The sequence below is a fragment of the Epinephelus moara genome, chromosome 10 (assembly GCF_006386435.1).
Source record: "Epinephelus moara isolate mb chromosome 10, YSFRI_EMoa_1.0, whole genome shotgun sequence".
In the NCBI taxonomy this organism is placed as follows: domain Eukaryota; kingdom Metazoa; phylum Chordata; class Actinopteri; order Perciformes; family Serranidae; genus Epinephelus; species Epinephelus moara.
Window position 1 is genome coordinate 26,509,863 of NC_065515.1, and position 124,626 is coordinate 26,634,488.

The 124,626-nt window shown below is 40.1% G+C and overlaps 5 protein-coding genes across 6 annotated transcripts; 2 read left to right on the forward strand and 3 right to left on the reverse strand.

The window, feature by feature from the left end:
- Nucleotides 1-18,432: 18,432 nt before the first annotated feature.
- On the forward strand, nt 18,433-21,583 carry cfap144 (cilia and flagella associated protein 144). The gene is made up of 4 exons (XM_050055503.1): nt 18,433-18,653; nt 20,972-21,031; nt 21,208-21,311; nt 21,463-21,583. Exons 1-4 carry the CDS (start codon nt 18,533-18,535, stop codon nt 21,556-21,558), a joined length of 381 nt encoding a protein of 126 aa, XP_049911460.1. The 5' UTR covers nt 18,433-18,532; the 3' UTR covers nt 21,559-21,583.
- Nucleotides 21,584-21,907: 324 nt separating this feature from the next.
- On the reverse strand, nt 21,908-26,388 carry ebna1bp2 (EBNA1 binding protein 2). The gene is made up of 9 exons (XM_050055502.1): nt 26,178-26,388; nt 24,860-24,943; nt 24,460-24,632; nt 23,963-24,086; nt 23,431-23,520; nt 23,115-23,190; nt 22,813-22,903; nt 22,517-22,691; nt 21,908-22,363 (listed from the first exon to the last, which is right to left on the reverse strand). Exons 1-9 carry the CDS (start codon nt 26,271-26,273, stop codon nt 22,316-22,318), a joined length of 957 nt encoding a protein of 318 aa, XP_049911459.1. The 5' UTR covers nt 26,274-26,388; the 3' UTR covers nt 21,908-22,315.
- A 27,482-nt stretch (nt 26,389-53,870) lies between these two features.
- Nucleotides 53,871-69,245, forward strand: LOC126397120 (transmembrane protein 125). Of its 2 annotated transcripts, XM_050055635.1 has the most exons (3): nt 53,871-54,234; nt 59,832-61,360; nt 65,727-69,245. In XM_050055635.1, exon 3 carries the CDS (start codon nt 66,200-66,202, stop codon nt 66,896-66,898), a length of 699 nt encoding a protein of 232 aa, XP_049911592.1. In that variant the 5' UTR covers nt 53,871-54,234; nt 59,832-61,360; nt 65,727-66,199; the 3' UTR covers nt 66,899-69,245. The 2 variants fall into 2 exon arrangements, with proteins under 2 accessions (XP_049911592.1, XP_049911593.1); XM_050055636.1 differs by lacking the exon at nt 59,832-61,360.
- A 3,988-nt stretch (nt 69,246-73,233) lies between these two features.
- ap1m3 (adaptor related protein complex 1 subunit mu 3) lies at nt 73,234-109,811 on the reverse strand. The gene is made up of 12 exons (XM_050055526.1): nt 109,609-109,811; nt 100,616-100,772; nt 99,967-100,034; nt 98,077-98,207; nt 91,879-92,026; nt 90,322-90,448; nt 85,834-85,976; nt 83,451-83,522; nt 82,994-83,152; nt 79,801-79,926; nt 79,273-79,348; nt 73,234-74,871 (listed from the first exon to the last, which is right to left on the reverse strand). Exons 1-12 carry the CDS (start codon nt 109,648-109,650, stop codon nt 74,849-74,851), a joined length of 1,272 nt encoding a protein of 423 aa, XP_049911483.1. The 5' UTR covers nt 109,651-109,811; the 3' UTR covers nt 73,234-74,848.
- A 2,408-nt stretch (nt 109,812-112,219) lies between these two features.
- c10h1orf210 (chromosome 10 C1orf210 homolog) lies at nt 112,220-121,671 on the reverse strand. Its single transcript, XM_050055802.1, has 4 exons — nt 121,502-121,671; nt 115,290-115,857; nt 114,869-115,063; nt 112,220-113,486 (listed from the first exon to the last, which is right to left on the reverse strand). Exons 2-4 carry the CDS (start codon nt 115,345-115,347, stop codon nt 113,287-113,289), a joined length of 453 nt encoding a protein of 150 aa, XP_049911759.1. The 5' UTR covers nt 115,348-115,857; nt 121,502-121,671; the 3' UTR covers nt 112,220-113,286.
- Between the last annotated feature and the right edge of the window lie 2,955 nt (nt 121,672-124,626).

Sequence of the window (124,626 nt, forward strand, 5' to 3'; positions counted from 1 at the left end):
TCGTTTCCTTGCCCGTCTGGCGCGATGACGTATACAGCGTGCATAGCAATGGGCTGAGATAGAGCAGTCGGACTCGTTGCACTCACCGGTTTCCATTCGCCACATTACGGTCCTCTATCTCCCGTCTTCGACCTTCTACCTCTCTTCTCCTCCTCAACAAACGAAGTATTAGCAGAACAAGGTTGTTGTCGTACTGCTGCTTCAAGAATATGAGCAAAATAAGCCCGAAAAAGGCACTAAGAATGGCGTCGTCAAGCATCTTGTTATCCAGAACGAGGACTACAGTGTTTTCTTCCGGTACACATAACATCCGCCCCGCCCCCTATCCAATCAAAAACCTTCCCTGCCCCAAACCATGCACAGACCCGAATAAAGGCGATTGAACTGATCTCCCATGTAAACCCTCATTCGGAATGAATATTTCCCATGTAAACTACCTGGAAAAACTTTAATTCTGAATGATTTCATTCAGATTTATTTCATTCTGAATGAGAAGCCATCATGTAACTGCACCCAATGAGACTTCTGTACTTCTTAACAGGTAGTTTGATGCACTCTTTCTGAGCAAACTGCTCCAGCTGCCTCAGGTTTGATGCATGCCCTCTCCAGACTGCAGGTTTCAGCTCTTTTGTTTGATGGGATTCAGATCAGGACTCAGAGAAGGCCACTTTCTTACCCATTCTTGGGTGCATTTATGTGTTTTTGGGGTCATTATCCTGTTGGAAGACCCATAGCCCCACAACTGAGACAGAGCTTACTGACACTGGGCAGTACATTTCACTCCAGAATGCCTTAATAGTCTAGAGATTTCATTGTGCCCTGCACACATTCAAGGCACTGTGTACCAAGCGAATTACGGCAGTCCCAAAAAATAACTAAGTATCCAACATGTTTCAGTGTTCGCTGGTCTTTCCTTTGAAAGCGATGTGATGTGCCAGTATACTCCAGGTTTCACTCATCTGTCCAAAGGATATTCTCCCAGAAGGTTTTTGGCTTGTCAATGTGCATTTAAGAAAACTCCAATGTGGCTTTTTTTATGTTTTTCTTTCTTAAGTGGGTCTCAATCCATGGAGCCTTGCCCTATATCCTTGCTCTTCTTCTACCATTTGCACCATCCTTCTGTTCAATCTGTACATTTTTCTCTTGTGACTGCACCCAGGAAGGGAAGACACAGTTCCACGAACCTTAAACTTCTTAATAATATTTGCAACTTCTGTCACAGGAACATCAACCTGCAGGGAGATGGTCTTGTGGCCTTGACCTTTACCGTGCTTATTTTCTTTCTGATCTCCTCAGACATCTCTCTTCTTTGCTATCTCTAGTCCATGCTCAGTGTGATGCACATGATGGTACCAAACGGCACGGCAGCTTCTTTTCTCTATTTAAATAAGGTGAATGACTGAATACGAGATTGGAGGCATGTGTGTTACTAATTGAAGAAACTAATTAGTTTGAAATATCATTAATCCAATTATTTATTATCTTTTATAAAGGGTACCAACAAATGTATCCAGGCCATTTTCGAATATCTTTGTAAACAATTATTCATCAGCTTTCCTTTGTTTTGTTCGATGACATACCAAAGGCACGGAAGTATACATGACAAAAAAAGCTTTTAATTTCATCACTTTTCAGGGAGAATGAGGCATTTATTCAGTGAGTCGTAAGGGCACCAGCAAATTTGAGCACGTCTGTCGGTATTTCTATTTCAGATGATGCCCACCTCTGTGCACCCTTTTAATTAAATCCCAACAATGGCCGTGAGAGTATCAAAATAACATTTCCCCTCACACAACTACTGCGGTCAGTGTGTTACTGAACAATGCTTTTAATGACCAAATTTATATCTTGGTACTTAAAATCTAAATTCTGCATGAATAGAGTTTGTCAGCCCATTTGTAGCGTAGAGACAATATTTGGCATCACTTTGACATCCATTAATGGTGGTTTTACTACTGTCAAGCCCACCAGCAGTTTTTTTTATGGTCAAGTTCAAGGATTTTGTCCTCATTGTCTTCTGACATTGCCTGAAATAAAGGACTGCATTTTGGACTTAACACTGTGAATATCAAAAGTCTCTTTGAATGGCAAAACACTTAAGTACTGGGCTGAAAACCAGTCATAATGGAGATGAATGTATGAGCAAATGCATGGACAGGGGATTCATGGCTCATCTCACTTTCCCAAGCAACATTTACTGATGTTCTCCAAATTATTATCTCACAATATATTTTGAAAACAGGGAGGGATGGGCTGCCATTAAAGTCCCAGTGTGATCTATTCTGTTATTTCACAGTGGCCATAAAAATAAGCACTTTGAGACATAATGTTAAGTCATTAGAAAAAAGAGGATTGCATCATGTTGTAATAAGGTTTTAGTCAACTGTCAGACCTCTGTGCTGCAAGGACAAGCTGTAAAAATATTACAAGGTATGAATTAATTTGGATAGAATTCCCCCAAACAATTTTAAAGGTTGGATAAGCCTGCAAACTCCTTTAAATTTACAAAATAAGACTTTCACTGTTCATGATATCAGTATGCATGGCTTTTCGCAACTCCTGTCTTCTCCCTCTGTCCTCAAAAACATTGTATAGAAGTAAGAAAAAGAAAAGAAAAATGATATGTGTTTTGGTTTGAGGGACACATTCATTCTTCTTTAAGATAACTGTGGGAGTGTGAGAAACAGGATTAAACAGACAGGATGCTTTGAAGCTGGCAACAGGTAACTGGACCGAAATGCAGACATTGACATAGTAAATATGATGAACGGCGGTTCATGTACTTTAAAAGTAACAGCAGTAAGATAAGGAGCGCAATCAAAAGGGGCTGAGGCAGGGGAGCACGTAATCGGACAGGTAGTGAGGCAGAAAACTGATTAGAGAAAAACAGGTACTGACTGCAACAGCTGTTTGGCAATGTAGACAATTTGGCAAAGTGGTACTGAAAACTGGTTCATATTTATACAGGGCAATAACAATAAGACCATTGTAGTCTGTATTGTAAACATGGTTGTACTATGATGAGGGAATTAGGGATGGATGAGCAGGCAGTTGAGTGGGTCCTGATAGCTCAAACAGGACCATAGAGGAGTCACAGAAGACAACCACACACTTGCACCAGACTGTTAGTTAGACCTCTAGGATACACACAATGAGGGTAAAACAGAAATTTGTATGTTTTCAAGAAAACTCTACAATGCATCTTTAAATTTGTCTACATGCAGGCACCTAATTCAATATGAGAAAGATACAGTTTTAAACAATTAATTGAGTTTACTGTCCCTTACACTTAGCACCAAGTCACATATTTCTTTCTGAAAAACAAAGATAGAACAAAAGGAAAAAGGCCTGACCTCATTTTTTAATGTTGAATAATTGTTTGTGAAGATCTCAGATGCTTAACTTGTTAATGATGTCAATGATTATAGATAGCCAACAGGTGGTGTGTGTAGCCTATATTCATAGTTGTATTTGATGCTTGTATTGCCAAAAGACCACATGAAATATCTGTGATGCAATAGTATGCTGTGTGCTGCTCATGTTGTTTTGGTGTTTAAAAATCTATCAACTTTAAACCAAACTGCTATTTTTTCTCTAACTTTAACCAAGATGTCCCTTTCCTGGTAGAAAGCCCTCCAGGGAAACGTCTCCCAACAGCTAAGTGTCATAGAGGTCTGAATGAGTGTGTGTTCGGGAGCACTTCCAACAAATACACTGATCCAGTAACACACCTGCCCACTAACATGAGCGGCCACATCTGGAGCTGTAATACAAACAGATTGTCATGAGATTGCTAATGCATAGGTGTGCTCTAGACGTGTATTTATGTGCAGCACTCCATGTGTTATAAACTCCGGGTGGTGTTGTCTTCACCAAAGGCCAAACACACACATTACTGAGGCAGGTAATAAGTGAGGCATCGGGGCAGAGAGCGAAAACATAATTTCTTCAGCAAATCGATGGGGTGTGAGTCTGGGTGTGCAAACAATCTCTCACATTCAAAAACATTCATGTTTCATCTCACATAGCCATGCAACCTGCCGCTCTCGCACACACACACACAAACAAGCACACACAAACCCAAGGGTGTCCTGTATTGCCACCATTTACCCAGCTAACAATGAGCTAATCACTTGCTCATGCTAGCAGGCAAGGCAGAGAAAAACCCATCAACCTGACACACTCACTCCAGGCCATTGCTGCTAATGAAGACAAGCTACTGCGGTCAGGAGGCAAATATGAGGAAAAATTTGATTATGAGGCCCATAAAAATGTTGCTGGGCACACCTGACTTTCCAAGTCACACACAGTGCTGCCTGAGCGTGGTGTTATATCTGTGCCTCTATCCTGAGCATATGAGGGGACATTTTAAGATCACAGTTAAAGGTCAGTTTATTAAATTCATAATCATAATCTCTTGGCCGTGTAGTGAGTAATTGTGAAGTTAGCTAACAAGCTAAATAAGAACTAACTAACCTACAAGCAGAATGGCATAAAGCTGTATCACCAAAACAAAGGTTACACTATTGTAACCCTAGTTCTATTAGCACAGGTGGAGCCCTGCACTGGACTCTATGGATAATATTCTCCTTCAATCACAAGCACGCCTGCTGAAATTTGCATTAACGTAGCTGGCTAATCAGGATGTTTGTCACCAAATATGTGTGAAGCCCACAGTATATTAGCAGGAATTATGAGGCTTTCAGGTATCCCGGATTAGGGTGACCATATTTTGATTTCCAAAAAACAAGACACTCGCCCCGGCCACGAGATAGCCTACTTAAATGATACTGGCAGTTTACTCAAAGATGCCTTATAAGTTTAATATATTTAAAGTTTATATGTATGGATAGAAAATTCAGTTATATTACAAAATAATATCTCTCAAAGACAGAAATTTAGATAGGCTTCTCAGAGGTTACTCAACTTGCTTTTATTATGCCTAAAATAATAATCTTTTTACAAGTTTCAATTGTAAGAAAATAAATATATGTGTAAAATAAATGTAAAATCTCTGGAATGAAATAATGATAGAAATAATGTCTCTTCTGTATTAGAAAAATCAACTTACAAAATAATAGCTATCTTTTCAAGTCTTACTGAACAAATAAATAAATAAATAATATGAAATAATGTTGGGCGGCACGGTGGTGTGGTGGTTAGCACTCTCGCCTCACAGCAAGAGGGTTGCCGGTTCGATCCCGGCGTGGGAGCCCTTCTGTGCGGAGTTTGCATGTTCTCCCTGTGTCAGCGTGGGTTCTCTCTCTTCCTCCCACAGTCCAAAGACATGCAGATTGGGGACTAGGTTAATTGATAACTCTAAATTGTCCATAGGTGTGAATGGTTGTTTGTCTCTAGTGTCAGCCCTGCGATAGTCTGGCGACCTGTCCAGGGTGTACCCTGCCTCTCGCCCAATGTCAGCTGGGATAGGCTCCAGCCCCCCCGCAACCCTCAAGAGGATGAAGCAGTTAGAAGATGAATGAATGAATGTTCTAAATAATACCTCTTCTGTATTAGAAAATCCAACTCCCTGGCACCTTTATTAGACACAGAATCATATGTGCCAGCTCTGCACACGGTGCACTCAGCCTCCCATATATCCCGACCAGGTCGGGACAGTAAGTTGGTCAATTTTTTTCTGCAGTTCATCTATGAAGCTGCACTTGTGCTTCAGCATCTTGGAAGCTTAGAATAATGCTGCGCCACAGGTGTCTGCTGCTTCCTTGTTGTGAGTGTTGGAGATCTGCCGATAAGGCAGCCTTACACGCACACACACACACACACACACACACACACACACACACACAAGGAAAACCGGACATTATCATCAATTTATAAACACCCCCCGGATGCCCCGGACAGGACGTGAAAAGTGGACATGTCCAGGCAAAAGAGGACGTTTGGTCAGCCTAGGTATCCCACACTCTTCAGAGCTACAGGGCCCCTAGGTAGAGGGCTCAGCCTGTGCTAATAGAACTAGGGTTACAATATCATAACTATTCTATCTCACACAGGCTATGCCCTCTATTGGTCTCTATTGGTGCAGTCTGTGGAGCCCGATAAATGATCGCACTGTCTCGACATATAACATTGAGCCAGCCAAACTGATCCTGACTGGCTTAACGTTAGTTGCCATAGCCTTCCTACTTCTCTATAACCCATAGTCATCACAGCAGAGAAGTAGGGTGCCCCAGCCAACTCAGGTAGTATGCAACCAAACTGGATGGAGCCGTGGCCAAAAAAAACAAACACTCTGCACACCACATTTTCTGTGTCATCAAGGAGCACTGAAACACATAGGCGTGTCCAAAGGGGAGTAAGGTGCAATACAACTAACACACCCAAGAGGTCAGTAGACAAATCGTCAGTCGCTAAACAGAAAAAAAGATGTCTGACAGCATCCTAATGCCCCCATACATACCATGGCCTCTGTCCTGATTGGCTGGCTATGTTAATGCAAATTTCAGTGGGTGAATGTGTGTTCGTGATTGCAGAAGAGTATTACTGATAGAGTCCAGTAGAGAGTGGACCCTGTGTAAGATAAACCTTTATAAATGACTTGTGTGTGGCTACTTGGGGCCTGCCCATTGTATAAAATGGCCCATAATTCCAAAGCCCCAATAGTCCAAAAAGGTCCCATTGGACCAAACAGCCATTGATAGGACGCTCGGTTATCCCATAAACAAACGCCCATTGCTGCGAAGGGTCAGTTCTCCAACGCCACTCTCCCAAACAATAGCACATGGCTAATTATTATGCAGAACGACATAATTGGACCTTCTCACAATGGCTAAGGCAAACATGCCTCTGACTGGCTAGTACTTGCCTTCGTTGATATGGTTGGTTTGATTTGATTGATTTGATTTTGGCCTGAGGAGTGACATTAATTAGGGTTGGGGTAAGATTGTCCCTCTGTTTGAGAGAGTGTATAGCTGTTTTCGTAGAGATGGCCCTTCAGAGTAATGAGCATTATTTTTTATTTTCATTTTATTTCATTATTTTATTTCATTTTTAATTTTTATGCCACCGAAGCTCCTGCTGAAAAAGTGCAAGAAAAGAAGAAATAATTTCAGCGTTTAACATTTTCACTTTGTATTTGATGCTAAAACATGTTTTGTTTTGTTTATTGTTTGTTTGTTTTGTTCTGTTTTGTTTTTAATCTTTGCTATTGCAAACTGCAACGGCACTTACTTTGTTTTTTGCAGGAAACATTAAGAAAACTGAGGTGAAAAAGTGAATTCAAAGCATCACAGCCATGAAACACTTCGACAACTGAGTGTTCATCTCCACTGCAGCAGCCTAACAACGACTTAAATGATAAAAAAAAAGTTTATTCCTCCCATCATTTTCATTACAAGTACATATTTCTCAGTCTATTCTAATCTATACTACAATAATCTCTGCTGTTCTCTGTCCTACCTGGGAAAGTCTCCTTCAGTGAGACAAAACAGGAGATTACAGACAACAGCAGTGGTGACACAGAGCTACCATCAGATGGGAACACAGCTTTCCCACGACCACGATGTCTCCAAGGAGCCCCAGACACCTACTGTATTATCAAAACAAACTGGAAAGCATAAGTGTATATGTGCGTTCATACATGCACCACTACATGTGGTCCTGCTATCACCTGTTGTTTCCAGTGCAAGGTGAATAGATAGAACAGTCACACAGCAGAGGTGTGTGTTTGTATGTGTGTACCTCTGCGTAAAGGTGCCCTGATTCTCCAAACATGAGTTGTTTAAAAGAGTGGAGGATAAAATCCATAATCAGATAAGTAAACACCCACAGTCCCTCCACTGGGGTCCCCCCCAAAAACAAAAAAAATCAGATAAAAAGCTGAGATAAATTATTATCGCAGTACGTGAGGAGACAAAGAGCTGAGATGGGTGGGATTGTATCTGCTGTTAGATTAGTGTTCTGGTTGACTGGCAGCCACAGACAGAGCAGGCGCGGGGGTCCAGAGCCAAACCACAAAACCACTTTCTCACGGTCTTAGCTGGAGATCACAGTACAGCTTAGTGTGCTCCTAAACAAATTCTTTCAGTCTTTATTGTTGGCTGAGAAACTGAAGCTTTGAATCGAGATTTTATTAGTGTGTGCAAACCAACATTTATTTTTCTCCATTAAATAAAGAGTCATATGATATCATGGTGTAATGTGGACAATTTCTTTGATGGCGGGGATAAGAATGTGCAGGAAGGAAGCCTCGTTGGGCATGCAAAATGCCCACCACAGTATATATTATAAACCATGACTATTATCTTCCTTTAACCTCAACCAAGTACTCAACCTTCTTTCCTTGAAATAACATTTGTTTACTGATTTGTCTACTTCAGATATGTTCAGATATGTTTCCTTCCCGGATTATGGAACCATGTGCAAGTTATAGAGAGGCGGTTGTTGGGCATAAAAAGCCCAGGTCTGTGGTACCAGAGACAACTTAGTACAACTCAATCCATTTGTTAGTTTATGCAACAAAAGCACTTTAGTTAAGACTTAAGAAAGCTTGTGGCTTGAGTTAAATGTTAATAAGGCAAAGATGTCCTATCATATCTCTTTCCTCAAATCACTGCAATTTTTAACCAAGTTTACAAGCATTCCTAACCTATGAGTGTCTGAACATTATCAGTAATCATGTCTTATAGAGGGATATTTTAGAGAAACAAAAGAAATACATTGTCACAGAACATTTAGTGTTCTGTGTTAACATTTTGCAGCTGACATAGTTTTTTAATGGAAGGCATTAAAACACAATTTAATCAGGAGAGACAGAAGAATGAAGTAAAGATAATATTTGATACAGAATATGAGTGTACAGATTAACAGATGATTAAGATTTAACAGAAGTCTTCAGCACTTGGATACCAGAGGGAGATATATCCCCCCATGGAGTCCAGACACCAGTGCTGGTGGTGGCTGCTGATTCTGAGGCTGCTGACTGCTGTGGTGGATGAGGCTGATGAATCCGTAAAGAATAGGTGGTGATGGCGAGTTGGAGGGCGCACATGAGAGCCCAGTATTACTCTTAAGTCATCAAAATCCAGCGTTTGGGTAGTGACATGGGCCGTCAGAAACCAAAGAAAAAGGCATCCTTTAACATCGGCATGATAGACAGCGCCCGACAGCATCGGGGGAAAGGTGGCAGGACAAGGACGAAAGTTAAGGCGGCGAAAGTCTGAGTGGGGCAGGCGGGAGTGGTGGTAGATGGGTCAAACAAACACGGACTTTCACCGAGAGAGTGGTGTTCACATCCCGTAGAATTCTAAAGCCAAACCCTGTTCTTTTTTCCTAAACCCAGCCACTTGCTTTTGTTGCCTAAACCCAACCATGTGTGTTTGTTGTTGAAGGAAAAAAAATGTCAATTTGCAGTTTACTTTGAAAGAGACAGTATGTAAACGTTAAATTTCCTGTGAAAACGGAAGTGTATCTTGAAAGAAGACAATGCATGTAACAGGCAGAAGTTGACAGGGTGTCCCAGAACGTCAACAATCAATGCACCCAGGGTACCTTGCACGTCGTACGTGAACGTGGAAAGTCCATGACGAAAACATTGTCATGGTTGGAGTGAGTGTGAGAATGTATTCTGCAACAAGAAGGAACTATGGCAGAGAAAGAACCATATTTACAATGAGGAGCAGTAAGATGATAGGCTGACAGAGAAGGTGTGTTGCTCTGCAACTGGTTGATTGTGAATCAGCTGATGACTCAACTGACCTACCCAGACAATGACACCTAGAGATAGAGAGTGAGCATGCATGCAAGGGGTGAATGGCAGGGTGAAAAGAAATCTTATAGCCTGACTATGAAAGGTATTGTCTTCCTGACTGAACTTTTGCTTAAGATTCATTTGCAAATTAGACGTGTATAAACCTAAATTCTATGAGACATAATGACTGTAGTTGCATGAACCTAACTGCCTTCGAAAATGCCTATATTAAGAGTTTTTGTAACACTACAGGTTGTTTTGGAAGGTCCTAAATCCTAAACTAATTTCGCAAGAATGGAGGCATGTCATGTTCCAAAATTAGATACACATTATCTTGGGAAAAAAGAGACTTCAATAAAAGTGTACATTTTTGCTTACTTGAAATATTTAGTTTATGTAAGTATTATTGGTGCATTTTATGCCTTTCGTATAAAGTCAACAGTAGTGGTATGATTGGAAATGAGGGGAAAGACAGATGGGGAATGATATGGAACAAGGTCACCAGCTGGATTTGAAAGCATGGACGTTGTGATTAATGATCTGCACTTAACCCACCAGAGCACCAGTTACGCAATTAATTGAATTTATTACTAATTCAGTTACATTTTACCAAAATAAACATTCAAATCTGTTATGTATGTAAAAAGAACGCTATGCATATTTAAATAAAAGAGCAGTGCATGGAGAAGACAGCATTTACCCGTGGATATAGACCATACACATGTTGTGCTCATCTTAATTTTTGAAGGTTACCATACTCCCCCAATCATTTGCTTATCACTGGTTTTACTGGTGCATTTTCAATGAAAGCAGCTCTTTAAAATTCCATCCCAGACTGCATTTGTGCAACAGAAAATCAATTTACATTTTTATTAAGTGGTGCTTGATTGAAAACGGTACGGCTTCCTTTGAATCTCAGTCACAGACACTCCAAGCAAAGGTCAGCAGCTACACAGAGCGAGAAAAAAAAATTCAGAGGGATTTTATTAAGGTTAAAAACCTCGGCAAACATTCCACCTCTTAGAAAAATATCATCGCCTTTCATTAGCCATCATACACATGTTAGAGTGGATTAGATGGAGTGTGACGGGGAAAAGCGTGCACCTCTCGTTTGTTTTATGTCAGAGCAATGGTGGAGAAAATGGCTGAATAATACATGACATAGTGTTTTAATTAACATGCAATGGAGGGCAATTGGTAATTAAAACAGAGTGATGTTAGGAAAGGTCAGAGGCTGGTGCACCGAGTTAGCATGAAAGAAAGCAAGTGATCTGTGAGGTGAACACAGGAGTAAAGGAGCTCATATTGTGTGTGTCATTCTTTGTATTGTTCCAAAGAGACCTCTCTCCGCGTTTTGGTGTGTGAATGTGAGATATGTGGATTATAGCTTTGATAGAGTGATCACAGAGGCTGTTTCAAACCTCATTATGATTGCCTTTGCGCTTTACATGGATTGTAAAGTTGTTCAGACCTGCCCTCTCTGTTTCTCTAAATTGCATTGTTATCCGCACAGCATGCACACAAGAGGAAACAAGTGAAACTCTCCTGCATTGAAATTCAGCTAGTGAAAGAATTTTATTGTGTTTGCTTTCCCCAAAGATTTTAGGAAACAAGAAAGCACACCAGTTGTAATGGGGAAAATGTCTTCATTTCTGGGGTAATTTTATTTACAACTAATAGAGCACTGATAAATAAATAATCCGATGTGTTTTGGTGTGATGCCTTCATTAGATCAAAGATAATTTCACCAAGTTCACTTTTTAAGTGCCACGTCATGCAATTAACACTCAAAATGGAGAAAATTGGCACACCACCAAAGCAGAAAATGTTTTTGCAGATTTGTGTTAAATTACAATATGATTTCAGATTCCTTTCAGTCTAAACACTTTCCTCGGAGCATGAGTTGTGTTTCGTAAGAGGTCCTTGATACGCAACACATTAGATATTTGACATTTGTTTAGCACATGTTAAAAAAAAGACATGAGCATACAAACAAGCAGACAGACAGACATAAAGTCATATTTACAAATAATAAAAAGCAGAATGAAAAAGCAATTGTCAGTGTGTAGTTACTTTTAATTTTGATTTACACATCAAAACAGGAGAGGGAGGAAGTATAAACTTATCAGATCCCACCACTTCTACATAGGTGCATTGAGTGAAACAAAACACAGCTTCCTTAAAGCTATGGTCTACATTTAGAAAGATTGATCATTATTATTAACATCATTTAGATGGTGGTTATGGCCCAATAGTGCTAGCTACACAGTGTGAAGAGGAAATAGGAACCAAAAAAATCCACTCTCTCTGGCGGCTGCAGGCCTGCAAAGAAATTGACCAATCACAGCCATCCGGTCCGCATGGGAGTTACTCCTTGCTCAAATTTGCACTCTCTCTCTCTTACCCTCTGTCCAATCCCCTCGCTCCATTTTGACACTCCTCTGCTCCTCGTCCCGCCTCGTCCCAGCCCCCCTCCGCATTTGAAAATACGAGCGCTTTGTCAGGCCCTGAGCGATTCAGCTACACGAGTTTCAATATGGAAAATAAAGAGAGCAACAGCAGCAAGTGGCCTCTGCTTGCCCCACCGGCAAAGGCCGAAAGGAAGCGTAAGTCTGCCTCTGAAAAGGCAGAAACGAAAAGGAAATGCAACAAATTGAGGGCTCAAAGCAGAGTAAACATCGGGTCATCCTTTGACCGATGGAGAAAGCTCCGGCAAGATCTGGGCCTGAAAAGTGATGCTGATACAGCAGAGTTTTTGTTCAACAGGTAATATTTCGTTTTTATTGTGGATGTTGCGACATAGATAACTGTATGCCAATGCTGGCTTATGACTGTGAAAGCTGCTGTGCTGTGCTTCATGACACATTGAAGACCATTTCCAAATTCCATGCATATGTGCAACACCCAAAGAGAAGCGCAAACTCTCAAACTGCCACAACAGCTAAGTTATTCTTAAATATGTTGACTGGATTGATGACATGTCACTTTTTTCTACTTTGAGAGTTGATTTATATTTGTTGAGGTCCCTCTCGAATGCACACTCATTGGCTGTTCCAACATAACATCACTTCTGACACCGGATTTACTGTACGCTATTTTAGTGGTTATTTAGTTTTATGCCGCAGTGGAAAGAAACAAACTTTGTGGGTGCTTTTCATTCCACTTAGGTGTCTCCTCACCTCCCTCACTCATGTCACTTCCTTGTATTTAGCTCCTCCCAGTGAGGATGTGAGAGCGAAACAAGGACTAGACATGAGGACAGAGGAGCTGAAGGTGCCAAATGAGAAATTCTTGGCTCAACAGCAGCATCAGTTACTTATGATGTGCTGTGCTTCATGTGGAGGTGCAGCATTTATGTCATGCCTTGATAAAAGACTCCTCTTAGGATACACCTGTGTTTCCTTGCTCTAAACTCCTATACCGAAGCCTCCTCTCTAGTCTCCTCGGGGTGCATTTAAGAGATGTGAAGATCCAACATGAGGGTGAAGGGAAACCATTGCCACGTCAGGAGACAAGAGAGGAGGCAAGGAAGCATAGGTTAGCATGATAAAAATCAGCCTCTATTTTCATGGCATGTACACTACTTTCTGCTAACAATCCCACAGTGCAATGTGTCACATTTAATAGGTGTGCAATGCTTCACCTGTCAGTGATGATGCAAACTACCCCTGTTCAAATGCAAGAAAGAGAACAAAGACTCACAAAGCTGACAACTGAGGCACAAAGCTGACAACTGAGGCACAAAGCTGACAACTGAGGCACAAATCTGACAAAGAATATAAGATGTTTTTTAACAATTACAAATAATAAAATACAATATAAATATAAAAATAAGGAAAAGTAAAGCAAGAGTGAGAGAAAATAAGATAATAGGGAAAAACATAGCATTGATGACTTAATCTAAAATGTTACATGAATATCAACATTCAGAGGCCACCAAGCAGTTTTGAAAGCGACGCATTTTAAAATGTATGTCAATGAAGCGTGCTGATCAAGTGGCACCACAAGGAAAATGGCGTACCATTTAGTCACGTCTTCAAATCTTTACAGGACAATGCTTTCACCACACCTAACCTCACACTAGTCAGTAATGATTCTCCTCAGCCACTTTAAATAAAAATATATAAGGGAAAATAAATGATTGCATAGATATTCAACCCCCTTCAGGTCAGTATTTAGTACTGCACTGTGTCTGTGTGGATATGTCTCAGTCAGGCTGGCGCATCTGGACACTGCAATTGTTCTCCATTCTTCCTTGCAAAACAGCTCAAGCTCTGTCAGGTTGCTCGGGGATCGGGCGTGAACAGCTCGTTTCAAGTCCAGCCACAAATTGTGATTGGATTGAGATCTGGGCTTTGACTTGGCCTTTAGGTTTTGCTGTATGCTTGGGGTCGTTGTCTTGCTGGAAAATAAATCTTCTCCCAAGTCGTATTTCTCTTGCAGATTTGGCGATATTTTTCTGCATTCATGTTCCCCTCTACCTTTACAAGTCTTCCAGGGCCTGCTGCTGAGAAGCATCCCCAGAGCATGATGCTGCCACCACCATGCTTTACAGTGGAGATGGTGTGTTTGCGGTGATGTGCAGTTTGGTGTTGGCCAAACATAGCGTCTCTCCCATCTGAGCCACTGAAGCTTTTAACTCCTTCAGAGCAGTCGATGATGGATTGAACTGAACTCCATGGGATGTTCAGTGAGTTGGAAATCTTTTTGTCACCATCTCCTGACTTCCATCCATCCATTTTCATATCTGCTTATCCTCTTGATGGTCGGTGGGCGCTGGAGCCTTTCCCAGCTGACATTGGGCTAGAGGTCTAGAGGTACACCCTGGACAGGTCGCCAGACTATCACAGGGCTGACACAGAGACAGACAAACATTCACACTCACGGACAATTTAGAGTCACCAATTACCCTGCATGGCTTTGGACTGTGGGAGGAAGCCGGAGTACCCGGAGAAACCCACGCTGACACAGGGGGAACATGCAACAGAAGGGCTCCCTCCTGGGATTGAACCAGGATCCCTCTTGCTGTGAGGTGACAGTGCTAACCACTACACCACCATGCAGCCCATCTCCTGACTTATACTTTTCAATGATCTTTTCTCTGAGTTCTTTTGGCTTCATGTTGCAATTGTAGCAGGAATGCTGATGAACCAGAGACTGGACCTCCCAGACACAGGTGTTTTTATACTACAGTCACTTGACACACATCAACTGCACTCAGGTGATCTCCATTTCACTAATTGGGACACTGCTGGCATCAACTAGCTGGACCTCTGTTGAATTAGGTCAGTCACTTTAAAGAGGGTGAATATTTATGCAAACATTTATTTCACACTATATATTTTTAATTAATTGACATTAGTTTGTAAAAATCTTCTTTCACTTAGATATGAAAGAAGCTTTTTTTGCAAATTCTTTTCAAAAAAGCCAATTATATTGATCATGATTTCATGTATAAAGGGAAAAAAAGGGGGGGAAACATCCAAGGGGGTGAATTCTTTTCATAGGCATTGTACATCTTATGTGGGAGAATGGGAAATAGTTAGCCGAAACCTTGTCATATTCGATCACCTCACACACCATGTGTAATACCATCCCTGGCATGTGGATGACACTGGATTCTGAACAAACTCACAAACTGGCCTTTGACTATTCCCAGCCTGAGGATCTCAAAAGCTGCCTTGATGATAACTCGGCCCGACGCTGTGACAAGAGCCGGGGAATAAACCTTGACACCGCAAGCCCTCCCATCCTCCCATAATACATATTGCTCACTCTTCCTCGCACACATACACAAACACCACAGGGGACTTGTCACCCACCCACACTGAAATCACTGAAATGTCCCCCTCCAGCCCCTGCAGTGTTTGAGTTATTACCTGTTTCCATTATATCTTTCACACAGGGCCAATAAAGCTTGAATCAGGTTATGAGACGGATAGCAAGACCTGAACATCTCAACCTTTATTAAGCTGTCTGTTACAGCGAAGAAGAAGAAGCACACACACACAAAGTTCACTCAGCAACACAAAGACAGGAAAAGGAGAGCATCTAAACAGAATGATTATGTCCAAAGAGAGCAGATGGGACAGTGTGAGGGGAGAAAAGGCTGGAGGAAGAGAAGGAGGGGAAACTAAATGAAAGGGAAATGAAATGAAATGTGAGGAGACAAGTGGTGAGAAGTCAGCAGGCGGCCCACGATTGTAACTGTAGCCTTGGAAGTATATCAGCGCAACCAACAGCAACCACCCAACCATAAGTACTATTTACAAGATGTGAAAGTACTGTTATTTATGTGTGATCTGTGACACAGCAGAGAGCAGGGGAAGTCAAGTGTACTCCGAGACAATGTGAAGAAATGCCACTCCACTTTTTTCACACACACTGCACTGTCACAAGGTCACTGGTCATCTCCGGGTAGCTCTTGTTACTTTCTTAAAAGTTTGTTTTTTTGTTACAGTGTGAAATGCTCACAGCTGTTAAGCCAGAAGACACACATGCACTCTTCTCCAGACTTGTGCACATGTAGCGAATGCGTGTCAGTGTGTGTTTGTGCAGACTTACAGCAGACAGTCCTGTTGAGTTAACTGAGAAAAATGCCTCAACTGTCATCTGTCACCCTAAGAGAACATATGCAAGCAAAAAAAAGAAGAAAAATCACAGTGTACTGAGGCTGGCTACATTTTCTCAGTCTGGACGTATTCATTCATTCAGCGCTCTTCCACTACATTTTGATGGGTTTGTTTGCTCCAGGCAAACATTTTCAACATGGCACATAACAGCAGTCGTTTGAAGGGAAAACAGTGTTTATTGAGATGAACAAATAGCATCTGGAAGTCAGTGGGAAGACTGCAAAGCTCTGAGATACCAGAAACTAGAAATGCTCAATTTATTGGCAACAAGTGAAGACATTTTGAGCTCAAATGTTGCAGAAATTCTGGATTAAACTCTAAATGTATTGCTGATGTCTGTCTGAAAACCACAGCATATTTCCTGTACAGCAGAGTTAAATAAATACAAGGAATATTTAATGTGATGCATTGATTAATCCAGTTGGAAATCTTTTTCTTTTGGTTTCCAACAGTCTGTGCAGGCAAAATGCTGCACCCAGAATACAGTCTGAATCCAAACAAATGAAAAGACACATAAACTTGGCATTAAGGTTTTACTTTTCTTGGTCAGAAAAAGATATAATTTTGCCAAAATTGAATTTTGTCTGTGTTTCATAAATATTTTAGTAGAGTTCTTGTCTGCTAGCAACAATTTAAAATAATAATAAAAATAATATTTACGGAGTCTAGCACTGCTATCAAGTGGAAGTGAGTTTACCTTGAACTTTTCACAGCAACAATGCAACAAAATGTTTCAGATGTGAAAACAGCAAATACAAAATGCCTGCATAATACTATATATATTGTATATTTATATTATGATTAAAATAATAACTTCAGGGAGGAATTAAAGAAAAAAGAGGACATAAAAACAAATTATTTCTTTAAAAGAAAAGGCCATTATTTGAGTGTTGGGGGTTTTTTCTTTAAAAAAAAAAGCTATTATTCCTCCTCAGTGATGTTCTTCCTGGTATTTATTTTACAGTGATCCTAATGTAATGTAAATATATTTAAATATATTATATTGAATATGATATATTTAAATATATTATATTAAATTTATATTTTTAAAAAGTTAGCCTGCATATAAAGATTTTAATGAAACATCCAGTGTGTAGGATTCTGTGTCTCTGAAAACAAGAATCGTTATGTTTTCGTTACCTTCAGATGAGGTATGGAGATCACCATTATTGCACCACCATGTTTCTACAGTAGCCCAAATGGACAAACCAAACACTTGGGCTAGGATACACCATTTTCATTTTTATGTCAGCCATGGTAGTTAGACGCCCATCCTCAATGAGCAGCATCACAAACACCCCGATTTGTAACTTGAACCTGCTTTATTCTGTGTTTTTACCAGTTTCAATAACTTTTTGGACAGGACGAGAACTCTGCCTATAATTTGGTTCCCAGTGGAAACCTCCTGAACATCTGGATCTTAAGTTATCAGAGAAAAAAAGACGAGCACACGTTGTTTGGCGTGTGTGTTATATGCCACTAAATCTTACACACTGAACCTTTAAAAGTTTTGTCTCTGCTGTTGAGTTATTTTCTGCTGTACTTCATGATGTAGTGTAGCTGAGATACAGTGGTGGAAGAAGAACTTAAATCTTTTACTTCAGTAAAAGCAGCAATAGTGTAAAAATACTCCTGCTTTACTGAAATAAATGTAGTAAAAGTATCAGCATCAAAATATACTTGAAGTATCACAAGCAAAAATACTAGAATAATGTATATCATGTCATTGGGTTAAGATAAACAAATACATAATATATTTTCATCTTTTATCTGTTTATTGTTTTTTCATTACTAATCCCAAAAGTAAGCAGTGACTAAAAACTCAAATAAATGTAGTCTAATGGAGTAAAAAGTACAATATTTGCCTCTCAAGCACAAATATAGAAGTATACAGGCACTCAAAATTGTACCTAAAACATTAGCTTACTTGAGTAAATGTACTTATTTACTCTCCAACTCTGATGAGGTACCTGAATGCAGCAGTATAAAAGATTATTTCCATTCATATATGTCTCAATAGCTCAAATCTGGGCGCTCTGCTCCACCGTGTGCTCGCGTGGCGTTACTGCAACGCGAGGAAGTGTTGACAGTTGCTAGGTAACGAAATCTCCTCCCAGACTCCACTGAAGTACTCTTTGCTTTGCCAGCTTTTCCCTATCAGTGCTGGTTGTTTTGGGGTGTTTTCTAAAGCATGGCAGGAAAGGAGAAACTGGATTTGGTCCGTCAGAACGCAATTCACGTTGAGACGATCCGTAAGGAGCAAAGACAGCAGAAACTCCACATGGAGTTCAGCATCAATCCACACCGGAAATGTAAGTTACGTTTGTCTGTCCTTCAGATCATAGCTTCCCTCTGCATAGAACAAATAGGCCTAGCTCTAGTAACTGAAATAATAATTTTTGAATAATAATATGGTCGGGTTTTTTATCTCTCACGAAAACTTGAGCACTCTGTCTCGTTTAGACACCAGACAACAATTAAATCTGTTTAATTTTGTTTGTGGTGATCAGAGAAAATTAGCCAGGAAGAAAAGTGCTTAGTGTGCTTAAATACACAGTAGTTCTCACTGGGATTTATGCTATTTATCTGCTATAAAGTCTTATAGATACTGTCAACATAGTTATCTATTAAAGGTAACAGTGGCTTAAGGTAGTTACAATGGGCCCCAGTGCACGCTATTATGAGGGGCCCTGTTACGCCCTAGTTACAAGTTGTGGAGCACACACACACACACACACACACACACACACACAGTTTTAGGTGTATATAACATTATATTTTAGCAACAGTGTGTCTTACTGCTGCTTTTATATTACATCCACTTGCAGATACTTGATATTGGACACATTAGTATTAGACACGTAGTTTTTTAAATAGTTTATGTAGAATAAGTTTATAATTTGTTAAAGATTGACACTGTTTTACAAAACCAGAAAGCCATGATGGAGATGGGTTTGCCTGCTAAACTGCACCATGGACACTTTACTGACACTATGGACACTTTATGGACACCACAGCTGTCTGCTGTTTTGCACATACAATCACTTGCACTAGATGTGCAAGTGATTGTATGTGCAATCACTTGCACTAGATTTGCTCCCTTTATCCACTGCTCATTTTTATTCACTGCTGCTCATTATTATTATTATTATTATTATTATTATTGTTATTTATCGCTGTTTCTTGTATTTTTGTACTTATTTTGCATGCCTAGTTTTAAGTTAAGTTTTAAGTTTAAATTTTGAAATCTTTAATCTGACTCTTTCCCCTTGACTGCTGTAACACTGGAATTTCTCAATTATGGGATCAATAAAGGTGTATCTTGTCTTATTTAGGGCATGTATGGAAAATAGCACCATTTTTGTTTTAATGCGAGTTCTTTTTTTTTTTTTTTAAATATTTTTATGGCCATTTTTTGCCTTTAATTGATAGGATAGTGAAGTGTGAAAGGGGGAGAGAGAGAGAGGGAGACACATGCAGCAAAGGGCCACAGGCTGTGGTTGAAGCCGGGCCGCTGTGGCAACAGCCTTGTACATGGGGCGCCTGCTCTACCACTAAGCCACCGACCCCCCAAATGCGAGTTCTTCTTTGAACACGGGCGTAATTCCAGGTGGCAGTCGGGCCCCTCCACCCCATGGGCCCCAGTGCAAATGCACTGCCTGCACTGTCTATATTTACGCCCCTGAAAGGTAACAGCCTCCTGGTCAACAGGGGAAAGTAACTGAGTAGACTACATTTACTTTGAGGGAGGCTACATTTTACTCCTACTTGAACGTAAAATATTGTGATTATACAACACAAGATCACAAATAGAGATGTGACTGTAGGCCCTGTCATGCTACACACACAGAAAAGGCATTAACAGGTATGTGAATATTAAAATTAGAGCAGAATATAAATCATAAAATAGAACAAACTATATAAAATTAGCACTAAAGGAGGAACTATAAATGTATGTTACTTTCTACCTCTTCTATACTGCATTTATCAGCTGGATATGATCACTTTATATTACACTCTGCTATAATTTTAACAATCAGATGTGCTCCACCTCCCCAGCTGTAATATTAAAACACTTTTACTTTTAACACTTTATATTTTGCAAGTAAAATCTTCAATGTAGGACTTGTAATGGAGTATTTTTGCAAAGTGGTATTGCTATTTTTATCTCCAGGTCCAGTGTGTATGATTTAGGGCCATCTAGTGGCAGAAATTGGGTAAAAATATTCAGAAATATGTTCTCATTAGTTTATAATCACATGAAACTATGAATGGTGTTGTCCTTACCTTAGAACGAGCCGTTTATATCTACATTTAGAGCGGGTCCTCTTCCATGGAATACACCATGTTGTTTGTACAGTAGCCCAGAACAGACAAACGAAACACAGGCTCTAGATAGGGCCATTCACATTTTTTTTTCGTGTCGGCGATCGTAGTTCTCCTACATGCCTGACACATGGGAGAAGTTTCAGTTCTGCAACCTCACTGCTGGATGCAACTAAACACTAGAACTTTAAGTCAAAGGTCTGAGTACTTAATGTCATGTTCTTAATGTGTCTGTTGTTACATTAAACTGTTTGTATATTGTGTATTTTTCTTACTGTGTGTGTGTGTGTCCACTGTCTCTTAGTACACATCCTGCCAGACAAACCCATGTCTAGGAAACCAACAGAAGTGATTGCAGAGAACTGTAAGTTCACATATGTTCCCTTGAAGCTTCCAATAATGTTCTGCTCTTCTCTTCTGCTCCGGATAAATAACACTTAAATACACCATGACATTACTCCAGATCCCAAACAGGATGAAGCAGTTATGAATGTTTGAGAACCTCTGTGTTCATTACACATCCATGTGTCTGTTTTCCAGCGGATTTCATCGAGGCCTTCCACAAGGCCCGCCAGGAACCCACCAAGAAATATGCAATGCCACAGACTGAGAGTCAGGAGATAGGATGGGTGTCAACTCCACTGGTGAGGAAAACATTGCTTTGGACAATTTATTAGAATTACTAATACTGTACTTTAGAAGGAAGACCTGAACTCAATTCATTTCTACTATTAAACCCAAAGAAACCACTCCAGATCTTACCCGAACGTTAATTCTGTCTATGTTTCCCCTCAGATCCCATCGAACCGCAGTGACAAGAGGATCAATTTCTACCGCTTCCGAACTGACATCACCAAACACAAAGAATCTGCCCTGCGTTCATCAAATTAAAATGAATCTCCAAAAAGATGAGCAACCTATGTTCAGATTTATTTGTTTATCATACAAGTGTCACTGCCAGACGCTGCCCTTTTTCATTTCAATCTTAGTGAGCTAAGAAAAACGCTTGTGGGGCAACATTTGCCAGCACAGGTCTATACAAAGCACACTTGCCCCTCACATACTTACCATATTAATGAATAGGAAAGGGCAAAACTAACAGCTGCTCAATATTATAAAATGTCATGATGTCACATGGGAGAGAATCAATGAGTCAAGGAGCTGAGTTAGAAAAAAATAAAACAGAATAAACAAAACTCTAAAGAGCACACACAGTGTAAATGAGAGAACAAGGAGGCTGGTGTAGACGTCGGGGTGTAATCACAGACGGAGGTTTTACAGACGTACAGAGTCAGTAATGTCCACACGTGATAAAACTGATAAAGAAGAAGAGACATTTTCTTAACATTCAGATTCTGTTTTTGTCCACTCCTGGGTTCACCATTTCTGCAAAAAGACCCTTTCTTCACCAGTCATGTCCTTCAAATAGCTTCCTTAGCGATACAGCAGGACGTCTCTCGCTCTCTGTAGCTTGAAGGTTCCTCCATATTGATCCGGACGCATCTTACTGAAGGCATGTTGTAGAAAAGTGAACAAGAAAAGCCCATGTTCTCCTAAATGTCTCCTGGTGTAAATGGAGGAGAGACTGGGGAGCAGGTGCAGAGAAACAAAGTCCAAGTCCAGCCTATCGACCAGCCTCAGTCAGTTTTTACGAGCGGGACTTCATCTTCTTGCGAACAGACTTGCCCGGGCGTTTCTGGAAAAACAAGGTGGAAAAAAGTGAGCTTCTCTACAGTGTGGAGAACTGCTTTTCTAGAACTGTATAATTTCCTTTGACAATTTTTCTACATTTATCAAATCAGTCAGCAGTGTGTGTGTGTGTGTGTGTGTGTGTGTGTATGACACTCACATTTTGTTTCCCTCCTTTGCCGCCCTTCTTCCCTCCCTTGCCGCCCTTTGCGTGAGCCACTTTGGCGCGGAAACTGGAAACATCGTTGAAGCTCTCCTTGGTGTTCCACTTCTTCCCACTCTTCTTGCCCCCGAAGCCAAATTTCTGGTCCTTGTATTTTCGCTTGGCATTGGGACTGTCAAAATAACAGTGACACTTTTAGCTTTTTGTGAAAATGCCAGAGATGCCAAGAGTTCAATAATATTATGCTTGACTTTTATGACTGCAATGTGCACGGCTGAGATGTAACACCTTACCCTTTCTTGTTCATCGCTTTGTTGGGACCCTGAGAAGAGTCTTTACCCTTTTTCTGGTCTCCTTCCAAGAAATCCAGTTTGTCGGTCATTCCTAAAGGCGGGGATGGTCAGAAATCGTACATACAGTTACATACATACAGTTAAATACAGTTAATCTATGCTATAACCACCAGAATTTTAAAGCAATTTGCAGAGGTTGCCTTTCACCACAGTGCACAATCAATGGCTCTAATACTTTTTGGACCTTTGAATGTGCAGTGGAATTTATGTGTGAATAAAACTACACTTCTAAAAAGACTCACCTTTCTGGTATTTCTTTACAGCAGTCATCATGGCTTTCTTCTCTTTCTGCCTCTTCTGAATCACTTCTACTTGGACCTGGCACACAATCAAAACTCATGTTAACTACAAAAGAGGATTCTCTAAGATGCTGGTCTAGTCCCGTTTTTGCCTGCTTTCCATTATCACTACACATCAAGTGTAAAGGTAGACATCTAGTACACATACATAAGGGCGACTATATTCAACATGTAATCAATGTACTTTAAAGACTGACCCCAGAGAGCAGGGCTTCTGAGACCTATAAGAGTAATACAGCCTTTCAAAACAAGGACCAACCTTTTTGCCAAACTTCCTTTGCTCGCGCAGTTTCTTGGCCTTCTCCGACTTCTCCAGTATCATCTGCTTTGAGATCAGTTTTTTCCTGATCTGTACAAAGGAACAAAAACATCTGTTAGTGCCGATATTTGGATTCAAGTCTTAAAATAATAATTACAATAATTAGAAGATAACTAGTAGCAATGTTATGGTACATGTCTATTCAGTATACCACTCTTAAGGCCTTTGCACACTGATTCCAATGTCTTTTATTGCTCTTTGTTGTGAAAATTCGCAATACGTGACAAAAGGAAAAGACACATTTCCTCCTTTGCCTCTCTCCACCAAAGTTACCTATCTATCTGTCTGGGGGGTGATTATTCGAAAAATTGTCGAATAGTTGCCACGATTTTCGAATAGTGTTTTTGCTTGTTTTGCCCATCCCTAATATGCATAAATTGTCAGCTTTAAATTTTAAATTTGTTTTGCATTTACTATATTTGTCAAACCTGCACCTCTGTCTTTTAAGTGCAACATTCAAAAACCAGCTCACCTTCTGCATCTGCTGATCGGACTTGGCCATCTCTGCAAAGTAATCGTCCGGCCTCTTGGTGGCTATCCCATGCTTGCTCAGGAGAGGCAATGCCTCGAGAACTGTAGCTTGGGCTTGACGATAGCTACAGATGAACAAACAGAGATTCATCATGAAGGAGTTAAATACACTCTTTATAGCAGGGTTAGATCTCTTTTTGTGAGTAGAAAATTCGATACATCTTCAAAGGCATACAAGGGTTGGTGCTTCTGCAGCTAGTATCAAAAATAACACTAGGACAAAATAAATATGTAGCTGTAATTTTTGACAGACAGCAATAGATGTAGAATAAATAAGTAAACTAAATGATCTAAAACAGTAATAAAATACTCAACAGTGATGTGAAAATATCAATCATAGTTCATAGTTCATCCAGCTCAACACTGTCACTCCAGTCATCTGTGACCTTTGTGACTTTTGGATTTATAACAATGTTGTATAAAGTTATGGTCACTCACAAGAACATCTCTCTCTGGAAATCATCATCTGCATTGACATCTCCATTTTTCATGCTTGGAACTTTCCCTTCAGCTTTGGATAAAACGTCCTCCACCGGCAGGTTAGTCATATCCAACCTCTCCACCCAGGGAAGGTCTTTACGGAAGTCTGCAAGGCACTGTTTTAAACCCTCCTGCATCACAACACACGAGACATGGTATATTAAGCTATACTGTTATTGTTATAGTAGTTGCAAGATTTGCTCTCTTATTACTTTGACATTTTTACAAAGGCATCAAAAACCTTTTCAGAGTGTAACAAACACGTTTTCTTTTCTACATGCCAAAACAACTCATAGAAACACACCAAAGCTCAACAGGGGTTCTAACATTTCAAGAATGTTATGATAAATTCACTCACCACATTGTTGACAAATTTTTTGGATTTATCCACCAATACGTTCATCCCAGGTTTCAACAACCCTTTTGCGAAGGCTTCTTGGAGCTAAAGAAAACAAAATGTGGTTATAGATATGCCCCAGCCTACATCTTTTAAATCTAAACTGAAAACCATCTCATGCGTTTTTATCTAAACAATTTTGAAATCCAAGGTTTTATTATCGTTCTATTCATATAACAATTTTAAATCTTTTGAATTATTTTGGGTTATTCTTTTACTCTGTCCCTTTTTCTCATTAAAACTGTATTGTTTTACATTTGAATTGTATTCTTTCAACTTTGAATTGCATAGTTCTTTTACATCGTGTTGTTTTATACTTTTCTGTACAACATCTCAAACCTACCTGTTTGTATGAAATGTGCTATATGAATTAGGGATGCACAATATTGGATTTTTTTTTGCCAATATCTGATATACTGATATGTAACAACTCATTTGACTGATAATTGATATTAATATAGATATATCCACTTTTTTCCCCCACTTAATTTTAGTGTTCCTCAAGTCCCTTCTATAGTGGAATTAACATCATATTATGCATACATACTCTTATCATGATAGCCCACCAGCAGATGGAGACATGAAGCACAGTATTTTTTTAATGTATGTAATATTCATTCATTGTGCAAAGGAAGAATTCGAAGAATCGAACTGATTTCGATACTTCATTCTAAAGCCAGTATCGGCCAAAACCGATGACGTGCCGATATTATTGTGCATCCCTATTATAAATGAAACTGCCTTGCCTTGCATGACCTTACCTTGTAGATACATTCTCTTACATATTTTGTTTTGCATCCCTGTCAATGTATGTACACGTAGGCAACACACCAAACCACAGTCACAGTGGTACTAAACTACAGTACAACGTTAGTTTTATATGCAAGTTTTATATTATATATATGTATATACACAGCCAAGTAGGGTTTTCACATATAAGGAATTCTGTAAAAGTGAAGAAATATAAATGTGTAACAAAAATAAATCACTGTGCAAACATGACACGTTTAAAAAAAAAAAGAATTCACAGTATGAAGAAACGTTATTAGATATGTACAATCTAAAGAAATGATACATACATGCTGTATAAAGTAAACATTGTCCTTGTCACCATTATCTCTTTACATAACTTACTGTAAACTCGTGTCAAGTCTTGTCTCATCTGTACAGTTTTCTATCAATACAACTTTTCAGAGTCCAGCACACACAGTAGTTTTACAGTAGCTTAGCTTTGGCTTGCTAACGTTAGCCACTGTTAGCATGTCAACAGCTCACTCACCTCATCGTCTGATAATTCATTGTTCTCCTCCTCGGAGTCTTGTCCGAGCAGCTCCTCCTCCTCTGCTGACTCCATAGTGCTGTTATCGATAATCATAAGATGATTATATGTGAATAAACGGCCGTTAAACGTGAAGAAACCTGCTGTGGATGTACAGCTCCTCACATGTACAGCGAGTTACTGCAGTTCACGTGGGGAGGAAGTGACGGACAGTGACGTTCTACCAACACAGTCCTCCGGCGGAAAGGATGCGTAAGATCAATGGTTCCTAGACGAACAAAAAATAGGATTCAGGCAAGTATGGTGCGTTAAATGGATTATATATTCTCTGATACCCTAGAAAGTAAGCGAAAATATCGTCGACACTTTTTTCAGAAACTTTACCATCGTATTACTTATCATATTATTGAAATTCACCTTTTACTCCTCGACAAAAAATACATTTAATGACTGCAGTTCTTGAAAACTGCAAACTTGACATATTTCATGTATAAAACACAGATTACACCCCGAAAATTCGTGTAAAATATATAAGTTGGTAAAAAATAACTTTACTATGTAATGTAGTATGTTATATCAAGACATTCCTCTTGGAGGTGCTGTCGTGCACCTGGGCAGATCTTAGATTTAAAGCATTCAAGGTACATTTATGTGTCATTTTACAACACAGAGTTGCAAAATGAAATTAAGTGTGTAGTTCCTTTATGCTACACACACATAGAAAATATATATAAATATTCAAATTGGAATAGAATTAAAAATGAATAAAATAGCATGAGGTCTGCAGTTACTTATATACATGTAGGGCTACTAAGTAAGTATAAACTAAATTTATAATTTATAAATATTGATTATATATTTTTGTATAGTGGAATCCAGAGGATGAGGTTATTTCATAGGTTAATGTCCATTAATATCTGTATCTATATTTATATCTATATCCTATCCAAGACAGACATACAGGTAGATAGATAGATAGATAGATAGATAGATAGATAGATAGATAGATAGATAGATAGATAGGCCAGCTGGCCGGCCGACAGGCAGACAGACAGACAGACAGACAGACAGAGACAGATAGAGTTTTCCACCGGATCAATATGGTTCTTACATGTAAAGGAGCAGCTGAAACCTTGTCAAGTTTGCCAAGAGGACTTTGCAGATCAAAGCCTAGGAAGAATCTCCTTTAAATCTTTACAAGTTTGATTGTGTTAATGAAGCCTCATGACTTTCACTTGCCACCTCATCAAGAAAGAAGCTACTGACATCACTTTTTCTGAGCTTTCTTCCCGAGTCGATTTCTGTCACTTTGACACAGCATGAGAAATGTCTGCAGTGTTGGCCCAGTGTCACTGTAGGAGAGATAAAGACAGGAGAGGCCGATGACCAGTGTCGCTCTGACTGATGGTCATTTCTGCATGCATCTACCTGTGTTCATTTCATAACAGATGCTGTTAATCAGACATTTACTTATTTTTCTTGCTAATCCTGTGTATGCTAAAGCAGGGGCTGAACTGATTTCACAGGGTAGGGGTTAACTTAGCTTATATTAATACAGTTTCCATTAGTTCTGTCTTTAACCAGTGACTGCAAAGTGAATATCTCCTCAACAATTAGGAGCATACAGATCTGCTGTAAGCTTGCTAAGATTTTCAAGCACCTCACACACTTTAATGTCTCAAAAGTCAAGGTATATATGTAAAGGCCATCAGCCCCAAATGTTTCAAAAGTATAGTGAGAAGGTCAGAGTTACTGTCCAACCTGCAGCATTATCACTGTACACTGTAGCAAGAGAAAGGATGGGAATCGCAATCATTCATTTTTATGTTGCATGAAGACAGTTTGTATTCATCTTTTGTACTCACGTCGCAGTCGTGTGTGGAGAGCTTGCAGTTAGAGAGCGAGAGTGTGCACACGCAGAATGCTAATGCTGTGCTTTGGCCAGTGACCATGAAAGTAACTTGACTTTACTCAAAATGTCACTTAAAAAGGATTATTCTCAAGTGGTCATACAAGGATCTCAACCCTGCCAAGCGTTGTATTAAGAGTTGTCAACCATGATAGTGTCGGCTGCATCTATCCACTGGACATATTGCATTACATTATCATTGATTGTTGAGGCTAGTACAAGCGATATGTTCTGACACCCTATGTAAGGGGTCATTTAGGTTATCTGTATCTGTTATCTGTGATGCCAGAGAGCAGATTGAATCAGAAAATAGAGATAAAAATTAAGCCCTAGAGTGCAAAGCACCTGCAGGACTTCATTTCAACCACAGATCATCAATAATTAACATGCTTCTAACCAGAAATTACAGCGGGAAGTCAGCTGCAGTTGGCATCATAACAGTAATTTCCAGTTTTACATTGTTTTGTTTGTTGTCTGTGTTTTTCTTGTCAGCGGTTCACTGAGACAAATTGCAGTTTTTAAATAAACACAGACCATGTCAAAACACGTGTTGAGTTTCACACAAACACAAGAGGTAATTGCATTCTGGTCTGTAATGTACTGGCTTGGAAATAAAAACTCCATTTTGTGTTATATAGGTTTTGAAAGAAACTGAAAATCAGATAATTGATACACTGGAAAGAAGTCCCTACAGCACACTCAGTTTGAGTCAACTTCTCGTCTCTTATTAGGAACTGGACAGGAGCACTTTGACTTAAAAGAGGATGTGGGGCCGTCTTTACCCTCTGAGATCCAGGCTTTTGTATGGTATGCATTTTTAATTTCTCCTAAATATTTGGGATGACAAGGACCTGATAAGTATTAAAACAAAGTATTTTCTTTGAATAGTAAGAATTTTGTTAAACTATTGTCCTCATGGGACAATGGGTTTATTTTCTAATAGTCACAGATATGTAATAAAGTATAAAACTGATTATTTCAGTGCCTGAACATTGTTGTGCAAAAACAAACTTACAAACAATGCAAAGTTTGTTCAATTTTTTCTAACTTTATAGGCTAGGGATCCCTGTTTGAGTCTAAAACTGTTAAAAGCAATGCATTTCAACACCTGAACATGTCTGTGCAAAAGCAGAATTGCAAAAACAAAAACAACATATCTAAGTTCCCTGTGATTTTGTTTTGTTTTTTTTGTAACTCTGTAGGAATTTTCCTTCCTTTTTGGAAGGGGAACTACTCAGGGGAACAGTCTGTCACACCTAACTAGTCCATACCCATTGAGTGCACAGTTGCCCACATACAGTTTCACATGGTGTGTGTTTGGGATACAGGTCATAGGAAATTGCAGATTAAATAGTCAACTGAACCCATTAAGAAGAGCAATGTATTCAGAGTTTTTGTGAATTTGATAGTACGATTGCAGCCACAGCGATCTGTCGCATTTTAGCCATTTTTTCTGTTGTTATTGCGCCACCCAGTTGCCAATTAGAGTTAAATTTCTCCAGTCCCCCTTTTGGCCAATTGTTGTAATATTGCTTCATTCACATCCTCCCATGACCCTCTACCACTGTGCCAAATTTCACATGGATTGACCAAGTCAGTGAGGAGAAAAACGTGGAACAGACACACAGACAGACAGACAAGAGTTTTCGTCATTATATAGTAAGATAGGCCTGTATGTAATGTTGCGATAATACACTAATAAAGTCCCAATGTCCTCAAATGAGTACTTCCTTACTGACAGTGTCTTAGTTTGTTACTGTTGCTAAAATTTGTCAAATGTGTTTGCCATATCACAAATGTTACGTTACAACAATGCTACCAATGTTATTAAGCACAAATCAACAAGTTTCAACCACAAAATGTGATCAGGTTTTGTATCTTGTCTACTTTTGTAACAGGATCACTTGTCTACTGACTTTGCAAAGATAGCCACCATCGTGTTTTTACACAGATTTGTTATATTGTGCTTTTGCTACCACTAGATGGAAAAAGTGTCCATGAACGAGGACAACAGGTCTAAGCCCTAATATGAGGACACAGGCAAACCAGTGGCAGGCTCATTTTTGCTATAAGAGCACCATTACAAAGATCCAAAACTATGTGTGCCACGTGGTATTTTACTACTTGAAAGTGGCTTTTTACACTGACATGCTTTTGATTTGGTCACCTGCAGCATGGCTTGTGGCTAACATTCCAATTAGTTAATTTTAGTGATCAGCAGTCAGTGTTTGTAGCTTGAATTCAATAATTAACGGTAGAGTGCAGGCTTTAAAAAACTGTTTACTTGTTGTTGTTTTTTTCTGAAGAACCAAACTGAAAATCTTTTCACCTCTCTTCAAAATAGTGTCAGAGACATTTAGTTTGGTATTACAACATGCAAATTTCATTTATCTAAGAGCTTGATAGGCTGCAGTAGTGACTGTAACACTAATACCAGATGGAAGCAGGATAGACAGAAGACTGGGGACTTCTGTGATGAGAACCACTGTTCATTTGAGATGTCATCACTTTCTTTCAGTGTCTTATCCTCCAAGTCCTCAAAGCAGAAACTGACTGATCCCCCAGAGAGTGACTTTCTGTCTATTCTGATGGAAATCAATATTTACGATTTGTACTTCACCACCCTTAATTCTTTCCTTCTCTGCGTGGTCAGATCCGACTTTGAGACGGCTTCAAAAGGAAAAATACCATAATTTCCATTTCTGTCATCATAATCGCTTGAGCCAGACAGTAAAGCAGTCCATTGAATTCACATCTCTCTGTCACTCTTCATCTCAGAGAGACAGGCCGCTTCCTGACAGCAGATTGAAAATAAGTTGGATTCACTCTGTCAAGCTCCTCTCTTAGAGTTATTCCTGGCTGCTGGATCTCGGGACAAAAAAAGAACACAGTCGTGAATGTCTGGGCCTAAGTTGGATGAGGGGTTTAACTCCAACATGGCACTCAATCAGCCTGAAGAGATTTAGCGATGTTCAGCTAAACAATAGTCTGGATGAATTACTGGGAATACCATTTTAGGTCATTTTGTCCCAATCTCTCTTGAGTGGATGTTCATTCCCTCTATCTCCATCAAAGCATTGCTGACACAACTACTGAAGAGTTGGCCTATACCTCCGTCCTTCACTAGCTATACAGGACTGTCTTGGACCTGCTACAAAAAGATCCATTAACCAACCAAAGTCCACCTCCTGCAATCACTGGGACAAGGAAAAAGCCCACACCAGGCCTGCTGCCAGTTGTTTGTGGCAATCATTTGAATGCAAGGCTCTCTCAGAATGGTATGATTGCTAAAAATTGGCACTCCGACCATGTTTTTGTGCGAAGTTTTGGCTGTTTTTTCCCTATGTTTTGAAATCCAACACAACACAAAAGAAGTCTCCTTGTTTTATGTTTAGAAGCCAAACCAGCTTAATTTGTCATTGCACACTGAGACTTTTCGGTTTTGCCAGGTATATTAAGCTCTAACGCTAACTCTTGAGGACTGTGTATAATTGCCTGCAACAGAATCAAGAAGAGGTAAAATGGCTGAAACAATCCCCCATGACTTTCATGAATGGCCTTCCTGAGGGCTTTTGGTGGTCTTCTATTTTCACAGGTGTGGTAACTGACAGTAAATGGACAGTAGTGAAGATTTACCAAAGATTCACACTCATATGTGACCTCATTGACTCTGAAAGGGTTCACACCCACACAGAGTTTAAAGCCTGCAACTCTGCACCAGTCAATAAGGACTGAAGAAGCCTCTTGGATGAGAAATATCTTCGAGAAACTCAAGTAAGTCCAGTTGCCTACACTAGAGCATTTATGATTACCATGACCTGGATGACTGAGAATTTTCACTGACATTTGCCGATAAGACAAGAAAGGGAAAGTTCATGTTCATGTCAGTGTCTCTTGATCTCCTCTTTGACATGAAGCCATCATGGCTCCATTACCTGAGACCAAAATTAATGGTGTAAAGGCGAGGCGTCCAAGTTCAGTATGAATATGTTGCTGCTGTTGCAGTTTTGCCTGATTACTCTGCATTATATTTGCTTCCTTATAGATTTCAGTTCTGTTTCTATCAGGAAACTTCTCTCTTTTTGCAAACTGTCCATTAAATGGAAATGCTGTCAGAAGGGTCCTTGAAAGAAAATGCTGTGAAAACAATTTTACTAAGTTCTGGACATGTCTCTAATCATGATGTTGAGCTTTATTTAAAATGCTATTGTGCCATTCTCTAACCTCTCATTAAGCCAGTAGGTACATTTGGTATGTAGAGAGGACATATTAAGTGCATCTGTGCAAGGACATTAACTCATTGGAGCACCTAAGCCCATTTCCAAATAGTCCTTAAAGTGACCACATAATATACTCTGGCTAGGTGACAAAGTGCTTTATAATTCAGCCTATAGACCATCAGGTGCAGGATTGCCCAATCATTTAGTGTCCACAGAGTCGTCGAGTGTCAAAGTGAGGGCAAGTGGTCCCGGTGTGGGCATGCAGCCCAGTGCCTTCTTCTCTTGTGACTGGGAATTAGATGCAGCCCAGTGTTCAACCCACATCCCAGTCTGACATTATGTCCCAGCCTCAGTCTGCTACCCAGAAAGCAGCTGTGCAGCTAAGAGATGGAATGACAACAAGTGATGGGGGTGAAGAAGACACAAGAAGATTACACACAATTCTCAGTAGAAAGCCCTGCTGTTTTAACCTGAAATACTTAATAATATTTAATACGACAGAAGTACCTAAACATAATGCAGGGGGAAATGTCAGTAGTCAATACACAGACTGTATAATTTGTATCATTGGTATCATTGTGGGGAAAAAAAGTAATTTATGCACTTCAGCCAAATCACAAGAGGCAGCATTTTTATTTATCAGAGGTTCTCCAGATGGTCTCCTTTTTGCCATTTTGTACAGATTCCCTGGCTTAAAATCAGTTTGGGCCTCATAGAAAATCTATTATTAGGTTACATTCAAATGGAAAAATCCCATCTTATTAGCAACCAGCCCCCAAGATTTGTAAACAGGAAGTTGTTTGTGCCTTTTTCTGTGCTCTTCTCCTCTCCTCTCCTCTCCTCTCCTCTCCTCTCCTCTCCTCTCTTCTCCTCTCCTCCGAGATGGAATATTATATCTGTACTATTTTACAAGGACTAAAGTTGGGTTTTTTAAACGTGCATTTGCATGTGCATGTTGTCTTAAAATAAATAGATGTGACTTACTCACTTTTGATTTATAAACTGCATTTAAAGGATAGCTTAGTTAAAAACAAACAAACAAAAAAAAGTAGCATGGCGGTGTTTGGTATGTGGGGCCAGTTAAAGGTTCTGGGTGTTTTCTCATTGTATGCACACGGTGTACTCCTCTTCTGAAGGTGGACGTGATAAGAGATCCTTTAAATCAATAATGGAAATTTAACAAAAAGGTGATAGCGGTGCAAGCTGACCGTAGCCAGTGAGTTGCAAACAACATGTCCATACAAAAAGATCCACTTTTTCTTGATTAAAAAAAACAAACAAACAATAGGCTCTGTGGTTTATCCTGATATAAATTCTTAAGGACCAGTAGCAGCCCCTAAAGGCTAAAATATTTATTACACCTCATATAAACAATCATCCTGATGACTTCGCTGTTGCTGAGGGGGCAAACGTTTGTTTAGTTTTCTGTTTCTGTCCAGTTAAGCTCTTTTGATCACCTCACCCCCTGATAAAGGAGCACATATTGCACAGAAGGACAGGGTTAAATCTAGCTCAGTGTTTTATCTTAAGTATATTTGCATCATGTGAAACAGCAATGTCATGCATATATTGCTTTCACCACTCACCATTCTCCTAATGCTTAATATGAGCTAACATACCTGCACAGAGTGAGAAATAATAGGCTTCATAAGGCTGCATGGTTTGCTTCCATGGGACTGTTTGACTCCGCAGCCAATCAGTGTGTTATTCCCCCATATGCCCAGGTGTTCTATTGCCCAACCGAGGCATTTTATGTATCAGCACTTCTCTGTGACTTTCTTTATTCTCCCCCCCTCTCCCATCATCGGCTTCCTCCTTGTTTAAATGAAGTGAAAATTGCATACTTGCAGTGCAGTGTCCTGGTGGATCACTGGGCTAGGACACACAAGGAATACAGTAACAAAAAAAACAACAACCTTATCTCCCCCCCTCTGTGTCTCAGTAGTGAGCTCCCTCTTATATTCTTACTATATGGCTTTTGCTTTTTCTCATTGTCACCTCTGTTTTTCTCTTTTTCACTCCCACAGCCAAACATTCTTTGGTAAAAAGGACTCAAGCCTCTGTCGAGCTCAGTTAGCTGGTTGAGATTGTTGTTTTTTGGGATATTGGCCTGTTAGTTATGTAGACATAAAGAATAAAATCATCTTTAATTCTTAATTTAAGCCTTTTTTTTAGCATATACTGCTGTAAAGTTTACAAGTTAATACATGTGTTTTAGTAATTTACTAAAAATACATTTACAGTGTTTGTACTGTACTATTTACTATTTACATATTGAGGTTTACAATTATTATTTACATATTAACATGTTAAAATATTCCCAGCAGCATTTTAAAAACAGTTCCAGAATTTGCTGGATCTGCCTCTTAACTCTCACACACATTTACCTCAGGCTAAGTCCTTCTAGCTTCTGATTGGTTATTTAAGAGACATGTGACCTATAACAAAGAAGTGTAACCTGGAAATGGGGTTGTTGTGAAGTTGCTGAAGTGTGGAAAAAAAGTAAAATGCTGCTTAAGAGAATATCCTTCTCCATTCTGCTGTGTTCTCCCAACAAGAGTGACCCAACCACCACACATTGAATCCTCACGTTACACTGTTTTAAGCTAAGTATTATTATCTCAGTTGGTTTGGTCTTGAGGAGTGTCCCATCAAAATAAAAAAGCCACACACTGACAAAAACAAACGAAATGAAGCTTTCCACTATCATGACTTACTGATCACTAGTCAAGGGACTAAAATAGGAACTCATCAACTAGTAGGGTGTGGCTAAGAAGTAGGGTGTGGCTAAGAAGGCCTACAAGTGTGACTAATTGAATAGATTAACAACATGTGTTTGAAGGGTTATGTCTATATATCTTTAAAAAAAAAAGAGCGCTTAAGAAACACCGATGCACATGGCAAACATTACTTCTGGGACAAGAACTAAGAAAGTCCACAATAATGAGCACTGTATCTACCTTTTAAAGTCTCCCGCAAGACTTTTTAAAAGTGTTATGTGAGAAGTTATCAAGCTACACCCAGGACATAATATAAAATATATAGCACAATGTCTGAACCTCAAAACTAGAATATTGTATTACAAAACAAACTGACACAGGTCATAAACTTTGCAACTCTGGTTCTTTTCTTGCTTCGGGTGATATGTAGACTCTTTTTGTATATCTTGTTTTAGGCATTGTTAACTTTAACAGGAAATACTCAAAAGCATCAAAGTTTGTTTTTGGGGCCTTGGAAAAACTTTGACAAAAAGTTGAAGGTCCACTTTATTGTTTGTTCCCCAACTTTCAACCACATTTCACAACCTGAGCAGAAACTTAATCTGCTGATGAGACAATGAGATGGTGTAAAAGCTTTTTAAAAAGCCAGTAAGTGGACATAATATTTCATCTTTACAATTCATTATCCTGTGCATGAGGTAATGAAAACATCCAAAAGCTGTCGACTGCGGTCTTATTAGTTTGGATATTTTCCCCCATCAATGACCTCTGAACCTGCAGTCATTTGCATGAAACAATCAACCTGAGATCAAAGCACTTACTGTGCATGTCTGTGCATCACAGAGAAGTTGACAAACTCACGAATCTTCCAAATCTTGGTGTATTCTCGTAAGATAAAGGTATTGCATGTAGGTGTAGGTGGCTGCTGAGCTGCAACAATGGAGGTCATCCCTGGTAAATTCATCCACGTATGGAGCTTTTGGGATTTGATCTAAAGAGGTCTCCTGGTGGACTCTAATTAAACGTTTAGAGGCGCCTTTCTCCCTTCTTTCCCCGCTTTCCTCTCTCCTGGCTTCCTCCTCCTCTCCCTCGTTCCTCCACCTCTGCGTCCTCTATCCTGACACTCATTAGAAGTGAAGAGACAAATTAATCGGGGGAGCGCCAGGTTGCCAGCTTTCTCTGACGGAGGACATCCACAGAATTTTTAAGGGAAATGCGACGTCAACTTCCATCAGTGGTAAAGGGGCAGTACCTGCGTGTCCGTGTGTGTGCGAGTCCAAGTATGGGTAGGAGCAGTGTGGGGCCCATGCATAATCACCTTATTATATCCCTGTGAATGAAATAGTGAATTGATCTGATTAGAGGTTGGATGAAAAGAGAAGGCGAGGGGAGAGGCCTGGCATGTAGAGCAGTTTCCTCTGAAAGAGGAGGAAAGAGGAATGGAGGGAAGGAATGGAGGAAGAAGAGCGGGACAAGGGAGGAGGAAGAAGAAGAGGACGATGAGGGAAAGGAAGAACGAACAAGCTGAGCATAAGTAATAGAGGATGGAGAAGATAAAGGCTAAAAGAGGAGATGAAAAATTCGATGAGAATTAAACAAGACATAAGGTGAATAAGAAAAGGAGAAAGGGGAAAGAAGACTAAGAGGAGGACAAAAGCTGGAGAGAGGAATTTCTTACGTTTTGTTCTGTCTGATTGCCTGTTTGAATCGCATGAACTTTATCATCTGATAGAGTTTACCTAATAGAATTGTAGATGTATAAATTTCTATTTTTATGAGCACTTTCAGGGCTTTTGCCACTTCTGATTAAAAGTCGAGTTTCAAAGAATTCAGAGTGGACCCTTAGGTGAGATTACTCCTGTTTCTAAGATCAAAAATTAACTATGAAAATGAACTTTTAAGCAAACATGGTTGAGAAGTCAATAAGCGCTAAGGCCATTTTAGCATCGACAATTCCATGACAACAATGATTGTGTGATATACCTTTTATGTGTCGGACTGTCAGTGAGCATCTGTCACACTTTTTTGTTGTGTGTCCTGCATCGTTGACACAAGTTGGCCCTTGTCTCCTGTTTTCCAGCTGATTCAGCGTGTTGAATTGATGTCGGAATCAGCGGAACCCGTTGGGGTGTGAAATTATTCTGAATGACATTTCAGCTCAGGCAAGAAAAGTGAAATGTAGGTGAGGAAAGTAAACAAACGGTTAAAGTCAAGAGGGTGTGAGATAAAAAAAACTTGTTGTATGAGGTAAGAATATTTTTTAGCCATTGAGAACTTTAGTAAAAATGGTTTAGAATTGTTTGTGTCATTGTTCACTAGCACAAGGTTCCCTTCGTTCATTCAGTATCAGATTGTGTTGTTTAAGTGCTAACTGGCTAATTAGCATCCTGAATCCATCCTGTTTGTCTTCCGGTTTCCTTTTTAAATGATGAATACAGACTAAAGCTGCTCTCACACAGGCACAGAACGTAAGCCGTAGTTGGCTGTACTGCTGTGGTGTGTTCATGTGCAGCTTTTTGGCTAAGACACAGACAACGTGAAGCGACCCAATAGTCTGCCTTCGTCAGCACTAGTTCTCTGATGTCAGTTTGGTGTGTCTGGGCCTTTTTACACAGCCTTTTTCATTGCCTCGTTGTTGCTGTAAAAAAAATTGTAATTTACCACAATCAAAAGCTCCAGAAAAGCTGCTAAATGGAGTTCTTCTAATGGCTGCTGGACACTGGCTCAAAAACGGATCATACTGTGTGAAAGTCAGTGTAAGAGACACTTGGCATTATACAATGTCCCCGGGACTGTAAGGTTTGCCAAATTTGGACTGAAACCCCGACTGAAAAGTGTCTGTGGCTGTTTAACTTAGCCATGATGGTTGTAATATGAGCCAAAATCCAAGCTCCAACTTGTGGCCCAAGTTTGGATTTTTTTAAGCTTCAAAACGTCTCTTACAAATCTTGGAGGCGACATCACAGAATTGACCTTTCACTAAGCCCCGTCCCTTTGTGATGGACCGTCAAGCTGTCGGCGTTGTATGGAGCCCACACTGTAGCTAACTGCACTCCCTGAAGAAATATTATCATATTTTTGGAAAACTGAAACAGTGATTCCAGAGAGAAGCAGACAGAGGGGTCTACAGTCTGTGTTTGAAGAATATATCCAGGATGTCAAACTGACTCAGCAGCAACAACAGGTTAAAAAGACAAAGATAGTTAGAAGCTAAAGCCGAACTAGATCACAGTGGTGTTTGGCTTCGCCCCTGTCTCCAGGGGAAGTCAAACAACATTCATCTGCACACACTGTGATGACACACAGCTGGGTCAATATCAGCAAAGTTTCCCTGCTTCCCATCACTGGTTCCTGTGTAGCAGGGTCTTTGTTTCACTGTTATAATCATTAAAAAGCAAAAGCAGCATGTGTATACATTCAGTAAGGCTATATCTTCAGTAGCTAGCTAGCTAACCCTACACTTTTCAGGGTATGATTTTGGTTTTGGAACAGGGAAGAAAAATATATCTTTCCAACCTCTCCAGGTATCATTAATGCACGACGTGCCCCAGGCACAACATTTAGCTCCAAGTCCACAAAACCAGCCTGAAAATGAAGGAAATCTGTAACGATTGCATTAGAGTCAATGGAGAACAGCTGTGTTGTTGTCAGACTCTGGTCTGAGCCGGCCTGACGCTAAGTTATGATTGGCCTGTCTGCGTCCGGGGGCAGGACTTAGCAAAGGGTCTATTAACGTCCATGTTTTCATGTTAATCAACACCTTGCTTCAGTACATTTCCCCTTTTGTATTTACAACAGGGAAATGAAAGGTTGTTTTTTTTTAACTTTCAGGTCTCCATTAGAATTTAGAATAAAGGTTTATGAGTTTGAACTATGCTCAGTATAGTCCACCAGTGTATCAGTGAGGTTTGAACTAAACAGAAGTCCTTAAAGTGGAAGTAACACACTACTACCCTACCTCTCGATAACTACCCAAGAACCTCTATCTGACGATGAACACCATTTGATACGGCATGATTGAAAGATCCAGGACAGCTCCATAATTCTCATATGCTGTACCCAAGGTCAAGAATGACCTTTAAATCTCAGGTTAATGGAATAATTTTTCCACAGTAGTTCATGAGTAGATGGAGTCACATAAATACTCGAATACAGTAAGGCAGAGCTGAGAGGAATATTATCTCGTTCTGTCTTAATTTGTGTCCCTGGAATTGTTCAGCTCTAGACAATTGTGCGCCTGTAAACAGTAGCTTATTTACAATGAGGAACTTACTGTACTCCAACCTGGAACTGGAACACCAATAAACACAACGACTTTGCTGCCATACTTCAGAGAGTTGTGTTACCATATGGCCAGGCACCTTGTCACGATAAAGTCTTTTTATTTTTACCTGGTTAACACTTTAGCCTGTCCTATTTTCCCTCTGAAAACTCTGGATTCACCACAGACGAGTGTGTGTGCGCACAGACACGTACAACACACATCACCCAGTCAGCAATTCTCTGGGAGGCACGGCAGTAGATCATAATTAGAGCCAATCAAAAAGAAGCGTACAGCCTGTTACTTCCTGCCAGCCAGCCAGTTAGTCCATCTGGCCATACTTAGGGTTTCTGTGCTCTGCTAACTCTCTCACAACAGCTAATAGATCGCTTTCATTTATGGGGAATAACTTGAATGCATGTCCTGGCAGCAAATTTAACACACACATGGGTTCCTGACACCATACTTGGATACAAATCCTGGGGTGTGTGGGGGGTTTATTTCTATCTTTTTTGCTCTCATTGCATCCTCATTCATTTGGCATCGCTACTATCTGTTTGTGTGTGTGTGTGTGTGTGTGTGTGTGTGTGTGTGTGTGCGTACGTGCGTGCGTGCGTGCGTGCGTGTGTGTGTGTTGTATTTGTCTCATATCAAAATGGAATACATCTCTGATACTCTATGTGGACCATTAACTGACAGTGTGACTTATGGGAGCGACCAATGACATTTTCCTCTCACAGCAACACCTCTTACCTCTCGTCTATCCCGTTTTCTCTGCATCTGTCCCTCCCTCTGTCTCACTTTCTTACTTTGTTTTCATTCTGTCTGTCGCCCTCTCCCTGCCCAATCTTCTCCATCCTCATCTCTCCTCCCTTCAGTGCGTTCCTCCCCCCAAATAATTGCCTTCCTCACTGACTCATTGTCCACTCATTTATCTCCCGTCTCCCTATGTTTCTGATTACAGCTCTGCAAATCAGGTTTCTCCATCCTTTCCAGCCTCCTTACAACTTCTTGGTCCTTCTCTGGTTTGTTGGTGTACGGTAGAGCTTTCTGAGGGTTGTCCCTCTGTTATTCTTTAATGTTAAATGCTATATATAAATGTTACTGTATATTTTATGTATGTTAGGCCTGTCCTTTTTTAAAACTTAGCTTTTTCTATGCATTTTGGCATTACATCTACACACAAACTGCACATGTACTTTTTGTAAAAAAAAGTTTTCAGAAACTCCAGTTTTCAAGTGTTAATGTGTATACACGGAAAACTTATGCGCCATTTTCTCCTTTGTGAGGCATCACAAATGAGGCGACATTTCATGCAATGGTGGATTTGGCTAAAATAGTGCTCCAACCTTGCTAATGGGACATGTTTACACATAAATGTATAATTACTCTGCCAACAGACGTGTAAGGAATCAAGCAGCCGACAGAGAAGTGCCAAAAACTTGAGGCTTGATCCAGAAGCCAGGCAATTCACATAGACCCCCAAAATTGTCCAACAAAAAATGTCCAATGTCCAACTAAACAGCAGAAATAAACATGTTTACAGCCTGGTACAAAAAACGGTTTGGTCTCTGCAGATAATTTTAACATTCATGACACCTTTGGATGTCATTGGCCTCTCAGTCAGATCCTCCACAGCACCAGCGTCTTGCCCAAGTATGGTAACTTCTGGTTTCAAATACCAAGATGGAGATGGCCATAATGCTGAACTCAAGGCTCCAAAATGTCCACATACAAATGGGTGATGTCACAGTAGCTACGTCCCTTATTTTTACAGTATATGGTCAGAATGTGCTATGGAGGTCACTGCTCCATGTAGCCTTGCAGTTATGGCTTTTTTTTCAGGCTTCTGATTGGCAAATTTCCTCTTTGCATGACTGGCCAACATGGCTTCAGGGTTAGGGTTAAATCACAGCCTGTTGGTTTGGCATGCTCTTAACAGAGCTTCAGTTGTGTTTTTGCATTTTAATTTGGACAAAGATGTTTTTATAACAGTGGTTGTGTGGGCAGGAGGAGGAAACCCTGTTTTCAGAAATACCTGTTGTTGTTTTCAATCTGTCTTTGTCTAAAGCTGATACATGATAAGACATTTTCTGTTCTTGATCAAAGATAAATGGGTATCAACTACTGTACATGCTTGTAAAAGCAGCTTACAGAGATACCACTCACTAATCATATCACTTACTATATTATTTACTCATGAACAAAGCGCTCTCATCAGTCATCTTATCAAAATCATCCAATCACCCCAACACGATAAGGTGTTTTCACTTGTATTGTCTATTGGACACCTTCTCACTGTGGGCAAGTACACACTGTGCTTGACTGACATCCTTTTTCCTGTCCTGTTGCACTGGTAACAGCAAGAACATTAACACCTCGATGTTACCTTGTCCATCGTTACTAGTTCATGAAGTTCAGAAGGGAGCATATCAATATTCCCAGGGTGCTATGCTCCCAAGTTCAATCTTACGTTTACACACATTAACCCCTCTGCTGTGTTTGTATCAAATTTGACCAATTTCAAGTTAAACTTTTTCATGAATAAACTAACCTGACCTCAGACCTCTTTCCTAATCCTAACCTGTTTGTGAATGGCAATAGTCAACTACTACTGATTTCCTAACCCAAAAATGTTAAATAGTTATTTTCCCTCACTTTTAACTAGTTGATTAATTGGTAGATTAATGCTTATTATTTTGAATTTAGGGCGGAAATATGTTTGGGAGTTGCTCCCCATATAAAAGAGTAACATTGGGGTGGCCTAGTGGCTCGCAGGTAGACCATGTACCATTAAGGGCAAGTTCACTGCAGTTTTACAACTGTCAGATTATAGTCCTCTGACCTAACCTTAGCCCATGTCATGATAAATAATATAGAGCTGGGAAACATCTTTTTCAGGTTGTCATTATATAATTTGAGCTTGGGAACATCTTTCCCTCGAAACATAGGACCCTGGAAGAGCACATATGTAGAACTGGAGATCAGGAGTCCAGGAACATAGGAACACTGTGTGGGGACCTTTTGAAATGACATTTATATTGTAGTTTAGCCAGTGTGGACAGAGAAGCTTGCATAATATTTCTGCTTTTCAATCACTTTCATACATTTTGGCCAGTTATTGTAACACTATAGTAATTTAGCTCTGCATTTACTCAGTGGCATTTAGGGCTGGATGTCTATCACTCTACCAGCTTATCAAAAACAATGGCACAGTTCAAACTGGAAATAAACTCTCTAGTGACCCATTGTTGCTTGATTTGGCCAATAATGGAGTGTTTGCTTATTTTTCTTTCTGTTGACAGACATACAAAGTTTAACAGAGTTATGAGACTCCCTTTGGAAGTTATTCCCTTCAGTAAGAGCCCATAGTCACACCCAAAGAGTTAAAAAATAAAAAAAGAACAAGAAAATTCTAAACAACGCCCCATGGCCAACCTTTGGAATGAAGTTATCATTGTACAAGGTATTAAATATAATGAGATACTTTTCTGCTACACAAACAGTATAAAGTTTGTAGATACTTCTGTGCCTGCAGGAAAAGGCTTGTGTATGGAATTAAAATCAAAGAGAATATGCAGCGACAAAACATACCTGACAGAAATAGAAATCAACATAATTGCCAAAAACAAATGCAGACAATGCTTAAATTACTTTTTTTTTTGGTTTGGTTTTGTTTGGTTTTAAATAGGGACCCCAGTTGCTTGATGTGACGTGCATTTGGTCCCTAAGGACTTGAAAGCTCAGACGGGTAGCTGAAAGTGTAAATGAACATCAGTCTCCTTGAAGAAAATTTATATCTGTAATTATCAGTTCCAGATAAATGCCAGGCTGCAGTGCCAGCTGTGGTGCTAATGAAGATTTCTTACCATGGACGCCATGAGTGCTTCTAACATCAATGCATTCCCCAAACCCTAAAATATCATTGTTTTAGACAAATGACCTTGAATACTGGAAAAAAAGGGTTCTTATCTAATTCTGATAACATGTAATGAATGAAATAATAATGGAATCTTGTAATTTTCAGCCCAGCAGTCTTGAGTGTGCACTTTTTAAGAGCTTCTGATCCTATTTGTCCTGATATCTCAATAGTTTTTGTAAGGCCCTTCGTCACACTTCAAGGGCTGAATCATGCTGACATGAGCTTTGTCCAAGCTCCAGTTCAGCAGCCTGGAGAAGGACACTGAGGATTGAAATGTGGAGACTGACAAGATGAAGTCTGAGCAGCAAAATATCAGACGGTCTCTTGAGAGAAGCATTCAGACTCTAAAGAAAAGGATCCCTGAGACAGATTAGACCTTTTATTACAAAGTGCACATAAAGTTTCTGAATTCTCTAAATTCTTCTAAAGTGCTGTGACGCTGTTGATGTAATGCCATAATGTGCATGTCTAATAATGCACAGAGAGACATTTGGAGGTTGAGGAGTGTTTGACGATGATTTGCTTTGTGTTTCCCTTTTTCTCGACAAAGAATGGTAATCAAAAATATGGTAATCTGGGTGGCATTTTCCATCTCTCCTCTGTCAGGTGAAGTTGCTTGAGATGCAAGTCGTCACTTTTTGTTAAAAATGACTGGGAAGAACTATCTCATCTCATCCCATCTCATCGGATCATCTCGTCATCAATCACATTTGCACAAGCCTTTCTAAATTCTCCATAAAGTCTCTTCCTTGTTTGTGCTCAATGAGCCACAGTCTCATACATCACAGCGGGCAAGGTGACTGAGCTGCAGTCTGGGTCATGAATGATCACACTGAATCAGCACACAAACACAAAGACATACAGACAGAAGAGAAAACAAATACATGCAGAACTTGCCCTATTTTTGCCGCACCTTCCCACGTTCATTATGGATTTCATCTAAACTAATTTGTATTCCTAACTTCCTCTTTATCTGATAAGATTTGCAAACCAAAACTCAAGAGACATAGTGTAAATGCCTAAGTGTAGGTGGCCAAATATATTCAAAAACTTTATCTTAAGAGTTGAAAGTGAAAGGACATCTGACTTGAGGGGGAAAAATGAGAAAAAGAAGAGAAAGAAGGAAAAAAAACACTGAAAAGGTTAAAATTGATTCTGGCATCAAGAAGTCCATTTAATCAAACTCCTTAAGCAATGCAACCGTGTTGTGCAGACTCCTTGCTCGATACAGCTCATTAATATTGTCCCAAAACTTTACCCATTCATCACAAGCTTGGTAGAAGTCAGATCCCTGTAACAAAGCTCACTGCTGTCCGTCTTAGCAGAATGTGTGACAGTCTGGCATTTGCCTGCCCTGGAAAGAGCGAGTCCATATTTCATCACCACCACCACCACGGTACTGTCCAGCAGACGGACAGAAATTTACATCTGCGGTTGCTGTGTGTCTGTGGTTTCCTTTGTGAGCCACTAGCAGAGGGAGGAGGGAGGAAGGAGGGTGCTGGGGGAGGTGGGGGTGCAGGGGGGTCATTGATAAGTTGGTTTTTGTGTAAATGTCACAGATGCTGAAAAGATTAGACCGGCACTGAGGCTTTGTATCTGAAAACTAATTGGATGGAAAAATAAATTTGACTTTCCATTTTGAATACGAAGAGGAGGCATGTCTGGTGTGTGTGTGTGTGTGTGTGTGTGTGTGTGTGTGTGTGTGTGTGTGTGTGTGTGTGTACAGGAGAGAGAGCTTGTACATTCACCGCCTATTCATGAATAAAGATTCGCTTGGAGTGCAGCAGCTGCTGTTCACATGCTCTGTTGTCAGATTGGTTTGTAGCTCTCTCTAATTATAATCCATTTGAACACCACTGCTTACATTTCACTTGGGTTTCATTTGATCATGTCGCTAGATTTGGACCTGCGGAGCGCTGTGCTGGTAAAATGGAAGTGATATTCATTCTCTTTCATGGCATATCAAAGCATTGTCATCTTTGTAGAAGGAAAACCAAAAACACAACTGAACTTTCAAAGGATGAATAGACAAGAGTATACAGTACAGCGTTTTAAATAAAGATTAATTATTGTGTATCATCTTAACTTCTAAAATGATTAAAATAACAAAGCAAGTAATACAGTAAGAAAGCACAGATGGCTATGTGATGCACATTTACAATTTTTCTGATGTAAAGAATTTGCTTATCCTGGCTGCACACCACTGAGATGACAGAAGTGTTTATGGCTGATTCCTGCTTACAGGAAAGGTGTAATTATGATTCATTTAAAACAAAAAAAGGTTCTGGAGTTCTTCAAGGTTGAATTGGTGTACAAGACGATGAAGAAGTAAACACAGAGAAATAAGAAGAAAACAGGTTGAACCCCAAGAGAATTACATCAAAGAGATAAAGTACACAGAGAGAGATTTTAAAAAGCCTTTCAGGTGCATTAATCCCCACTTTAAGACAGGTAAAGTCAGGTCCAAGTAAAACAAGACTATCTGCAATGTAGCTTAATGACTCACTGATTTTTTTGAACTCAGGAAATGTTTATTTATTTTTACCATACTGACGTTGTGAGGAGGGAGATTACCTGTCGATCTACCTTCCAGTCCTCGCATATGGCCATGAGCTTTGAATAATGCCTGAGAGAATGAGATCATGAATACAAGCAGTCAATAAGAGTTTCCTTAAGAGGGTGATCGGGCTCACATTTAGGCCGAGTTCAGACCAACTTGCCACCACAATTGCCACCATGATAACTTTCTAGGACCGTAAAATCTTGTCTCCTAGAATTATGAAACGCACAGTGTCTTATTTCCTTGCAATGCCTATTTATCCTTTTAACTGTTTTACTTTTATTCATTTTTGATATTTTATATTTTATTCCTCCTTTGTATGTAACTTGGTACAGCACACTGAATTTCCTTGTACACATACATGTACATGTACAATCACAATTACGGTATAGATATTCATTTGCGTATTCATGTAAACATCTGCTGACTCCTGCTTGCACTGGGTGAAGACAGTGTACAGTCTGGACAGCTCGACATTCAGTCACAGAAGCCCCTTTTACACTGCCTTTTCAAGGTGGGAATGTTGCGCCATTGTTCCGCCTCACCATTCTGAATAAAAGGTATGATCACAGAATGGGAGGACAGCCCCGTCTCACCCTTAAGCTGTCTGTGTTTGTAGTAACAGCAATGTCTATGTCTGCAGAGTGAGATGACTGTGTCATTTTGATGATGTGTTATGTGTGCGACCCACCAGCATGACATTTAAAAAGCAGCAGCAATTAGCAACTAACTCAAAGAAGATGCACCACAACCCAAAATGTCCTCAAAATAGGGAGACAGCGAGGTCTGGGCACTCCTTACCCTCCAAGCAGAGGATGTGATCAACGGCCATATAACAGGGACAGTAAATGATTGTTATTGCTGCTATGCCATTGCTGCCCGGCATGTATGTTATATGCCACACTAGACATCTCTTTTGCTTCTGGAAAGCCGGCACGCTATCTAAAATCATACACTGGTGCAGCATTATGCCGGTGTTTTCAAGTTTTGTATAAATAAGCAAAAGCAGTATAATGATGGGTCTTTGTTGTGGCAGTGTGGCATGTCTGTGTAAAAGGACTATAGAAACAGACAACCATGCAAGCTTACATTCATGTCGATAGGCAATTTAAAGTCAATGATCAGCCTAAGCTGCATGTCTTTGGACTGTGGGAGGAGGCTGGACAACTTGCAGAAAACCCACATTATAATGGGGAGAACATGCTAAGTCCACACAGAAGGGACCGAGCTGCAGCATGTTCAAAACTGGGACCATCTTGCTTGAGATGATAGTGCTAACCACTGCACCACTGTGCAGCCATACTTTAAGAAAATGAATCAGGAGTATTGTGTAATAATACTTTTGTTCTATTTTCCAATTCACATTTATGCCACAGGTTGCACTTCTTTGATCTTCATGTTTTTTGCTGTGTCATCGTCTTACATATACTATACGATAATAGTAATCCTCGAGTCACTGTTTTCTTAAAAGTCTAAAATATGATCATAATTTTAATTCATCAGAAAGATTTTTTTCCCAACATTAAGAAAAGGCAATTATAGATTCTTGGCAAACATCAGTCTAATCATTAGATAAAATAGAAGAAAACAAACTATTATTGATCAAAAGAGCTCATTTTGCACCTGCTATTGGGCGAGAAAAGTTTCTGCTCCCCTCATCATTGGTGATAGTTTGTATCGTCCTGCCAACTTGGGGGTATCTTTAATTTAAATGGAAATGAGACACTGGTCTTTATAGATCGAGGATCAGGTACCTGATCAGTGCTTGATCAGCCTCTCCTCTCACGCTGTGTGTGTGTGTGTGTGTGTGTGTGTGTAAGGGATATGGTTGGGGTTAGGCATATAGCTGTGTAGTTTTTAGATCAAGGTCAAACAACATGTCATCTATTGTACAAAAAGATAGATTTGCACATATTTTTTAAAAAGTAAAATCAATAAAGAGATCAATAAAAAGGCTGCAAAGAATAAAATATTGCATTTACATCAAGAAGATGCATTTTCTAATGCATGTTATATACCAAATGTGAGTTTCATTTACAAAAAGGGAGTGGAGGTACAGGGAGAGTCTATTCATCTCTCAGTTTGTTGTTCAGAACTTTATCCAGAAGTTTTGAGTGAGTGTGTGTGTGTGTGTGTGTGTGTGTGTGTGTGTGTGTGTGTGTGTGTGTGTGTGGATATGTACGTGTCTTACTTATGTTGTGGGGACTTATGTTATACAGTCACATTGTAGGGACTCACCTCCCTTTTGGGGACAAAAATCAAGTCCCCACAATGTAAATCAATTAATTTTGAAATGAAAAACTTTATATTTTAGATAAGGTTAAGGTGTTTGATTATTGTGGTTAAGGTTAGATTAAGTCACCAGGGAATGAATGTAAGTCAATGCAATGTCCTTTTAAGTGATGGGAAACAAATGATGTGCGTGTGGGGATAGGTTATCCATGCAACACACCTCTCCTCTGGCCAGAAATTGCAAAGTATGTGCAGATGTGTGGGTGTTAATCTGGGCGTCTGTGCATTCATGGGTGTGAAATGAAGAGTTATTGAAGTGACTGTATTTATTCCTGCGCGCATCACTAACTGCTTCCATACATCAGTGGCAATGCCCCAGGTCATCTCCCATTTTCTCCTCTCCTCTCCTATCTTATCCCCTAAACAACGTTAAGATAAACCGAATTACCCTCCAGCACAGGACATTCCTTCAACTGTCTTAAAGTTCAAGATTACCATCCACAACTGCTACGTGACTATTTTTTGGGATGAGAGATTTTTTCCCCCTTTGCATTTCAGGGGGGAAAAAAAAATATGTTTTCTTACAGCAGTGTCACCACTATTAACAGATTGCAGTACATCTGTTCACAAGAACACTCCCCTTTCCTCCCAGGTGGAGCAAGAGGTATAATAAACACAGATGGAGTTTCCCTGGCATAGGGAGCACCTGGAGAGAAACATGGTGGCTCTGAAGAGGAACATGATGAAAAACAAGTTGATAATGTCAGCCTCTTAGCACTGTGTAGGCGACAGTGAAAAGCTCTTGATATATGTATGAATCAGTTGTAACAACAAAATAAAATACGAAAAATTGCCGTGTGTTTTAATGCATTTTAATAATTAAATGTTCCACTGCTCTACACGGTCTCTACCTGGGGGGTATTAAAGGGATAGTTCAGGTTTTAGTTCAAGTGGGGTTGTATGAGGTACTTATCTATAGTCAGTGTATTATTGCAGTAGATGGTGGTCGGCACACCCCCAGTTTGGAGAAGCAGGCTCGAGTTTGACAGAGAAGCTAAGCAATATATTAGGGTGGATGGGGGTCACCAATAAAAAGGTATTTTAGCCACCTAAAAAAGTCCCACATAAAACCATCAATATCGATTTAAGTGTATGTTATATTGAGAGTGTTTTCACCTCGCTACCTTTCCATCAGAAACCCCGTTTTCAATGGGAAAGCTTCAGTTCCACATATGTCACCAGACCTCACTGACAAAAACAGTAATTTTGGCTTGCTGAAAACAGTAGCTGCTGGTCTACCACTGCCTCAATCAGTTAGTTAGTTTCTGTTATTGAGTGACTAAGGTGAAGCTGAACTAACCACTTTAAAAGCCAGAGTCGCACAATAACACAGACAAAATAGCTGATCAAAGCAGTGGTGGACCAGCAGCTCCTGCACTCAGTGATGTCAAATCATTGTTTTTCTCTATAGAGTCTGGCTTTAAAGAGAGTGATATCACAGCTTCAGTTCCCCGTCAGGAATCGCTGTCTGACATCAAGGTAAAGCAGTGAAAATACTCTAAATATAGCATACACTTAAAGTGATATTGATTGTTTTAGGTGGGACTTTTTTGTCTTCTGGTGGCCAGGCTTTGGGCCATGGGACCTGGTCGGGGTCACCCCGAATGACTAACATGGGGCCGCCACCCTGGGGGCCCACCACCTGCAGGGACTGGCATCTGGGTCAGGTGCATTGTGTGCTGGGCGGCAAGCAGGGGCGGGCCCCGGGAGTGCTGATCCCCAGCGTCGCGGACTGAATAGTTCCTCTTATCATAAAGATTAGACTCTAAAGATAGTGACAACATTTGTATGAAGAACTTTTAAGGTTTTCTTTAAGCAAATCAACAGGGACACACAAACAACATACACAAAAAAGGCCTGACCTTATACTTTAACAAATTAATTATTATATTATCCATTAAAAGTGTTTCATAGAAAATGAACTTGATTTGACTCGGCCACTTTTTCACAAAAAAATGAGCCCGTTAGTTCTGAATGACAACAAGTCACCAAAGGGACACAGCTTTGCAGCATTGGAAGGAGCATGCAGTAATCAATATAATGTGCCAAACTGGTGATGAGTGTGTGTAGTCTGTCGCCTAACCAGGGATGAGTTGCTGTGTGCAAGCATTTTTAAGAAAACATGACCTTTTTGCAAATTAATTGCACTTTGAATAAAATATACTGCTGTGAGAATACATCAGTAACATTTTGCTTCCCACTGATGTTTCAGCTTCCCTCTCTGGGGCCGCTTGATGGCAGCCACTTTAAATTAATTCATTGTTGATATTTGGTTTAGTTCTGTAGGGGGCCACATAATTCAACCGGGGAAAAAAATTATTAAAAACAAAAAAATCACAAAATAAACAAATAAGTCAGCTGCTAATGTAAGCAAATGATAGACCATATTTGTTTTTGTCAGTCACCCCCCACCACCACCCCCTCTACCTCCCTGAGTGAGTTTGCTCACTGGATCAACAGAATCACTGTGCGGTGCTGGAAAGGTTGAGTGCATCAGCCAGCACCAGTAGCTGTAGATGCAAAACAAGACCTCCTTGAAAATGTGGGGTTTTTTTGCTTTTTTTTGAAAAATACATTTTAAAAATAGTTTAGATTTATTTCAGCTTGCCTGACGAGTTAACAGTAACTCATGCCTTGCTGCTAAATCAGAGCGGGAAGCTGCTCCTCAGAGCTTCCTCAAAATCAGACAGCACATGCAGTACAAGAGGCAGTGAACTGTCATCTGAGGCACATACTTGAAGATAAAGGCTGGAGTGTACTTAAAAAGAATTAGTTTGTAGTACAACGTGTTGTCCAACCACATCAGAAGGCAAAAGTGTTTGTGCTGTTTCACACGACCACACTCAAGTGAAGAGCCTGCCATCATAGAGAGGCACATTTTCAAGCTGGAAAACATTCATAGTATTGCACTCGTTCACGTAAACAAAAGTGATGTTAATGTGTACAGAATGAAAAAAGGAACCTAAAGAGAGAAGTTCAAAACCTGCTTTTCTTCTCACCTCCACACACCTGGCCAATCACCACACGCAGTGGGTGTGAATGTCAGATTTTCAGTTTTGGAAAGTTCCCGAAATTGTTGTAAGCAGCGCCCCCAATCCCGATGTCGGAAAGGTGTGGGTGAAGAGGGTTTAATCATTCCACAAGCAGTTCAGTTGGCACACTGTGTAGGATGAGCTCTCTGCAAAACTCACAATCCAGCCCTCGCTGTCAGATGGGAGAAACAATCAGCCTCTGGCTGCTCTGTCAAATAATTATCTTACAGCTACATTTTACAAGTCAAACATTGTTGACTGTATCAAAGACAGACAAATAGAAATATAAATAAGGGATGGTACAGGGCTAAATAAAAATACTGCACTCATGTAGCAGATCTAAATACATCACAGCACACTCCATATTCAGTATCAATGGGACTGATGTTCGAGCCTTGCTACCTCCTTTCATTTTTGGAATGAGACATATTTGAATCTACCCTACAGGTTTCGACACCAGAGGCATAAAAATGTTATTTTTATATTCACCCAGATATGGCGCATCTCTAAACTATAGAGGAGACAAATAGATGTGAGGCACTCTTGGTACAGCCAAGCAAAATCAATCAATAAGACCTGTTGTGTCAGAGATGCCATGATCGATGGGTTACGCCACAGGGAGGCTATTTATTATAAGGAACAATTAACTGTGGAGGCATTTCTTCTCTAAAAAGTTAAAATGGTTTACATACTAAAGTGTCTGCTACACAAATTGGCTTCATTTATTTATGATATACTAACAAAAACATATAGAGTTCTTGCACCCAGCTACAGTCCCACATTCACACTCCCACATTCACATGCACTTTTACACAATATTGCATCCAGCACAACACAACCACACTTATCACTTCTTTTAAGCTTTGGTCTATAAATAAGACTTCCCAGTCTGCACATGCCATTCTGTGGTAGCACCACAATGTGCAAGTGACTAACTGTGAATGAAGCAATTGATCTAATTTTGGATCGTGGCCCATGGTGAGGATGAAAATATCGAACCTGAGGAGGCGATGGAGGAGGAGGCCTGCTGATAGGGGGAGGACGATTCTGAATATGATCCAGATTCTGAAGAATCAACAGATGAAGGGGCACATGCCAACACTATATCTATGTACAGTATATAGAGAGCTGAAAGGATCGGTTCAACAAAAAAATTGGATCAACAAAAAATGAATGGAAGCTGTTTTGATGTCTTTTTTCATGCAGAAATACCAGACATTTCCTCATTCCAGCCTCCAATTGTGAAGATTTGCTTCTATTCTTTGTCTCATATTGTCAACAAAATGTGTTTGGATTTTGGACTGCTGGGTCAGACAAAGCAACTCATTTCGTGACATCTTCTATTGCAGAGCTTAATGAAATCGTGATGGGCAATTTCTACTATTTTTGACAATTTGTAGACCAGGGGTGTCAAACTCATTTTAGTTTATGGGCCACATACAGCCTTGTTGGATGTCAGATGGGCCGGACCAATAAAACCATCACACAATAACCTATAAGGAACATCAGCTCCAATGTTTTCCCCTTTTTATGTGTAAAGAATTACAAGTACATTCTGTCGACATTCATCATTTTACAAGAAGATGAACAGCCTGAGATATCTGAGAAGAAAAATCAGTACAATTTCCTGATACAGATTCTTTTGAACTGAAGCTGCCGACAATATTTTGCACAATGTTCAATATCTTAAAATATGACCACAGTAAGTTTTCATTGTTATATCAGAGAGCTGTTATCTGGTCAGAGTGTAAAAGCCTCTGAAGCAGAATTTTACACTAATTGGGCAACACATTGTTTAACTTGCTCCTGAGACCTGGCACCTCTGAGTCCAGTCAGTGGGCCGGATTGGACCCTTTGGTGGGCCGGTTCTGGCCCATGGGCCGTATGTTTGACATCCCTGTTGTAGACCACATAGCTAACCAATTACCTGAGAAAACAAAATGCAGATTAATCAGTACTATTAAAACAAATTGCAGCTCTAGTAGCATTCTGCAACTAATGTCCATGAATGTCCAAGAATTGTACTTATGAGGCAGACTGGTAAGATTTCTACAAAATGAGAACAATAGAAATAGAAGTCTGTAATGTTGAGCATCTTATTATAGTGGGAATAAAGTTGTCTCACACAAAATCAGTTCATAATCAGGATCTTATTTCTTAACAGTTACAAGTCTGGTCATTTTTGGGTGAAAACACAAAAGCTGAATACATGCTGGATGCATACCAGATAGGAGGGCATGAGTATCACATATAAACTTGGCAAAGCGGTCTCTGAAAGTGCTCAGAAAATTGACATTTTACCATCTACACTTCCATGACAACTGGCCAAACCCCATCTACTGAGGAAGACCATGTGATCTCATGCAAAACCCCAGAACAGCTGCTTAATTGTCTCCTAAGAGAGTTTTCAAGGTCAAGAATGAGCTGTTAACTTTTAATCTAAAAGTCATAATGGAAGTTTATGTGCCTGTGAAGTGACAAACAGCAGAAAAACAATAAGGTCGCCACTTGCTATGACCTTACTGCTAATGAATTATGACTTAATTAATATCATACCAGTCAATCAATAATGACTGCAGGCGTTATTGATGAGCTGTGCGCAGGTACAGATTGTTTTTTCCTCTCCTCAGAGACTGGATGGGTTAAACCACTTCTGCTCTATGAAAAAAGAAGAAAGAAAGAAAAAGCCTGCAGCTCATCGGCTGATATCACAATCACAGTGTGGCTTTTATTCATTGGAACTGTCACACCCCCCCCGTGTCATGTGCTGCGGTTCCCCCACGGGGACCCACGGCGGTGCGGAGGTCGATCCACCGGCTCTCTGTCCCCTCCCATCGGCGTCCCCTGCCGCCGTGCGCGGCCACACCTGCATTAAACGGGGAAAGTCCGTCCGCTGGAGAGGCACAGAGACTGCGAGGCTTCAGAGAAGCGGAGGCAGGAAGCGGAGCACCTCCACCTCCAGCAGCTCCCATCGCATGACTCCGGACACTTTGATCCGAAAAGGGTGAAGGTGTGAAGGCATGCGATGATTGGTTGTACAGAGACTTTGCAGCCGTGGAGGACACAGGGTGGGAAATTAGGATTAAAGACGAAATAGACGCTACGGAATAGAAGAGACCGAGTGAGCAGCTGAGCGCACAGGTAAGACAGGCGTCTAATGAACTACATAGAGACAGACAGGAACTGCCCCGGTACAACTTTTTCTAATCAAACACCCTTTTCCTTTATGTTTAAGTTTTCTCTATTTTCAGTTTTAACTTATTTGTGGGTGCTAAATTATTTACATTTCCCCTAGTCCCCAATGAAAACAACAATAATAAACAATAAATAATATAATAGTCATTATTATTATTACTGAATTATACAGATCCATGCAGCCTATATTTGACCATCAGTGGGTTTATACTGAACTTATATCATGTGCTGATATAGAACATGTCATTAACCATGTCATCATCTGTCATATAATATATATTTTTAAAAAATGCTATAAACACTGTTAATTACTTAATTATTTCTTTTAGTCTTGTATACAAAGGAAAAAGGCAACACTGAAGATAAAAAAAAACCATTTTATTTAGCTTTATTTATTTATTTTTTCATATTATATAATTGTTTTTCCTTTCTTTCTTTCTTTCTTTCTTTCTTTCTTTCTTCCTTTCTTTTTTTTTTTTAACCTACGTCTTACCCCATAATACTTTGTCCACCTTCAGAGTCTCCGAAGTTTGGAGATGAACAGCAACCTCTTGTATGTGAGAACTTGCTGGAATGCTTATACAGTAAACACTGATAATATTGTCAAGCACAGAAGCCATGTTTTACTCTCAAATCACTCACTGTTTCATGGTTGCTACTGAATATTAAATAATTATAACACATATACGTTAGCAGACAAGACTGTAGATTCAGAAGCATCAACCTGTAAACACACCTGTTCTTAATGTAGCCTATTATTTGTAACTGAACTTTTTTGCCCAGTAGCAGCCACGTAATGTCTGTGTGTTCTGGACTTTCCGGAACGAATGAATGGCTAATTTAGTTTCCATTAAAAACAAGGAAGTAAAACATGTTGACATTATCACACCCTGACCTTTGCACCAGGGGAATGGCCCACAGTTATCAAGTGCATGTAAAATGCTAGTGTGTAGCACTTTAGATCATCAGTTCCCAGAACTACTGTCATATACTCTGAGGTCAGTTTTACAGCATTGTGGAAAAAATTCATAAACCACAGGAGAGAAAGTGTTGTCAATGCTGTATTCAAGTCATTATCACTGGCATGCATCGATATACAGTCCACGCATGACCCCCTGTGCTACGTATAGATCTGGTGTAACTTATCTAAAGAAGACTACAGATGAATCATGACACGGGCATCTGAAGTAGGTTACATGTTGTTGCTCTCAAATACAGTTTACAGATCTAACACACAAACAAGTCAGGCTGACAACATGTGATAGACCTCATTAGAGAAGAGCCTGGAGTCAACACAAAGCGCTGGGTGAAAGAGCAGGAGGAGGAGTATGAGTGTGTCTGTGGATGACCGGGCAGAGTGGAGGAGTTATATGAGAGCTCCGTATAGGTGAGGTGTGTGTTCATGCTTGTGTGTATATGTGACACGGATGCCAGACAAAGAGTGGAGCAGAGAGTAGGACAGAATCTTAAATATCCCCGAGAGGCATTTTGTTTCACAGTCAGCAGATACACAAAGTCAGGCATGTAGTGTGTCGTCAACAGCAGCTGTACCGACTGTCAACCTCTGTCCCTGCGCATACAATATCCGCCTATAAGCATAATCAATTCAACTTATTCAATATAGTGAGAGTTGGGGAAGGATTGCGGGAACATTTTTGTGTTGAGGGAAGTCATTCTCTCTCTCAAAATAATATTAAGCTGCTCTATGCAGTTTTTTTTTTTTTTTTTATTACAACACTCACTTTGTCAGGCTGTCCTGTCCTAAATGCTAACATTAGTGTGCTCACATTTACAATGCCATGCTGAAGTTTAGAGGACATGATGAGCATGTTAAGCTTGTGAGCATGCTAACACTTCCTAATTAAACAAAAAGTAGCCTACAGCTAAGGCCAATGGGGAAGTCTTTAGTTGTGCAGGTGTTTGGCCAAACTATTTCTTAGCCAGGACTAGTTGCTAGGCAACCAGGAAGTTACAGGTCGAGGCTAAGTAATAGTCTGGCACATAAAAATAGGGACCTGTTTTTACACCTTTTGTAAACAGATTAGATATAAATTGTTTATTGCTGAGGTTTAGAGTTGCTGGTTAACAGATTTTGTTTTCATTGAGCAGAGCCAAGCCAACTGTTTTACCGTCTTTGTGCTAAGCTAAGCTAATCGGCAGCTGGCTGTATAGCGTACAGACATGACGGTGGTATCATCTTCTTATCCAACTCCCTGCAAGAAAGCAAATAGATGTTTTTCCCAGAAGGGCACCAAAAATATGACAAATCATCCTTTTAGGTAGCATGAACATCTGTACCAAATTCCATGGCAATCCATTTAGATGTTCTTAAGGTAATTCCCTTAACACCAGAAATATCAACCTCATGGTGGCAAGAAATAACAGGGGATAAGCAAAGTCAGTGGGCATCGTGATCCAGGGAACATGAATGTCTGTACACAATTTCACGGCAATCCCTGTGGCTAAAAATACCGTACCACACCACCAGTTTCTCAGCCTAAATCGTGAGGTGCTGCAGCAGCATAGACGACACCTCAGGTAGTCAACAAATAAGACAGACGGCCAGACACTGAGCCAGCCATCTCATTCATTATAATCATTATCGCTGGACAGCCAATATCAAATTAGAATATGCTTAATATCACCTCTGAACCCACAAGAGGAAGGGAGGAGGGTTAAAAAAACAAAGGCTGAAGAAAAAAAAAGAGAAGGCAGCCTCTTTCCTATCGTCAGCAGGAGCGAAGCAGAAGGGGACCAGCATGTTAATTGGTGATTTGATTAGCGTTTTAATATTGCAGCTGTGCCCGAAAGAGGAGAGTAACTGGCTGCCCAGAGGTTTCTCTTTCCTTTTTTTAAAATCAACAGTATTCTGATGGAGGGACCGACACAGCTTAGTCATTATGCACGTCAGTCTGTTAATTTCCTCCAACTTCCAAAAAAGGAAATCATCATTTCTTTGCTCTAGTTTGGTAATGGAGAGTATTTGATGGAAGCAGAAATATTCAAGCCATTTTGAGTCAGGCCCAGCATTTAAGAGCCCCATTTGGCTCCTGCTGTAGTAAAGGGACTGAATGGGGCCCACAGCCTGTGCTAAACTGAACAAGACTGGGCTGGGCTACATTTTTGTCAACAGCAGTGTGCACCACCACTGAGAGGAGGAAGCTCCATTTAAAAAGGGGGAAATGCCATATGCTGTATTAGATAACAGATTGAAAATGTTTTCTGTGCATTTTCATGAATCCTGTTCTGATTATCAGGGCCCATATTGTTAATGTGTGCTTGTGCTGGGTGTTAACAATGCTGACGGATGTTACTGCGGTTGATGAATAGGTGAATTTCTAATGCTGAGAATGATGGGGAGTAGATAAAAGAGGAAATGACGGGGTAATGACACCACAGTATTTCTGAAAAAACAAAACAAAAAAACAATGTAAACACCACAGCATGAAAACAGGTGCATCATGATGTGTATGTGCCTGCATGCAGTGTGCCACAGGGGCTTTGAGTCAGGCAGCATTACCTGGAGCCAGAGGGGGATCTGTGGCAAAGACAAGTAATCCCCCCCGACCCCTTGCACACATCTCTCTCTGCGACACCAAAACGCCAGAGCAGACAGCAGACGGGAGAGAGATAAGAAGTTAGCCAGATAAAGGAGCCTTGGTGGTGAGACAGAGGAGGAGAGGCGAGAGGTAGAACAAAGTAAGGAAGGTGTGGAAGGCTGGAGAGATAAGAAAGGATTGGAGGGAAAACAGATGGAGATGAGTGTGTTTGTGTGTGGATAAGGTGTCAGGGGGGCAGGTCTTGGCTAGCTGTGCCGGTTGAGGTGATGCTGTGCCATAAGCTGAGAAATGAGCTCGCTCAGAAAGGGTGGAATTAAACCATCTGAGAGGAGCCAGGGAGTCAGAGGGAGAATTGAAACAGGAGGGGTCTGTTTAAAGTCTCCAGAAATGTCAATGACCGTAAAGACAAAGAGTCTACAGACAATATAGCGTGCAGTATGCTAACACTGACAAAGCTGGAGTGGGTGGGATGCTTACCTTGTTAACCATTTTAGTTAAGCGTGTTAGCACGCTAACATCTGCTAATTAGCATCAAACACAAAGTGCAGCTGAGACTCATAGGAGTGTCATTAGTTTAGAGTTGGTAATAAATTGAAATGTTTAATTGTAACCTGATGATGGCACTTGATGATGAGTCTGAGGATTAAAATTATAAATGTTGAGGAATATAAATGTTGTTACCAAATTTATTGGCAATCATCCCATAGCTGTCCACACAACTTAAAACCCCAAATGTCAACCTCACAGCAACGCTAAAAGAAAAGTCAGGAATCACCAAAATCATTTTGTTAGATCCTCTGTGGACCATACACCATCACTGAATAATTGAAAATTTTGACTTGCTTATGGCACTGTCCGTCCTGGAAGAGGGATCCCTCCTCAGTTGCTCTTCCTTAGATTTCTACCGTTTTTTTCCCCCGTTAACGTTTTTTTGGGGGGGAGTTTTTCCTTATCCGCTGCAAGGGTCCTAAGGACAGAGGGATGTCGTATGCTGTAAAGCCCTGTGAGGTAAATTGTGATTTGTGATATTGGGCTTTATAAATAAAATTTAAAAAATTGAATTGAAACAATTGAATTGAATAGATGAAATATCATGTGACCACCAGAGTCATTAGCTGTCATCTTCTGAGGACCATGAATATCTGCATAGTATTTTATGCCAACCATTAAGTGGATGTTGAGATATTTTACTGAATAATTGAGAACTTTGAATTGTTTATGGCGCTAGATGAAAAGTCAGGGAATAACCAAAGTCATTTTGTTAGATCCTCTGTGGACCATGAATATCTGCACAACATTTTGTGCCAATCCATTGAGTAGATGTTATGATATTTCACTGAATAACTGAAAACTTTGAATTGCCGATGGCACTAGACAAAAGGTCAAGGGATTACTAGAGTCATTAGATATCATGCTCTGAGGACCATGGATATCTGCATAGTATTTTATGCCAACCATTAAGGGTACATGTTGAGATATTTTACTGAATAATTAAGAACTTTGAATTGTTTATGGCGCCAGATGAAATGTCAGGGAATCACCAAAGTCATTTTGATAGATCCTCTGTGGACCATGAATATATGCATAGTATTTTGTACCAACTATTTAGTAGATGTTGAAATACTTTACTGAATAATTGGAAACTTTGACTTGTTTATGGCACTAAATGAAATGTCAGGGAATCACCAAAGTCATTAGGTGTCATCCTCTGTGGGCCATGAATATCTGCACAATGTTTTGTGCCAATCCATGAAGTAGATGTTATGATATTTTCCTGAATGACTGAAAAAAGACACTATTCGTACATCACTTTCTTGGGATGAAGCATTTTTGAGGTTTCAACAAAGTGATGCAATTGCTGTTGGAGGAATATAAGCTGTAACTCATTGGCAGAACAAAGGCTAAGCTGAGCCACAGGGGTGAGTTTACAGTACAGTATGTGCAGCTGATGTAAAGATCTTTCTTTCTCTCTTTCTGTCTTAGGTTTTTCCTTGTGATCCCTGACAGAGCAGGGACAGTGACACTGACTCGGCCATTGTCTCCTCACTGTTTCTGGACATAGTGATGCTCCCTGGTTGCCTCTGCTGTCTATTGTGACCGTAGAGAAAAAAGAAAGATCCAGCTTGTCTGCATAAAGACCTATTCAGCATCATTTCTCTTTGCCAGCCACATTTGCAACCCCAAGAACAGCAGTGAAGTCTCAGCACTATCCCTAGCCCCAAGCCTACCCCTCCATCCTCAGCCCCCTCTCCCCTAACCCCCTTATCCCTATCCCACTCCCTCAGCCCCTTCCCTCTCTGCAGCCCCAGCTTCAGCCTCAGCCTTTGCCCCATTCGGAGTCCCAGATGACAGCTCAGAAACATCCGTTACCCTCCTACTCCACACGAGCCTTCTTTCCTCTCCCTCCAGCCCCTGTGGCGCTTGGCACCAATGCCCATCACATAGACAGATGGAGCCAACCCTGACCCCTCTCCTCGCCCGTGGGGACGCCAAGAGAATCAACGCCTGACTAGAGGAGAGGGGGTGTGTGTGAGTGTGCGTGGAGAGGGGGAGACAGGAAGCAGAGAGGAGGGGAGTATTGCTTTGTCACCACGGCAACACATCGCCCAGTCTCCCGTGGACTCCCCTTCAGCCCAACCCGAGGCCTTTGGATAAAAACGCACACAGCAGGAAATTCAGCAGCAGGACCAGAAGGACCTCGTTTTTTCCCCCTCTAAATTGTGCTTGACATATTTTTGCTTTGATTATTTGGCATGGATGTCTTGTTCTATTTCAGTGTGGAGAGAAGATGCGAACATTGACAAAGCTCTAAATATAATTTGAAACAAACAGGAAACCACGATAAGACTGATCTAAAAAAGCTGAAGGAAAGCCCACTCCTCAGTCTAAAGTGTTGTCTGTTTTTCCAAGTTTGACTTTGAGCCCCACACTTCCTTTTCCCTCTGGCCTCTGTGGTCTAAATGAATTGTTGTAAGAAAAGCTGCAATCGCCTGGAAAAAAATATCCCCATTTTTACTAGCAAATCAACACGTAGGAGGGGTTTTTTTTACAGTAAGAAAGACACTTTTTGCTTCCCACACTTGAATTAAGCCAAAGGAGCTTTTCCCTGACAGCAAAAAGGAAATACTTGTGGGACTCAGTCAGAGCTTCCTTGGATATGCATGTATGTCTTTATCTAAGCAGTAACATTGTGCACTACACCTCTGCTAAATGGCCCAGCACTGACTTCATGTCAAGGCATTTGCAGTTTCATTCTCATGACTAAACATCCCACTTGAGTCCCTGCAGTTTTATACAAGAAGCAAGATTTTGGCTATTCTACTTTTGCTGGATTTTGTTGCCGTCGTCTAACCTCCTCTGCTGACCAGAATTCTGATTATCATATAATGCCAGACTACCAATTTTAAAAGAACCACGCATCAACAATAAAACGAGACACTAATGGCCGGTGAAATGAATTCAGCGGGCTGACATAACAGAGGGGGGAATACCGGAGTCCCAATGCTTCCCAGGTAATTGGAGTGCAGTATAGTGTTTTTTTCCTCCAAAGCACAGCTTCTCTGGTGACCTTGCAGGCTGAAAACCTAGAGGAGGCAGAAACAGAAAGAGAAAGATGTCCAAGGTTTACGATTATCTTTGAGATTTTTCATCATTACTCTCAGAGCATTAGCATAACAGAGAATGTTTGGACTGTTAGCGTGTCTTCAGTCATTTTAGCTTTGACTGCAAGGCTGAGCGTCCAGCGCACACAAATTAATCCTGTCAATTTAAAGAAACCCATTAAGGATTTTCCTCAGAGAGAGCCTTTGTTTCAAATCAATCGTGATACTGATCACTGGTGCAGCTCCCCATAGCCTCTGTGAGATACTTCAGACTGTGAAATATGCTATGACCGTCGGTTTTTGATGAATAAGTTAGTCACATTCGCTTGGGTTGTCTATCCAAACCTTCTTAATTGGGCCAAATGAAGGGCTGAAGTGGCTCATCAATAATGCTGTTTCTGGTCTTATTCATTTTTACAGTCAGATATTTTTTGAATATGCAAAGAGCATTGTGGGAGTTGTGTGAAAATTCACAGCTAAGGTGTGAAGATTCATCGCTAGACATAATGTACAGGAGGTTTTCAGTGCACAGGTGTAGAGAACTGGAAGGTTCCTGGCTAATGGCACCAATGGAGTGTGTGACAACGATTATGGAGGTTTACTGTGGAACAGGTTTAACAAAGTCTTGTTTGTAATCTTTGTCAGACTGTATGATATCAGTTTGAGATGTGTCAGGTTGTGCGGTGAATCGTAGTGCTACGATGTAACCACTCCACAGCTTCTCAAGGTTTCATCTTTGCCAGAGTACCACCAACTTCTTCTTGGTATGGGTCATTTTTCGGAGAGGTCCTGACTTTCTCCACAGCTCCAAAATTGTCCGCCTTACTGGGCAATCTGGGACAACCATTTTTGATTCACGATCAGAGATTTTACCAGGTTTCTCTCACGATTGCCAACCCAAAATGACACAGTGTAACGAGGCTTTTAGCGACTTTAATTCCAGATAACCAAAATACTGCCATAGGCCTACCTTTGAAAAACTAAGTCATGTGGAGTTGTGTAAATTGTTTGTGCCTCTGTTGTTGTTTTGTTGTACTTAAAAGGTGCCTAGTGGAGAGCGAAGCAGTGAGTCAGTGCTTTTGTAAAGATATTTATGAGGCCAATATGACACGGCTGATATGACAGAGTCTAGAGGTCATATAAGTGATAAAAGAGGAAAGGCAGACACAGTCCAGTGGGTTCTGTGTGCGTACGTGTCTATTGGGATCCGAGTGTGAGAAGCACAACATGGGGTAAGATATACTCGCGTCGTTAAGGGTTCGATTTCATCTTATGATCTTTGTTGCGTGCCATTGCCTCTCGCTCCATCAGCCAGTTGTGTTCCTGCCTCGCTTTACTGTGAGCTATCTAATGAAACAGAAAATAATCTTTCATACGCTTGTACAGTATGAAGGGAGGTGATATTTTCAAAACTTTAATAAGACAAAGAGGTGGATAGTGGTGGAGTATCACATTATATTGTTTTTGTCACCTTAACACCTTTGGCGCCTCAACTTCAGACACACACACACACACACACACACACACTGAAAACAAAAAAAACATACAGACACACACCTCAATTACTGTGCTATTTCTGTGGTGCTACCTGTCAGTGACACTGAGCTCAAACCAGCTGGGATTAATTAGTGACTCAACACACACACACACACACACACACACACACACCTTCATCTCTGTTTTTCTGTGTGAAATATACACACATGCATCATACAAGAATAAATACACACACTTTACTATTCATTTACAACAGTTCCCTCCTGCAAAACACACACACACACACACACGCACACACACACACACACTACCATCCATCAGCTACAGGATGTGAAAAGCCTCCAGAACAGCATGTTGCCAATAAACAGCCCCCCTTCTCCGCTGTAATTACCTCACTCTTCATTTCACACCTTGTGTATGCACCTCATATCTCCCCGTGTCACGGTGTTACCGCTCTGCCTCAGCACAAGGCGATACCTGTCCAGGCTAATAAGAAATGTGGTCTTGCATTTAGTTTATAGTCTTTTCTAAACAGGCTGAATAAATCTGATAGGAATCTGTTTCTGCCACTGCATCTGAACCCAAGATATTCCAGTCAAAATGTGCGATCATGTTCTGCTCGTTCGGATTGACACATTTTTTTTATTTCGCGGGACGTTGTTTGTGTTAGCAAAATCCACGGCTGGCGAGGACAAGCTGTAACTCCTGTCAGCCTGTGTCGGGGCCGCGTGGGCTTGTGCCGCGCACTGCTGACTTTGATAGAAATAAAGCCCCTGACAGGTTTTAAAAGACAAGCTGTCGAAAGCTATAACCTTGGGGATGATTGTTTGTGTTTGTGCATGTGTGTGTGCTGCATGATTGTGTTATGGGGGTGTGATGAGATTACAAACAACAGTAGAGATTAAATATGCAGTGGTAAGGTGAAGAATGACAGAGGAGAGAATGGGAATAAAACAAAATAGAGTAGGAAATAAATAAAATTGGCAGGTGTCATGAGCTTTTAACAGATATTTGGTAAACATATAAACATAGTATTTCAGTATGGACAATGCACACAGTGAGAAAAGAAGATTAACTGGACTTAAGGTACTAGAGAGTTCAAATGCGAGGATTCATTGGGTGAGCTAGTGTGTGTGGGTTTGGGAGGGAGAAAAGAAAATTTACATTTGTGCATTAGCTTTTTGATTCTGTGAGCGTGTGTGTGTGTGTGTGTGTGTGTGTGTATGTGGATGAGCATTGTTTATTCTATCGGCAGCTGATGCTTGTTTTATCCAGCCACCTCTGTAGTGGCAACTCATTAGCATAGTGATAATGAGAGATAGGAAAGGTTGCCAGTGTCAGCACACCAAGTTTTTTGCACAGTCAAAACAGTAAGTTTGGATGTTCAGAGAAACTGTGAGCATGTGTGTGTGTGTGTGTGTGTGTGTGTGTGTATTTATTCACCACATACTGCAAAGATATGCAAACTTAGAATGTTCACGAGTAACTTGACACCAGGATGAATAGAACTGTTACACTGACGTCTTTCACATGTCTCACCTCACCCATGGTGTGGTCAGGAAGATGCTCTATTGCACCTGTAACCATGCAAAGGTGTGCTGAACAAACCATTGGGTTCACTTCTACATCATTACAGTAAGTTAAGAACTTAAACCAATGGACATATGGTTTACGGTACATTTACACATATGGGATTTTCAACTAGTGTGAAGTTACTCTTTAACCATCAGATCGTTCAGAGTACAAACAGATCTTAAACCTCCATTTCTTTGTTCACAGAGTGTTTGAAGGGGCAGAACAAAGGGTTTAAAGCCCACATTTTGGTGCTCATGTAAAACCTGTCTCAGTGTAACTTGTAATATGTACCTGAGCTCAGCTAGACACCACTGAAACTGCCTAGTTAAGCAGCCTCTAAATTCTGTGTTGTGCTAGTTTTAGGAATTATGGATGAGGAGTGTGCATCTGTCTCTTACCTCATTTCCACCAACATTCCCATACCTAATTTTAAACTATTCAGAGCATTTCAATGAAAAATAAATTGGTTCAGAACCCGAAAAGCTGGTTCTTAGCTGGAACCAAAAAATAGCTAATAGTTTTTTTGTTAACCTGAAGTGCAAATCATGATGACATCAGTGGGTTGGTCATATTTTAAAGACTGGAGAGGATGGAGAAGGCAACAATAGAGAAGTCGTTTATCTTTGGGCAGAAAAGAGCATTCATAGTGTGGTAATCAATGTGATCTGCCATGTTGCAACTGCTCTTTACTTCCATTGTGTATTGTGCAACGCCCTCCGTTGATGACACATCCTTGATCATGGTGGTTTTGTTAAAAACTGATAGAAACACTGACTGGTTGACTTGATAGCACCAAAGTTCCAAGCATCCTGAACGGAACCGGTTAAAAACCAGAGCTAGTTTGGTGGAAAAGATGCATCTGTGCTGTTGTGTGGAAACAAAATATACCCTAAAGTCACTTCAGACCCATTTTACTGCCCTTAAGTGCACTGTTTTGTGTTATGTGATCAATTGTAACATTCTTAGTAGTATTTCAATAAGTCGCAACACCAGCATGTTCATACATTAGATATATTGATATGGATTTGTAAAGAGCCCAGACTTAAACAACCTACTTCGGGCATATCTCTTGTGTATTAACAAAGTTACCCAGCTACCAGTAGCAGCGAGGGCACCCATGTGTAAATAAAGCTACACTGCTTTATATAAGAGGAATCACACAGTGTACAAGCCCTGATACATCTGCATCTATCTTCTCTTTCAGGCGACTGCTGCTGACCTGCAAAACCACACTGGAAATTTTATGGAGGTCTGGATTCTTTGCTTTGGATGTTGACGCTGTGAGGAGGATTTTGATTTACCTCTGTATCCAGCTAGTGTGAGCTATAAGGATTTTCATTCACACGGGGACCAAGAGACCTGAACTGATGTTGTGGAACCTTTGAATAGAGGCCAGGGTAGATAAAACTACAATACACTGAGCTCAGTCAAGTGTTTTAGTACATTTGGTGCATTACATTCATTTCCTCTGCACATTTTCCACCAACTCAAGCCACCTTTAAGATTTTCGGTGTAATATACTAAGCAATCCATTAAAACTTGTTTAATTTTCTGCTGGTGACACACACTTGTGGCGGTATTGGTGAATAAAATAAGGACTGCAAGGATTATCGGGTGGATTCTTGTCTTCTCTGTTGTGGTGGCGGCCTTATTCAGCAGGCTGGGAGTGGCATCAGGATGCCTGAACTGGACAACTTTGCCCCTCTGAGGGGTCAGAGAGGCCCTGAGCTGGGCCTAAATGGTCCAGCAGACCCACTTCGAATTCAGCACAGCATCCTGGAGGAGCAGGTGGAGCTGTGGTGGTTCAGAGATCCTGGGAAGTCTCTGCTCTGCTACTGCGTGGCTGTACTTCTAATCTTGGGCTGCGGGCTGGGCGGCGTCGGCCTCCTCTCCACCACCACCAGCGTCTCGAGTGAATGGCGGCTGGGCGCAGGCACGGCGCTCTGCCTGCTAGCCCTGGGTGTCTTGCTCAAACAGCTGCTCAGCTCGGCTGTGCAGGACATGAACTGCGTTCGAAGCCGTCAGCGGATCAACATGCTAAAAAGTGGTGGCTTATCGGACCTGCTTGTGGTTTTGATTACCGGGCTGTCACTGTTGATTTGTGGAGGGGTCCTACTACATCTGGCCTTGGCTAACCACATGCCGAAGCCTGGCCAAGCCCTTAATGACATGTATATCTCTGGAGTGGTTTTGCTAGCTGGAGGGGGGGCTGCAGTGCTGGGCGTTGGGATATACTCTGTTGTGGTTGTCCTGCTTGAGAGGACAAGGCACGGACGAAGGTTGGTGGACCGGGTTTTGAATATCTTCACTGTTTCTGGACATATGGACCGTCAGGCTCGCAGAGAGACTACCTCCAGCCTGGCAAATCTCATATGAGATACAACACTAAGACTGTGTATTCTGGCCCCTTGCTCTTCATGTCAGAACATTTAGCCTCAACTAAATTAGAGCAGACTTGATGCCCAAATATTACAAGAAATCTGATTAAAGAGATTCATCCCTTACACGCTTCAGCTTTGTCAATCGATCATTAGACTGTGTACGAGGCAAAATGAGCTGAATTTTTAATATCTGCTTGGTGAAGATGTTCGCAATCAAATCTCAGTCACAGAGCAAGGGTGAAAGGATTTCAGTAACACACTAAAGGAAGAATCACTACACGGCTATGCTCACAGTGCAGCTAAAAATGTCCCAGTTTGGATTTTTTTTAACATTTAACCAGGTAAAAATTCAGATGTTGTGGCGTATAATTTACACAAGTGATATCTGAAAGCCTAAATCAGCATGTTATTTATGTTGTGTAAATCTTGCTCCATTCACATAGGACAAATGCCACAATTTTGATGCCTGTGGTAGCTTGGCAGAGGCAGTGGTACTATGCAGGATGTCAACACAAGCATGGGGAAAAAATTGACTCAAGTGGTATTTAGGGAAACTCAGTGAAATGAAAAGCACACATTATTAGCTGACATCTTAAACTAAAGGGAGAAGTCTTGCTTCATAAACAGAAGTTAATCTTTCGATGTTGTTATCGGATTGGTGCAGCAGTCTGGAACTGAACATGAAGGCCTGTGGTGTGAGTATAGCCTACAATGAAATGGGTCATTTGATCAATCTAAAGCTCTTCTCCACAAATGGTGTTTAAACAAAAAGTTGTTAAGACTATAAAGATGAAAAAACAGAACCCCATCTTGTCAAAGGTGATATAAGTAAGTGGTTAAAGGGATCGTCTACAAATGGGACTGTCTCACATTCAAGTCATGTATCTATTATAACCATGCGTTCTGTCAAAGTGTCCTTGGGCCAGACACTCGACAACTACCTGCTCCATTGCTATTATAAGATATTATGAATAAGAGCACCAGCTGAAATGTAAATGGATACAGAGTAAGTTATAGATGGGACATACACAAATAGCCTATGGGGAAAAAAAACATATTTAATTTTCTGTACGATTTATGCACCACCTTCTTCAGATGACAAATTTATGGGATTTAAGGATGCTCAATGCCTCAGCTTAATTATAATTTAACATAAACCATGCAGTAGGGCTGTGTTGCTTGTGACAGAGCTTGTTGAAATTTCACTGTAACATTTGACTTTCTGTGCACATGATACAAGACAACATGATTGTTGCAGAATTATATCACAGCACTGAAGAATGTATGGATCATTTGTGTTTTTGTGCATCAATGCAGTATTGTCTCGACTGTTAATCTTGCAGCGCCTTGTTTTTCCTTAAACCTGCTTTGATCTATATTTTTAATATTAACACTGAATCAAGATACTGTAATGTGAAATGGTCATTCATTGTGCTGAAGTCATGGAGAATCACATATCTCTTCAGGTCTACCGAGTTTTTAAGCCTCTTGGCTCATTGTTTTCAGTGATATGAGTATCATTCTCATCAGTCTTTCTTGGTGAACATTTTCAGCCATGAAGCTCGGATAAATTTCACACACAGTGGCTGATGGACTAGCTCTTATCTTGCCAGCTAAAGATCCAGATATTTTCCCGAGGAGCTGGTGGGTACCAAATCAGAACTAAAGAGAAGCAAACAGCTACTGGACTTACATTCATCACAAGTCAAGGCAGTAGAGTTCCCCTGGAGTGAGTCCTAAAACCTGGACATGAGTTAGCATTGCAGCACTCCTGGTTCCCTCGTCTTGAAGCCAAAAGGTTTTTTGAATGGGTGTTTGGTTAGACCCCAGAACTAACATCTGTGGTTAGCACAAGCTTCAGAAACTTTCACGTTTTGTTCTGTGACATAAAATATGTCAGTAAATACCCCCCTCATAGCTTTAGCTGTGTTGTGGGAGCAACGTTAAGATGTGACTGAGGTGTAGTTTGTGAAAAAACCCTAATGTTAGCTTTTTGCTTAAGCTTAAAAATCACAAAAGTGGTGTTAATTTATGAAGATTATCTCGCTGAACAGAACCTGTAAGTATCATGAACATGTTTTTAAAATGCGTTTTCTGCAGTGATCTGAAATCCAGGAAAAATCCTATAGGTATTTTGACGAGGGAACCAGGGCCTACAGAAAAACATTATCCCTGGAGAACTCATATGGCAGAGTTCCATTAAAGACTGTTTGAACATGTCTTTGTCAGCTCTTATTTCAAAAAGAGGTGTTTCAAATGAGCACAAATGAATGGGGCTGCACTGGACACACACAAGCGGTGGACAGTCATACAGTGTATTAAACAAAAAATTGTATTTCCCAAAGTGTTGAACTATTTCTTTATAGAAATGGCATTTTCAAAAGTATTTGGTCCAAACCAGACTTTGTACTATGGATAATGGTACAAGCTAGTTAGGTAACTAATTCAAGCTAGCTAACAGACCTAACAAGCTAGAAAATTAACTGGATACAGTATGCCAGAGGTTAATCAAACACTAAATGCAAGGCTCTCTTTCTTTCTCTGGCAATGAGTTAGCCTTTTAACGCTGCTAGTTCCCTCCTTTATTAGTCAGTGGGTTTTTTGCATGGATTTTTGGTTGAATGCCTGAAATAAGGTCTGTGGTTAACACAAGCTTAATAGATTTTGTTCTCTGACACGAAATATGTCAGTATTTACCCTCCATCCTGAATTTTGAAGCTTTTTTGTTCCATAAAAAATGCGGTTGCTAACATGTGGCTAAATGAGACTACAGAACATCGTCACGCCGAACACAGCTTTACAGCCATGTTGTGGTGGCGACGTTCATGCAACCATGGTGTAGTTCATCTATAGCCTAAAGTTAGCTTATTACTCCTGTTAATTGCAAAACTGTAAAACCTCTAAGTATCATAAACTTGTGTTCACCACAGAGCTTATTTTCTGCAGTAATCCAAAATCCAATGGAAAAATAACATCAGCTTTTGACGAAGTAATCAGGGCGAAGCTAACTTCCGCATCAGCCAACAAAAGAAATGTCAGCGCTGCAGCACTCTATTTTATGTCTTTGCTAACAAATTCACCATAACTGGTTAATAGTATGGTGATATGGTGGTATTGTGTATCAGTCCACTTGATCTCCCCCTAGTGGCTAATAGTGATTAGTGCAGCTTTAAGCAACCTAGCAAGAGTGTAAAATTCAGGATAGGCTAGTTGCAACAGCCATGAAAACAGTTTGGACAGCAATACTATATTTGCTGATTTTGGGAAAACGTGACATAAAGAATCTGGGATCCTTTTACAAGATGGCTTTGGAAATGTGAAACCAGGGCAGAACTTACAGTAAGAGTAAGAGGATGAGTCAGCAGCACTTTGACTCAAAATTACACTGGTGTGTTTTTAGTGAGTAACTTCAATTTATTTAAATCCCTGAAGCACTTAAGTAAAAGAAAGCAGGGTGCACGTTATTTCGATTTGGATCAAGTTGAAGAATCTCAGTGCATTTCTTTTAATATTACTCATGGTGTACAAAAAAAAGTCTTTAATTTAAGCATCAGGCTGTAGTTGGGGGTGACAATTGTAGTCCTTGCACTTCTGAGTTATTAGATGTATTATTGGCTCAGATAACAGGTCATTATCATTCCTCACAAAGCAGAGAAGGAGAAATAACTGTTGGGAGGAAAAATCAGTGAAATTAAACCCATTACATCCACATGGCCAGTCATAGAATTACAATGTATTTGCAAAAGTTTGGACTGGGTTGTCAATATGCTTTATCATCGCTCGCTAAATTATGTGAATTTACAGTGCAGTGACATTGCTGCATTGTTACTGGGTCTCATTCATTTACACAAGTGTTGAAACATTCATTTTCAAAGCAAAAAGGTCCCACTATTAAGGAGAAATGTGCACATTGGCAAATGAAGGTCGTTCCTGTTTGTAAAATGCTTCCAAAGCCTTTGAGAGTCATTCTTCACTCGCCTTACAGAGGAACCTCAGAAAAGGTCCTGCATAGTGTAGTGTGTGTGTGTGTGTGTGTGTGTGTGTGTGTGTGTGTGTGTGTGTGTGTGTGTGTGTGAATCAGTCACGCCTCTTTATCTGTCTGCACATACGCACAGCCTATTGCCTTGAGACAAAAGGGGTCACACAGTTAAACATTGTTGGAGTGATGACGGACAGCAAACTGAAGGCACAATGCACAAGGCGGTGGCCTGCAGGGGCTGGTATAGACTAGCACCACTCTCTCTCTCTCTCTAACACACACACACACACGCAGAAAAAACGCAAGTTCACGCTGCTTTTTTACAACACACGCAAAAATCCTGTAATCCTTACTTACACAAATCTGTCTTTTGACCCGCAGTATAAAGTAGCAATGGCAGGTTGTGTATCCATGCATGACAGCAAAAACAGGTGAGCAGAGCAAAGAGGGAGGCAGCTCTGCTACTGAGGAGAGAGGACTGAGTGGGAGGAGAGCATTCAGAGCTTCTGTCAGGCCAAGACTGTGAAAATATCTCAACACAAACAATTTAAACCAAACAAAGATGTGTTCTGCAATAACTTAGTGCAAGTCAAAATGAAAATGAAAGGTTTCTCCTCAATGACAGCACATCTGAAGCGTTCTAAGTATACTCAAAATGTATACCGATATGTTTTCACCTGTATCACAGTGTACTTGTGACTTCAGAATTTCTTATGTGATTTCACAAGTTAAAACTCAGCTTTAGTTTGCTTGTCAATGATTCATTCATTATCCATTACCACTTATCCTATTCAGGGTCACAGGGTGCTGGAGCCTCTCCCAGTGAGAGGCATGGTACTCCTTGGACAGGTTGCCAGACTATTGCAGGGCTGACGATAGAGACAGACAACCATTCACAGTCACATTCACAATTACAGGTAATTTAGAGTCACAGACTAACCTAACCTGTATGTTTTTTGACTGTGGGAGGAAGCTTAAGAACCCAGAGAAAACCCACGAGGAAGATGATGACTCTATACAGAAGGGCCCCTGCCAACCAGTGGGTGCGAACCTGGAACCCTCTAGCTGTGAGGTGACAGTGCTAACCACTCCACCTGATAAAGTTTTAGTCTCAGTAAATTCATAAACTTTATTGTTTAAGACTTCAGTAATGAAGCTCTAGCGAAAGCTCAGTCAAGAAGACAATACTTTTCATGCTCAGGCTGTAAGTTCTCTTTTCTCATCCTGCCATTCACTCCCTGCACACATGCTCACTCACTACCTCTAGGTGTCATCCTCAGGGTCTGTCAATTGAGTCATCCGCTGATTCACAATCAACCAACAGCACAGCGACCCACCTTCTCTGTCAGCCTATCATCTCACTGCTCCTCATCTTAAATATGGTTCTTTCTCTGCCAAAGTTCTTTCTTGCTGAAACCGTGCATGCCCTCCATCTCCCCATCACCACCTACTCTTTACAGATTCATCAGCCTCATCCACCTCAGCAGTCAGCAGCCTCAGAGTCATCAGCCACCACCACCACCAGTGTCTGGACTCCATGGGGGGATTTATCCTGCTGCCACTCAGATGTCCCTCCATCACAAAGTATCTCCCTCTGGTGTCCAAGCACCAAAGACTTCTATTAAATCTTAATCACCACAAATCATCTGTTAATCTGTGCACTCATATTCCGTATTAAATATTATCTTTAATCTATTCTCCTGCCTCTCCTGATTGAAATTAACAATGTTTTTAAAGTTACCTGATCATCTTATCTGAAATGACCCCGTTTGACTATAGCTATAGGCTATCAGTCGGCCTATAAAGGGAAGTTAAAGTCAAACAAAACATAACTTAAAGGAGTAGTTCAACATTTTGTCACTGTCTCATGGTAATTATCAAGCTTTAGAGATGCTGTTGGGCACATTTTGTTGTCTCAGGAAAGAATCCAGCTAACTGTCCTTCTGTTTTCAGTCTTTATGCTGAGTTTAGCAAAGCTGCTGCTGGCTGTAGTGTCATATTTAGCATACACGAGAGTGGTATCAATCTTCTCATCTAACTCTTGACAACAAATGTGAACAAGAGCATTTTCCCCAAATTTCAAACTATTCCAGCTCCTCAACTTTGAATGAACTTTGAATGATGTATTATGTAAATTTTGACATTGTTTGTCATCAAACCCAAAAATGTTCCTGTATTTGATATTTTGGGTTTACATTTATAGAGAGCTCAAAGCAGACCTGTCCACCAATAAGTCAAATTGTTCGGGCTACAATTCAGAGCTGCAATTCATCATATTATTCATATATTAACATTTAGTGAAACACTCTAGTTTTACAAACAAACAAACAAAAAACAACAGTATACCAAAACAAGATACAAAAAAAATTTATTTCCAAATATATCCCTTTGCTTCCTATTGACAAATAGTAGTCAATAAATTAACACACACACACACACACACACACGCATATTAACAATCCTCATTGGTGTCAGAGAAAAAGTCCCCACACAAGAACATGGAATGATTGTAGTAGAAGGTTTTGTACTTAACAGCAGAGATGCAATAAATCGACACAGGACTCTCTTCTTTGCTGTTGGCAGTGCAGCTCAACTGATGTGGTGCAATGCATGCACAACAGAGGGAGTGAATCACACCACAAACTGCTTTGAAGTGGTATACGGGCCTGCAGAGGTCGACACATAAAAAAAGTAATAATAAAATAACGAGTCATGGAAAAACAATTACCTCAACATATTGTCGATATTCTCAGATTCTGCAAAGAAATCCCTGCAGGTTATTTTACCTTTGTCCTGCTTCCCTCCTCCTCAACCCCCTGTTCTGTCCTTCAAACTATTTTCTACAGGGGACTAACTAGTACAGTATAAACAACAGATAGAAATATGACAAAAACAATTCTGCACCGTGCTCATTCCTCCAGTCTCAAAGCTGCAAGCTGATTTCAAGCACAAGGACAAGGTTACAGGCCCCGTGGGAGCGCGTCGACGGTATTATGTTACACAGCCAACGCCTCTGACAATATTGGGCCTTATTAATCATTGATCTGGTCGCTGGTATTAGTTTCGGTGCACTGGGGATTATGTTCACAGTGCTAAAGGTGATGATACATAGGCAATTTTTTAAGGCAATGAATATATAATATAGAGGTTCCAGCAAAACATGCCTTTGAGAGGGATGAAGATTAACAGCAGAGTTAAAATGTACTGCGTATGGATCATAGAGTGGTTATAAAGGACGAAACATATGAGGAATAAAAACCCTTTACAGTTAAAAATGCTGACAGATGTGCTGAGATGTGGAGTAGCAGTTCAAATCCCTCATTGAGCAATAACTTTGTGAGAAAAAAAAGAATAAAATCTGATGAGTCCATGGCACACTTCTCATTTAGTAACATTAATCTGCAATATTATGGCCCTTTGAGAAATAAAAACTGACAATGCCCTATCACAGTTGCTGTATATTGGCACTACATTATCTTTTGGTTTACATGTTACACAGTAGAAAGCTACACGTCTCAGTGAATAAGCCCCAAAAAAGAAAATGCTCCAAATTTTTCTCCTCCTGAGTAAAATTTGATTCAAAATGTCTCTTCACCAAATTTTGTTCTGAATTAACCTGGAGGGATATCACATTAACAGTGAGGAAATGAGAGCTTGCCAGAAGCCGGCCGGTTGTCACGAAGTTATCAGTTCATTATTCACATATTAAAACGTTTTGCTGGAGTCCTGAGGAGCCCTTAAAAAAATCACAGGTCAGAGGTGATGCAACAGCCTTTCCCGTCTGAGAGGAAGGGGCGATGTCTCGTTTTCCCTTCAGGGATGGGGAACGATTCCACGTGTCCTCCTGCGCCTGTCCTCTGCTGTCCGTTGCAGACGGGGAGCCGGAGAAACAGAGAGAGAGGAGAGAAGGGAGGAAGACAGACAGAGGGAGAAAAATATCCATTCGTCTAGCAGCATCTGTGCCCTTTAGTTTGTCCGGAGCTGGTAATCTGCCAAGAAATGTAACAGCAGAGCATTAACACAGCTTTCTTCCCCTCATCACTCCTGCACTTCACATCACTGCCAATACGAGCCCCATTAAATCCCTAAACAAGATTTGCACAAATACTAGCTGTAGTGGCATTCTACTAAATCACATTAGCAATATTTAACACAGTCCTTTCTTGGATAGGTATTTAATTCTGTGCACTTTCAGACTAGAATTATCAGGAAAAAAAAATAATTTACTATTATGAATATTGGCAATATCTCATATTCAACTGGCAAAACGTTAACACTGACTTACTCGACTTAAACCTCTTTATCCTATTTAGGGGCAGAGGTCGTCCACCAGAGCTTATCATCTCACTCTACAAGATTACACTATGTGGCAAAAGTATGTGGACACCCCTGTACACACATTTTGGGGTACTTTTGGTGTGGGGATGCGTTTCATGGTTTGAAGTAGATACCTTTAGTTTCAATTAAGGGAACTGTAAATTAAGGATTTCCATTGCTTTGTGGTTTTCCAAACTAACTTCTACTCCAGAGGTAAGACAACCTCATTTAAAATCACACTGATATTTGCAACAGCACAAATAACTACAAACCCAGCCTTAGAACATAGCTTTACTCAACAGGTAGTTGTATAGTTCACTCCACACGTCTAAATAACTAAATAGTATTTTTTTAATCAGTCTAATATTGTTTATCCAATCTGTCTGTTTTTAGCAGCTTTTAACAAACACCAGTACCATTTGCCCTGAGCTGTTTCAGATTAAACAACACAGGTTGACAGAAGAGGCGAGTCCATGGGGGTATGAGGGCCCACGGTTAGCTAAGACATGTCTGTAATAACCGCAGTCCAGAGAGAAGCTAATGGTATTTTCAGGCGGCAGAAATTACAGCTACAAAGTTGGGGGGAAAAAACACAGCAACCAACCAATTTTATGTTTCTGGACAAAATCAAGTTACAGTGACAAAGGTGCTGTGGTGGATACCAATTGGACTTGAAGAAACATGAACACTAAGAAGTGCTTAGTGAGGGATTGGATTGAGTTACATAAGTTTGTGGAACAGAGACTAGCTCACAGCTGACATACGGACTTCGACTCTATAAAGAAATGGTTTTCCCAGCTTGCGTTTGGAAGAACGTGACTGACCTGTAGTGACTTTAACAAGTACAACAGCAAATAAGTGCAGCATTTATATGGCTGCAAGGTCCCGTGCTGATTCCGACTTCAGTATGTAGTTTGTTCACTTTTTTTCCTAAGCCAATCAGACTCATCACAGATGAAATGCACTTCAGTAAGTTCAACAGTAACTGAGAACATCACTGATATAGCTGCAAGGTTCTGTGCTGACTGTGACTTCAGTTCCGTAGCATGTTCAGTCTGTTGCATGTACAAGCTATGTTCAGTTCAGTGCAAAAGTAGCCTATAGAAGCACTGCACATAAGGATAGTAGCTTAGTAACCTATTATTTAGGGCTGCAGTATCAGATTATCATTATCTGTGTGGCTTTTGTGGTCTTATGTGTTTTTAACAAGAAAGTAGCACACTGTGAATAACAGTTGAGCTTACAACAGCTTCACTGCTAAAAGCTATAGATTCTGACAATGGTTATTAAGTATAGTGAGTTCACTTTGAAAATTCATCAATAAAGATTAGTTGGTACATGTACTGAGCACCTCTAGAGCCAGGCCTCATCACCCAACATCACTGGCTGACCTGCTCTTGGGATTTATATTAAAGGAATAGCTCAGCACGCCCCCAGTTTGGAGAAGCAGGTTTGAGTCCGACATGGAAGCTATGCAATGTACTGCTTTTAAGTTTAAGTGTAGGCTTCATAGGGAGTATTTTCACTGCTTCACCTTAATGTCAAACAGTAATTTCCAACAAGAAAATTAGTGCTGTTATATTGCTCTCTTCAAGGCCAGACGCCATTGAGAAAAACAGCGATTTAACATTGCTGAACACGGGAACTACTGGTCTATTGCTGTCTCAGTCAGTTAGTTAGTTTGTGTTATTGTGTGACTTTGGTGAATCCAAACTAACCCTTTTAAAGGCCAAAGTCACACAATAACACAAACTAACCAACTAGTCAAAGTAGTGGTGGACCAGCAGCTCCTGTATTGAAGTAGCTAAAATGACTGTTTTTCTCAATGGAGTCTGGTGGCTTTGGTGAGAGCATAGATATGGAACAGAGGCTGTTAACAGCTTCCCCGCAAGAATGAGCTGTCAGACAGAAAAGTAAAACCCTGAAAATACTGTTAATGTAGCATACATTAAAAGTGATATAGATTCTTTTAGGTGGCAAAAATTTATTTTGTTGTTGACCCCCATCCACAGCAGTGCATTGCTTAGTTTCCGTGTTGGACTCCAGCCTGCTTCTCCAAACTGGGAGCTTGTCGACTGACATTTACTGTAGGTAATACACTGACTATGGGTAAGTACCCCATATAACCCCACTACAAAAAACCTGAACTATCCCTTTAATGTCCTATTAATGCTTGTTATAGTCCATAACTTAAGAATAAGATGTTAAAAAAATCACATGCATGCAATGTTTGGGTGTTAACATGCCTCTGTACTGAACATGACTGCCTGCAAATGCATTACTTCAAGTTATGAGTGTATCACCAATCCAAAATTGCATGTTATATAGATAACATTTAATACAGTGACACTTAAAAACAGCTTTTTAATTTAAGGACACACAGTGTGTAAAACACCATCACCATTCAGGGGTCACTTGACAGCCAGTATCGGAGATCAGCTGCACTGTGATGCTGCCTGATCATATTCTGACCACTGACAGTCTGATATTCGTGAAGTCGTCACTTATTGCTGTACAGTACGGCTGCTAAATGCCTGTTCATCACTCATTAATAAGTCAGCAGAGTCAGTCTACAGTATCAGGGTATTGTTTAATCAATGTGAGTGTGTCTGCATGTAGTGCTGAGTGAAATGTGATCAGCACTGTCTTCTCTCCCTCCTCCCTGCCGATGTTGCTGATGGTAACAATAAGAGAAAGGTGAGAGCAGCATTCTCTCCAGTCCCCCCAACTTCATCACTCTTGTTTCTCTCACTCTTACTCATCTCCTGTTCTCCTCCTCTTCCTCTTTTCTATCTTGCTCCTTTGCTTTCTTGCTGATGTTACAGCAAGGCGATAGTAACCTTGGTGTTCGCTGAGTGCCACCCTGGGAGCTTCCTGGCACTTTGTGGGATCATTCAACCTCCGGCAGCCCCCGACTCATACCCGACACATCCAGGTAATGGATATGATAGATGTTACAGAGTCAGGTTCATTTCTCGGGCGTATGGCAGGTATGAAACTTAAGGATTTCTGGCAGTGGTCCAGTGAGGGTATTGGGCTTCCAGCTCCATATCATTTCCATTCGCCCCCCAATGAAACTAGTGAGCTAGTGAGGAGGATTTTGCTGCAGTCTCATCAATATATTGTAACTTTAATGTGGAAATAAGCATTTAATGTGTGATCTGTCCCAAAATTAAGCATGTCTTTAAGGTAGAGATGTAGCTTCCTCAACATATTTCACACATTATGCTCAAGGAGGATGTCTCCCCCGGTGTCATACTTGAGTTTGACAGATGCATAAGGGTTCATTCCCTAGGCAGCTGCTGCATCTACATATCCCAAGTGCCAGCTTTACTAAACAAACTTGACTGCATTCTCTCGGCTTTACAGTAGTCCTGTTCAAATTTGGATGACTAAGAAACAGAGAATTTGGCGCCACAAGCTAGCAGGCTTGCACAGTTTCTATCCTTGGTATCCTGTGTGGTGTCATTCTAAGCCCCTGAGGTCACGGCTCATGGTGATAGAGCCAGGTAATGGATATGATGGATGTTATACAGCTGGGTTCACTCCTAGGCCACACACTGAATAGTGATGCAGAGAGAGTGATCCTGACCCTGCTCTCACAAGGAAAACATAATATTTAACCTCAGTGTAACCTCTGATTTGCTAATGGCTTTGGACATTGAAACCATCCTGCCTTGAGGGACTTTAAAGTCAAAATTCATAAAACAGAAAAATGCAAAACAGCAAAACTGAGGTTCAAAAGTCCAACGCAATGTGAGCACTGGATATTTGTTTTTTAATATTCAGTTTAATAAATAATACCCAGGGATGTTTTTCTGAACTTTGTTCCTTATTTAGTTATTTTCTAGAGAAATATTTATTTGAAAGCAGGTTTTCAGGGGATTTAAACAGACTGCTAACTTTTTCGCACCACAATCCCTGACCTTATGTTACCTTCCATAAATAATTAGCTCCGCACTGTCAGATATAAAGATTTTCATTTGAGAAAAACAGAGCTGAGGTGTCAGAATCTGTGTGTGTGTGTGAGTGTTAATGGGTGTGTGAGTATATTCCACTGTGTCTGTTCTCACCTCCACTTTGCGTGATGTAGCGCACCCATGGTAAGGCCTGGTAACCGCTCTTCTCTATGATCTTAAGGTAACGAACCTGGGGAACACAAACAGGTTAAATAAAGTTATTTCACTCATTCATACACAAACACACACCAACATCTACTATATTTAATCTGTATGCCTCGGTGTGTACATGGCAGACCACTTATAGCACATCATCATAAATCATCTCTGTCCATTTCAAATCCATGTATCTCCGAATCTGATTGTGATTTTTAAATTTTCAGACAAATTGTTCTTTTATGGGCTGAGAAAAATGTTCCTTGTTCTAAAACTAAATAAACCTTAAAAAAAAACCATCAGACTGTCTGGAAACTGAAGCTTTTCTTAGCTCATGAAAGGTTTGGTTTCAGAGATACATGGTTTTCACAGGACAGTGGCATATTGTAAAACAGGAAGCACCTTAAGCTCGTCATACTCAGGTGGGAATCATCAGATTTCATATATTTATTTCTCTGTGCAATGTGTGTTAATAAAAGGACCAACCTGGATCCCAGACACGGTGAAATAGGGGATCTCAAAGTTAACTGTGATTGGTCTCTTTGCGTCCAGCTCATCGCTCTCCACACTGGGTAGCCCAAAGTGCGCACGCATTATGTACTCCTTACCACCCTACACATGCAAAAACAGGAGAGAGAAAAGACCACAAAGCCATTGTTGCATCAGGTAAAACAGAGACAAGATTCAGAGTGATGCTGTTCACAAAGTTTTTCCAATAAAACTGTTTAGTTTGTTTGATGACTTCTGTTCCCAGGTGTCCAACTCTAACAAAACAAGGCTGCTTTGTCCGAAAAACAAAACAAACTTTATATTCATGGCAACGTGAGACAACTCCCATGTCATATCAAGGTGAATCTGATATCAGTTTATGAGATTTAACATCTGCCGGACATACCTGGGCTATAAACACAAGACGCAGGTTAATCATTCTTCATACCAGCAAATGAGTAACACATCGTCTGAGCAGAGTCTTTTTCTTTGAACTTTGGTTCAACATAGTTACCATAGTTTTGAATCACTATTTCTCTATAAATTTAAGATTTATGACTGAATGAGCACCAATCAAAGTTGGATAAACTCAAAAACATAGCTCATGCCTTTCACCATCACTGTGTGGGTGTGGCCTTATCAGTTTTGACTGACAACAACCCAGTAGTTGTCCTCATGTTGGTGTCAAGTGTTGACATCACCTTTTCCAGCTGAGCCCTGCCCACTTCAAACCAGTGAGAAGGGCTCAGACAAAAACACAAGTACAGAAACTTTCTCCTTGTAAATAACCAAAACTGGTCTGAGTCTGCCAGATAACTGTGTGTTCTCCCCTTTGGCATTATACAGCTGCTGTGGAAAACCTTATTATCCCTATCCTTGCCTACAGCTGATAAGAAAATATTCCTTTTTTGCATAACATAATAAATAACAATAAATGAGAAATCTGTGAAAGATGCACACATTCATGCTTATGAAATAGCTGATGGCAAATGGGCTCATTCCTAAAAGCTACATATACTTTCCCTGTTACTGGAGGGTAATGTTGGGGATCGGGGTTGTAAATAACAGGGTGGAGCTGACGGCTGGTGGACTGTGGATGAGTCTGCTTATCAGTCTCTTATCACAACAAGCCACTGCTTCATCTTTCCTCAAACCTCCATCAAACATTACAAGTTGAGTGTGGTGTCCTGAGAGAATATATGCAGTTTTATAGTGTCCAAAGGTTGATAGTGACAGAGACAAATGTGCTGCAGAGTCATACACCAGCTGGATGCCTATACGTCACCAGTAATGGCAATTCTTAACTGCCCTAGACAGGCTGAAGGTGTAATGAATTACTGAGGAGACCTCAGAACTTGACAGATAAAAGGAACCTCAACTGATTTGATGCTCTGCGAGGTTTTTAAATGTTAAAATTTTCTTTTAAAAAGTTTATGTGTTGGTGACAGCAGAGGCTGACACTAACACTGTAAAGGAAAACAATCCAGACACAATGTGATCGTGTTTGTTTTTTTGTGTTGGATGAGGCTGATCATAATATGATAAATGACTGCTGTCTAATCCTTGTAAGAGCCAAAATACACCTTCATTTTCTGACACTGGAACTAAGTAAAGCTTTTTATAGATATATTTTATAGATATAAGGTGCACCAGTGGTGAAGAAATACTCAGTTACAAGTAAAAGTTCTGTAGTCACAATGTGACTTAAAAAAATAGTGTATGATTTAGGGGGGATTTAGTGACATCTAGTGGTGAGGATTGCATATTGCAACTGGCTGAAACTTCTCCCACTTAGATTTCCTTCAGTATTCTTTATTCAGGAGGTTTTTACCACGAGCCAAATTAACCACAGACATCTCCTCCTCTCCAAAATGGACCAGGTGACCAGTAAAAACACTAGATAAAACGTTACAAATCAGTGTTTATGATACGTTCTTCAGCATGTCAGAAACAGGGTACTAGCCTAGCACCTGCTAATGTGCGCTTGTCTTTTTTCTCTGGTAGCTTATGATCCACACGTTAAGGAGGTTTTTATCGGGAGACAAATTATCAATAGTGGGCTCTTTCTCTCCAGAGCAAACTGACCTGGTGATTAAACTGATAAAACCACTGTACATAGCAGTTTCGTGTTAAAAGAATCAGTGTTTTTCTGATGCTTTCATTGCGGAAGGCCCTCTTACTACAGTGGCCGAGCCAAATGCAAATGGTCCTATCTAGAGCCAGGGTTTGTCTGTTCTGGGCTATTATAGAAAAATGGCAATGCAACATGATGATGATGAAAACCTGCTCCCTATGTAGATATAAACCACTCATTGTAAGGTAACGAAAGCACAACAATTCTTATTTTCTGGTAATTACACACTCAAGAAAACATACTTATTATTTTATATTCCATTTCTGTCAATATATCCCCCTTAATCCTACACACTGGACCTTAAAGTAAAAAAAAAAGTATTAGCCTCAAGATGCACTTAAATCACTAAAATTAAAGTACTCAATATGGCAACAGAGAATGGCCAATTTCAGAATAATCTACACTTTGGGGCTGCATAATACATCACGATAACAATTTTACTTGCCATAAATGAACAGATACTTAAGTGTACTCTGTTCTTGACTCAGACTTGCACAGTGCCTGTGCTTGTGCCATGTCATGTCTCCTGTTTCCAGAATGTTGCCAGACGGCTGATGTGCTATTTTTGTTTTTCGGCACCAGTTCATCTCCAGCATTCGCACTTTCGCCTGCACTCATCTTGTCACACTTTCCTCCTTCAACCATGCAGAGTAGTACAGCAGCACTGGTCTAATAAACCTCACTTGTATGAGTGCAGATTCTAACCAACCCGATGATGCCTGATGGTGAGGGGTCTATCTGACTGGCCAGAACTGACAGCATAGTGTGTACCTGACAAAATAGTGCCTACAGATAGAATGTAATATGATCTGCTGTTACTAATTCAGTAGTATAATATAGCAGTCTTTTGTGATGTAGCAGAGAATGGAAATACTCAAGTAAAGTACAGGTACCTCAAAGTTGTACGATACTTTAGTAAATGTACTAAAGTATCTAATGCTAATGCTCTACCTTCAAAACCTGATAGTGGGGGAATGAGATATGACCGTATTTTAGCATCAACATGTCATAAATATATTTTAGGTTATAAACTGTGATATTTTGTGCCACACTAACAGGGAAAGACTTGATGTTCCACTGCACCACGTTGTTCTCGGGCACCCACTTGGCGCTGCCTGTGCTGGTCTTGAACTTGGGTGAGTCAGCATCACTGGGCACTGGCACCAGAATGGACACATTGTTGGCAGTGGACCGGCTCTTAAACTGACTCCGAGCCTGCGGAAGGTGACAGAGGACAGAGGAGAGTTCAGATGTCATTCGAGACCTTTACAATACAAAAAAGGGAGCATGCACATCCAAATTCAAACCGAGGAGGCCTTCATGATTATGCACACTGCGGCTTGTTATTTTGAGTCTGCGTGGCTGTCACTGCCTCAAACAGATGGTAAGCGGTAATCCACCTGAGAAGTATGTGTCATAAATACTAAATAAGTTTCAGTGAAGCGACTAGATGGGTGGATAAGGTCGCTGTGTTCTGTATGTGTGTTTATGTTTGTGTGTCTCTCATCCTTACCTTCACCTTGATCTCCACACGGCTGTGAGAGAACTTTTCAATCACGCTCTCGATCCATATGAGAGGCTTCACCTGTCAGAGACGGAGAGAGTGGACAAGGTCAGAGGAGCGAGCGCGGAGTTGAAGTGCATCACTACAACACACATCACCAGAGTGACACAGTGGACAGGCCAGAGAGAGATTGTGTTTGTACAAGGGAGACAATAACTGCTCAGATGGCTCGCAGTTCACATAGATTTCAGGCACAGCAGTCCTCCTCAAATATCCTCTGGTTCATTGAACAGCGTGTCAGGGTGAGTGGCAACATGTGGCTTAGCAGACAAGCTGAACCACTACTTATCTTGCAACATACTGGTTTTCATTGTAACTGGGCACTGACATACATATAATTTATTTCACAGTGTGAGAATTTGATGCAAGTTAATACTTTACTACAAGCAGATAGAAGCTTTCATGGTTCATACTTTGTCCACTTTGTTCTCTTTTGAAATGAATTACCTAAGTGCATCTGATATTGTATTGACAGCCTGTGGACACACTTTTACAGGACTATCAGTCTAACTAATTGTGTGCTGTGTGTTACATTATAGTTCATTATTGGGATATAACTGTTTCTCTGTTGTTCTAGAAAGTACACCTGTACAGTCTTCTAGTGTACTGTAACTGCTTCACTACAGCAGTAACAAACTCCACAACAAGTTATATCTATAAAGAGATCCCAAACATTATCATAATAACCCATACTTGTTCCACCACTACTCGGGGGTCGTTGCTGCTGCTCTCCCTGCCTTGTGCTTTCCATGTAAGCGCATGGAAGGGCAGGGAGGTTTGCTCTTTCTCTGCCGTATTACTTTCCACGTAGGCGTATGGAGGGGTGGAGAGGTATGCTCTCTCCGCCTCAGGCTTTCTGTGTAGGCCTAGGAAAGGCAGAGAGGCCCAAGAACAGAGCCATACCGCAAAATACAATACTGCAAACAGAACTTTTGTTTCTCCCATTTTTACATTTCCGATGTTTTCAGTTTTCTTTGACTAAAGTGGCCCTGACTGAACTTGTGAATATTTATCAAAAATTCACATTTTATAAATATTTTGAAAAGGCCCCAAAAGTGGACCGTACAACATCACCGTAATATCAAAATTGAGCTATTCGTTAAAAAATGTTGTAATATTTGATTGCCTTCATATTGCCTTGCTCTAAATACAATTACTACTAATAATATCTAATAACTACTACTGTTACTAATGCTAATACCACTGGTAATACGTCAATGATTACAGCTACTTAGATGGTCAATAACCTCAATTACAACAAAGACACAAGGGTGCTACCAATGTGAGATTTTCTAAGACAGATACTGATTGGAATTAGAGAGTTTTAAAGATAAAATATATATCGGCAGATAGTTGTTTATTTGTTGTTGTTTTTTACACAAACACTCAAACTTAATAGTATGTCAAATGTGAGTATACAAGAGTTTTGACAATGATATTTGCTGAAGCAAGATATTTTGCAGTTGAACAATAAGCTTTATAAGCAACTACTGTCACTATAAATATGAGACTAAGATAAATTTTGTGTCAGTAAACTTAACTGGAAGTTAAATAGTTATGGATAATAACAATAGAGTTCTCAAAAACACACAATACGACAAAAATACTTTAAACATTAAAGTAGTAGGCAGGGAGTTCCTAGTGCTGCCAAAACAGGGGGAAGCCAAACACTCTTCATCTGCACACACTGCCCACACCGCAGGGACACAGACCTGGTTAAAAATCGGCAAAGCCTCACCTAATCTGGACACTTTGCTGATTTTTAACCAGGTCTGTGTGCAGATGAAGAGTGTTTGGCTTGCCCCTGTTTCGGCAGCACCAGGAACTCCCTGCCCGTGCTGTGAGCAACAATCTGCCAAGTGAAGCGAAACAAGTCAATTTGTGTCATTAATGACTTGTTTTGTGTCATCTGGTGAAATCTGGCTGACAGACGGGTGAGCTGCTCTGGGAGCTGGCGGCACAAGAGGCACCTTAACACTGTGCATTTGTACACACTCAACATGCCACAGTGACAGATGTGGTTGACAATCTGCAGAGTATCACTTCAAATAAAGGTCAAAAATACATGATATCGTTTTAGTTGCATATTTTCCAGCATTTGCTGTACATCATGTCTGTGACATACAAATATCTGTTAATATCAACCAAATTATCAGAACATTAATGTCTAATATGTTTTGTACGAGGGAGATAAGGAAAAGAAGAACTTTCTAGGGTGTGTTGGTCCTTGCCTTACTGTAGGACGAACAAGAAGTGTGCTCTTGGTGTTGCTGGTATGCAGGTGGCGTGAGTGTGCGTTAAAGAGAAAAGTTTGTTTGTGTGTTCCACTCACTGTAGTGTTGAGGCGGTAGGACATGAGCTCGCTCTCGCCGTCGGGGGGGATGAAAGAGATGGTGCGGTCGTTCTCGAAGCGTGACAGACGGACACACTGATGAAACTTCACATCCTCCAGCTCCACTGTCTTACTCTTCTCTCCTGACACACACACAAACAATACACAAACAGAAGTACACAATAAAGATTGAGAGCCTTCCACACAGCCTTGGAGAAATCAAGGTCAAGGTAATGATGACTGACAAACACTCACTCAGTCTCTCTCTCTCTCACACACACACATACACATACACACTGTACGCGCAGTGTGCTACCAAATCCATCTGCCCTCCCGTTGTCCCCCACTGAACAGTTATTTAGCTGCTACACACAAACACGTACACACACAGGCACACACACTGTGTGCCTTCAGAACCTGCTGCCATCATCTTCTCCCCCACTGAAGCCCATTCAGCTGCCTCACAAGTAAACACACACACACACATACACACACACACACACACACACGCACACACACCAAAGTAAATATATATTGTACTATCAGCCAGAAAAAAAAAACTTCTAACAAAAACATATCTGTCTGCCTTAAAGAGGTGTGTTTTCATTACTCTGCCAAGAAAAACGACCATTTGCTTTGTTGTCAAAAGCTTCTGATTTACTGGTTGTGAAATTAATCCACCTACTACACTAATGTGGGTCTTTTATTATGGTCTCATTTCGTGAAATACGCCTACAGGGAAGGTTTTATGCCAACGGGAGATGTCACACTGTTTTTCCCACTATATCATTAGTAATATGACTGCTTAAGTACACAGCCATTTGTCAGTAGAGGTGTTTAAAACCTGCCAGACACAGATAGCCTGTGGGGGAGATATTAATCCTTACTTTATTGATGAAAAAAAAAAACCCACTGTGAAAAGCAATAAATCCTCATATTTAAAAATGTGGCATTTTGCTGGATAAACAACATTTTTTAATTGACTATTACATTTGTTATCAGCTCATTTTCTGCTAATCAAGATGGCACTGGAGTATAGTTACAAGTATGGTTACCAGAGTATAGCTATTGACCAATTAAGCAGCACTTTACCCTTTATTTTTTAAAACTCTACAGGAGCACCACAGAGGCTGCTATAGACAAAAATCAGCAGATTGTGTTGGCTAGATCATTTTCTCCACGAACAAATGAGACTTTTCCAGACAATTCCTCTCAAGGGTGGAGCAAGAGTGCAGCGCTGTTGCAATAGGCAGTTAAAAGCGCGACCTCCTTAATGGTGGCATCTGTAGTCTGCTGGAGAAATCCCGATGTTCTGCTCCTCTGTGGTTAATGGAGGGTGCTGAGTGGTGGAAAACTGCTGTAATGACTGTGGGCCTGTGGGCCTTCAACCAAATCCCCCATTCAACAGTCAGCTTTAAGCCAGCCTCACCTGCTCTGAATGCAACCCTGGGCCGGCACTGTTGGAAGGTGCGTGTGTATGTGTGTGTGTGTATACTTGTGTGTATTTGTGTATGTAGCTTCCTTGTTCATTGTTCTCTCTCATGAGTGCCTGTACGTGCACAGGTTTATGCATGTTAGCTTGGTACTTGCTGGTTTCTCTATTGATTTTGCTTTTATGTGTGTTTGTGTGTGTGTGTGAGTGAGTGACATTTCCTCATGCCAGAGAGGGGACTGGCTGAGGTCAGGTCTAGGGAGAGCACAACACTCCTGAACAAGCAAAGCAGGGAAGCCCTTCAGAACTGGTTCTGTCTCTATTTCAGTTTGTTTTTATGTCACTAAGGCACACACACACACACACACACGCACAGACACTTGCATTCAGCGATATCAAGACGACAGGAAAGAAAGGTCATACGGGACACTCTCTGTCACTGCTAGGACCTCAGGGGCTTGAAGAAAAGGCAGGTGTGTGTGTTTGTGCACGTGTACATTTGTGTACCTGCCAGGTGGGGATTGAAGATGCAGCAGTGTCCCCTGTGGTTCACCTTTAAGGCTGCTCTTACCTGCTTCTGTGCTTTTAATACACAGCAGCAGACAGGAGGAACCTAATCTGTTTTCTGTCTGCTGTTGCACAGTGAAAAAAAAAAAAAAAGAGACACGGGGAACACAGGGAACCGTTTTATAATGGCATTTGGAAAATGTTTCTGTCCAATGCATCTTACTGTGCTGTGATACCACTGACATGGGTGGCCAGAGAGACAATTTAACACAGACGTCTTAGCATTAAAAGGTCAGCGCGCGGGATACCTAGTGATTAGTGGATTATCTTTATCGAAAAATGGCTGCAACTTCTGATAGCCGATTAATTTCTAAGTCGTCTGTCCAGCAAAAATGCTAAATATTTATTGGTTTCACCTTCTCAAACGTGAAGACATGAAACAAAATAGCTGCATTTTGGATTTAGAACTCCAGAAAATTAACTGGCCATTAGTCTAAAATTCAAATAATCATCTTGGTCATTTTTTGAGCAAAAAAAGCCAAACATTTGCTGGCTTCACTGTTCTTAAATGTGAGAATTTGATGCTTTTCGTGGTTATTTATGTGATAATAAGCTGAACGGCTTTGGATTTTTTGACTTTTTGTTGACAAAACAATTAATCAAGAAAATAATTAGGAAATTAATCAACAGTGAAAATAATCGTTAGTTGCAGTCCTATTTGGACTGTTGATTAGACAAAATAAGTCATTTAAAGATGTCACCTTGAGCATTTTTTACTGAGAAAATTCATTGGGAAATAATCAGCAGATTAATAATAAAAATAATTGTTAATAACCTGCATCTCAGCTCATAGTGTCCGTGTACAAGCTGAGAAACTTTATTATGAAGAAAAAAAAATAGTACCAAATGCAAACACTCACATCAACACATCAAACAACCAGACAACACCTCTGATAAGTGAATAGGATTAATTTTAAGGAGATGTGAGCAGGTTTAGACACTCAAGTGTTACAAATGATCAGATATTTTAGTTAAAAGGCCACAGTGTGTGTCTGAAATGAATGATGTATGAATATTGGCTTTTTGTGGGCTATATCATTTCATGCACCAGTTTGGAATTAAAAAATACTTTGAATGTAACTCCCAGTTCCCTGTAGTGACAACTCTAGACTTCTGCCAGCAGAGGGCAGTGTTAAATGACTTATACTCTTTCTCACATTTTGGTTGCATCCAGCTGTGATAAAATGTGCAGATCAGGCATGGGAAATGCCAAACAACTGCAAAATGATATGTAAAAAAAAGTAAAGTGTAAGTGCTGAGGATGAGAGGGCGAAACACATTTTAATATTTGTATAAACATTCAGCGCGAGTGCGTGCGTGTTTGTTGCTGTATCTGTCAGTGTGTTTGTTTGATCATTATATCTGATCATTTTTTTCTGAGGATATGTTATTTCCCAGACTGCAAAACACAGCAGGGGGATTGTGGGCTGCATATACAGGATATCCACAGACTCTCACCTTTCATCTGCAGGGCTGTAGCCTGGGGTGAGGATTAACTGAGAGGCAAAGAGGCTAGACAGTGATGGAGCCTTCCCCCTTCAGTAAGGAGCGGTAGGGGGCAAGAAATGTAGGCAAAGGAAAGGGAGCAAAAGCAGGAGATGAGAGCGAGAAGGGGGAGCGGGTGCAGGAATAGACAAGAGAAGATGTAGCAGTGGGAGACGTTATTGGAAAAATTGGGAAAGTTGGAGGAGAGGGCGAGGAAAATGAGGAAGGATGAAAGCTAAGCCAAATGTGAGATTTGCAGGAGCGAGGGCTTTAGACAGAAAGAGGAGGTGAAGGAGGAGTGTGAGGGTGAGTTCAAGGCAAGTGCTCTAACATCAACCAGTAGCACATTTACATATATGTTAGGCCTTTAAGCATTAGTGTCGACTATTTTCGAAGCAAATTTATATCTAAGGTGAATTTCTTTCATTTGAAACATTGCACAAAAAATCCCCTTTTGACAGTTTACAAGTTCTCTATCAAAATGTCAAATCTTGGCAGCTTGAGATAAAAAAAAAAATCTCGCAAATATTCCTTGCACATCTCACTCATGCATAACAGTCTGTCACTGTCACAGCTCAGTGTGTGGAATAAAGTGTACCAACGAGAATTTACAAAGCCCACCTGAGAGAGAAGACAGATAATGAGCTAAACTTGTGACCCTTGTCTGACGCCAGAAATGCAAACCACTGCACTTAAACTAGAAAAGAATGCATTTTTCAGGAAGCAGCAGAATTATATTGTCAAACTAAAGAAGTTGTGTGCTATGCATTACCGAGTTCAGTGATTCTAAACCAGAGGTAAATGTACCGCGGGGTGTGTGTCAGCAGTTACCAGGGGGTAATATAGAACTCTCTTTTTTTATCCACACTAACTTTTCCAAGTTTTCCTCTTGCATATTTTTGAAAGTAATTCAAGTTAACTATGTGACTGTACTGCTTCCTCAATAAAGTTTTTAAGCATATATTATACATGCATGACACTTAGGACGGCTAACTGAGACTTACTTCCTGTGATTTCAAACAGCACTTTGTCATTGAGGCCCAGTCTGAGCTCAGGCATCCCTGAGAGGACCACTTTGAGCTTGATGGTGCCCACTATTTCACTCCGCAGGACGCTGCCATTGGCATTCACCTGTAGACAGAGAAGCATACATCAAACAAGGAGTATTAATTCATGCTTGTAGAATATCAGTCATGACTTTTTTTAGTGGCTATGATATCAGCTCTACAGTCAAACTCCACAAAGTTCACCTGAAAGTGCACGAGCCTTGTTGTTAGAAAATACAAATGTGCTCTTTAAGTTGCTTTGGTTTACACAAAACGGATCAGTAGAAGCCATTAAGGACATAAAAACACACCGAAGGACAAGAATGAAAAGCCATCAGCATGCAGTGTGAGAAATTTATGCAAAGTGTTGATATGAAAGCAGAAGAACATCAAAAAAACAACTTTAAAACGTCCCCGGTCACAGAAAAGGAAGTGGCAACTGTAGCTCTAAATATCTTCACCTCATCAGTTTCCCTTTGACTCACAAAAAACTGCAACTGTGTGTATTATGTTGTCCATGAGGTGTTGCTTCAAGGACATGAAATATCAGAGGAAAGTCATTTCTCTGCCTTTGAGTTAAAAAGACACCAGCGTGATCATGTATACAAATCTCTTCTGTTTCTTTAGCTGCAGGAACTCGGAGCCCTCGTTTGTATTCCTCAGTTCAATGTATAAAATGTTCCTCTAAATGGGTTCATCATGTAACATCACATTATCACACTGATTCATGGCTATTACTTTGTGTTTAGTACAGCTGGCCAAATAAGGTCAGGGCGGGACAACTATAACAATTATAAATGATTAGTAGAATATAACTTCTATAACTTCATCAGTAAATTACAGCATTTACATTTTAAGTGGGTGCAGATCATATCAAAAGTCGAAAATGTTGTATAGTCACATCGATGTTTGACTTTTATCTGCTTAAATTACTGAGAAGCCTTTGAAATATCCTGCTGCATAAGTCACTGCACTGCACACAATAAAGAAACATAAACACCATAAATGGTTGCATTGAAAAAGAATAGAAGATTGTTGATATTAGAGACTGTTTCCTCGGCGATTCAATTCGAGGAAAGAGACTGTTTGGAGGAGTCAAAACATGCCAGGGTTTTAACAAAGACACTTTGAGCACTGACGCACCCGCTTCGCCTCAAGGAAGCACTTTGACTTTTTATAGAAAATACATCATTTTTAAAAGGATGGCTGAAAACATAGATGATGCTGGATAAAGAATGCAGCACTGATACTGGAGACAAACTGTGATTATGAGTCAACCATAAGTATGTAAGGGTTCCTGAATCCTGATGCATGTTTCGTTTTGCTTCTTGTGGCCTTAGTTATGTGTAAAAAAAAATGACATCATGAAGAGGATGATAAGGGATGATGCATGTAATACAAAATAAATGTACTATAGATGTCTATAACTCTCTCCATCTCTGTGCTGGGTCAATTTGTACTTTCTGAGATAAAAAATGTAAGACGTGACGTTAACAAAGCAAGCATTGTCCTCACCAGCAGATTTACTGACTCGATGACGTCCATGAAAACTTCGTTCTTCCTGTACTTGATGCCCTCTGACCGCCAAGACACAGCGTTGGTGACGGTGGCGGGAGGTCGAGGAGCCCCGACCTCTAATTTATGACCCTGCTGGGTGATGTACCTGAAAGAGACAAAGGCAGAGAGAAGCGGTGATTCGTGTCAAACTGTTTCCAAATTCAGTCTGTTATCCTGCTGAGTGGAGCACTTGAAAACCCGCGAGGGCATAGTCCTCATTAAGATGCTTCACACAGAGAAAGATTTTTCCAATTTCGGGGGAAATATCTCAAGAAACGGCTGCAGTGTTAACAACTATTCAATCTCTTAATCTTCTTTAAAGACTGTCACCTGCAGAAGACTAATATCATGAGACTCAACAACACAATATGATTCTTAATGTGAAGAAAAATACAAGGGAATGGCAATATTGAAATAAATGAGCTGTTCCACTGTGAATGAATTAAAGAAGGTTGGTAATCCTGTTGTATGAAGATTACTCATGGATGTCATTGTAAAATGGAGATTTATATAAACCTGTTGTGACTAGAGCCTCATGTAATGTTATGACTTGCATGCATTTCTTTACATGACAGTAAACTATGAAGTGCTGCTTAGGAAAATAAAACCCTGGTATCAAGCGTCTTAAAGAAGTTTGAGCCACCAGGAGATGCCAGATCATCTCTTTAATAGGTTTGGATTCTGTTAAGAGCTTTACTGAGTCGCCCTCCTTTCTGTTTTACATTACATGTATTCATTTGATGTATTGTTACCATAAAAATATTGATTGGTGCAGCTTTAAAATATATTATTAGATTTATGAATAATTAATGTAAGTGCCCTAGCATTGACTGTGGCAAACACAAATCAGTTTATATCTATTCATACATTAAAGTTATCAGCAAGAGTATGTTTTGTCTATCTGTTGATCCATCCATCCCCTATTTACTGCACAGTACTGTGGGTCGTCTCTTAGTGTGCATGCAGGAGAGGTTATTTCAACAATCCTCTGACTGTGTCCAAGGAGACATACTGAATTGTCATGAGAATAGTAGGGAGCTGTACATAGATAAACAACATGTGACCAGGCCTGTTTTCAACCCAAACACCGGCCCCCCCGCTGCCACTGTTTCCTTCTTACTAGCCTTGTTTCCACCGCAGAGCTGTCTTCATATTCATGACATCCAATTTTCCCTGGAATATCATTTCCAAAACAGTTATTCCATTTGTGGGGTGTTAATTACCTCCGCCAAGGAGGTTATGTTTTTGGTTTCATTTGGTTTGTTTGTGTGTCAGCAGGATTACGGCAATACTACTGACACCATTTTAATGAAACTTGGTAGAAGGCTGTAACATGTGCCAAAGAAGAAGAACTATTACATTTTGAAGCTGATCCAAATCACAGGGCAGATAAATAAATAAAGACAAATTATTTTTCAATTTCGTTGACACATTATGCAACGTTTTTACCTTACAATAACAGCTTCAACATCACTTAGATGAGACACTGACTTGTTATAACAACACCTCTGTCATTCCCACTTCATGCCCCAACACCTGAAATTGAACTACATGTATGTAACTTTGGTAAGCGGGTAGGATCTTCAAAAAGAAGAGCATTACACTTTACAGCACTACAGCACACGCCATGAGCCGCATATGGCTCTTTAGCCCCTCTCCAGTGGCTTTAACAAAAAATTATATGGAAATAAATAACAGTTAATATTTAAAATTTCAAATAATATTTAACATTGCATTAAAAATATTTCATTAAAAAAAACTGCAGCCTATACACCAAATAAAAAAATATTTTAACATTCTGTCAACTTAAACGTGTAGCACGCATGTACAGCCTGGTGCCTTTCCCTTTAAATTTTGCATAACCTCATTGGCAGTACAGCAAAGCAGAGTCTCTCTAGCTCAGTAAATAGTAAATGGACTGCATTTATATATGCTTTTGTAGTCTTAGTGACCACTGAAAGCGCTTTACAACACAAGCCAGCATTCACCCATTCAAACACATAGCCATACACTGGTAACTGAGGCTAACATAATAAGGTGCCACCTATTCACTCGCACCTATCAGGAGCAATTTGTAGTTCAGTATCTCACACAAGGACACTCAGACATGTGGACGGCAGCGGCCGGGGATCAACATTCTGATTAGGGAAGGACCGCTCTTCCTCCTGGGCCACAGCCGCCCTACCTAGCTAGGCTAGCTATGGAGTCCAAAAAAGAAAAAGTCTCCGAGGACAACACAGAATTTTAAACTGCATGGACAGATTTGCTTTCACTGCCAACGCTGCAAAGTTTAAGTAGTACCACCACATAATCATAAATAGCCCACTGCAGAGTAAAACATATTAATGAATGCTCATTTAGACGTATTCGGAATGGTAATAGGCTAATTCAGATTTAACAGACTGTGTAACCAACAATATATGGCTCGAAATAAATTTAAAAAATTGGTAAAACACCTCATATTTACTTTGGTAAATAAAAGCACATAATTAGGTTAAGAGAGCAAAAGTACGTGGTTAGGTTTAGAAAAAAACCCATCATGGTTTGGCTCAACATTCAGACAGGAAACAAAAAGTGGGCTCCTGGGTGAAAGTCTGGGGTTTGTTTGACCCGTCCACTTCCCTTCCCACCCACACTATAGGGACTTTCCAGCTCCTTATGTTACACTATTACCAGTGGCATTTTAAATTTATGCTGTCCGACAGCGTCACTGACAAGGCACCAGTATTTGAAGAAGAATGAGAACAAGCTGGTTTCTGTAATATGTTTTTTTTCTATATGCAAATTTAAAGTAAAAATTAAGTGCTTGTGAACGTATAGTTTTTTGTAACAACTGCTTCTGATAACAAGCTGTTCATGATGTTACTTCAGTCTAAGCATTTGATATTTGTACATATGTACTTGATAAAGTGACTTCTAGTTTTCACAAATGTATGTACGTGAAATATTTTCAGTTTAGAAGCACATAATAAATGCACAGCTGAGATGGAGTGACTAGGCAAAACCATATTTTGATATAACTGTAGGAGTTTTGTATATATTCAGACGTAGCTTGCAGATTTGCATAACGGAAGACTGAAGTTTTGGCCTTGGGGAGGTCTGCGCTCTCCGAGTGCCCCTCTGGTTATTTTCATGTTTCATAATGTCCAACATAACAAAATATCCTAACTTAATTAAACATATATTTCATTTTCTGTTTACTTTGTCAGTTTGGTTAGCAAACTGATTGTATTTTGGCAACATGGACTGCATAATACAGACACTAAATCAGATGTATTTACAGTGCATAATTTTTTTTATCTGGTACTTGCCAAAAATAGACATGACCCTACTGATGTATGCCGGATGATATGTACAGTAACCTTGGCAGGCATTTTTAAGAAAACAAATGATGTTTTACACACTTTGTTGTAAACAGTCTGAATTGATGCCGTTGACCTGTACTTGAACCTCCTGTCGAGAACGGCTAATATTCACAGAAGGACAGGATACAGATGTTTCACAGCCATGTGCCTCAGATCTGCTTCTATTCAACTCCATCAACTGCTCAAATGGAAATGTGCCCTACTATTTTAAACTGCTAACACAAATAAAAAGCCAAACAACAACAGTGATCCAAAGTGAGCTATCTCTGAAGCAACCTCGTCTGTCTTTTCCTCTGACCTTTTCTCTTCCCCCCTTCTCCTCTCCTATTTACAGCTGCCCCTCACCTTTTTTTTCACCTCCAGAGACCTGAGCATTTCCCCCTGGAGTCAATGACACACTGACCCAGTGTTTCACACCAATCTGCTATCCTCAAGCTCCTCCTGAACACTGCAAAGCCATAATTAATAATTTGTGGCTGTATCTGTTTGGAAATTCTACAGCCCCCCCAAAAATCTGGCTGCGACACAGTGGGTGAAGTGGTGCCGCTGTTGAAACTGTGTTAAATGCAGACAACGTACTAATTCTGGAATGTCATTGCACTTGTGATTCATATCATCAATGTCACATATGATGTCCCATGTGTATCTGTACAAGGTCTTTCTTTTCAGTCGACTAAATACAGCAACAGGGATGGTATCTGTGCTCCATATGTGGTTTCTAATTTGAGAAATGGGCTGTACGTAGTTGGGCGCACGTCAAAGAGCATGGGTATTAATAATGTGTCTATCCTGCACCAGACTCGTTTCCAGATTGCACTGTGCTTCTGGTAACCAAAACTGCAGATGTACTGTATATATATACATATATATATATATATATCTGTGTCATTGGTTCAACAAGGTAGCACGGTGGTGCAGTGGTTAGCACTGACGCCTCACAGCACTCAAAACCGAGCTAACTGTTCAAGCACTGGCCAAGTGTTATGACCCATGAAGCTAATCAAAGCCTACTTCACAAACACAAAAGAAACTGAAGGGTCTAGTTTTCAGCCCGAATGTACATTTCCTTTCTATGTTAATGTCAATAACAAAAAAGTGCTAAATAAACAAGTTTTAGATTGATTGACGGATTGAGGCAAAACCTTCTCCCGAGTTTTCCGCCCCAGTTCCACCCACCTAGAGGGTCTTGAACGCATGCTTTGTCACATAGCAATGTCTGACAGTGCTGAGAGATAAAAGGCGGCGACAAGTGGGCTTGAGGTCGACGTTGAGTTGTTTTGTTGCTTTGCTGTTTGTTCTGTTTTGCCCTGATTCTCCTCAGAAATGCTAATGAAAGGATCGGGAAGCGGGGCTTGGCAGCAAACTGAGAGATTAGCATAACAATAGTAATCACAACAAACACATACACACGAACACCCACGCGCATGAGAGTTCATACCAAGATACACACATGAACACGCTAACATGCATCGCTGCAGTCTCGCTCGCTCAGTCTCTTACATCCACCCACACACACACACACACACACACACACACACGCACGTGTTCACACATTCATACTTTCAGCAGGTAGTCAGTGTTAAAATGTGTGAGAGAAAAAGCGTTTTTGTGGTTGGTGGGTCACGAAAAGGTCAGAGAACTGGAATAGCTGTCAAACAGAGACACAGTGGATGTCTGTATGTGTACTGTACTGTGTGTGTGTGTGTGTGTGTGTGTGTGTGTGTGTGTGTGTGTGTGTATGTGTGCATGAGAGAAATGACACTTTTGTGTGTCTCCTTGGAGAAGAGCAAGGGCTTTTCTGTCTGAGAGTCTCGAGTGCGTCCAGCTGACGGTGTCATTGTGTCTGAGTGCCAATAGGAGCCTGGTAATTATCAGCCCTATTCAGACACCAAACACACATACTGTACTCACACACACACACACACACACACACACACACACACACACACACACGCAAAACCTCAGCCAAGCCTTGGCGCACAAACACCACACCAAATTAAACATTACTCACATATTAGCAGAAAAATCGCATTTGAGACATGAAAGTTTTTAACAATAGACAATGCAAATATAAAATTTGACACAAAGTCAACATTCATTTGAAGCAAAGCTGATCATGTGCACACAGAATCCACTCTATCACGGTATTGTGAAGTGAACGTCAAGCTCTTCCCATGCAAACAAATGCCTCTCTGATAAACCAAGAAGAGGGAAAAAGCAAAACAACCTTGTGTACACCGAGAACAGCCCAAGAATAGCGGTTGCTTAGGGTCATTTCACTCACTGAATGAAGTTCCAGCATTCATTATAGCTTTAGTCACCAGCTGTACTTTGCTGAATGAAAAACAACAAATAAAGCCAATGGCACTTCAAACAGAGTCATGAAGTACTCTTACTCCCATCTCTGTTAGTGACTACAGTATGAAATACGAAGCTGTTATCTCGCTGAAAAACTTTCATGTTTTGTTCCCTGATGGACGACACAGGCTCCACTTGAGCTAATGTGGTTACATTAAAATCAGACTGAAGTGCCTCAGTGCATTACAGCCTGTGAGAGTTTCAAACTTTAACCTCATCAGTCTGATTAATGTTACACTTAAAATGCCTGCACACAGTGCCAGCACATATAATTGATCCAAGTATTGTCACATGTAAAACACTGGCACCTTTTTATGGTTTGTGAAAAATAATTATGCAGTAGCTGCTACACTGTTAAGTTTTGTCAATATTAGCCACTTGTATGATCAGGCATGAACATGCAGACACAGCAATGCTACTATGGTTTTCTTACTCTTGGAGGATCTTGCTGTCAGTTGTCTGAGGGAAACCAAAGTCCATCACTTCGTCCATCAGCTCGTACACCGTCACAAAGTTGTCACGGATACTCTCCTCCTCAAGCTCTTTAAAGTACTCCTTGAATACCTGCAGACACAAACAGGCAGATGCAGTTAAACACACTACACATTATACTATCATAGCTATATGATATGCAAGTTGTCTGGCTGTACTGCCATGTTTTTGCATTATGTATTGGTAAGGAAAGTATACATAAATGGCATCTGCTGGCTGTGTACAAGAAGCAAAAACCCATAGTGGACATTTTTTTTAATCAAAGGCACAGCAACAAACAGATATATGCAGCAAGAAAACAGCCAAGTGAATAAAATGTTTAGTTGAACCTCATGTTGTCTGGTTGGCTGGTCATGCGGTAATCAAATCGCAATCACATAAAATGCCTATAATGATCGCTCAAAATACCAATTTCTGGTTGGTTTGTATTAAAATCGTACAATCTGCTACCTCAGTTCAAACTTCAGATAACTTTAACAACATAACTTGTGTTTCATGCTACATAAAGAGTATTGCAAGTGGGTTTAAAATATACATTGTATATAAAGACACAAAAACACTGTACAAAAATGAATTGAAAATATCCCAGACACGGGAGCTGCCATCTTGCGCTGGTGACATCATTTGGAGCCATGGTCTGTGCAGTAGCAATTATGGGCTGTTCCATATAGATCTTACCACTAGTAAGACGGTAGGAAAGACAGGAAGCTGCGCAAAATTATGCAGCGACACCTCATGACATGCCTCTTTGAGACGGTTCTACCAGTAGCGGTCTCGTACGAACTCAGAGGACCATGAGTTTCGAAAGACTGACGAAAGCAAAGATGGCTATGGCCTATATCTACCATAAGTGGCTCTGCTCTTTACAATTATTTTTACTGTTTAGCAAATTTGAGTCTTCATTTTAATTACTCGTACACATTATAATGCCTTATGGGAATGCTTTATGATGTGTTTATCTGTTGGTGTTGGTGAAAGTAGCTAGCAGTGTTGCTAATAATAAAGGCTCCGCTACTGCAATAGCGACGACTGCTTTCTTGGAGGCATCCATCTTTGTTTACGTTTAGGTCGTAAATGGTACAAACGCAAACGGGGACGCATACCGCCAATTTAAACAGAAAGTTACGACATTTTACGACATCATCTTGAGTCTCACCGCTCGTAGCAACGTAAATGGATCACAGCATTAGAAGTGTTCGAAGAAGACCCAATCCTGATCAGTGCAAATGTTGGCGAGCACACTAACTGGCACACACAGCTGTCAATCATGATGTCACACACCCCTTTTTATACCGTTAAATAACTAATAAATACCAAAAATTAATACATAATCATACATCAGCATGATGAGAACAGTCTAAAATGCCAGAAACCATTTTTGGTAAAAATTGATATGACTTTTTGATTTCTTAGTTAGGCCCATGTCCTATCCGCTTACATGGAGGGGGCTGGGTTTATGACCTATACTGCAGCCAGCCACCAGGGGGCGATTGAGATGTTTTGGCTTTACTTAAAGGGAGTTGCCATGCATCTTTGTGTACAATCATTGGTTTGAACAAACAAATCACAAACATATTTAAAAAAAAACAGTACAGTAGGTGACAATGGCATGGCCCAATTAGGTGTACTTAATTAAAAAGTAATGTACTCATTTAAAAAAAAAAATCTGGACATCGTGACATGCATTTTGCCGATATAACAGAGCCTTAAATCAACCAATATGATACAAATAAGCACTTGACAAGACTTCAATCAGGCTGGGAGGGTTGATGACACATCAACACAAGTAGAAGGTAAAGATTTGGACTGAAGTCTCGAGAGACAGACGCACCTGGACAATTTTATACAGAAAGGAGTACACCAGGGCAGCGTTGGCGTTCTTCTTCGTCATCGCCACCACTGAAGAACAGACTGTTAAGAAATAACTGCACATGTACAAGTGACAGTATCTGAGCTGAATGAACAGATGGAAGACATGTAGTGAACATCTTTGAGAGACTGTGGGTGGTTATTAGATGAATGCAATGAAAAGAAAAGTTAGCAGAATGCATCACAGTCACAAGCAATTGAGAACATGGCCACAGGGAGGTAAAACAGCTCAGTTGTCTAATGCAGTGCACTGGGAATACCACAACTGCAATATCATGCTGAATTAATAATGCGTAAGGAAGTTTGACTGCCCAATCTTGCATTGAGAGAGGAGGATATACAGCGCATAACACATCACAGAGAATCTCTGTTCAATTTTTCAACTGGATGTGAAACATGATGTGATGATACAGAAGCTGTGAAGCTGCCTGCAGCTGAGATGAGAAGAACAGGACTTGTAATGGAGCTGGAGACAACTTAGCATTAAAGACCATCAAGGTATATGTGTAGGAGGCTGTAAATCACTGCTACGTTTTATATTCAGTAATTTCTCTGCAGATATGACTGATGGGAGGGTTGTGACATTTAAACAGAAAGACACAAACGGATACAGTAAAGGTTGCTGTGTTTGATCCACATGAAGTGTGCGTTGCCGTGGGTGATCAGTGGTGTCATCTCAGCGTCCTCTTCTCTCTTCATCAGGATGGGCATGAAATGGTCGATCTCATTCATGTCCATGTTCCCCATGTAGTTACGGCAGATGAGCACCTGGAACCAGAATGTAAAGAACAAAGTATAGACATTATATAGACATAGTCATTAAATGTACATAGCTTTTGGCTGAGACACCAAACCTGAGCACTCAAGCTTAAACATGCTTCAAGAGCTACGGGCTGACGAGAATCTCTAATCTCACGGATGGAAATAACACAGTGTGTTTCCAATTTGAATATTGGATGATGAATGATGAATGACCACCTTCTCAACATGAAACACACTGGTTTAAAAGTCACATGCTCTTAAATTCAAGGATCTAGTTGAATTGAAGACTGCCCAAATAATGTATAATGCAAGAAATACTTTACCTAGGGTAGCATACAAAAAATGTTCTCAGACATAGAGAGAGGTTGTAATTCAAGAGGAAATTTAAAATTCAAGTTCACACCACTATGAAGAGTCAATGTATTTCAATTTGTGGAATGATTCAGATATAGAACTTACGCAAAGTCCAAATATAAATCAATTCAAGAAGATATACAGTAAAATAATCTTTAAGAGGTATAGGGATGAGGAAGGGCTGCTAGGATAAAAATCAGCTATTCAACTGTTTCATTTCTATCCGATTGATTTTGAGTTATATATACTGTATTTTAAATAGTTCATTGTTTAAGTTATGGAAAAGGGATAGGGCCATATAAAATGCATTTCTTTCTGCTCCTTTTTGGACATGTAAATATTTAATATTGTTTATTTCTGTCTTTTTTATGAGAATTTGTGTATTGATAGTTTGCTTGATGTGTACTGTTCATTTTACTTGTTTTTCTTGTTTTGTTGTGGTTTTCCATGTTTGAAATAAATAAAGAAATCAAGTCAATCAGGAGCTTATGCAGACTTTACCAAAGCTGGAGTGATTTTCAACTTTGAAATCATGGCAAACAAAGCTGTGCCAACTTGCTGGTTAGCCGTTAGAAGTCTTGGTGTCATAGTGCCCTTAGTGGTTATATTGCACATAAAATGTTATCGCAACATCCTCGATTCAATTCTGGCCTGGGACGTTTGTTGCATGTCTTTTCCCTTTGCTTAACAACTTGGCAAAAGGCCTCAAAAAGCGTTCTTTACAAAGTTACGAGACATTACTGAAAACTGAAGTGCCCATGAAGACAAAACATTAACTTAATTCACTCATCTCTGATGTTCAATCCATCCCAGGAGCTTTTTTGTTGAGTGTCAATCAAACAAAACAGGTGCTGTTATTTTTATCCATACAGCAGCATTACTGTATGGATGGCAATGACAATCTGCAACTTTGGTTCAGACTGAAATGTGTCTTTTGGATTTATTTTTGGATCAGTACAGACTTTAATGATCCTCCCAGAATGAATCCTACTGACTTTAGTGACCCACTGAGTTCTCCTCTAGCACCGATCTTTGTAGTTTTGAGATAAATGTCTACAACCATTGACTGGATTGCCATGAAACTTCATTTGTACATTCACATTCCTGTCAGAGTGAATTATAACATCGACATCAGATTGAAAGTTTAATTTGGCCAATGACCAAATGCCTGTACAGACAGCATTCCCATGAGCCGCAAATGTTAGCATTCCAAAATGCTAAACTTAAATGCTGTTTCCATAAATCATTTTTCCTTGTGTGTATTTTGAATCTTCGTCTTTGTCAGTGAGTCAATGCTAGCTAGTCAATTACTTGCGGACGCTTCTATGATTGTAGCCTTTCCCCCAATACCAAAAAGAAACCTTCTTATGACTGCATGCATTCTGTTCTTTGTGCTGTGCTGTGTCTATAAAAACACCGTCTTTCTTTGATTGTAAGACTGACACTCTGACAGAATCTGTAGGCAACCGTACAAGATGTTTGTTTCTAAAGTGTTCCGGTTTTTTATTTGGAATCCAGGTACTGCTGACCAATTACGGTTGAGTGGCAGGTAAACTGTCTGTGTGGAAAGCAAAAGACGTGAAATGCATTGGCTGAAATGTGGTCTCTAAGCCCACTGGCTATCATTAAACAGTGATTTAGCTTTTTATTAGCATTTTTTAAATCATTTCCATTCTTATGCAGATATCTGCTTATAAAGATTAGCCAAAGTGACTGGTACACAGAAGAGGAAGTCTTGGCCCGGACTTTTGCTGGCTACACTGGGGCCCCCAAAATATTAACCATTTCCTCCAGAGGCTTATTGTCGTCAGACCGATGGGCTGATGGGTTCTGAGATTGGACATTTACTGCACACATTTTCTGCAAAAAACAAACTCTGTTGTGGATACACTGAAAATAATACAAACAAGAAGAAGAACTACAAAAGATGACCCAGAAACTCAAGTTACACTTCCAATGGCACTTGTAATAAGTGGATTTAAAGTGATGAAAACATAACAGAGATGTTTTTATCATAGAATTGCACATTTGTAATGTCTTTTAAAAGTATTTTTAACGTATTATCAAAGATTCACTTCATTTAACCCTGAGAAACCAGCACGCCTTCTAATCTTAATCGAAACACACACACACACGCAACAAGATGAGTCAGCAGTCTTGCTAGAATCCGGACACACAGAGTGAAGTGAAGAAAGAGATCAAAGCTTCTACGCTTGAGGTATCTAGATGACACACACACACACACAGACACACAGACACACAGAGACACACACACACACACACACACACACACACACACACACACACGCACAGCTTCCCCCCCTTTCTTTAATAGTGGAGTCTGCTGCGTAGGGGTCACACAGGGGCAGCACACAACAAAGGCAGGAGGAAATAAGAAATAAACAAAAAAGAAATGCCAGGAGAGTAAAGTAATCTGGGGGAGAAAAAAGGATATGAACAGGCCACTGCTCGGCTTCTGTGAGAGGAGACAGAAACCACAGAGCGAAAAGTTCAGAGGTCATCAGAGACAGGGAATGAGGTATAGACAAATCTTGGTATCAAAAAAGAGCTGCAATACCGAAGACCCCTGGAAAGGTATCCAGAGGTTCACTTTGTTGTTCTGGAAGTAAACTTTGATAGAAAAACACAACAGAGAGAGTAACAGTGGAAACTTATCAACTGGTCTGCCCCAAACTGGACTAGATCAGCAATTTATTTGAGCAGTTAATGCTGGCAGTACACCCAATCACTACTGATGGATTAAAAGTCATAGCTTGTTACAATTAAAGAGTTCATGTTGGTTTAGAGTTAGGGCTGAAACAATTAATCGCTGACTCAATCAACTGAAAATGAACAATTTCAACAATGGAATAAAATATTTGCTCATTTGGAGCTTCTCAAATGTGAGGATTAGGGTATCTGAACATCTTTGTGTTGTTGACTGTATTGTTGAAAAAAAATAATAATAAATTCCCCAAATTATCTTGGGGTGTGAGAAATTGTGTGGGTGTTGTTGTTGTTTTGCTATTTTCTGACATTTTGTTGATGAAATGATAAATGAATAATCATTAGTTGCACCATGGATAAATTAAAATGGCACAAAACAAAAACACTTATCCAAATTCTCACTGCTCTATTACCCATTCTGCTGTTTCTAACACCCTACGGTCAGTGTATTGATGTGTGTTTAAAGTTCTTTTTGCCAACCAGCCACGTGTTTTTCAGTCAGCCAGCTCTGCAGCTGATAACTGGATGTGGGGGTAACAGCACAGTGAGATGTAAGGGGAGTTGCCAGCTTACAGATTCAATCATTTGACATTCCATGCAGTATAAAGCTGGAAGCAGTAACAATTATGTCCCTGCTACATTTGCAGTTATGACTTAGAAGAGCTTACGTTCCACCTTAAGGTTTTAGAGTCAACATGCCATTGTCATAGCAGGCTGGTTCGATTTTATGTCAGTAACACCCAGATTAGAAAAGAAAACATCAGATAGCGCCGTATACTCAGCAGAGGCAGAACACATCAAACAGAACACCTCACACAAACAGTTAGCATATTTCATGCCCCAAAGCTGAGCGCAGCTACTTAATAATCCAGGTCTCATTAAATTCTACTGTGAGAGTGTTAACACACCATACTGTCTGGTAGAAACATATTCTGGTAAGTTGGGCTGGCGTTTATGAATACATAATACAAATGTTGCATCCTCCATCACATTCCTACAGATCTAATCATACATGACATTCATACATGACAAGCAGCTCAAAGAGGTTTGGAGTAAAAGATTTATAAAATAAAATAAGACATTTTTTGCAGCAAAAACAGACTGACAGAAGGCAGAATAAAAAAACAAAAGACACTCAAGGGACACTTTATTAGGTACACCTTGCTAGTACCGGGTTGGTAGGGTTGGGTACCGTTCATAATTGAACCGATACAGTACCGGTACCGGTATCTGGAATTCGGTACCGATACCAAACGGTACCTTATTTCGGTACTTTTTAAAGTCTAAACTTCTCAGTTTCAACATTTTATTGAGAACATTTAGGAACAGTGCTGCACGTTAACTTTTGTCTGCACATGCATTTATTTTGAAAATTCAAAAATAGAAATAAATACAATTCCTTAAATTGGAAGTGTTTCCCCCGAGCGCCTTGCACGTTGCGTCGCAAATATTGCAGCGAGCACTGTCTCATCAGCTGGCGTGAAGTGCAGCCAGACTTTGGACCGCTTTTGGCTCGCCATTGTTGCTGAGTCTGAGGTGCGAGTCATGCACTCTCGCTCTGCCTCCACCTCAGGTACCGATTCATTTTAAGTGAATCGGTACTCGGTAGTACCGACGTGAATCGGTACCAAGTACAAAAAGTACCGAGTTTCGGTACCCAACCCTACGGATTGGACCCTTTTTACCTTCAGAACTGCCTTAATTCTTTGTGGCATAGATTCAACAATGTGCTGGAAACATTCCTCAGAGGTTTTGGTCGGTATTGACATGATAGCATCACACAGTTGCTGCACATCCATGGCGCGAATCTCCTGTTCCCCCACATACCAAAGGTGCTCTATTGGACTGAGATCTGGTGACTGTGGAGGCCATTGGAGTACAGTGAACTCATCGTCATGTTCAAGAAACCAGTTTGAGATGATCTGAGCTTTGTGACATGGTGCGTTATCCTGCTGGAAGTAGCCATCAGAAGATGGGTACACTGTGGTCATAAAGGGATGGACACGGTCAGCAACAATATTCAGGTAGGCTGTGGTGTTTAAATGATGCTCAGCTGGTACTAAGGGGCCCAAAGTGTGCCAAGATAATATCCTCCACATCATTACGCCACCACCACCAGCCTGAACCATTGATACAAGGCAGGATGGATCCATGCTTTCATGTTGTCTATGCTAAATTCTGACCCTACCATCTGAATGTTGCAGCAGAAATCGAGACTCATCGGACCAGGCAATTTTTTTTTTTTACAAACTTCTATTGCACAAGTTTGGTGAGCCTGTGCCAATTGTAGCCTCAGTTTCATGTTGTTAGCTGACAGGAATGGCACCTGGTGTGGTCTTCTGCTGCTGTAGCCCATCTGCTTCAAGGTTTGACGTGTTGTTGGTTCAGAGATGGTCTTCTGATATTTGAGTTCCTGTTGCTTTTCTATCATCTCGACCCAGTCTGGCCATTCTCCTCTGACCTCTGGCATCAACAAGGCATTTTCACCCAGAGAACTGCAGCTCACTGGATATTTTCAACTTTTCAGACCATCCTCTGTAAACCCTAGAGATGGTTGTGTGTGAGAATCCCAGTAGATCAGCAGTTTCTGACAGACCAGCCCGTCTGGCACCAACAACCTTGCCATGTTCAAAGTCACGTAAATCACCTTCCTTCCCCATTCTGATGCTCGGTTTGAACTTCAGCAGGTCGTCTTGACCATGTCCACATGCCTAAATGCATTGAGTTGCTGCCACGTGATTGGCTATTGTGTTAACAAGCAGGTGTGAACAGGTGTACTTAATAAGGTGAAGTACATAATTTAAAGTATATATTCAACACAGACTGAAAACAAGGCAGATGATTGATGCAGACACAATGACGAATAGCGTAAGTAGAAATGATGCACATAAAGCATAAGTCATTTTCCATAGCAGTATAGGTTAGTTTCTTACTGTGGGGATCCACTGCTGCTTAAATATAGAAGATTCACCATTTTTGTTGCTTTACTTGAATTTCACAAAAACAACAGCTAACTCTTTTCCTTTTTTTTAAGCCCACTGGTGGCCTTAAAAATCACTGAGGGATTCTCAGTCCAGGGATCTAGTTATTGGGACACACAAAGAAATCATTGACTGTTTACAATGTGTGAAATCAATAGGACCCACTCGCTGCTGACCTCTAAAAGGAAATGGCAACCAGAAAACCCTCACTGGAGTGTACCACTGGAAGGCAAATAGGAACAGCAATGAACTCCCTTGTCAGTTTGTGTCACTCATCAACCATCTGAAAAAACAACCACTGCACAAATCTTTAAATGTAACTTCGTAGCAGACTAATTATGATATTTTAAAGTCACAGGGCTGTTAGGAGGTTAACAGTAACTCACTTGTAGACAAAATAATGGAGCATTCAAGAAGCAAAAAGACACCACTGACTTGGTCTATCAATTGCAAGCATTTAACATTGTGCCTGCTCACAGTGCTTCTTTTTCTAAACAGCCAGACGTTCACACTGTCTGTGCAACAGAACTAAAAGTCAAGACGCTTGCTGGCAGCTCTTTGAGGCACAGCATTGAGAGATCCATCTTAGTTTAGCATGCTAACATTTGTTGACCTGATGAGACTGAGTGAAAAGTTAGGGCATCGGTAAAGTTATTATGAGTCATTTGATAAAAATTCATCAGTCTTGGATCATTTTGACTCATTCACAGTTTGTGGTTGAATGTACACCCTCCCTGCTCAATAAATAAATAAACACATAATATAAAACTAATACCTGTAGCCAAAACCCAAACCCAAAACCTCACTGGGAACAAATGATGCCATTCTGATTTCAATAGCCTGACATTTCAGTCTACATAGCAGGTCCCAGCAGCCTGCAGTTTGCGGTCTAGTGCCCAGGAGCTACAACTTAGGAGGGGGGAGGGGGGCCTGAGGGTGGAGGGATAAAGGGCAGAGGGGGAAAGTGGCTCCTGTAGTAGCTGTGTCTTTTCAACTGTGCCTAGAATGTGAGCACTGGAGTGACCTGTCTACCTACACCAGTGGCTCTGGCCGATACAAGATTGCAGATGTGACTTTTTTTTTTTTTTAAGATTATTTTTTGCCTTTATTTGATGGGACAGTTGGAGCATGAGGGAAAAAAAGAGGAGGGTGACATGCAACAAAGGGACATGGGCAGGAATTGAATCCATGGCTGCTGCAGCAAGGACACAAACTTTGTAATGCTCTACCCGCTGAGCTACTGGGTGCACCAAATATATGGTTATTTCTACATTTGGTGTCATTTTTAATATTTTCATCCTGTTTGCATTCTAGTTTAGAGGAGTTTTAATTGCAACAACAATACAACAGTAATAGAAGACAGAGAACCTCGCCTTGTCAGGACAGAGGGAGGGAGAGGACTGAAGGTGAGGCACTACTGACTCGCCCCAGGGCAGAGATAGATAGATAGGGAAAGAGAAAACCTTTAATCTGTACAATCAGACATCCAGGCTATGTGGGTCTGATCCTTCTCTCTGATGGGTATTGTACTGTCAAACATATAAGACTTCTTCGGCACTTTCTTTTCTTGCTCTCAAATAAATTAACCCTGTGAGGATTTGATGCAAAACCCCATAAAGGAAGTAGGTGAGTAGCAAAAGTAAGCAGTAAAAATTTTCTTTTATCAGATATAGGTACAAATTAAGAAGCAGTTTGGAGAAAGTTTAGAAATGTGAACACAGTCATTTTCAGGAAGGACTATTTCTATTATCGATTAATTTGCCAGTTACTTTTTCTATTAATTGTTCAGGCTGTTAATACCGGAAAGTTGAGAAAATGTTCCCATGTGAATTTTGGACTGCAAATTGCTTGTTTTGCCATCCAAAATCCACTGACATTGGAGTTTTTATTATATTAAAGCTCAGACAATTAGTCGAAAATCAACTGACAACTCTTCTGGTAGTTGATTGATCAGTTTTAAGCAAAAAATGGAAAGAAATGCACAGATTTTACCCTCTGAAATGTACATTTTTGCTGTTTTTCTCAGGTTTCTGACAGTAAACTGAACACATTGGGTGTTGGACTGTTGTTTTGGACATTTTTTGACATTTAATATAATGAAGATGAGAGATGAGTTTATGTGTCTTTGTTACTGTAAAAAGTAACACGTCCTCACAGTTGAATATTTGGCCTGTCGGTTTAAAAAACAGTCCTACAGGATTTATCTATATGTTCCTGGTTAATCGATTAACTGCTTAATCCTGCTTAATCGACTAATAGTTTGAGCTCTTGATACTGTAGCCTACAGGTGCCTAACATATGGGTTTGTCCCTTTAATCTGCATTTCATCCGAATAGAAACCTCCTGTCAGGACACACTTTTGCAACATGTTTAAGGAAATGTTCCCACCACATTAAGTGTCCTTTTAAGGGGAGCTGCAGAAAGTAAAGTTTCAAACTTTGAAATAGGACACATCACAAAGAATAAAGGCTGCATCGCTGCACAAGAACAAGCCCTCTGTGTATACTGCACATTGGTGAAACGAGTTAGTCCAGTTGAGCCTCTCTTCCTGACTGCTCTGTGTCTTCATCAGGGTTACAGGGCACATACAGTAAGTTAGCCTGTCTCTGCCACGACATGTAGGCTAAGTATTAGGCCTACCAGTATGTACAGTTGCTACAGTACAGAAATACCCTTCACTTTGTGGACTTCATATGAGCGCTCATCCCCGGAGTTTATTAGCAGCAGGTGCTTCGTTCATAACCCTCAACTTCCCCAACAACAAGTCGCCACAAACTTACCTTTCCCTTCAGGTCGAGGATAAATATCGCCGACGCCGACATCTTGGTGGAGAAAAATCCTCGAGAACGAGAACTAGGCTAGATAATATTTAGGTCTTCTGTAAAATATGGGTCACTTAAAGGGGATTATATTCGCTCCCATCATCCTCCTTCCTCCTCTCCTCCACTCTCTTGAGTCGATGCGTTTCACTGCAACTCGCTGCTTTTCCGAAGCGGAGCGTCAAGCTAGACGTTAGTGACACAAGCAGGCTGCAACTTCCGGTGGTTAGGTAAAAGGATTTTAATCAACCAGCGTGATCAATGGCGGAAAGTAACTAAGTATCTGAATATATTTTGACATAGGCTATCTTCTTTAGTTGAGTTATAATGTATGTGTATCAAAAGTATTTTTAATACAGAACGCATATTTTAGAGCAAACACTTTATTTAATTCAATTTTGCTGGACTTTAACTTGTAATGAAAGCTGCTTTTTTGTATTTTTTCTTTCTTTTTTTTGTTTTGTTTTACATTGATCTCTGCATTTACTGAATTAAATTACAAATCTATATTTTAGAGTAAAATATTGTACTTTCTTTTTACTTTATTTTTTTCCAAGATGTGAGATAGCATTGTGACATGTAACCGAGGTAAATATATAACAATGCACTAAGCAAAATGAATAAAGAAAGCACTAATAAAGGAAAAACAAAACAGAAACACTCATATACAAATCCATACAACTCCATTCATGTATACTTCTAAGTTCATATTATTCAAGTTTGACCAATTTTAAGGTCACTTTTTGATACAATTTTAATTTCTATACAAATATATTTCCAGTAAGTATTTAAAACCAGACAAGACCCAAAGATGTGACTATAATCAGCATGGTTTTCTCTGCAGTCTCTCCAGCAATTTGGTGTAACTGATTGTTTGAGTTTGGCTTGTTGAACAGGTGTTACAAAATATCTCATCTGGTATTTCCGTGCATATTCTCACCAGAACTGAGACGCTGTTGTGTTATGTGATGATAGACTTATGGTTTCCTATTCAATATTAGATAGTGTTAAGTCGAGTTCCTCTTGCCATCTTGTTTTTTGTCTAAGTTCTTCTGGTTTATTGTCACCTTGTAGGATATTATATATGGCTGAAATGTGATGCTTAACAACCCCCACATTTATAATTTTTGACCGAAGATTTGTAATGGTTTTCATCTCTATATCACTATTCTCAATGTAACCTCTGACTTCTTTTCCAAGAAAAAAAAAGAAAAAATGAGAATGTGGCAAATCATATTTTTGCTGTAATGATTCAATTTGCACAACCATATATAATATATATTATATATACTATAAATATTGTACTGTACACGTTCTTATTCGAGAAATCAGTTACCAGTTATATTCACATTAAAATATCAAACCAGCCACCGTAATATTGTTAAATATGATGTATTATTGAACTACCCAGAAATATGGCCTCTCCTGACAGTTGATAGACTTGTGTGTATGTGAGTGTATGCATTTGCAGCCATGTGTGTATGTATGCATGCATACAGGTATATACTGCAAGTGTTTAAGTGTATATGCTGGTGTAAAATCACAATACATTAACCAATGTAAAAACAAGATGACAGCCATCTCTGCCAAGTCAGTCTGCTGCCGACCCCGAAACGAAAGTGGACATGGTCCAAAACCTGATCACATTTTATGGTTGTAACAAGCTGAGACACTGTTGATTAGAAAGTACTCATCTGAAGACATTGGGGACCTATCATCAGCTCATTGAAGGACATTGGGACTTTATAATCCTCTTGTTTTAGGATATTGGGACATTACTATCATTGACAATGTTTGGTTTTGTTTTTCGTACCTATCAGGTCCTACTAATACCAGAAAGCTAGGAGAAATTAAAAATGCATACCAAACAAAAGTTCGGGTCTCAGGAGGATATGTAGGGCCTTACTTTATGTGTGTATGTATGTAAAAATAGATAGATAGATAGATAGATAGATAGATAGATAGGTCATTTTACTTTAAGGGTCTACATACCTCTGAACTACAGATTAATATATTTGCATGTAGCCTATTAATTTATTAGAATCAAGTAGTGCAATACAATCTCTTTAGTGGCTGTTTTTTACTTAATTGTGGGCCAAATTATTAAAATAATCCTGATTTCTATCATTTACACACACACACACACACACACACACACACACACACACACACACACACACACACACACACACCCAACAGCTGTTTAAATTTCTGCGCTTTAATTTTGAAGGCGGAATATCTGTGCTTCCGTTTTCGCTCCGTCTCGTCTGTGTGACCTTGACTCCCCGTGTTTCCGGGTAGGAGCAATTAAGAATCTCGCCTGACAGCCCCACACAGACCTGTCAGACCGCTCTCATCAGCTGCATGGTCTCAGAGGACCCCAAAACGCCCCAGGCCTCTTTCCGAGACTCAGTGTCAGGCTTAATCACTGCTGTTGATAGCACTGTTGTAAAGTTTAAACCGAAAGGTGAGTGTGATGACTCCAGTTTGTAAACCAATGAGGCAAAGCATAATCCTACACTTAATAGTGGAGGAACTGGTCCTCTGGAGTTAGCAGTCTAATGAGTTGATCCATGCAGACAGTCTAGGTGACACTGATTATGAATTTTTATTGAGGTTTACAATTTCCTGACCAAACCATATGATGAGTGTACAGTATGATTCAATTAATTATACAGCCATTCTGAAAATAGAAGCCAAGTAGAAAGTAGTAACAAGTAGGCTGTAATTGAGCCGGCCTACATTTCTTATGTGGCAGTAGTTGTACCTTTTTTTTTTAAACAATCATAGAAAGCATGTTCACAAAATACAGTGATGCTGTAACAACACAATTAGAAATATATAAATAATAATTAGCTTTTCTCTCATAAAGCTGTTGATTTGTCTTAAAGCTGTCTTGCAAAGTACAAATGGTCACCACTTTGCAGGACCTCACAGTGTTACCTCACCTTATGTTGCTTAGCTTAGTTGCTCCCCAGAGCACTCTATAAAATGTGAAAACAGTTAAATAGGCTTTAAATTTAATGCCTTCAATCATGATATACACCTTATCTACACCTTTGCCTATGTGTCACTGACAAAACATCATCAGTGCAAGGTGAAATGTTTCTTTTTACATTCAGCTCTGTCTAAATTATACAGATACTTTTGCATGACCTGTGTCGTCGAATCAACTAATCAATCAACCAGTTAACTCAGCCAAAAACTGACCAACAAATACATAGGTGAGTGGTTGATGATCATATTTACAGACGACACTGTGATTTATTTTAACTCCATTAAGAAGAACTTTTGCTGTTTCAGGACAAAATTTGTTTCCTTTGATTATCACATAACTAAGACATCATGAGTGCTAGCCCACTGTTACTGCTGTCAGTTTAAAATAAGGCAGACAAAAGATTTAGGTTTATATTTTTATAGTGACAGATCCTCAGATCATGCACCTTGCATTGCCGTCTGTGCTGCCTTAAAATTGAGAATCTTGATCTCTAGTGTTTACATTTTTTATGCTTTCCTAAACCTGTTACACCCATTTTGTAATCAACAATGTGAACCTTACTCAGAAGTAAATAGAATGTGGGAGTGGAATTGGTTTTTCAGTGGCTTATCCAGCTAAGGCGGTGTATATACACAGTCCTGCTAAGCGATGGTAAATTCAATGTCATCCATCTCTTCCTCTGTGTCCTCCATGTTCTCCGCTGCTCTTTCAGCCCTCGCTCGCTCACTGGCCGGGATGTAGTTGTCCTCAATGAAGCCGTCATCGTCGTCTTCAATCACAGGAGGGATGCTGTGAGGGTTAATGCCACGTCCCCCGTGCATGGCGAATCCAACCTCCAGGCCTGGAAGCAGTGATAGATACACAAGAGTTGTACTGCATTATAATCATGTTAAGGTAAGTTTTATATGACATTATGTATGACAGTCGGGTTGGTGTTTAGAGGAATGATTGAAAGCTGTAATGTCACATTGTGGTAGAGCTTGAGGCCGCTTTAATAGAGACAAATGAACTGGATTTGTGTCATCACAGTTTGACAGAAATCCTCCCAATTGAGCTTTTATTGTTTTATCAGTGTACACGCTGAGTATGTCTCAAAGAAAGTCATCACAATTTTCATCTTATTGAAAAGTTCCCTTTAGTTTTACATGATAGATTTTCTTCTTGTCTCTTTCAAATAAAGACTTCACTGTATGAAGCACAGTGGTGAAAGACTGGAGACCTAAAATGTAATTGTATTATCTCTTTCTTTTTCATATTCAGCTTTTAGTGTGCGGTTTTCAGCCACATTGTGTAACAAAATGTGTGGAGTAACATTACAATTAAACGTATAAGGAGTACGATCATTGTTCCTGATGTTAGCCACGCCATTACTGATATTGTTTGGTGTTTAACTGATTTTTTTGGCTACCTGGGAGCTGCACAACAAGGTGTAAATGAAGGTGAAATGAAATGCAATGTACTGCTGTGGAGGGGTCAGCAACGAAACATATTTAGCCACCTAAAAAAGTCCCACCTAAAAATATCAATATCAGTTTAAGTGTATGCTATAACGAGAGTATTTTCACTGTTTCACCTTGATGTCAGACAGTTATTTCCAAAGGAAAAATGAAGTCATGATATCGCTCTTTTCAAAGCCAGACTCCATTGAGAAAAATGGTGATTTAACATTGCTGAATAAAGGAGCTGCTGGTCTACTGCTGCCTCGAACAGTAATTTTGTTTGTGTTATTGTGTGACTTTGTTATTTAAAAGGGTTAGTTCAGATCTACTGAAGTCATACTATAACACAAACTAGCTAAGTGATCAAAGCAATAGTGGACCAGCGGCTCCTGTATTCAGCTTACTAAAATGTCAATGGAGTCTGGTGTCTTTGACAAGAGCACAGATGGGGAACTGAAGCCGTTAACTGCTTTCCTGTTGAACAGGCTGTCTGACGGAAAGATAAAACAATGAAAATACTCTTAATATAGTATACACTTAAAATAATATTAATGTGTTTAGGTGGGAATTTTTTTAGGTGGCTAAAACAAGTTTCGTAGCTGAGCAGTGCATTGCTTAGCTTCTGTATCGGACTCCTGCCTGCTTCTCCAAACTGGGGGAGTGCTGACTTACATCTACTGCATGTAATGTACAGACTATGGATAAGTACCCCATGCAACCCCACTTCAAAAGACCTGAACTATACCTTTAATATATGTTTCATGAGTAAAAAAAAGAAACACACCTGCTGAGTCACAGCGGCTAACGGAGTCTGTCTCCGTCAGCCGTGTGTGCCTGTAGCTGGCCAGGTAACGCCGGACCACCTGGCATTTAGCCAGAAGGGCGATGAGAATGGAGATGGAGATGGCTGTGACTAGGACGGCCACCAGGAACTCCCAGTTGTGGGAATCATATTTGGGTGTCTTGTTTGCTAAAGTGTCTGCAAAAGAGGGAAGTGAATCACATCCTGGTCATTGTGGAAAGCACCTAAATGACCAAAGCTCTGCTCGGTCCCACGCCATACCACGTGGATCAAACATTTAATCCTCTATCACTCATTTTAAAATGGCTGTCTTTACCAAAAATTATGAATGTATAATCTGACAAAAACAGGCAAGCAGGAAAGAATTCTGAGAATACATGAATTGTCTCTGTTTGACAGTTACCATTTAGTGTTGCTGTTGGTGTAGCTGTAGAGAGCGTGCCATTTGATGATGGTTCCATCTGGCTTTGCTCCTGTCAGTGCAGTCTATTTCGTGGAGTGACTTTTCCTGTGTGGCTCAATTTGCTTCTTGTTGGATGCTCTTGCTTTGGGGCACCATCAACTCTAGCATGAAGCCATGGATCACGAGTGCATACCACACATATGTCAGTCAGACCTGCTGATTTAGAGCCTCTTGAACTTGTAACTGAAGCTGGAGAGGAGGTTTACATTCCTTCAACAACCGATGTTTGGTGATGTGCAAACCTGGTTAGTGTTGTGTTGTCCTCAGCAGGTGAAAAATAAATGGGATCTGAGGGGAATGTTGCAAGGAAGGCATTTCCCCAGATGAGGGAGGTAGCTGTCTGGGAGATTTCTGTTGACCAGGAAGGAGTTAAACCTTCAAAGCTCCACTAGGTGGCAAGGTTGAGTGACAGGGGACACATTGGTTCAGTAACAAGTGAAAGGAGGAGGCAGCATGCTGTGTATGAGTTGAAATGAAACCAGCGTCCTCTTGCTGCAGTCAAATGAGGCTTTAGAGAAAGAGAAAAAGAGAAATAGTGAATTAAATCAGTATGATACACACACTTGGCTACAAAGGCATCTTTCAAAAAGAAAAAATATCAGCTTTTTCAGTTCTGAGGAATATCAGTAAACTACAATGCCCCTGTATCCCACGTGTATTGTGGCTTTGAATTCTTTTGGACTCTTTGTGCCAGCGAATGCATATTTTATAACTGAACCACACAAAAAAAAGAGAACATGAAAATCAAATGACCCAAATATTTCACTTAGTATGTATGAACAGTGAGAGTGGTATCATGAAAAGGAGACTCTGCCTGAAATCCACAAGTCATAATTGAGTACAAGCTGTCAGGGGCTCAGGAGGATATCATCCACAACAGGAAAAGTGTGTCGCAAACAGGAAGTCCCACATACTGCAGGACCTTCCTCCGTAGGTCGAGCTGACTGGTAAAATCACTAAGTTGTGTGTGGTGTTTGTGTGTGTGAAAAATCTGACTATGTATCCTTCACAGCTTCCTGTAATACAGGCGCCACATACCTAATGATTCTCAAAGGAAAATAAAAGCCAACCCATTATTATTTGTATAAAACAACAAACAAAACATGGCCAACATATAAAGGCCATGCAGACTTCTTCACTTTTTTGGCAGAGCCTTAGGAGGCTTTCACGTCAGGAACTCGGGCCCGACTCCAAGTACTCTTGACCCTAACGCCCGGTTCATTTGACTAGTGTTGACGCTGTGTACCATACCCAAGCACAGTTTGTCGATCCGTGCCCGAGTCTACTTGCTGGCCTTGACTACGGTTCATGTGTACTTGGGTATGGTTCGCATGAGGTGTGAAAACCAACTGTACCATAACACGGAAATGGACTTCTATTTAACACAAACAACATTGCTAATGTGAAAGCTGGGGTAGGGAAGTGGGGAGGGGGCCAATTGTACTCAGGCATGGTATTAATCAAGTGTATCGAATTTGAAAACACCCTTAGATGAGAAGCTGGAGCCAGCTCAGCACAAAGACTGGAAATGGAGGAAACAGCAAGCCTGGATCTAGAACTAGAGTTAGATCTTTTATTTTGTTGAGACTTAAATTTGCAATTTGTCATTTTAAGACTTTGCTTTTCATACAGATGAATTAAACTCTCTATTTTTACCGTACAGACATGAGAGAGGTGTTGCTCTTCTCATGTAGCTCTCCGCAATAAAGCAAATAAGCATATTTCCCATAATGTCCAACTGCATAGAGTCATTTTTGTTTGATAGAGAAAGGATCTTTGTTTACAGCTATTTGCAAATTTGTAAGATATTTGCATGAGTCTACAGGACAGGTTGGCTCCCGGTGTTTTTATTAGAGCTGTGAGGATGCAGTCAGTTGAGTTCTGTTCTCAGTCATGCCATCCACTGTGCACTAACTGTAGTTTATGTTTAACACGCCTTGCTAGCACCTGTATTTCTTTTTTGTTTTTTTTTAACTTGTGTTGTTTACTTGAACATGTTCCAGGTCATGGTTTTAGAGGACAAATTAGCAGATTTTTTTTCTGCCTTAGTTTTCTAGTATTTGTTTTTATAGTCACTTTAGGACATCAACATTTTATGCTTCCCCTAGGTGTACAAGACATTACACCCAGTTGGCTAAATCCTATTTAATAGCTATACTAATGTAAAAACAAAGCTTTATTTTTTATTTCATTTTAAAGGTCCCATATTGTGCTCATATTCACAATCATACTTGTATTTGGGGTGTCTACAAGAACATGTTTACATGCTTTAATGTTCAAAATACACATTTGTTTTCTCATACTGTCTGTGTGAATGTACCTGTAGTCACCCTCTGTCTGAAACGCTCTGTTTTTCTATCTTTATAGGCCTTTGCACTGGAATTGCATTGTTAGGCAACAGCTTGTTGTCCATGTTAACATCCTGTCAGCTGATGACATTTACATGCACTACAAAACATCGCAACAAGAAATAGAAAAGGACCCATTTAGAAAGTTTACGTTTCAAATAGTGTACATAGTATACTTGTGACATCACAAATTTACAGAAATCTTTATAGCTCATTTAAAAGAACAGTTTTTGACTACAAACTATGTGAATTTCTCTCTGGACTAAGCATTTTGATACTTTCAGGGTATATTTACAGCACCTATACCTGCTTTAATTTTAAAAAGACATTGAAATCGGACTTTTCATAATATGGGACCTTTAAGGACTTTACATGTATCTTGCTTGCTATTGAGCCTGACATAGATTTTCATGTTGAAACATACCTACATGACAAATTGCTATTTTGCTTTTTATTTATTTTAATCTTGCAGTAGGATAAATTGGGAAATAAACCCAAACTAACCCAAACTAAGCTAAGACACTACAGTTACACTACAGTTTTTCACCCCCATAGTTCTGGCTCCTCAGTTTTGAAATCATGTAAAAGTCATTTCTGATCTCCTCAGCATTTTCTTCCTTTGAGCAAAATGTGGTTGTTACATTCTGTTGCAATATAGATTATGATTTGTGTGTCTTTGTTTCTCTCTGTCTTTCTCCCTGTCTTGGCTCTGAGGTGATTTTTCACAGCAAGAGGGATCCGGCTGCTTAGCGCCAGCCATTAGGCCTCTTCCCCCTCATCTTCTACAGCTATTCTCCTCAGCAGTGTTGGCTGTAAACACAGCAACACGGCTGCCTTTATCTCTTCCTGTTCTGTCCTCACAGAGGCAAAGCACAACAAAATATACACACCAAGCAGCACAGGGCCAGGAGTTACAGGAGAGGAGCCTGGGAGCGAGAAATCTATGTGCGTCAGATGTACAAGTGTTTGTGAGCTCAACTGTGCACTGCTACTTTACAACTGTTAGTGTTTGTATATGAACATGCATGTGGAAGAGGCTACATTTGCATCTTTGTCTGCAGTAGGCTTATTTGAATATCATTCTGAAAGCGTAGAGTCAGTTTTTCTTAGTCATACTTTGTTTCAGTGCCCCAAATTGTGAGTAGAGTGTCAGTATCGAGACACTAATGAGGGCCAGAGGGTGTAAAATGTTCTTTCTGTCATCAAACTGAATTAAACATCAAAATTAGATTCTGCTCGTGGAGTGTGATCACATTCCTTTGAACAGACAAATTAACTGTAAGCAATCTTTTGGTTTGAAATTTGATTATGCTGGTAGAGATGTACTTGTACCATGAGAGTACTCCCACTTTATGCAGCTTCATACTGTGCGCCGATTTTATTAAATTTCTGAGTTAAATATTATACTTTTTACTCCAGGACATTTATTTGACAGCTATACTTAAAAGCTTGGGTCCCATTGGCTTGTTTTAGATGTCTGTGAGCTGTTAGCAGTGTCACCAATAACTGATTTCCCCTATAAACATCTCAAATGTAAGAGTCAAGTTGTCCAGTATTTCACCTTAAAAGTGTCAAATACTAATTTTTGTAGAACTGTCTTTTTTCTTCTTTCCTACCCCATTAATTAGCTCATATCTTGTATTTCATGTGCCCTATAGTGCCTGACCCTTGAATATGGAATCGCTTGACTAAACTAGCCACTGCGTCACATACATAAAATGAAACAACTAAAAGCAAATGCTACCTCAGCAGGTTAATTTTTAGCCACCTACAAACAGCCAATCTAAAAATTCAAAATCAGTTTGAGTGTACATTATATTTAGGATATTTTAAGTGTAATACCTTGCCGTCAGACAACTCTTTCCAACAGGGAACTAAAGCCATTATCTCAAAGCAACCAGACTCCATTGACAAAAACAATCATTTTAGATTGGTCATGACCTTTCCACGTCCAGATATGACGTGCAAGATACCCTGGGTGCGTTGGTTGTTGACAGTCTGGGACACCGTGCTAAGTTCTGCCTGTTACATGCATTGTCTTCTTTCAAAATACACTTCTGTTTTCACAGGAAATTTTGCGTTTACATACAGTCTCTTTCAAAATAAATGCATGTCAGCACAACAGCTCAAACTGATGTTTTTTTTCCTTCAATAACAAACACACATCGTTAGGTCTAGGCAACAAAAGCACGTGGTTAGGTTTAGGAAAATAGATCAGGGTTTGGCTTTAGAATCTTATGGGACACAAACACTGCTCTCTTGGGTGAAAGTCTGTGTTTGTTGGACCCATCCACCAACACTCCCGCCCGCCCTACCCGGACTTTTACCACCTTAACTTCAGAGTGAGACTGGGCTATAGCACATATACACATATTTTACATATCTCTGCATTCAAAACAACTGCCAAAAAAATGTTAGTGCAATGTCATGGTGACTCGGTCTATAGGAAGTAGTTGAAAAAAGCTCCACCTCAACCAGCTACAACAGTGAAATGCTTCTTATGCTTTGATGCATCAACAGTCTCGTAATGTAGGCTAATACATTATAATAAGTCACTCTGAAGTACCACCACTTTAAGTAGGCTACATTTTACAGATGATACATATGTACTTTCACTTAAATAGAATTTTGAGTATTTTTATATTGTTATATCAGCACTTTACCTACATATAGGATCTGAGTACTTCTTCCGTCACTAAACTTTTGTAACAAAGAGCTTGAATTGAATAAAAAAGACCTAATGCAATTACATCAAAGCGCATTTTGAAATCTGCTGACACAGAATGCATTAGCTTTGTATAACAAATCATACTTTACTGAGCAAACATCTCCCTCCCTGGTTGAGATAATCACAGATATTCACACAGCACAGAAAATCAAAGGGCCGTCCTTCTGTTGACCCTCAACCCAACAACCCACAGAGCACCAAGCCTCTCTCTTATCCCGCTGCCAAGATCTGTATTTCTGTCTTGCTTTGAAAATGTGGAGGAGTCGGGCCGCTCCATTGTTTGTCAAGGATAATAGCAGAAGGTCTGATAGTGCAGCGAGTTAAAAAACAGCTGGCAGAGATATTGTTTATGAGCGTGGTTATTTAACTCGCACACTGTAAATCAAGCTGAGCCTGTGTCAGCTATGCTGGGATGAAAACAACACCCTGCATTATGACTAAACTATTTTCCTTTATTTTTTTCTCCTTTTAAGTTTAATCAAAGCAAGGTAGCTTAAGTGAAGTGCCCTCAAATGTGATGTTTGGTTTTTGCCTTTCAGCTCTGGAATAATGGCAGAGTCAACAGAGACCGCATGGACACAATAAGTAAAAGCCAAGCTGATGTTAGCTAATAAAACAACATACTACATTACCTGCATCATGACCACAAACTGTGATATTTTAAAAGATTAGCATTAATGCCTGGCTGCTTTACTAACTAAATACTGTAGATCTGAATGTGTGCTTCTTAGAGAGTGAAGAAAGTGAGCTGCTAATGGTGTGTTAATGTTTTGGGTGCAAACAGCAAGTTGTCAACATGCAACAGGTGCATGAAAACACTTTGGCTATGTGTCCTTTCTGTAATTCTGTATTATATCTTGAAGTTAACTCATGAGTATATCTGAGAATTTATGGTTTCCATTTTCAAATCACATTTTAAGTACACTGTTACATTATATTTAATTATTCCATTATCAGATCACAAGATAAGCTATAACCCACTGAGACAGTCATGTGATCTTTACATAGTGCAGCACAGTCTATGGACGAGACTTGTCCCACTTTTAGAAGACCCATCTATGAATATCCAGTCTTACCTGGTCACCTGTCTGCGTAGTTTCCTCTAGCTTCAACGAGTTCACCTGCTATCTGTCCGCTCTCATATTTCACATCAGCCTTGTCTACATTTTCTTTGCTTTGCCTGTAAAATGGAGAAATGTTGTGCAAAGGTTGAACGAGGTGTGCTCTGCAGCTGCTTCCCAGAAGGACAAGTTAATGTGTAACTTTGTAACTAAGGTGTGCTTTCTCCCGCCTACTATTGCTCCTCTCTATCCAATAGCACAGCAGACCTGGTTGAAGGCAGTGTTGTCAGTCAGCAGAGCCAAACCAGGAAGAGGTCAAATGTGACTTATGAGCATATGTCATATTTTAATCTGTAACTACAAGTGTGCATTTATAAGTGACACTGTCAGCAAGCAGTCAAACCTGCTTTTTTGCAAATATATGTTCTATTGATGTAGATACGGCTCCAGTGGATAAACAAATAATATTGTTTGATATCTGCTTAGTGTGGCTTTCCCCTCTTCTTGTAGTGTGTGTGCGAGAAGCTGAGTTAGTATGCCTGCCAGGTGCCACGCCTCACTTTGTTGATTTAAAGTGTAAACCCTCTCCTCGGTCCTCTTCAGATGAGAAAGGAAACCAGACAAGATACAGTTTGTGGCGACAAGGAGTGTTGTTTATTTAAGACGTACAGCCTGAGGGGAGAGAACAGACCTCTGGTGGCTCCGAAAAGGAAAAGTGAGGTGACCCTGAAAACAATAGGGCCACTTCCTGTCCACTCTGCAGTGCACTCTGCATCTTTACATCTCCCTCCGTCACTCTTCCTCCTTCCCTCCCTCCCTCTCTCCATATGTTCCAGGATGCTTCAGCTGCATGTCTTGGGGCAGATTGCAGGGATGAGGATGGGTTGGGACAGTAAAATGATAACTCAGCATCAGCTGAAAGAAGCAGGAGGGGTTTCCCATAGTAGATACCAGGGGCTGTTTGCTGTTGGCTAACTGGTGGACCATTATAGTCATGTCATGCTTGATCTACTCAGTATCTAGTTTATCTTTTTTGGTCAATGCAGCAAAGGTTTTAAGTGGGCTGAGGATAAGAACAGCTGCGTTAACTGATTTTTTTCGCCACTTGGGGGCAGCAGAAACAAGTTGTAAACAGCACTGACATATTATCATCTTTCATCTGTTAGCAAAGAGTTGCTTATTACACATTGAGCATATACAAGCAGACTAACATTTATCATAGCATTTATCTGGAGTTGTGTTTGTGTTAAAGTCCAATATGTAGCTCTGTTTTTTCTCTCCACCAAATCCTGGGGGAAATATCTGACTCCTTAGCGGCTGAATGCTGTACTATTCTCACCAGCTAAATCTTGACTTTGTCTACCTGCTGTCTGGTGATGGGCTGGTAGTGTACATTAGGATATCAGAGCTTTTTGAAGCTGCCTGTTTTAAAAGGGTGCCTACCCTGCCCTCTGTGTGCTCACCACTGCATCACTTTAAGTATGTTCAGGCAGCACACTGTAAATCCTGCAATAGTCAGATGAGGAGCGGTGCTCCATCTGTAATGTGAAATATAAAGATTAAAGTCAATGTGAAAGTGAATACCGCTACTTAGTTATGAATGAATGAATGAATGAATGACTTTATTTCGAGCAAAGAATAAATAAAAACAAAATAAACATCATCAGACATGTTTAACTCCTCATCTAACCCTTTCCATAAATCCACCACACACATACTGAAATACACATACTTTTCAAAGTTGTACGAACAGTGTTGTTTTAGATTTAATTTTCCCCTTAGATTATATATTATAATTATATCCTCCCTCCCTGTCACAAAACATTTTTTGAAAACTGTTGTTTGTGTGGTTGAATGTGACTTATTTGAGGTTTCCAGCTGATTTTGTAATCCAGTATCACTCCCAGAAATTTGTTTTCACACACTTTTTCTATATCAAGATTATCTATCTGAATTTGCACTTGCGTATCAATTTTTCAATTTCCAAATAACATCATTTTTGGATTTGTCAAATTTAGCAACAGTTTGTTTTTGTCAAACCATCTTTTCAATTTATTTTATTTTTGTTGTGATCTCCATCAAAAGCAATCCTCTCCAGAGCATACAATATTGGTATCATCCACAAAAAGAACAAATTTTGATGTTTTTGAAACTTAACATAGCTCACTAATATGTAATAGAAGCAATTTTGGTCCTAGTACTGACCCCTGGGGTACACCACGAGTAATGTTATGACATGATGATTTATATTCAGCCATTTCAACAAGTTGCTGCCAGTTATTCAGTTATTCTAGTTATCTGATCTAACTGGCATTATTTTAATGTCTAGTGTGCTGATATTGTTACTTTACAGCTCTCATCCTTATTGCAGCTACAGTCCTTTGGAGCTACATTAGGGTCAAATGTTTTGTACTTGAAAAAATAAAATTTGAAACTGAAAATTCATGTGTTGATCTTGAATTTTGAAAAATACAACAATGTATTCAAAATAAAAATAAGTATATGAAACGTTTTTTCAAGTTAAATATAATTTTGATTCACTTTGGTAATTCTTTTGAATGAAGAATTTATTTTCACTTTTCACTTTTCACTTCCATATATATTTTAACATTTGAGGTCTTATTTTTTTCAGTTGCATGTTTTATCTTTTCAGATTCAGATCTTATTTTTTTACAGTTTCAAATCTTATTTTTTCACTTTCAAATCTTTTTTCCACTTTCAGATCTTTTTTTTTCAGTTTCAAATCTGTTTTTTGAGTTTCAGACTTTTGACCCTGATNTCACTTCCATATATATTTTAACATTTGAGGTCTTATTTTTTTCAGTTGCATGTTTTATCTTTTCAGATTCAGATCTTATTTTTTTACAGTTTCAAATCTTATTTTTTCACTTTCAAATCTTTTTTCCACTTTCAGATCTTTTTTTTTCAGTTTCAAATCTGTTTTTTGAGTTTCAGACTTTTGACCCTGATGTGGCGTGGGGGGCGTGGCATCAACTGAGAGGGGTGTGGAATCATGAGTGACAGTGCCTTCAGGGAACGTAGGAACTAAAAAAATTCTGACTCAACACTTACATACACCATATTCATGTGACTGGCAGTGTAAAAATTGATGCCAGTGACAAACTTCCATTTAGAAATCT

Excerpts from the sequence above, each read along its gene's own strand:
- cfap144 (XM_050055503.1), top strand. The coding sequence starts at position 18,533 with ATGGCAGGAAAGGAGAAACTGGATTTGGTCCGTCAGAACGCAATTCAC. Across the intron at positions 21,032-21,207 it reads AGAAGTGATTGCAGAGAACT|CGGATTTCATCGAGGCCTTC; the intron begins GTAAGTTCACAT and ends TCTGTTTTCCAG. Across the intron at positions 21,312-21,462 it reads GATGGGTGTCAACTCCACTG|ATCCCATCGAACCGCAGTGA; the intron begins GTGAGGAAAACA and ends GTTTCCCCTCAG.
- ebna1bp2 (XM_050055502.1), bottom strand. The coding sequence starts at position 26,273 with ATGATTATCGATAACAGCACTATGGAGTCAGCAGAGGAGGAGGAGCTG. Across the intron at positions 24,944-26,177 it reads ATGAATTATCAGACGATGAG|CTCCAAGAAGCCTTCGCAAA; the intron begins GTGAGTGAGCTG and ends TGTTTTCTTTAG. Across the intron at positions 22,364-22,516 it reads GCAAAGGAGGGAAACAAAAT|AAACGCCCGGGCAAGTCTGT; the intron begins GTGAGTGTCATA and ends TTGTTTTTCCAG.
- LOC126397120 (XM_050055635.1), top strand. The coding sequence starts at position 66,200 with ATGCCTGAACTGGACAACTTTGCCCCTCTGAGGGGTCAGAGAGGCCCT.
- ap1m3 (XM_050055526.1), bottom strand. The coding sequence starts at position 109,650 with ATGTCGGCGTCGGCGATATTTATCCTCGACCTGAAGGGAAAG. Across the intron at positions 92,027-98,076 it reads GACAGCAAGATCCTCCAAGA|GTACATCACCCAGCAGGGTC; the intron begins GTAAGAAAACCA and ends TGTCTCTTTCAG. Across the intron at positions 74,872-79,272 it reads CTACATCACGCAAAGTGGAG|ATTACCAGCTCCGGACAAAC; the intron begins GTGAGAACAGAC and ends ATTTCTTGGCAG.
- c10h1orf210 (XM_050055802.1), bottom strand. The coding sequence starts at position 115,347 with ATGGAACCATCATCAAATGGCACGCTCTCTACAGCTACACCAACAGCA. Across the intron at positions 115,064-115,289 it reads ACCAACAGCAACACTAAATG|ACACTTTAGCAAACAAGACA; the intron begins GTAACTGTCAAA and ends CCTCTTTTGCAG. Across the intron at positions 113,487-114,868 it reads TAGCCGCTGTGACTCAGCAG|GCCTGGAGGTTGGATTCGCC; the intron begins GTGTGTTTCTTT and ends CACTGCTTCCAG.